The sequence below is a fragment of the Ochotona curzoniae genome, unplaced genomic scaffold (assembly GCF_017591425.1).
Source record: "Ochotona curzoniae isolate NIBS_2020 unplaced genomic scaffold, NIBS_Ocur_1.0 scaffold_4506, whole genome shotgun sequence".
Lineage (NCBI taxonomy): Eukaryota > Metazoa > Chordata > Mammalia > Lagomorpha > Ochotonidae > Ochotona > Ochotona curzoniae.
In genome coordinates this window covers 19,650,120-19,772,356 of record NW_024467119.1, presented here as the reverse complement: position 1 = coordinate 19,772,356, position 122,237 = coordinate 19,650,120, and the positions used below count along the sequence as shown (strand labels likewise).

The following is a 122,237-nucleotide window of genomic DNA, read 5'->3' as shown; positions in this document are numbered from 1 at the left end:
ATGACCCACCTTTCCCATCCTTCTTTCTTTGTAGTGGAAAATTCAGCAAGAACAATGAAGTCAAGTGCTTGCTACCTGTAACAGCCCAGTGTAAGGTGAATGGTGTGGCCAGCTCAGATTTTCCCGCGGGGAAACAGGGGAAAAGTCGCTTGATCAGGGTCACAGGGCTCAGAGGTGGCGGTCAGGCACAGCAGTTGACGGTGTGACGCCAGCCTGGGCTCCTTTGTGCAGTGTTGTCCTTGCTTCCTAGACTTTAAAGGATGTGTGATCAAGGGAAAGGTCGCCTACAGGTGCCTACTGGGTGTGGCTCTGTTCTCTCCTTGACCACATCTCCAACCACTGCATTCTCACTTCCTCTCCAGCCACACCAGCTTCTTTCCTGTTCCTGTTCTGTTCCTGAGATGTATTCCCCTGTCCCGCCCCACCCCAGGGTGTCTTCACTAGGTGCCTTGCTCCTCCATCCACAAAGAGGTTTGGCTCGCTCCACCCTCTACTTCACTCTTTCCTGTGTGTCTTTAAGTTACTGCGGCCTCCTGCTCCTCGTTCTCTGGCTCTGCTGCTTTTTTCTCCAGTGCACATCCCTGATACATTGTTCTCTCAGCTGCACTGCCTGAACGTATTTCATTAGGTCTACTGTGCCATCGGGTGTACCTTCAAGAAGGTAAGGAAAAGAAGCCCTGCCAATTCTAAGAGGCCCTCTGCCAAAAGATGCGTCCCAATTTCAGGTTTCATGAAATTGAGGGAAAACAGTGCATGGTAGGATGCATGAAACTCACAGGAAAAACTTTGCATGTTTATTTTGGTTGTTGCCTTTCGCCTCCCACTAGAATGCTAAACACATCAAAACAAGGATCTTAGTCCTTTTGTAAGTTGCCTTGTGGGTGTTGCCTAGCACAGTATGTGACACATAATAACACTTGGTAACTTTAATGGATGACTGAGTTCTGTAAATGAGGAAGTTCTCACTCACCACTTAGCACAAAGGATAGATGTTCTGCATGGTGGTGAAGCATTCTGTGGTGGCCGGACTTCCCAGTGGAGTCTGAATCCAAGTCCTTAGAACAGCTCTTTAGGGTGCTCATGGGTGCTGGCACTGTGGTACAGGGCTGCTGCCTGTGGCACTGACATTCCTTATGGGCACTCGTTCAAGTCCTGATACTTTACTCCTGATCCAGCAAGCTGCTTGCTGATGCGTGGGGGAAAGCAACAGAAGATGGCCCACGTGTACGGGCCCTTGCATCCATGTGGGAAGCCCAGAAGGAAGCTACTGGCTTCAGACCAGCCGCTCTCTGGCTGTTGTGGCCATCTGAGGAGGGAATTAGAGGATGGAAGATCTCGCCATCTTCCCTCTGTCTTTCCCTCTTTGTCTCTCCCTCTCGCTCTGTAAGTCTGCTTTTCAAATAAATACCCCCTTTTTTCTCATAATGAAATCATAAATAATTTTTTTATGGGTAAGGCAATTAGTTCCATATTATTTCCTTAATAAAGCTGATGTAAAAGGAGATTTTAAGGGAGAAGCCCCACCCAGTCTCCCACCCACCCCAGGTCCCAGGTATGCCCCGCGCCCCTTTTTAAGCTGCTCATGTTGGTTGTTGCTCATATTGGTTGGTAGGGATATTTTGATAGTCTTTAGATTGTTCAGTAATTTTCAATTACAGGTGAAGCTAAACATGTCTGGGAGAAATGATCTAACATTTTTAGAGTCTCTCTGTTTTTTTTTTAAAGATTTATTTATTTGTATTGGAAAGTCAGATCTACAGAGAGGAAGACCTTCTGTCTACTGATTCAATCCACAAGCAGCCACAATGGCTGGAGCTGCACTAATCTGAAGCCAGGAGCTGGGAGCCTCTTCCAGGTCTCCCAAACAGGTGCAGGGTCCCAAGGCTTTGAGCCATCCTCGACTGCTTTCTCAGGCCACAGGCAGGGAGCTGGATGGGAGGCGGGACCACCAGGATTAGAACTGGTGCCCATATGGGATCCCGGCATGTACAAGGTGAGGACTTTAGCCACTAGGACCCAATACCGGACCCTTAAGTGGTTGTTTTAAGGATATCACTAGATAGATCTTTATTGTTCAAGGTGCTTAGCACTCGAAACACTAAGAACTCGGTGTAAGTTAGAGAGGAGACCCAATTTATCTGTGTGTATCTTCAGTTACTTCTCAAATGATCTCTCAAGTGATGGTTTATTCCCTGAAATGCTGCGACAGAAGCCATGCCAAAGCCAGAAGTCCACAGCTCAGTCTGGGACTCTCATGTGGTTGGTGGGGACCTGACCACTTGACCTGTTGTCACCTGTAACTTCCCAGGGTTGGTATTAGCAGGAAGCTGGAATTGGGAGCAGAGCCAAGATTCCAACTCAGGAACTTCTGTATGGAGGATGGATGCCCCAAGCCATGTCTTAGCCATGATGCTAACACCAGCTTCTGTATCATCAATTTCCTAATATTACCCTGTAATGGTATCAACTCAGGCTTTTATTAGTCTGTGTTGTGAGAAAGTCTGTTATTTCAGATGTTGTTTCATCTGGGGGCATCAAGGCAGCTTCCCCAGGATTGGGTTTTCACTGTGTCTGAAATCTGCTTTCCTTCTAGGCTTCTTTCCCAGCCCCTGAGAGATGACTTCCAGGACCCCTAGTCCTAGTCTCCTGGGTTCAAGCTCGTCATGGAAGTCTCTAAACCTCTCTTCTAAGAGACCCAGCAAGCATTTCCCGGGGTGTCTCATTGAAACGGGGTCACAGGCCCATGTGTTGAGCCAGTTCCTGTAGTCCAAAGGTGGAGAAGTTCTGATTGGCCTCAAGTCACATACTCACCCTTTAAGCTGGAATGGGAATCTGAAGCATGTCTTAAAACGTACAGCCTCAGAGCTAGGCAACAGGGGCTGGTGTTGTGGCATAGCAGGTAAAGCCTGTGATGCCAGCATCCCATACAGCTGCTGATTTGAATCCTGAATGCTCCATTCCAGATCCAGCTTCCTGCTGATGTACCTGGGAAAAGCAGTAGAAGATGGCTGCTTCCCAAGTGGAAGTGCCTGGGCCGCTACTTCCCACATGAGAGCTCCTGGTGAAATTCATGGTTATCTTCTGCCTGGCCCAGCCCCAGCTTTTGGAGCCCATAGATAGATGGATGGATGGATAGATAGATAGATAGATGTTAGTGGGGATCCAAGGTGCTCTTTAAAGGAAAGCTTCAGCCAGGTCCCAGGAGAACAGGGGAGAGTAGTGGCTTGCTCTGTGCCCTGCTGGACTTGCTGCTTGCTGTGTTTTAGCTTTTTTTTAGTTACCGGTCCAGCAGTGCCGGTAGCATTTGCTAACCCTGGTTCCATTGCTCTGTAGAAGCTGCACACATCACAATACCTCCTTCAATTACTTTGATACTGTATTGCATTTGTATCTGCACATGAATTGGCACCTTTTAAAAAAAATTGTTGTGTAGCATGTTTCCATTTTTAAGAAACTACCTTCAACAGAACCACTAACTTATAAAATGCCTACGTTAGGCAATTCCCTGTCGGTTTGAAGTCCTTTGGATAGAGTGGTGGAGGGAGGAAGTCGTTAGATGCAGGTTCTGTCACTGAAGAGGAGTTGAATGTGACCTCCTAACAGGCGTGTTTCTCTCTTCTCAGCCAGCTGAACAGGCAGGGCCTGATGGCCAGGATTTTACTGTTCCATTCCACAGCCAGGTGTAGGCCTTTGAAGTTCACATTATTGGCTAGTGCCAAGATTCCGTGGGAGCTTGGCATAATTTGCTCTGGAGCCACTGCTCCTTTTAGTGACAAGCCATGATCCCAGAGGCAGTTGCAACTGATCTCATTGGGAGGGAGGGGGGCAACCATGTCTTAAGGGCATGGTCTATCGGGTAGTTGAGGCTTCCAGGCCAGCACAGATTAGCCCATGTTGGCCGATTTTTCCAAGCTGTCATTCTTCCCCAATTCTAGTTGGTTAAGGCGCTGGTTAGCAGGTGCCAATGGCCAGTGATGGACAATGCACCCCTCAGTGGTCAGTGGTGGCTTAGCAACATGAATGAAGATGATAAGCTCGAAGAGGTGATAGAGCAAAATATGCTGGTCTGACTCTGTTCCTACAGCTAGCTATCTAGTTCAGGATCTTGTAGATGCCACAAACTGAAAATAGTGTAAGAGCTAGTGTAGAGGCCAAGGCAGCTGACAGCAGCGCACAGGGCTAGTGTGGACTGCACTAGCTGAGAATAGTGTAAGAGCTGGGGTGGACGCCGCACTAGCTGACAGTACTGTAGGAGCTAGAGCTCCAGCCTGCTCTCCCCCGACCTCCAGCAGGCCCTGAAACCCTGAACCCAGACCCAATCTTTGAAGAGCTCCTCTTCCCCAAGTGCATGAGATCAGACCCCAGTTCTGCCTTGATCATCTTGTTAGAGTGCGGTTAACCCTGCTCTGGTTCCAGGATCTGGGTCAGAACAAAATGATCATGATGATGTTTGAGTATTCTTTTTTTATAATCTACCAAGTATCTGGATCTTTGGTTTAAAAATACTGGAATCCATACCATTAGTCATCAATCAGTGTGGCCTGACATGCTTGACACACTACAGTGACTGTGTCATGTTGGTGATCCCTACCAATTTCAGAAGAGCCTGGAGGCAGGTCCGCGGGGCTGACCTGGCCAAGTGCAGTGTCTTCCTGCAGCCTAAGCTCTTCTTTGGCCCTCCGCCCTGGAGTAGCTGCTGGGCTGTAGACCGAGGTCATGACTGCCTGGTGCATTGCATTTAAAAAAAAAATTTTTTTTCCCTACCACCTGGGAAGTCCTCTCTGTAGGCTGAGAACTCTTGCCTCCCCCAGCCATGAGCTTGGGCTTCTCATGCAGGATCCACATTCAGGTCTCCACCCTCCCTTTGGGGGAGACATGAAGTTGCAGAATCCGATTGATACGGGGGAGAAGTGCTTGTGTGAGAGAGAGGAGGGAAAGTAGAAGGGGGTTAGTACAGTGAGAGGTTCAAGAATGTGAATGAAAGTGCTGACTAATATCTGCAGCTAGAGTATCACACCCACAGAAGGATGTGCTTTTTTCTTTTTTTCTGTAGTCCTTAAAATAGCTCAGCATACCAGAATACTGAAAACACATGTGGTTGCTTTCTTGAATTATTGATTCAGCAACCATTCAAGTCTCCGTCCTCTGAGCCGGGTCCTGGTTGCCGTAGGTCCTCTGCATGTTTGCCTCCTTCCACACTGCAGGAAATTCCTTGTCCTGTTGGGCAGAGAGGAACCTGGGCTGCGGCAGAGTGATGTCCGCCCGCCAGTCACATTGCCTCTGCACACCTAAGCACGCACGGATTTTCCTGATGGTCCTGTTTGCTTTGGGACCTTGTGACCTTGGGCCAATTAACTTAGTTTTGCTGTTTCAGCTGTGGGCTAGCATGCAGTGTCCTAGAAAACCAAGGCCAAGAGTATTTCAGATGCATTAGGAGGCTCCAGGATGTCCTCTGCAGGGCTACAGGGCAAGCTGGCATCTTGGTGCACAGCCGTCTGCCTGCCTCTGTCTTTGTGGTCACAGACTAGCTGCTGCACCTCTTGTGCTGTGTCTTTGCCCTGGAGGAGGGGCAAGAGTGAAGGACAGTCAAGGACGACTGACTGCACACACCTTCCTTTTTCGTTTGCTCTTCCACATTGATGTCAGAATTGGAAGGAGAAAAGATTAAAAAATGGCGCAGAGAATTCCCAAAGACCCTTCACTTAGATTCTTCAGATGTTAATATTTTTATTCTGATTGCGTTCTCACTGCTGTTCAAATGTGTCCATTTCCCCCCATGGAATCATATGAGATGAATTTAGAGAGAGCATGCCCTTCCGCTCTAAATCCTACAATATTTTAAAGGCAAAAATATTTTCTTAAATAGCACAGGGTTATGACCACAAGCAGGAAATGAATGCTGACACCTTTCTGTTCTGCAGACCTTATTCCAGTGTTGCCAGAGTATCACCGTTTTCCTTTGAGGGGAAGCTTTTTTTTTTTTTAGCATATTCCATGTCAATGTCATGTCTCTTTTGTTGCCTCTATCCTGGAGTAGTCCCTTTGTCTTTTCTCTTTCATGACCCTGGCATCTTGCAGAACGTAGTTCAGGTTAGTTATATGCAGGATGCCCCACTAGTTCGATTTGCCCAATTTTATGATGTGGTTCGGGTTTAAGCATTGCTGGCAGGAATATCACAGAAGTACTGTCCTCAAAGTGCATTTTCGCAGAAAGTGCATTGTCCCATTATTGGTGACACTAATTGAGATCAACCATTTTAAAGCGTGGTCTGCCCATCTTCTTGCTGGTGCAGTAGTTTTGTCCTTCAGCATTCCTTGGGGGCCATGTTCCCACACTGTCGAAATAGCCTGTTTCTCAGCCAACATTGACCCTCCAGTTGTAGCATCCAGATACATTCTTGCCTGACTCACTGGGGGTTACCAACCTGCTGCCTCCCATCGGAAAAGCATTCAACTTCCACCCAGTTTGGGAAAAGCTGTGTCCACCTGTAGCTGCAAGAGTGTTGGGAAATGCCTTATTGTGTTGCCTGTGTATAGGCATATACTCTGAATAGAGTGACTAAGGGCCACAACCCAGATAAGCAAGTTGCCAGCCTAAATGTTGCACAGTTGTGAGTGCTGCCTTCAATGATGGTTGACACTTAAAAATGCCCTTCTCCCAGCTGGGGTAGCTGGGTCTTATTTGTTTTGTTTTGTTTTGTTTTGTTTTTTGATCACGTCTGGGCTCAGGCAGCAAATGGCAGCACATTTATGTAAACACTAATCTGTCCCATCGCAGGTTGTTTTTTGCTGGTTTTTAGAAATTCTGTATTTCCTTCATTTTTTGGTCTTGCTGTTGGTTATACAGCTAAAACTACCTCTGTATTGTACTAGTCCACAGAACTGTGTGTGATCGTGTATCCTACATGAAGACAGTAGGTGTGTATATTCAGTAAAAGCCCGAGTGAAATGCCCTTGTCCTCGGGAACATGCAGGCTCCCACAGTCAGAGAGGCCTTTTTCCTTTGGGGTGATGAACGTCCGTTTCTCTCCCCAGTGATCATAACCTTGGAGAGGAAGATTGTCTGAGCCTAATGACATTTGCACAGCTTTATAAATCAACACAATTTTGTGTTTCATGAATTCTTGGCAGCTTTTAAAATATTTAACAGAAAGAACTGTAAAAAAAAAAAAAAATCTTTGCTCTTCTGCCAGCTACAAGAATTGAAATTTTAAAATTCCCTTGTCACACAATCAGTTTGAAAGAGCATGAACATTTAATACCTATGGGCAGCAAAATCTCACCTCTTTTAACTGAGAATTTTATACTAAAAAGTAGGAAACGATATCAGGGCATGACAAAAACAAAAAGGCGACAGTGGAAAGGAAATAAATCAGGACAGAGAATTGTTTGTAATGAACACAGCTAACTGTGAAAATGTAGCTTCCAAGGAACTGTGGGAGGAGTCCTGTATGTTCAGATGGAGGAATTCTGATTGATGCTTTCCTCTTCCAACTTTCTTATCATTTTTAGCCTTAAAAATCATCACAGGCAACAATTGACCTAGAACGTATTTATCAAAAAGGAAAGTTATGGCAGAGAAAATGACCCGGCTTGCTAAAGCTCTGGGCAAAGAGGCTTCCAGGGTTCCTGCAGTGGTTAGCTGTGCCCGTGCTTCATGCTAGCGACTCAGGCCCCTTCTCTCTCCTTCCCTTCCATTCTTCCTTCCCTCCATTCTTTTGTTTTTCTTTTCGCTTTTCCTTTTTACTATATGGCAGGTGAAATTTTTAACTTGAAGAGAAGGAGAACAGATTGAGCAGGAAGAATATTACCTTGATGGCCAGACATAGATTTGAATCATGGCCTTATTATTTACTTGTTCTGCAAACATGAATTGAGCAGCGGCTATGTCTGGGATTGAGCAATCTTTAAGGCAGAAAAAAATGTTCCTTCTCTGACTTGTGGAACTTATATTCTTTTTTTTTTCAAGATTTATTTTATTTTTATTGCAAAGTCAGATATACAGAGAGTGTTGTGCCAGTTTTTGAAATCCCCAGATAATCATCAAGTCTGAAGTCGGTGCTAAGGCAAAAAGGTGGTTTATTCAGGTTAGCGACTCAGGTAACCCAGGGACCTCCCACAGCCCAGCATGGCTGGGCGGGGGAGAGGCAGCCGCAGCCGAGGCTGCAAGGATCCACAAGGAGGACAAAAGAGCCCGAAGAGCCCGAAGAGCGAGGGGAGCCCAAGCCCCCCAGTTCTTATACATTTCAGGCTATTAATTATACAGTCATGACTTAGCAGGCTTCTATTGGTGGGTTTGAAACAAGCAACTTTCAAAAAGTACAAATTGATGAGCTATTGGGCTGTGAATCTTATCAAACACCAGGTACCTCCTTCCTGAGGAGTGGTCTGCCTACCTGACCTGCCAGGTGTCCTGCGGGGTGTCACGTAGACTATCAGGCCTGGAGTTCACACAGCCTCCAGCCAAGCTATTAAGGCGGAATCACAAAAGGTAGAAAACGCCTAGGTTCTTCAAGAGGAGGAGACACAGAGAGGAAGACCTGCCATCCAATGGTTCCTTCCCCAAGTGATTGCAATGGCCGATACTGCACCAATCCAAAGCCAGGAGCCAGGAACTTCCTCCAGGTCTCCCACGCACATGGGTGCAGGGTTCCAAGGCTTTGGGCCATCCTTGACTGCCTTCCCAGGCCACAAGCAGGGAGTTGGATGGGAAGTGGAGCTGCCGGGATTAGAACCGGCGCCCATATGGGATCCCGGCTTGTTCAAGGCCAGGACTTTAGCCGCTAGGCCTCGCTGCCGGGCCCACAGTTCAGTTTTAAAGCAAGATTTATTAGAAAAGTTGAGAAGAGAGGCTCCTGTCCTAGTGACGAGAGGGGGCTCTGAGATAGGAAGGACCCTTACACCTGCCATAGTGGCAGGAGGAAAAGTGGAAAAAGGAGACCCTAGTCCTCTGTCATGGGGGCAGGAGGACAAGAAGAACCCATATTAATGGTGGGGAAAGCATCTTTTAAAGGTTCACCTCAAAGATGTTTCTCCATAAACAAAGAAAATTCCTGGTTTCCATGGATCCTGGCCTTGGGACAAAAGGCCAGAAAGGCGTCACTGGCCAACTTCCTTGTTCCCTTTCTAATGATAAAGAGGCCAGTCTGAAGCCCTCCCCCTTGGCAATGGCCTGGAGACAGAATTGGGCTGAGGCTTCAGGTGGGGAATTGATATGTTAATGTCGCCCTTGTCTCTGACATATTATAGCAAAAAAAAAAAAAAGACAAAATCTACTCATGTTTTAAATTAATATATTTGTAGGACTTTACAGTAAAGCGTGAACCCCAAGTGGTACAGGCTAGGAGACTGTCAGGGATCGAGACATTGGTGAACAGGAAATCAGCCCCACTACCGTCCACTCCACTCCTGTACACAGCTTCCTGCGTGGCTGCTGCCTGCGTATCTGCGCAGGCCCAGAGCCCGTATGTATCATCATCATCATCAAATCACCATGGCGGACACCCTCTATAACGAGTGACTCCAACGTGGGCCCTGAAGGCGTCAGCCATTTTGACTATGCTATTACTTTCGCGCTGTTCTGGTTATCCGCCAATGAAAGGTGTCTCGCCTGAGAACCCCACCAACCCTTCTCTCGTGGCCCCGCCCAACTACCAATCACCTGTCCTCATCTCAGTCACCTCCTCCCAACCAATTCCCCACACCCCCAACACCTTCCAGGCTCTCCTGGGTTGTATGAGTGAGCCCGCACTTGTGTGTGCCCCCTGCCCATTTCCCCCTTTTACCTGGCTCTCTCTCCCATCCTCCTCCATTTTGCCCCCTTCCCCTGCACCCCATCCTGCCACCATGTCAGGAAATGTTTCCCTTCATGGTCTCTCCCGCTCCATCCCTGCTCCTGTTCCTACCCTGTTGGAATAAAGAAACTCCTAAGCAGCTGGCTGCAGCTGAGGTTTTGGCTTACGTTAAATTTACCATCAAAAGAGCACTTGCCTGCTTGCCGAAATTAGCTGCACGTAAGAACTTAACCACATCTAAAAACTGACACCCTCCCCATTCCCATCATGCACTTGGTGCTGTGACTGAGACATACTTCCTCAAGAGTCCTGAAAACGGGCAGTCACTAGATATGTGGAAATCTCTGCCCAAGGTGCCACCCCCTTGTACCTCCAGATCTCATAAAAGGGTGACCCCAAACCTCATGGAGAGCAGCTAACCCGAGGGGATGCCTGCATTCCCTCCTGGGTGTGCCCCTCTGTGGGCCTTGACCTAAGTCTCATCCTCCAATTCTTCCATGCTTTGGAGGCAAGAATGTGGAGCCCTTGACCTTTCAGCAGAAGAGATTAGAATTTTGGGACCTCTGACTCATCTCAGTAGGGTGGAGGGGGGATTGGCTAGGGGGAAGTAAATGACATGCCCAGGCCCTTTGAGAGTCCCTGGGGGATGGATGGCCTCCTGAGGTGTCCTTCCAGGGTGAGATTGTCTTCCCTGGCGCCCTGGCCAGGAGAGTTCAGGACAATTGAGTTATTTTTGGCGGCTCTGCTGTTAGAGAGACCAGACTCTAGGGACGCCTGCCTCTGCTGAAAGTCGTTTTTGTGTGACAGTGGCCTTTTCTGTACCCTTTGAAGCTCTTTCATTTTACTCCATAGAGTATTTCACTGCATTGAAGACAAATGGATGAAATTGTTCCTCAGAGTTATGGCACTATTTGTACTTGAGCCCAGAAACCTTCAGGCCAGCAGCTAACATCACAAATACAAACCAACACAGGAACGAGGATACTGTTTGCTGGGGTCACACTCAGCTGTTATTGCAAGTGTAGACTACTTCTGATTCAGCAGGAGTCCTGTGGGCAAATTATAAGGTGCTAAGAAAGATTTTATGTAACCCAAATGGTTTAAAATTGTTAGTCTGATTTTGCTTAATCCTTTTTAATCTCTTTTTAAGGGTAGCGATTAATCCTAATAGGCTATTTGCAAAGTTATTATTTAAGAGGCAGACAGAGCTCTCATCTCCTTATTCACTCCTTAGATGTCAGCAATGATTAGAGCTAGACCAGGCCAAAGCCAGGACCTAAGTCATCTTTTTTTGTTTTTAAGATTTATCTATTTTTATTGCAAAGTCAGATATACAGAGAGGAGGAGATGCAGAGAGGAAGATCTTCCGTCTGATGATTCACTCCCCAAGTGACCACAACGGTGCTGTGCAGATCTGAAGCTTGGAGGTAGGAACTTCCTCCAGGTCTCCACACACATGCGTGCAGGGTCCCAAAGCTTTGGGCCGTCCTCGACTGCTTTCCCAGGCCACAAGTAGGGAGCTGGATGGCAAGTGGAGTTGCTGGGATTAGAACCGACACCCATACGGGCTCCCTACTTGGGGAGTAAATCATCGGACGGAAGATCTTCCTCTCTATATCTCCTCCTCTGTGTATATCTGACTTTGAAATAAAAATAAATAAATCTTAAAAGAAAAAAGGAAAAACAATAAATGAGAAAGGGAAAAAAAGGCAGGAGTGTTTGCAGATAGTCACCAATACTTGAAAGGCTATAGTTGGTAACTACAGGCCAAAAGTGGAGAAAGGATTTAGGGCTACGAAATAGACATACTCACAGCCTACCAAGTAATTCTGTGCCATTCCACCTCTGTGGGAGGGGGGAGGACCTGGAGCAGAAGTCAGCTGCTATCTGTGAAATTAACAGAGTAACTGCATGTAATTGGAATCTGGGAACTGAAAAAGAAACAGATTCTGGAATAGTGGTACCTGGTCAGAAACCCTTGACCTTGAGCCAGAAAGGGCTGAATTTCACAAGAGTAAAGGGTAAAGAGGTAGTCTATTGATTACAGCTCAGATATTTGCTGTTTATTATGCTGCATGTTTTCCGTTCATTGTCTGATTTAATTCTGCAATCCGATGAAGTACTTTGATTACTTCTACTCTATAGAAAAGCAAGCAAATTATGAAGCAGTTCTCTTAATGACGGACATTTGGTTTCTGAATTTTTTTCTTTGCTGAATTAAATAATTCCTAACATACATTCTTAAGTATTAGTGCTTTTACTTCATCTTTTTGCCTATTTTAGTAAACAGAGGCAAGATTCCTTTTTTTAAAAAATACAGGCTTACTTGAAAAGCAGAGTTACGGGGTAGTGTGGAGTGATAGAAATAGATCTTCCATCTGCTGGTTCACTCTTCATATGGCCACAATTGGCAGAGCTGGGTGGATCAGATACTGGAAGCCAGGAGCTTCTTCTGGACCTCCTGTGTGAATGAATGCAGGGCCACAAGAGCTTGGATCATCCTCCACTGCATTAGCAGGGAGCTGGATCAGAAGTGGAGTAGCTGGGACTTAAACTGGCACCCATATGGAATGCCAAAGCTGGAGGCTCTGGCATCACCCACCAGGCCCCACAAGATTGACTGACTTTCTTTCTCTTTCTTTCTTTCTTTCTTTCTTTCTTTCTTTCTTTCTTTCTTTCTTTCTTTCTTTCTTTCTTTCTTTCTTTCCTTTCACATTTATTTATTTTTATTGGAAAGGCAGATATATAGAGAGGAAGAGAGGGAAAGAGGAAGATCTTCCATCCAATGATTCACTCCCCAGGCAGTCACAATGGCTGGAGCTAAACTGGTTTGAAGCCAGGAGCCAGGAGCCTCTTCTAGATCTCCCACACGTGAGTGCAGGGTCCCAAGGCTTTGGGCCGTCCTCCACTGCTTTCCCAGGTCACAAGCAGGGAGCTGGATGGGAAGTGGGGCTGCTGGGATTAGAAGTGGCGCCCATATGGGATCCCAGCACATTCAAGGTGAGGACTTTAGCCATCAGGCTCCTGTGCTGGTCCCAAAATTAGAACTAGAAAGAACACACTTGAATACTTTGAAGCAGATGAAAGTAATAATTATATTTTTATTTGGTGATGTATTTGTATAATTATGGAAGCTATGTTTTTTCATTTTCAACATTTTTTGTATTGAGTGTGTGTTACTGAAAATGAAAATAAGAAATTTATGAATAAATAATGTTATAGATTACAGTAATATAGCTTCATACTAAGGGAAATATTTATGTAATTCTTCATTAGTGTAATAACCATAAGGGAAAATACCTTGTGATGACACAATTAGATAAAAATTTTAAAAATATATGAACAAAAACCTAGGAGACAATAAACTAAAAGATTTGTTTTGGTGAAAAAAAAAATTGAAATCCATGCACATTTTTTTTTCATGATACACATTTTTTATGAATTTTTGAAGACCCATCCAAAGCAACAATTTTAAAATGTTTTGTACCAAAATTAGTATTTAAAAAAATTTTTAATGTACTTTTAAAAAGATATCCATTTCTTTTTATTTGTTTTTTTTTTAAAGATTTATTTATTTTCTATTACAAAGTCAGATCTACAGAGAGGAGGAGAGACAGAAGGGAAGATCTTCCATCTGATGATTCACTGCCCAGGTGAGCAATGGCCGATGCTGTGCCGATCCGTAGCTGGGAATCAGGAACTTCTTCTGGGTATCCCACACGGGTGCAGGGTCCCAAGACTTTGGGCCGTCCTCCACTGCTTTCCCAGGCTACAGGCAGGGAGCTGGATGGGAAGTAGAGCTGCCAGGATTAGAACCGGCGCCCATATGAGATCCTGGCGCATTCAAGGTGAGGACTTTAGCCGCTAGGCCATCATGCCAGGCCCTATTTCTTTTTATTTGAAAGGTATAGTTTTACACAGAGAACAAGACAGAGAGAGAATCTTGCATCTGCTGGTTCAGCTCTCCACAAAGCTTCAACAGCTGGAGCTGAGCCATTGAAAACCAGGAGTTTCTTCCAGGTTTCCCTTGTGGGTGTGCAGGATCCCAAGGCCTTGGGCCATCCTCAGCTGCCTTCCCAGGCCATCAGCAGGAAGCGGAATGGGAAGTCAGCAGCTGAGACAGGAATCTGCATCTCTGTGGAATGCTGCTGGCACAGGTGGAGGATTAGCCTGTGATTCTACCCCACCAGTCCCATAAATTTGAGAAACAGAAAGAGAATTTTCACCCATCAACTAGAGTCATGAGCTGGGGACTCAGTATCTTAACCATCACCACTAATTGACAAGGTCTGCATGGACTGGGAACTTGAGCCAAGAATGAAACCCACACAGTCCAGTGTGGGTCACAGGCATTTCGGCGGCCAGGCCAAATGCCCACTCCAATGTTATCTTTATCCACAAACTTTAACAAGTACCCTTATATTGGTTTTAAAACCAGTATGTTGTTTTGTAATTAATAAACTAATTTGAATTAGAATATTTAAAGATTTTTTTTAATTTGAATGCTTGAAAGAGATGGATTTTCCATCCACTGGTTCATTCCCCAGATGGCTGCTGTTGCCAGGGCCAGGGCTCCGCCAGTCTGAAGCTAAGAGCACGGAGCTTCTTCTGGGTCTCATATGTGGATGATGGGGGCCCTAGTGCTTGGCCCATTTTCTGCTGCCTTCCTAACCTATTAAGGGAGAATTGGATTGGGAGCAGGGTTACAAAGAGACAAACTGACATTTAATAAAGGATGCAAGCATCAAGTTCTGGCTTTACTTGCAATGCCACAACACTGTTAGTTATTTAAAAGAGGTTAGAGTCTAGCTCCTATGATATTACAATATTATTACACGCAGCTAATTCCCACAACCTGGTTCTCTACTGTGAGCTGAAAACACCAGACGCAACGAGGTATCTACGGAGGTTTATTCCAGTGGGGCAGGAAAGGGGTGAAGGTGGTGGAGAGACAAGGAAAAAAAGGGAAAGGGGAGAGGGGGAAGGAAGGTCAGAAGGAGAAAAGGGAGAGCTGCACCTGGGTGCCCTTTTGTCTGCAGGGTGTGGGGGGCGGGGATTGGGAGGGATTGAGGGCAGGACCCAGGGGATTGGCAACTGCAGGTGAATGCCTGGGGATGATTGGTGAGTGGGCTGGTTTGGGGAAGGGGCTGAAAGATTGAGGGTGGGTTTCTCAGGCAGAATGCCGGGTTACATCTGATTGGTGGATGTCTAGACTGGAGCGAATTTTGTGAGCTGTGAGGAAGAAGAAATGGCGCCGGGTCCAGGGTGGGATATTCGAACAACTCCTTACACCGTCTCCTTTGAATCAAATCTTACAAACTTTTTGTGAGAAACCAAAGTGGGGCTGGCACTGTGGCATAAAAGTTAAAGCTGTCAAAGCTATGGCCTGTAGTACCAACATTCCAAATCAGTGCTGATTGGAGTCCTGGCTGTGCCATTTCAAATGTGGCTCCCTGCTAATGATCTGGGAAAGCAGTAGGAGATGGCCAAAATGCTTGAGCTGTTGTTATGCTCACGGGCGGGAGACCCTGTGAAGCTCCTGGATCCTGGTTTGGGCCAGCACAGCTCTGGCCACTGCAGCCATTTCAAGAGTGAAGCAACAAATGGGAGATTTGTCTGTCTCTCTCAGTATGTCTCTCTAACTCTGCCTCTAACTCTCTAATCCGGGTGGGGGTGAGGAATGTGAGTAAGGCTGATAACATGTGGCTAGCTGGGCAGGCCAACTGACAGGTGAAATAAGAAACTGAAATTTGAGGTCCAGACGGAACAGGGTGTGAGTGGAGAGGCCCAGACTTACTGGTATGCAGATCAGAACAGTTCACCCTAACTTTTGCAGGATTCTGTTTCCTCTTCTGTGCATTGAAACCAATGATGCCTGCCATGCTGAGCTCGGCTGGAGGTGCATGAAGAGCTAGTTGGAGTGGATTCCAAAAGTATAGACACTTGATGGGATAAATACAGAGACATCTCTTGGAGGAGTTTTAGTCCAGAGAGAAGCAAGAGAAATAGAGCGGGCGATATTGTCAGGTAGTCTGGCTGTAGGCTAGGCTACTTTAAATTAGAATGAGTCTGTGCTGACCGGAGTTTCTGGTGGCAAGGGAGAAGCCAAGGATGGCAGTAGAGAGCTACTGGAGCCACTTTCTTGAGGAGGTAGGGGATATGGATTGATCCTATAGGAGCACAGGTGGCACGCAGGTGCATCTGTGCAAAGCTGAAGGGTATGTGATGGAGTCCCTTCCTCCAGCGGACCTCGTGCCCCAGAGAAGGAGTTGTTGGGAAGTTTTGAGTCAGCAGCTGTGAAACAGTTTTCCATGAGAGGAGAAGGGTGTGATGAGAGCTGGAGGTAGGAACTTCTTGGAGCCCCACTGGAAGTCGGGGAACCAGAATTTATGAGCTCAGATGACAGGTTGTGTATGGCTCTCCAAGCATGGTCACCATGTTGAAGTCAAAGTTGCCAACAGTATGGCTTCCTTCTGGAATCAGTAGGGGAATCAGTTACTCTGCTTCGCTGGGTTCTAGAGGTTACCTGCTTTGCTTGGCTCGTGGCCCCTTCCTCCAGCAGTGTTGTGTCATGTTGCATCATCGTGTCTCCTTCAGGGATACAGCCTTCTTTCTAATATATCAGCAAAATACGTTAAGTTCATGATTGATATTTCCGTGAAGACTTTCCTGTCAGATCTTCCATTCTTGGTACCATTTTCCAAATAGGCTGATTCATCTGTCACTGTAAGAGGATGAAAATGGGGCCTTGTGCTATGGCTCAGTGGCTAAATCCTTGCTTGTAAGCTCCAGGATTCCATATGGATGCCAGTTGATGTCCTGGCTGCCCAACTTCCCTTCCAGTTCCCTCCCTGTGGCGTGGGAAAGCAGTAGAGGATGACCCAAAGCCTTGGGACCCTGCACCCGTGTAAGAGACCCAGAAGAGGTTCCTGGCTTCTGGCTTTGGTCCAGTTCAACTCCAGCTATGGAAGCCATTTAAGGCATGTGAACCAGCAGGTGGAAGACCTTTATGTCTCTCCTCTCTGTAAATCTGCCTTTATAATAAAAATAGATAAAATCTTAAAAAAAAAAAAAATAGGCCTGGCGTGGTCGCATAGTGTCTAAAGTCCTTACCTTGCATGCACCAGGATCCCATTTGGGCACTGTTCTAATCCCAGCTGCCCTGCTTCCCATCCTGCTCCCTTCTTGTGGCATGGGAAAGCAGTCAAGGATGACCCAAAGCCTTGAGACCCTGCACACACATGGGAGACCTAGAAGAAGCTCCTGGCTCCTAGCTCCAGGCTCAGTTCCAGCTGTTGCGGCTACTTGGGGAGTGAATCAGTAGACAGAATATCTTCCTCTCTGTCTCTCCTCCTCTCTGTATATGTAACTCTCCAATAAAAATAAATAAATTTAAACAAAAAGAAGAAAATGAAACCTGCATGTTTTTGTATCTGCTCAAGAAGTTATCTCCCTTTTCTTCAACCTGTTATCAAGCATGTTTAACTACTTAGACACACGTATCTGAGTGCCTGCTAGGGGGAAATGCTGTGAGTTGAATCCGTGTTTCCCTTGTGTGTATGTCAAGGAACTGCCTAATGGAAGGATCACAACGATAAGTTAGCAGGCTGTTCAGTGGTGGCCATGCTCCTGATTTAGCTCTCTTTCCGTGACGGCATGGATGGTTAGGAACAGCTGCTGGGAGGCTGGCACTTGTGTGCTATGTCCACAACATCAGTGGCTCATTGACTTTTTTTTCTTTTTGCCAAGGCCACTGAGCACTTGGAAAAACAAATGTGCAAACCAAAGGTGCCTGGTCACCCTTTTGGCCCGTACAAGGTTTTATTGAACACAACCCACACTGTGATGAACTGTTGGCCACTGCAGGTAGATTAGAGAGCAAACTGACCTTTCACTTGTAAAAGGAAGGAATGCAGCAGATAGAGTTCTGACTTAGGACTGGGTGAGGACAGGTGATCCAGGGGACATCTCGGAGTTCCAGGCATGACGGGGGTGCTGCAGAGCAGGCGTTCTCTACTTGTCATAACCTGGCAGGTCCACAGCCAAAACAAACACAGCTCAAACCTTGCTGCCATAAACACCAACCAATTTGCTGGGCACCTCTTTCAGCTTCCTCATCACCTGTGTTCTTAACCCCTCATGGCCTGGTGTCTACCCCTTTTTTTTTTAAGATTTATTTTTTTATTTTTATTGGAAAGGCGGATATACAGAGAGGAGAGACAGAGAGGAAGATCTTCCATCTGATGATTCACTCCCCAAGTGAGCAATGGCCGATGTGAAGCCAGGAACCTCTTCCGGGTCTCCCACACGGACGGGTGCAGGGTCCCAAAGCTTTGGGTCGTCCTCATCTGCCTTCCCGGGCCACAGGCAGGGAGCTGGATGGGAAGTGGGGCTGCCGGGATTAGAACTAGTGCCCATATGGGATCCCGGGCGTGCAAGGCGAGGACCTTAACCACTGCGCCATCACGCCGGGCCCAGGTGTCTACCCTTTTCCTGCGCTTTTCTGTGACAGCATTTTTTTTTGAAGAAGAAGAAAACTCCCCCCTCCCCCCCCCCGCCACCGCCTTAATTTATTCAAAAGCAGGGCGGGGAGTGATGGAAAGACCAATAGAGACGTTTCATCTTGTGATACACTCCCCAACTGTCCGCAGTAGCCAGGGCTGGGGCAGGCCAAAGCTGGGCAGCAGAGCCAGGCACTTATCCATCATGTGCTGTCTCCAGGGTGCTCATGAACAAGAAGCTGGGTGCGAAGTGGAGGTGGGACTGGGTCCTAGGCACGGGGATAAGGATGTGAGCATCCCAGTTGTTGGCGTTGCATGCTACACCATGCTGCCTACCTCCACAAGTTATTTGATGCTTATCAGTCAAAGTCTGTCCATGACTTCATCCTTGTCTAAGTCTTCTTTCTTCAGTAAGTGGGTGTTAACCACTTCCTTAAAACATCTGGTTCTCTTGGGTACTGCTCTTTTGGTGGCTGTACTAGCTGTTTCCTTTCCCTGCTCTCTTGAGTGCAGCTCCTTGATGGGCTTTGCCAGTTACCCCTGCTGCTCAGGCACTCTCTGAAACTTGAGCTCTCTGGCTCCTAAACCTTTCTTATACGCCTAATTTCCTCCTTGAACCCTAGACCTCCATTTCTGCCTCATACCTGGGGATATCCAAGTTGATATAGTTTATCCCAGATTTCTCAGCCCAGTTCCTGCCTCTGACAGATGGTGGATACCAGTAACTATCCCTTGCAGGCTGGAGCCCTCCCAGTTCAGAATACTACTCCTTTAGAAGCTCCTGAGAAGAATTACAGCATACAAGTGAGTCAGGGACCAAGATTCAGTACAGTGGCTGAAACAGCAACGTGGATGCCTGTATCCCGTAGTGAAGTGCCTACGTATGGGTTCTGACTCTGCAAGGGAGCCTGGGCTCCACTTCTGATTTCAGCTACATGCTCGTGTATACCCTGGGAACAGCAGATGGTGGCCAAGAACTTGAGTCTCTACCTTCCACTTGGCAGACCTAGACTGAATTCCCGGCTCCTGATGTAAGTCTGGTCCAACCCCTGCTACTGCAGGCATTTGGGGAGTGAATCAGCAGATGGAAGAGCTCTTTCTAAGACTTGAGTGTGGGTGCTGTAAATCAGGCAGGCCTACATGGAGCCCCCAGCCCCCTGGGGGCTGTAGAGTCCTAGCCTTACTTCCTAGGGACCTGGATGCCGCTGTCTTCTTTGCAGTGACTTTTCTCTCCCTTGAGCTCTAATGCCTTTGTCATTGTTGTAGTTTCACGGGTTGATTTATTTTTATTGGAAAAGCAGATAAGATTTACACAGAGAAGGAGAGACAAAGATTTTCCATCTGCTGGTTCACTCCCCAAGGAGTGAGGAGATTTTTTCAGGTTTCCTGTCTGGGTGCAGGGTTGCAAGGCTTTGGGCCTTCCTTGACTGCTTTCCCAGGCCACAAGCAGGGAGCTGGATGGGAAGCAGGGCTTCCAGTATTAGAACTGGCGCCCATATGGAATCCCAGCTTGTTGCAAGGCTGAGGACCTAGACACTAGGCCATCACGCTGGGCCTGAATGCCTTTTTTTGTTGAGGCCCAGAGATGTTAACTGGTTATACCATGTCCCTTCTCATACAATAACATGTGTACTTTTTACCAACTCAGTAGTGCTGTGTTCCAGCCGGCACTGGATGGATCTTCTGGCCACTGAGCCTGGAGTCCTGGCCTCAATCCCCGAGTCCTACCTTCCCCCAGCATCCCCCTGCCTGTCCTGCTCTCCTACTCCGAATACTTCCTGCTAATGCTTCTGAAAACAACTTCAACCATTGCTTCTGAATGTGGTGCCTCAGTCTTTAGCTCACCCTGTCTTGTAGTGTCATCATACGTCCTTCTTAGAACTTGGTAACGTATGAAAGTCTATTTCTAAAGCAGATATCTAAAATTGTTACTTTCACTAGCATTCTTTTTTTCTTTTTAAAAATTTACTTTACTTATATTTAAAAGGCATATTTACAGAGAAGGGAGACACAGGAAGACCCTATATCCACTGATTTACTTCCCAAATGCCTGCAATGGCCAGAGCTGAGCTGATCCGGAGCCAGGGGCCAGGAATCAGGAGCCTCCTCTGGGTCTCCCACACAGGTGCAGGGTTCCAAGGCTTTGGGCCATCCTTTGCTGTTTTCCCAGACTACATACAGGGAGCTAGAAGGAAAGTGGAGCAGCTAGAATATGAACCATTGCCCAAAGGGGATGCTGGTGCGTGTAGGCAGAGAATTAGCCATTGAGCTTTCATGCTGATTATATTATTATTATTATTATTATTATTATTATTATTATTATTATTATTATTATTTCCAAGTGCAGTGAAAGATTGGAGAGCCTAGGTTTTTCTTAGTACTCCATAAATACAGGTAAGATCTTTCTTGGCATACTAGTTATCTTTGAACTATTCATGGAAATTATATATTGGGAAAAGAAAACTATGTGTGGATTTCAAGACCTCTTTTTTTCATTCAGTTTTTTTTTAGAAACTTTTATCAAGTAAGCTCCCATGTAGTAGCCCAAGTTGTGCTAAAATGTTTTTGAACCTTTACCTGGATCATGTTGCTGGCTGGGAAATACCTTCAGGCACCTTTCTTTGTAGCTTTGTCCAAACCTATTGGTGGGCTGGGCAAGGTTTTCCACGGGTCCTCTCTCTCGAGTCTCCTTGGTATTCCCTTCTTCCAATTTTTAATTCATTGGTTGGCTTAGTAATTATTGAACACTCAGTGGATTGAAATCTCAGATGCCGTGAGAGGCAAGCCAACAAATAATGCAAAGCAGGTGCCTGTCAGAGGACTTGCACAGCTGGGTGTAGGATGCACCTTCCCAGGCGAGCTACCATGCTACCACAGCTGCTGCAGCTTCCTCCTCCTTCTCCATTTTGCCCATGTGCAAACAGAGGTTCCTTGTGTCAGAGTCTCCTCTTTCTCAAGGGAAGCTGGACATGGCTACTTTGATGAGAAATCTCGCACGCTTTTGTTGGGTAATGTATTTAAGAGCAGGGAAGCAGAAGCAGACAGCGCCCAGAAGCTGGTTCACTTGTCAGAGGGTGCAGCCAGGACCCGGACCCAGGCTCTCCCGTGCCCATGCAGGTTGTTCCTCACTACTCCTCACTGCTGCACTGAAACGCGCCCTGAGAATTTTGGAGCGTGAAATCTCTGCACTCCCTTCCAAAACCTCCTCCAAACCATGGGGTCTAAGTAGAACTCCTGCTGAGCCCGTGCTCTTGAGCCCCTCCAAGGCACTCTGTGCGTTCACAGCTCTTCGTTTTGTTTGTTTGTTTGCTTGCTTTCATGCCTTGTTCTCTGGACTGCCCAGTCCCGTTTTCTCCATGGATCCAAATCCCAACTACCACACGATTTTTACGATCCAGTTCAAAGCCTGCTGTATGTCTTGCTTAGCTTTTCAGCAACTGGAAAGCCAGAGCGAGCCAGGGAAGCCAAAATCAGAGTGATTTGACAGGTGGTCTAGATGCTGAGTCCTGGGAGGCCAGCCAAGGCAGGATCAGATTGTCAGTGTACGCGTCCAGGGAGCGGGGAGCACAGGAGGTTCAGAGACTTGGTTGTGAGGTCAGAGTAAGTCTGGCATGGCACACAGAAGAACAGAGTGGAGCCTGGCAGCAAGTGCCAGATGGCAGCTTTTCTTTCTTTTTATTTTTTTTAAGTTCTCCAGTTTTTGATGGCAAGCAAGAAGGACATTGAACTTTTAAAAAATATTATCTGAAACGCAGACTAATGGAGAGAGAGAGAGATCTCTGTCTGCTGGTTCACTCCCCAAATGGCCACAGTGCCCTCAGCTGAGCTGATTTGAAGCCAGGAACCAGGAGTTTCCTCTCACAAGGGTGCAGGGTCCCAAGGTGTTAGACCATCCTCCATTGCTATCCCAGATCAAAAGCAGGGAGTTGGATCAGAAGTGGAGCAGGCAAGACTAGAATTGGTGCCCATATGAAATGCCAGCGCTGCTGCAGGTGGAGGATTAACTAGCTCTGCCACCATACTGGCCCCTGAACTTTTTTTAAACTTTATGCATACTAGGTAAGTTTCTATGTCATGCCTGATGTGCTAACACGTCATACAGTTAATTTATGTCACACAGAAAAAAGAAAAAAAAAAAGCTAAGCTAAGCAGTAGAGGATGGGACCCTGCACCTGTTTGGGAGTCCCTGAAGAAGCTTCAGATTGGCTCAACTCTGGCCATTGTGACCAGCTGGGGAGTGAACCAGCAGATGGAAGATCTTTCTGTCTCTTCTTCTCTCTGTAAATGTGCCTTTCTAATAAAAATAAAATAAACCTTTTAAAAAGATCCATTTCTTAAAGATCTGTTTGGGAATTGAAACTCAGAAGCCTGATGTTGCTCAGGATGCATGACAACGCCTTGGTCATGCAGAGCACTTGAGCAAGTCATAAACTTGAACTTCTCAAAAGGCAATGACAGTGTAAAACGTATAATGATTAAGAATCACAGATGGGCTAGAAACATTTCCTAAATAGGAGAGCTTGAATGACTTATCTGAGTTTTTCCCTGGGATCCTTCCTATTTTGGCACATCTTTGGGAACGGCTGATGAGTTCTCATCATGAGAGAACATTATTTTTTCTCCTTCCCATCTAATATGTAATAGTGCAACTGTTCTCTTTGTCTAGGAATTCCTGATTAGAAGAGTACACTTGCAGCTAGGGATAAAGTTGTGTTTTTATTCCTATAAGAAAATGTCTTCAGCGGTGTCAAGCTGTCATGCCTTTTAAGCATACCATCCAACGTCCCGAAGCATCACAGGATTTACTCCAAGTTTCCTTAGAGATTTCTTCTCTCTGCACACTGGCCAATCTCAGACAAGCTGCTGAAATGTTGCAAACCGTGACAAAGTACTTTTCATGAAAAATTGTTCCCTGGTAATTTGTTTTTATGGACCAAGAAGGTTTGACCTTCAGAATGGAGCCTTTGTGAACCACGCCCTTGCTAATGTATTTGAATGTGAAGGTGCAGTGGTGAGACTCCCACAGGTGCTGGGAAGGTAGATGTCATGCTGTGTCCTTTCTCCCTCTTTAGCCTCACGGCTCAAAGGGTAACAAGTGTTGACAGAGTGACATTGTCTTGGGTTGGGGCCAGCCAGATCTGAATCATTGAAAACACCGGCTCTGTGATGTTTAAAGCATGTACAACACACAAAAAAACACAAGTATGCTTTCTTCTTTACATGCCACTTCCCCATGTCCGTAAGATTAGTAATGTTATTTCTGACTTCATGCCAGACTTCTCCAAACGTGCTTACGAAGGTACACCCCAAAGCAGGTAGGCAGAAGCCAGGCAGCCTTCTGCAGGTTTAAGACTAAGTCGCCCCAGCTTCCTCTGGACTTGCAGAAGGATCCACATCTTGCCACTTTGGAGGAAAAACAAAATAATGAACTGCTTTTAAATACAATGCTGAATTTCCTCATGGACATTCAAGCCCAGCATTCAAATGCTTGCCGTCTGTTTTGCTCACCACAGACGTCGTTAGTTTGTAGTGCAAGTTGTTCTTTGCACAAATGTTTCTTCCAGGACTAAGTTCCAGTGGAGAGGCAGCAAGAAGATTTATAAGCAAACGCTTTCATTTGCTTCTTGTCTGCTGCATTATGCTGGTGTGAGTGTTGCTCTGCTTGGGGTTTGATCTGATAGCAAGACTGTTCATGGTCTGCAGGCTGCATCCTGCCAGCATCCCCGCACCGTTCCTGCTGGGGACAGCAGCTGTTGCCCCCCCCCCCCCCCCCCCGGAACACTTGCTAGCTCTTATTCTACCTTCACAAGTCTGGGCTGAGGGATCCACCTCTCACAAGTATTTGGAACCCCAAGCCGGACACACTTTTCCTCTTCTCCCTGTGCTTGCTGTACCCCGTGCAAATGTCTATCATAAACATGATTGTCTGGGACTCATCTTGTGGCATGTGTGCTGAGCTGCCACCTGCGATGTGGACGTCCCACATGAACACTGATTTGAGTTCCAGCTGCTCTACTCCGGATCCAGCTCTCTGCTAGCACCCCTTGTAGCCTCCTGGTCACTGGGCTTAACACCAACCTCTTAGAAGACTGTCTTCTGTGGACTTTGTGTAGCTAACTAGTAAGTGACAGACACATTGAAAAATACAAGATGTTCATGCAGACATTCTTATGCCCGCCCCCCAAAATGGACACAAACTTTGTTAAGAACTGTTGATTTAGAGCAACACTGAAAAACATGCAAATAAATCTGGAAGCTTTGTAACAGTCATTCTGAGTGCTTTTTCATGTTTTCCCAGTTCTGCTTATAGGAAAACTTCTCCCCCTGCCCCCTCCTCAGCCTTCTTAGTTCTCTGATTGGGGATTTGAAAGTCTCTGGGATCTCCATGGTGTTTGATTGCTTACAGGAAGCAAGCACGCACGCGCGTGTGCGTGTGTGTGCGCGCGCCTGCGTGGGATTGCCCTTTTGAACGCCTTCTATCTGTGCTTGCTTTCTTGTGAGCTTCTGTCCATGGCATTCAGTTCTCTCTTCCTTCTCAGGTCACCTCCAAGAAGTTGGGTAATTTGAGGTCACAGCCCTGGAGTCGTGGGGCAGGTGGAATCCCTCGAAGCCCTGTGAGTTAGAGGACAGCCACTGGGAGCTCCTGGCAGTTGTGACATAGCGGCCAGGAGCCACCCAGAGAGTGTGAATCAACAGAGGGTGGAGCAGAGGCTTGTGGGAGGAGGCCATGGATGACGGGGTGGGGGAGGAAGCTGGCTGTGAAACTTTCCAGAAGGCAATAGCACATCTTGATTCAGAGGAAGAGTCCCCCAGGGTAGTCGTAAGCCTCTAAGGTGCTTCCTTCGGAGGTCAGGAGCCTTGTGCTGTGGTGGGGCCAGAACCCAAAGTTCTGCCAACCTTGACAAGGAAGTGGCTTCACCTGGCAAGGTGTGGGTGGTAGGACTGTATCCGCTGGATGGGCTGCATTCTGCTCTGAGCTGGCCCAGGAGGAGAAAGCCACAGGCCTCACTGTGACTGTCAGTGCTGCGGGCTTTCCTTGTGCAGGCACATCTTCCCCCAGCCTTGTTTTACAGCAACTCTTCCATGCCATAATATTGCTGTCTGCTGGTAAGCACCCTGCATTTTTCATGAAGTTGGTTTCTTTACTACCCTGCAGAGTTTTATAGTCTGGTTGCTAAGAGATTGAGGAAACAAATTTGCTTTTCAAAAGTATGATATCCTTGGGGCCCGGCGCGGTGGCGCAAGTGGTAAAGTCCTCGCCTTGCACACCCTGGGATCCCATATAGGCACCGGTTCTATCCCAGCAGCCCCGCTTCCCTTCCAGCTCCCTGCCTGTGGCCCGGGAAAGCAGTCGAGGACGGCCCAAAGCTTTGGGAACCTGCACCCGCGTGGGAGACCCGGAGGAGTCTCCTGGCTTCTGATCGGCATAGTATCGGCCCGTTGCGCTGACTTGGGGAGTGAATCATCAGACGGAAGATCTTCCTTTCTGTCTCTCCTCTCTGTATATCCGCCTTTCCAATTTAAAAAAAAAAAAAAAGTATTATATCCTTTTCTTCCACCTTCTGCATTGGGTGCTAGTTAAGACGAACACACAGACCATGGCTTTACTGCGTGCCAACTGACCAAGTATTTGATCTGAGAGGAGAATCAGGTATGGAATGGGGGCTGGAGACTTGGCTTTGCTGGCTGTGGTTTTGCAAGGTTGCAAGCTGCAGCTCTGATGTGAACTTGGTGCCTTGGTTTTAAGCCAGGAAGCGTACACATTTCCCTACCTGATCACTTGTTGCTGCAGGTACTCCTTCAGTCACTCAACTTGAGCTTGATTTTATCTGTCATGACAGAATGAGCACTGGATAAGAGCCATGAGAGTTTATGAATTCTGGGTAGATTATGTTTATAATCTTATAATCGAATCCCTTGTTGTGTTTAAAGAAAATGTTTTCAAGTTATTTCTATTTAAGGCATGGGGGAGGGGTGAGTACAGGGAGGGTTGTCGCAATGGCTTAATTGGCTAATCTTCCCCTTGCAGGTGCTTGTATCCCATTTGCGTGCTGGTTCCACTTCCCATCCAGCTTCCTGCTTGTGGCATGGGAAAGTACTAGAAAATGGCCAAGAGCTTTGGGACCCTGCTCCCACGTGGAAGATCCAGGAAAAGTTCTTGGCTCCTGGCTTCGGATTGGCTCAGATCCAGCCAGTGCAGCCATCTGGGAAGTGAACCAGTGGATAGAACATCTTTGCCTCTCCTCTCTGTGTAGCTGCCTTACCAGTAAGAGTAATAATAATAAATCTTTAAAAGGAGAGGGCTCTGATGCGGTAGTCTAGCAACTAAAGTCCTCACCTTGCATGCACCGGGATCCCATATCGGTGCTGGTTCGTAACTTGGTAGCTCTACTTCCCATCCAGCTCCCTGCTTATGACCTGGGAGAGCAATCAGTCAAGGAAGGCCCAAAGCCTTGGGACCCTGCACAGACACGGGAGACAAGGAAGAAGCTCCTTGGTTTGGATCAGCTCAGCTCCAGCCATTGAGGATTCCTGGAGAGTGAATCAGCGGACAGAAAATCTTCCTCTCCGTATATCTTGACTTTCCAAAATGAATAAATAAATTTCTTTAAACAAAAAAAGAAGAGAGGGAGAGAGACAAAGAAAGAACTTAAATGTGCTGGTACATCGTCAAAATGCCCACATTAGCCAAGATTGGGCTGGGCTGCAGACAGGAACCAGGAACTCATTCTGGATCTCATGTGGTGGCAGGGACCCAAGCACCTAGGATATCAGCTGCTGCATTCCTTGATGTTTTACAGAGAACTGGATCAGAAGCAGAACAATGAACACTTGAACCAGCACTCTGTATAGAATGCCAGAGTCACACGCAATGGCAACAATAGCTCCTGCATTTTTAAAAAGATACATATTACTTATTTGGAAGGCAGAACTATAGAGGGAAAGGGATGCAGAGAGAGAAAAGGATCTTCTATCCACTGGTTCAGCCCAAATGACTGCAACGGCCAGGGCTGGGCCGGGCTGAAGCCGAGAGCTTCATCTGGGTCTCCCACTTGGGTGCAGGAGCCTGGGTACTAGGGCAATCTTATTCTACCCAAGGCACATGAATAGGGAACTGAAAAAGCCAGGCCAAGAACCGGTGCCCATATGGGATGCCAGTGTTTCAGAGGATAGTTTAACCAAGTATCCCACAAGGCCAGCCCCTCCTGCATTATTATTATTATTTAAGGTTTATTTATTATCATTGGAAAGGCAAAGTTACAGAAAGAGAAGGGGAGACAGGGAGAGATCTTCCATCTACTGGTTTACTCCCTAAATGACTGCAAAAGCCAGAGCTGGCCCTATTTAAGGCCAGGAGCCAGGAAATTTTTGCAGAACTCCCACATGGGTACAGGGGCCCAAGGACTTGAGCCACCCTCCAGGCCATAAGTGGGAGCTAGATCAGAAGTGGAGCAGCCAGGACTTGAACCAGCACCCATATTGCATGGTAGTGCCTCAGGCAGAGGGTTGTTTAGTGTGCTACACCACTCTGCTGGCCTTATCCTGAATTATCATTTTGTAATTCTTCCCATGACTTTTTTTGGGAGGAAGGGGTCTATTTTCTTTCTTTCTTTTTTCTATTTTATTTTTTGTTATTTACATATTATAATGTATGTAGATTATATATGTCTGTATAAAATATAAATTTTTATATTTTTAATATTGTTTATACAGTTAAGAGGGATGCCTGCCCATGTGGGCCTCTGATTAGGATGGGGAGGGTTGAGGTAAGGAGGATGATGGGTGACATAAATATTTCTCCTATGTTCAAAGATGATAAGGGGAGTGGCCCACTCCTTGCTGTCAAACTACATCAGCACCCAGGGTGGGGAACGGTCATCTGATGACTCCTAGAGACCCCAACATGGGGAGGAGTGTTCCTAGGATGTTACTTGAGTGGTTTTGATTTTTATGAGAAGTTATTGGTTTTGTGTTGCTTCAGAGTTGAGAAAATCTCTCCAAGCCTATGAATTGACAATGTCCACTTTAGTGCATCCACAGACCCAGGGACATGCCGCAAAACTTGACCAGGACAGAGGTCCAACCTGTTCTGTGTCCATCCTTGATGAGGCAGCTGATGTCCCCTGCTGCTTTGATTAGCTGGCTGCCATGTTCCCCTAGTGCATCTGGACATTTTGTCCACTGCACTAGCATCAGCAACTGAGGAGGCCCAGTCCTAATACATGCACTCCAAGGTCAGGTTACACATCGTGTGATTTTTTTTCGCTCTCTGGCCAGGGTCTAGTCCAGCAGTCTAGTTGGGGAGTTCTCCAAGGAAGCTCATCGGGGGTGACTTAGATTCGACTTTGTGTGCACCAGCCAGTGTAGGATCATGTGTGGTCTGTCATTGTATCGGCCATATACATACTGGTGGATACGGCTGCCTGGTCAGTTCCTTCCCCAGCCGCATCTCTCACAGGAACTGGTGTGGCCTAGCCTAGCCAGGAATGCCTGCCAGCTCCATCTTTTGCATGTTCCAGGGGGCAGTGAGCGATGTGATGTAGCCCAGTCCAGCTCTCCCATGTGGTGTGTGTTACATTCGCCACTCGCCAATATGTTAGATTCGCCGACCACCAGGGAAAGAATAACTTGGCCAAATACATGAAAAGAATTTAGATGGCTTTTACTTCAGGGAACCACAGTCACAGGCTTCCCTTCCCCATGCAGCAGACAGACAGGTGTAAAGGAGTGGGCTGCAGAGGAACAAGAGCATGGAAGAGACGGGGAAGGGGCCCTTTTAAACTCTCCTTAACACGGAAGCTGAGACGTGTCAGCCCTCGTTGGTGGGGGGACATGGGTCTGTCATTGGTGCAACTGTGGTCTCACAGCCCAAGGGGCCCGCCAGAATCCCTCCATCCGCTCCGTGTTTGGCTGGAGGCAAACTTCACCCTTCTCTGGCCACCATGGTAGCCATCAGTCTGACCCAGACATGTCCTCTGGTTTTCCTCATCTGAGCCATCTAGTCTCAGATCCCTTGCCTACCTGTGAGTGCCGTGGCCCAGTCCATGGAAGACCCAGAGATCATTGCTCCCCTGTCAGAATGTTCTCAGCTGCTCCCACTCTCATAGGTCCCTCAGCCCTGCTTCCCTGCATGATCTGCAGGACCCACCCCCTCGCCTTGAGGCTGGGGTGGCATGTCCCACCTGGTGTTCCCCAGCTTCCTCACATATCTTTAAAAAAAAAAAAGTAGAATAGGCAACAATGCTAGTACAATGATATAATTAACATACATTTGGCATTAACTAGGCCAGAATGCTTATCAGCTATTGGCTGCTTTTCTTTCCACCAGTACAGGCTCACCCCCATCCCCTCCATCCTGCCCCTTTCCCCTGCCCTGGCAGCCCCCATCCTGCCTGTTAGTTATTTAAACAGGTGGAAGAGTTCTAGTTCTAGTTCATACAATATTACGATACTTTATGCACAGCTAATTCCCACAACCTGGTTCTTTACTTGTGAGCTGAAAACACCAGACGCAACGAGGTATCTTGGGAAGTTTATTCCAGCAGGGCAGGAACAGGGGAAGGGGAAGGGAGGCCAGAAGGAGGAGAGAGGGGAAGAGCAAGGAAGAAGAGGCCAAAAAGAGAGAGAGAGCCGCACTTGGAGGCCTTTTTGTCTGCCAGGTGTGGGCGGGGATTGGGAGGGTTTGAGGGCAGGCCCCAGGGGATTGCTGCCTGCAGGTGAATGCCTGGGGATGATTAGTAAGTAGGCCGGTTTGGGGAAGGGGCTGGAGATTGAGGGTGGGATTCTCAGGTGGAATGCCAGGTTACATCTGATTGGTGGATGGCTGGACTGGCGCGAATTTCGTGAGCTGTGAGAAAGAAGAAATGGCGCAGGGTCCAGGGTGGGATATTGGAATAAGTCCTTACACTGCCTGCCACCATGACAGAAGATGTGTCCCTTCCTGTTCCACTACCTCCCCACCCCACCCCCGCTTCTGTTCCTACCTTGTTGGAATAAAAGAACCCCCTGATCTGTATTTTGGGCTTAAGGTAAAAGGACTTGGGTACTGGAATTAGCTGTGCATAACAATGTAATAACTTTAAGTGCATTTAAGACCAAAGGCTGAGAACAGTACTGCTGAGGTGTTTTTGTTAAAAAGGATATTAGTTGGAGTTGATGAAATGTGCAGATTAAATATAGTCCTGTCTCAACATTAATGCCTGATTTTAAGAATTATATTGTGGTTTTGTAGTTAATGTTCTTATTTTAAAAGAAATACATAGGAGGGAGAGACAGAAAGAGGGGAAGGGAGAGAGAATCTTCCAACCACTGCTTTGCTCCCTAAACGCCCTCCTAGCCATTGCTGGGCCAGGCTGAAACCAGAAGCCAGGATCTCTGACTGGCCTCCCGTGTGGGTGGTGGAGACCCAAATACTGCATGCTGGGAAGTTGTACAGAGGCAAGACTCAATCCAGCACTCCTAGGGGAGCTCTGAGCATCTCAGTGGGGTGCCACAGTGCTTGCCCCTCTTCCAAATCCTTTGCTTAAAAATCTGTTTTTAAAGACAGAGGCATAAACTTTGCATGTGTCTGGAGAATCCTGTGCTTTAGGATGCTTTTTTATGGATACCAGTCACCTGGCCTCTACTTGTCTTCAGGCCAAGTACCCATTACAACCACCCACAGATTTCTTTGAAATTCCTGGATTCACTCATTCAGTAATCAGCATTGAGTGGCACTGTACTAGGCACTGGATGAAGACAAAGTAATTGAAATGTAGATTCCTCTGGGCTCAGCAGCCTTTTAGCAGAGCCTAGAGGGTGGAGTAAGTTGTTGAGAATATGAAAGCAAATGTAGTCAGCCTTACCCTAAGGAATGTCAGGAAAGGACTTACAGAACTTTTAAGATCATGTTTGCAACTTTTCTGGTTGTATGAAACTTTAAGAACTTAAGAACATATACTGTAAAAACAAATAGGAAGGGGAAAAGCAAAAGAGCAGCAGATCATTTCAATAGATGAGTTTAAGAGGCAACTTAGACAAGTTGTATCTATGTTAGAACACAAGGAGAATTTCAACAAAGTTTAAATTTTAAAAAAGCCAAACTTCCAGAATTCCCCATCAGTTCTCTTCAGACAATAACCGAGTTGAAGAAGAAATATAAACTATGATTCCATGATTTTTAGAAAACAACAGTTAGGTTCAGAGTTGCCTGACACAGAGAGAGAGAGGATTTTAGTTTGCTTTACCCAACTTAAACAGTGAATAATGTGACCTAACCTATTTACAGGAGGAAATCTTAACCAAAGAGAGGAACAGTAAACAAATCATAAACTCTTCTAGAAGTTTGGACAAAAGCACCAAAAATTCTAGAATCCCAGGGGGAAAACCTGTGTGGGATCACAGGTTAGTCAGATGTCAGTGTGACACTGCCAGATGCTGCAGGGAAGCAGTCAGCCAGACACTTCCTCGCTGGCACTGACAGGTGTGTGAGAGCCCAGGGTGGAGGAGGGGAAGGAGGGCAGCAGATAATCATAAATACAAAAACAATAAAATGATGAAGAAATATTTAGTATCTCCAGTAGACTGCTTAAGAGTACCTGCCCTCCACTCTGTTTCCCATTCAATGATTTTTTTCCCCGTCTCTCCCCATTCCTTGTAGACAGCTTTAAATTATTTTTGCCTCAGCTGGAGTCTAGAATTCTGCTCCACGCATTGGCATTCAGTGGCTGCCACCAAATGAAACATGCAGGAATTGCCAAGAATCCTACCCTGTAAAGCTATTGTGAAGCCAACACCGTACCAGGATACCTACACACTGTCGTTTGCCTTCCACTTAGAAACAATAGATTCTAGAAGACGACCGCTAAAGGCAGTGTAGAAGCCTCAGGCCATGTGCCATCGTCTTAGGTTGAAAAGTCAGATATACCGAGAGGAGCAGAGATAGAGAGGAAGATCTTTCATCCAATGATTCACTCCCCAAGTGAGCGCAATGGCTGGTGCTGTGCCAATCCAAAGCCAGGAGCCAGGAACTTCTTTCAGGTCTCCCACACAGGTGCAGGGTCTCAAGGCCTTGGGCCATCCTCAACTGCTTTCCCAGGCCACAAGCAGGGAGCTGGATGGGAAGTGGAGTTGCTGGGATTAGAACCAGTGTCCATATGGGATCCCAGCGTGTTCAAAGCAAGGACTTTAGCCACTAGGCCATACTGCCGGGCCCCTCTCACTGACTTCTGACCAAGCCGTGGAGCTCCGTGAGCATTGGATCTCCCAGGATTGGATGTCCTGGAGAAGTTGGGGTGGTGAGGCAGGTGACAGGTGAGGATCCATTCAGGGAGGCACTGTATCCAGGAGAGTTTCTGTGTTGTCTTGGACAGCTTTGCCAAAGGTCTTTTGGCTGATGACTGTAGATGGTCTCTTTGCTGTGGAGGCAAATAAACGGTACAACAGTAAGGGTAGAAGCATCGAGAACAAAATGAAAGCTGGTACAGTGGGCAGTAGGGGCTTGGTAGCTAGTGTAGTGCAGACTGTTTTAATCTAAAATACATGTTGAAGACAGAAGGAACACAAATTTGCTGATTTTTTTTCTTTTTAGTTATTTTTATTTGAAAGATATGCAGAGACAAGGAGAGACAGAGAGGAACATCTTACATCTGCCGATTCACTCCGCAAGTGGCTGCAACAGCCAGAACTGAGCCAGTCCGAAGCCAAGAGCCAGGAGCGTCTTCTGAGTGTCCGACATGGGTGCAAAATTCCAGGCTTTGCGCCGTCCTCAACTGCTTTCCCAGGCCACAAGCAGGGAGCTAGATGGGAAGCCAAGCTACTGGGATTAGAAGTAGTACCCTTGCATATTCAAGGTGAGAACTTTTAGCCGCTCGGCTACCACACCGGCCCGAATTTGCTGATCTGGGCAGTGTGATGTGAGAGTGAGGAGTCCAGCAGAGCTGGAAGGTCTTTGGCCTGGGCGATGGATGGAATAGCAGAGCCGGCTTCCTGGAGGAAGTCGGGGGATTAGCTAGGAGCCTGCTGCCATTATCTTGGAAAGGCTGGGTGGAGACATTCAGGCCACAAGCTTGAGGGCCCTTTATAAAGTCAGGAACTGCTTCACAGTGGAACAGAGGAAGAGGGTTGTTTACTAAAATTGAAGGTACCTCTCCTTTCTCCCCAGTAACTCCACTTACTGGTATATGGAGATATTTCAAAAAAGAATTAAAACTTAAGTTTTATTTTCCTACAAATATTGATATTCATGCAAGGGGGGGGGGTCTTTGTAAAGCTCATGGAAAAAAGATACCTTAAAAAAATGCACGGATTTCAATCTCTTCTTGAATTGAAACAGGTATTTCCTCATCCCATTTTCCGCAAACATGTTTTTTTTAAATATTTACTTATTTTTATTGGAAAGGCAGATTTTATAGAGAGAAGGATCTTCTGTCTGATAGTTCACTCCCTAAATGGTTGCAACAGCCACAGCTGAGCTGATATGAAGCCGGGAACCAGGAGCTTCTTCCTGGTTTCCCACATCGGTACAGGATTTTTGACTTTAGGGAAACTTACAGAACACAGTTATTATTTTTTTTTAAAGATTTATTTTTATTATTTTTTCATTGGAAAGGCGGATATACAGAGAGGAGAGACAGAGAGGAAGATCTTCCGTCCGATGATTCACTCCCCAAGTCAGCGCAACGGCCGATACTATGCCGATCCGAAGCCAGGAACTTCTTTCAGGTCTCCCACACGGGTGCAGGGTCCCAAAGCTTTGGGCCGTCCTCGACTGCTTTCCCGGGCCACAGGCAGGGAGCTGGAAGGGAAGCGGGGCTGCCGGGATTAGAACTAGCGCCCATATGGGATCCCGGGCGTGCAAGGCGAGGACCTTTAACCACTTGCGCCACCGCGCCGGGCCCAGAACACAGTTATTATTGATAGTCCCCTAGTATCACCAGCAACAGTAGTCACGTCATCTGGGGGAACTTGTAAGAAATGCAGACTCCCAGGCCCCCACCATGCAGAATCAGAAATGTAGAGGCGAGCCCACAGCGGGAATTTGTTTTATCAAAGCCTACGGGGTGACTCTGACGCCAAGGTCCAGGAGGCTCCGTGCCCAGTGAAGCCCCTTGGCAAGAGTGGAGAGCCCAGGAGCCCAGCAGTGTTAGGCGGGGCGGCGGGGGAGTCAACCGCGGCATTTATTACAACGGGGATATTCCCTAAGTCATGGTGTACAGGCCGACTGAATCGGAACTCCGCATATGTTAGATGGGTAACTCGCGGTAAACACGGCTCCTTCCCAGCCTGTTCCCCATCTGCAAAGGGGGCATACGATAGTAAACGGCCCACAGGCTTCAGTCATAAAGTCCGTTAGAAGGGTGCCCTGCCCCGTGAACAGGGAGTGAACCAGCGGTACTGCATATCTGTGTCACCATCTCTTGGTCTGTCTTAGAGTGCCTGACACACAAATATTGAACAGTAATCTGTCTGTATTATGATGCTGTAAGAGAAAAAAAAAGTTTTTATCATCTAACTGTGATGATCTAGCTGTTTATTATGTACATAACAAATTAAGGAATCTAACCTAAACACGGAGTCGACTTCTGAGGCCCACCTTGGTTGCCTCTCGAATCTATCACACATATAAAAATACATGAAAAACTGCTTTACAGGACTGTGAGCCCCAGTACTTAGGCAAGAAAAGGGTTTTGTACCAGTTCCTCAAACCTTCATTTCCAAAGCTCAAACCCAGAGTGCTCCAGGTCTGATGCGGGGTGGGGGGTCGGGTATCCGCAGAACTGAGTTCCCTGGACTGGATGATTTGGGCCTTCCCTGAATGAAGGTCACCAGAACGGCGTTCCCCAGGTATGCCCGCGGGACATCTGGACCACAGTTGTAAAACAGGACTGCAACCTGCATTTCCCAGAATTTCAAGCTTGGTAGCCTCAGCATGTGAAATGCTAAGAATGTACGCAACAATGCCTTTAAAAAGACACGCAAAGAATGGCTCTGCCCCGTTCCAGAGTCCACGTCCCAGTTTTCTGCACCCCCGGGGCCTCGCGCTCAGGACTGCCCGTTAATACCTACTGCACGGAGCCACTGGGCTGAGGATGACCCCGGCGGGGCGTACAACTACTCCATCCATTTCTTCAGGTGCGTTAATAAACAACTCGGGCAGGCTGGTCATGCAAACAGCCCGGCCACAACTGGCTGGCATTGGATGCCAGGACAACAAGCAACCAGCGGACACCTTATCTCCCCCCCTCCCCCCAGACGTCAGTAATCAAAAAGGAACAGAGACGGGTCCGCGGGCTGCACAGCGCCGCTGGGCTGATGCGCGAGGAGGAAGCGGGGCGGTGAGGCCGGGGCCTCGGGGCAGCAGCAGAAAGGCGGCCTCCTTGTGACGTCAAATCAGCGGACTCTCAGCACGGCTGGAGGCCGGTTCCGGTTCCCCGGCTTTCCGGGCGCGGAGCGTACTGCGCGTGCTCCGCCGAGGGACGCGAGGAGGTTGGGTCCGGCCGGCGCAGGACATGCGCTGATTGGCTGGCGCCGTGCTGGGGGGTTCCCCGGCCCTGCCGGCAGGGGTAAAACAATAAAGAGGAGGCGGCGGCAGAGGGGGCGGGCCGTCGGTGTGCCGAGTCGCTGCGCCAGGCGCCCGGGAAGAGCGGCTTGGGCAGGAAGCGCGCCCGCGGCTCCCCTGCTTTTCCGAGGCTACGTGGGTCTTATCGGAGGGAGGAGGAGGCGGCGAGCGTCCAGAATCGGCTGCAGCCGGGCCTCGGCGACTGGCCTGCCGCTGACCTCCGCGCGACGTCCCCGCCGCCGCTGTTGGTTGGAGGTGTGTACGGGGGCCCGGAGGGGTGGTCGCCAGGGAACCTCCTCGCGGCTCGAGCGCCGGGGTCGGGAGTGCGGCGGCGACGGACATTGTTCTCGCCGGCTGCGTCCGGTCGCCGTGTGTGCCTGAGAGGAGCCGGACCCTTCCCCTTCCCGGGTGAGGGATGGCGAGGCCGCGTGGGAAGGGAGGTGACCGGCGCGCGCGCGCGCGGGGTTGGGCCGGGGGCTGCGTGCGAGGGCACAGGTGCGACTGGCTGAGCCGGGCCGGGGATGGGGCGAGCGGGGGCACTCCGCAGCGCCCCGGGGCTGCCTGCGGGGATCGTGCTGGAGGGCGGACGGGGTGGACACCGGCCTCTCCCGCGGCTCCGGTCCCCACCTCCCACCCCTGGTTGCTTCGGAGCGGGGACGCGGTCGCCGCCCCGCCCGTGGGGGAGGGGAAGGAGGCTGTGTCGGCGGAGGAGGCAGAGGCGACGCAGACGCCAAAGTAGCGGCCTCCGGGCACCATTTCTGTGTGCGGAAACAGAACATGGGTTTGAAGGCAGCGGCCGCCGGGGTTTAACCGGCGCCTTGGGCACCCTTCCTCCCGGCTTGGGTTTACGGATCCTGGGGCTGTAACGAGCGCCTCATCAGCCGTTTTGATGCATCAAGTCCCTTATGGATCTAGGCATAGTAAATGTTGGAGGGCCTTGCGGAATGGAATTCTCCCTCCCTCCACACGTGTGTGTGTGTGCAGGAACGCGGGACTGGTGGAATCGTCGGGTTCTCTAGATTTTTGTTGATATTTTTATTTAGTCAGATCTGATCAGATTTCTCCTGCGTTTCCAAATGCCGGTTTCTTAGCTCTATGCAGGGAATACAGATTTGCGTCTAAAATTTTCCGCATAGATCGCCCCCACCCCCCAGTTTTGCCTAATGTTTTAACGGACTTTGCAAGGATGTGCCTTTGCTCTTAACAGTGAACCTGGAATGGGAGAACTGGCTCACTCTCCCCGGGGTATGATTGTTGATACTAACTTGGGTCAAGATGCCGATTTTAGGTTCCATTCAACCCTCACAGTAGTTTTCCAAGCATTATTGTTGCAGGTACCTGGAACTAGGAAACCTTAACTGCAGCTAAGGGTGCCAATGAGCCAGAGGGAAGATGATGGCAGTTCCTTGTCCAACTCCTTATTTGGCAGTTAGTATAGCCTTAGGCATGTGAACAAAGTTTCTAAGTAAACACTTGGCTCTGTTAGTATCCAGTGGTCCTTTTGAAATCCAGGAGTCTTAAGACCAGAAGATAGGATCAGTTTGAACCTCTTAGGGTTGAGTTATGTGATGGTTTTGTGTGTGTGTGTGTGTGTGTGTGTGTGTGTGTGTGTGTGTTACCTTTTACTTGCTATATTTTTTGGGATGGTCATGTATCTTGATGTTATGATATAATCTTAAGAAGCTGTTTAATTCTGAGACATTATCGAGAGTTGTGGGGAAGAATGAAGTGCCCGAGAGTGGTCATGGTTCGGGTAGCTCTGTCTTCACGGCTTCTGTGTTAGAGATGGCAAACTAGCGTGCATCGTGGAGTGGAGCAGAGAAGGCTTGGAGTTGTTGGAGATCAGGGCTGGGTCAAAAAAGAAACAAGCCCTGTGATTTTTTTAATATTAGTTATTAAAAATTTATAAATACTAATAATATCTAGATTCTGAGCAGCTTCCTTATTCTTTAGAATTGTTGCTATTACCCACCCCACTAATCAGGGTTAAAGTCCTCACTTTGCACACGCCAGGGTCCCATGTGCACCAGTTCTAATCCATGTGGCCCTGCTTCCCATCCAGCACCCTGCTTGTGGCTTAGGAAAGTAATTGAGGATGGACCAAAGCCTTGGGACCCTGCACCCACATGGGAGACCAGGAAGAGGCTCCAGGCTCCTGGCTTCGCATTGGCTCAGCTCCAGTCATTGCAGCCACTTGGGGAGTGAATCAGCAGACCTGGAATTTCTTCCTCTCTGTATATCTGAGTTTCCAATAAAAAATAAATAAATCTTTTTTAAAAGGAAGCCCCCCACACATTTTCTTTTGTTGAATGAGTATGAAAATAGTGGATGGCTTCCTTTTAATGCTTATTTTGAAGCTTAAGACCTTAAATTCAGTACAGTTAAGTCAACAAGTGGAAGTTACTCTTATTGATGGACACTAGTAGCTAGTGGAGTAATTTGGTTCATATCCTGGAACCTTGGCCTGGCCTCAGTGGGAGTGGAATCTTTTTTACTGCTGTTTTTCAGCATATTTTTTTGCTTCTTGGTACCAAGTATTTCACCCCGATTTGGTTCCATAGTTGAGAATGGCCAGAAGAAATGTATTGTAGTGTTTTTTTCCTTCCAACAGTTTCACATAAAATAACAATTGGGTAATTTTTATTTGTATTTTTCTTTGACCTTTTGAAGCAGATGTTCTTAACTATGAGTAAGGAAAAAATAGACCTGATTTCCAGTCCTCTTTTCTACGGCTGTATCCAAGGTTCTCTGAACTCCTTTCCTCAGACTGGCTTAACATCACTTCTCTCTGCTGTAGATGAAGTTAATACTCTATTTCAAGAGGATGAACATGCAGATTACTTGTTCAGCTTAAAGTGTGTATTGTACATGCATGTCTTTTATTTTTGTGGGACAGCATTTTCCTTTGTTAATGCTTGGCCGCTTTGCATAGTTTCTGAACTTCCGAACTTATCACCACTGGGCCTGAGAAGAGACCTAACACATATGTTGGATTTGTTACTTATTTCTACCACTCTGGTTCCTGCATCTCCCTTGTGGAGCTTTCCTTCATGGTTTGCCACAACAGGTTTAAGGTCACTGCTCTGAAAAGATACATTGTTGTTCTGGTTATTAAAATCACTTTTCTGGAATATTGGAAAGTTGTAGTGTTGATAATAAATGGCATCAGTGGTTGGAAATGCCAATAGCTCAGTGAGAATAGACCTGCACCTGTGCCTGGCTGCTAGTAAGTAACACTGACTGAGGGGCTCAAGAGGGATACAGGAGTAAGAAAATATCCTCTGTGGAGGTGAACCTGGCATGGCACAGCATGGTTCCTGCATTGAAGTGGCTGTGGAAGAATTAACTTCACAGCAGTTTGCAATGAGTGAGGCTTTTTAAATGAGTTTTGGTGCTTACACAGGTTGGATGTCCCATATCCGTATCCAAGGTGCTTGGCACTGAAGTATTCCCAAGTCTGTCTGATTTTGGAGTATTTATGTTACTGGTTGAGCATCCTTAATCCAAAATGGTCCAGAATAGAAACAGAAAAAAATTTCAGAGCATTTCTAGTCTCTCAGTGGATTCAGCATATTCATCCAGTGTGCTGTGGTGGTTTTAGGCATGTGCTTAAAATCATGTCTGAAAATGGATTTTTTTTTCTGTAGATTTTATCATTTAATCATTATGTGGATAAATGGAGAAAAGTTTCAAAAAGGTTGAAAGATGTCATGTCAGTAATTTCTGAAATTAATGGTAATTGATTTGAAATTAATAAGAATATGGGATTCTTGATCTTAAGTTTTATTCTTTTGTTCACATTGTGTATGTTGCCTTTACCTAAGTGAAATCACACCTTGGGTTGTATATTCTGATGTTTTATGTATTTGCTTTTGGGTCTGTCAAGTAAGTTTAATTTTATTACTCTTTAGACAGATAACTGGTTTTTATTCTAGCATATTTTGTGTGTCTATGTGTTTACGAGGTTTTTTAGATACCACATTAAGAAAATTGTTTCCTTATTTGTGTACTCATTCATTCATTTGCAAAACAGTCACAGAGAATAGTAGAGACTTCACTGCCTAAATGGCAGCTGCTGCTGAAGTTGGGCCAGCTAGAAACCAAGTTTCTTCATGTCTCGCACTCGATGACACAGGCCCACATACTTGGATTGTCTGTATATATTGTGAATAATATAGACACAATGACAACCATTTGGAGAGTGAACCAGTGGACAGAAGATCTTTCTGTCTGTCTCTCTCTGTAAATCTGCCTTTCCAGTAAAAATAACAAATCTTTTGAAATTAAACCTGTGCCCTTAAAGGATGCCAGTGACACAGCTGCCCAACATCGCATTGTGCATTTGCTTTGTTTTTTTAACTAGATATTTAGCAAGTATTTCAGTATCAGTTCATTGCTTACATTTAAGCACATTTGGTCTTTAATATTTAAGTAATATTTTGTCACAAATATTGTGACTAAAATAGACAAAATGACAATTATTTTTCAATTTTTGTTAGCTGGGGTAAGTTTAAAAGACTTGTTTATTTTCATTTAGAAGGTAGATTTTTACAGAGAGGTCCTGTATCCACTGGAGTTCACTCCCCAAATGGCCAAAGTGGCCAGAGTTGAGCTAATCTAAAGTTGGGAGCCTTTGAGGTGTCAGGAACCCAGCTGTACTGAAGGCTGTGTGTTAGCAGGAAGCAGGAAAAGGAAGTGGGGCTGAGGCTCAAACCCACACACTCCAGGGGGGTTGTAGATACCCATGGGTCGTGCCAGAACGCTCCCGTTATTGTAGAGCCCTACTTCCTGTAGTAGCGTTGATCTATTAGATGGTTATCAGAAAGTGAAAATTGGAAAGTATTGTTTTGAAAGTTAAAGAGTTAATACATTATGGCCTTTGTAACAATCATACAATGTAGGAAGGATTGTATACCCTCACTGGAATATTTATTTATATTATACCTCTAAGATTCTTAATATTGCTTTACACTTTGTGGCTGATGGCTTGTGAAATTCTTGTCTGTTTATAATTTTTTAGTTTCCCTTTTTAAGATTTATTTATTTCCATTGCAAAGTCAAATAAATATAGAGAGGAGAGGCAGAGAGGAAGAACCTCCATCCAACGATTCACTCCTCAAGTGACTGTTGGAATGGCAAAGCTGACAGGGAAAGTCACTTAATGAATTTCAAGACAAACTGTTGATTATACTGGGTCATGTGTACATGTAAGACACTTGTATAAATTGACCTACAGCTGAATAGTTGGAACTGCCAGGACAGCAGTGTGAACCTGGAGGACATTTGAAGGGAGGGGAAATTACATTGTCATAGAACACTGGAAAAAAGTGGAGGTGCTCAGCAGTAATAATGCAGATAGCTGAAGATCATTGGATTGTTGAACTGTGAGTTTTTTGAGAACTTTATTCAAGGTATACCTAAGTTAACTAAGACTGGAGTTGTGAAGAGAAAAATGCAAACATATAGTTAGTAACTGGGGACAGAATATGATTAGTAAAGTGCCATGACAGAGGCTCAGAGACTTAAAGAGAGTTTAAGCAAAGTAGAATTATGCATTATGTTTTTTATTTTATAACGATGTATTTTTATTGGAAAGTCATATACAGAGGAGAGACAGACAGGAAGATGTTCCATCTGTTGATTCACTCCCCATGTGGCTGCACCAATCTAGTGCAATAGCCTATGGTTAAATTCCTTGACTTGCACACCGGGAACCCACATAGGCACTGGTTCTAATCCCGGCAGCCCTGCTCCCCATCCAGCTCCCTGCTTGTGGCCTGGGAAGGCAGTGGAGGATGGCTCAAGGCCTTGGGACCCTGTAACCGCATGGGTGCCCCAGAAGAGGCTCTGGGCTCCTGGCTTCAGATTGGTACAACTCCGGTCGTGCAGCCACATGGGGAATGAATCAAAGGATCTGGAAGATCTTCCTCTCTTATCTTTCTTCCTCTCTGTATGTCTGATTTTGCAATAAAATTAAATAAATCTTTACAAAAAGATGGTGACATCTTCAGAAAACATGGTGACAGTTGATATAGAGCCAGCTCAGTGAGAGCTGGAGTAGATGTGCTTCAGGATTTAGTTTAGGCAAATGGGGAAGCATAAAAAAATAAGAAATAAAAGCTAATGTTGGGCCCGGCACGGTGGCGCAAGTGGTTAAAGGTCCTCGCCTTGCACGCCCGGGATCCCATATGGGCGCCAGTTCTAATCCCGGCAGCCCCGCTTCCCTTCCAGCTCCCTGCCTGTGGCCTGGGAAAGCAGTCGAGGACGACCCAAAGCTTTGGGACCCTGCACCTGTGTGGGAGACCCGGAAGAGGCTCCTGGCTTCGGATCGGCATAGTATCGGCCCGTTGCGCTCACTTGGGGAGTGAATCATCGGACGGAAGATCTTCCTCTCTGTCTCTCCTCTCTCTGTATATCCGCCTTTCCAATGAAAAAATAATAAAAATAAATCTTTAAAAAAAAAAAAAGCTAGTGTTTATCAAAACTCCAGTGAGTTTCAGAAGGATGGACAGAGTTTGAGAATAAGATAAATGGTTGAGGCAATGTGAAGTAGGGGAAGAGTATACTTAAGCTGGGATCTGGATAAATATTGATCATGTTATTTAAGTGACACAAGTTTGTTTTTGAAGAACCTGTGTATTGAGAGCTGAGATGCCACGGAAAATTTTTAGCACTGTATTTCTGCGTAACGGTCATTTCGCTGTTTTCACTAGTAGAAGTCACTAGAAAAATAGTATTTTGTAGAGAATTTTATTTTCCTGTAGAAAAATAGTAGGTGATAGTTGCTCTTCTCTTTGAGGGTTGTAGAGACTAACCTTTTTTTTTTTTAAGGCATATTTATTTTTATTGCAAAGTCAGATATACAGAGAGGAAGAGGAGAGACGAAGGGGGAAGATCTTGCATCTGATGATTCTCTCCCCAAGTGGCCACAATGGCCAGTGCTGAGCTGATCCGAAGCCAGGAGCCTGGATCCTCATGGTACTCCCTCATGGCTGCAGGGTCCCAAGGTTTTGGGCCGTCCTTGACTGCCTTACCAGGCCACAAGCAGGGAGCTGGATGGGAAGGGGAATAGGAAGCTGTACCCATATGGGAGTCCAGTACATTTATCCACTAGGCTTCATCTCTGGGCCCGACTAACCATATTTCTAAAGATTGTTTTTGTACATAAGTGATTGTGTGGAACCAGATGGTAGACTTAGTTTCTAAATTAATAAATTGATATTTGGAAAGACTTTTTTTTTTTTTTTTTTAAATAAATAAATAAGGATTTTTCCTCCCATGAGGAAGCCAGGCACTTCCTCTAGGTCTCCCACACAGGTGCAGGGTCCCAAGGCTTTGGATCGTCCTTAACAGCTTTCCCAGGCCACAAGCAGGGATCTGGATGGGAAGTAGAGCTGCCGAGATTAGAACCAACGCCCATATGGGATCCCAGTGTGTCCAAGGCAAGGATTTTAGCCACTAGGCCATCACGCCAGGTCCACAATGTTATGTTTATTTTTAAAGGAAATAAACAGAAGGACAGAAACTTAGTCCTTAGGGGGAAGATCTTGCATCTGATGATTCTCTCCCAAGTGGCCACAATGGCCAGTGCTGAGCTGATCCGAAGCCAGGAGCCTGGATCCTCATGGTACTCCCTCATGGCTGCAGGGTCCCAAGGTTTTGGGCCATCCTCAACTGCCTTCCCGGGCCACAGGCAGGGAGCTGGAAGGGAAGCGGGGCTGCTGGGATAGAACTGGCGCCCATATGTGATCCCGGGCGTGCAAGGCGAGCACCTTAACCACTGCGCCACTGTGCCAGGCCCAGTTTTTGCTTCTTCTTAACTTTCTATTTTGGCTTGTGTGAGTTACAAACATGGATTTTATGTTACATAATTTCCAAATCTTTACTATAACTACCTATTTGATTCATCAGTAATCTGTCCTTGGGTAGATCTGGCTCTTGCGGCCACTTGGGGAGTGAATCATCAGGCAGAAGATGATTCTGTCTCTCATGTTTGTGTATTTGACTTTCCAATGAAAATAAATAAATCTTAAAAAAAAAGTTCTGGGCCAGTGAAATGGCTCTATTGGTTAAGTCCTCCCCTTCCGCGTGCTGGGATCCCCACATGGGTGCTAGTTTGTTCCGGCTGCTCTGCTGTCTGTCCAGTTCCTTCACTAAGGCCCGGCAAAGCAGCAGAGGGTGGGACCCTGCACTGGAAGAACTCAATGAGCTTCTGGCTCCTAGCCTCGAAGCTGCTCAGCTCAGGCTGCTGTGGCCATTTGGAGAGTGAACCAGCCGATGGAAGACTTTCTGTCAATTTTTTGTTTCCCATAAAAATAAATCTTAAAAAATAAAATGAGTTCATGTTTTCGTTTCCAAGATGATGTTTAATCATTAACTCTTCTTGTGTTTTTTTCCCTCAGCATTTGACATTGTGCAGCAAAGAAATGGTTATGGAGAAGCCCAGTCCGCTGCTTGTAGGGCGGGAGTTTGTGAGGCAATATTATACTTTGCTGAATAAAGCTCCAGAGTATTTACACAGGTAAATATTTTAAAGATTGTTGGGTATTTGTAATTGTTATTCTTGAGTATGACTGCATGTTTTAAGCCTTCTATTCCTAAGCTGTTCATAGTAAACATCTAAAACCATTTCCAGCGTTTCAGCCAGCGTAAGGCTAAAGTTGTATATGTTCTTCTAATTTTTCCTTACCGCAACTCACCGTGTGAGAATATTTTGTATGGTGTCCCAGTATATAGCACATTCATATCCAGATACACACTCCTAGGCTTGTGTAAGCTTTGAAAACAAACTGAATTTGACTAGCTAATAGGTTCCAAATTGCAATTTGAACTGAATAGCACGTCAGGTTTTCCTAATCAAGTAAATGATTATTACAAAAAATCTTTATTTCTTCTGCTCTGTAAAATAGTATTCCTGGGTAACACAGTGACAGTAGCTTTGTCCATTCTGGCAGGAGTTAAGGTCCCCCCACCCCCAGAAATGGAAATAAATTGAGTATATTACTGATTTTTCTTTTAGGGGTACAATAGCAATTAAAGGCAAATGGCTTTGTTTGGAACATACTAATTGAGCTTTTTATATATATCATGTCCCTTCATTTGGGGGAAAATGGTTAAAATGACTTGCCATCCTTTTATCTGTATAAAATTAGATTTTGCTGTTTCCCTGCCCTGTTAAACATGTGTATAATAGTCTCTGGCCAAGCCTTGGTCCTCCGGCCATCTCGGGGCTAAAGCAGTGGATGGAAGTTCCCTGGGTCTCTCTGACTTGAACAGAGAAAATCAGTACTGGCTTGAAAAGCAGAGTTACCAGGCTTCGGCTGAGGGACCCCCAGGGTGGCCGTAGTATTGATGGCTGGTCTCTGGGTCCCTGGGTCCCTGCTAGCCACTTGCGAGACGGGGTTGAGTTCCAGGCTCCAGACTTTGACTTAGCTGTTGTATCGTTTGTGGAGAATACCAGATTAAAAAGCTGTGTTTGTCTCTCTCTGTCTACTTTTTAAATAAAAACTAAATGCCCAGAAATAAAGACATCCCTATTTTAGTGTATATGAGCGAGTTGGGGGCAGAATGTAATATAGGGCCATGTAAAATTTCATCTTTGTTCACATTGTGGCATTAAACGCATTTAAAATAAAACTTAGATATATTTGAGTGGCAGAGAGAGGGAGAAAGAAATCTCCCATCAACTAGTTTACTCTGCAAAAGCCCACAACAACCAAGAGCAGTGATTCAGCCTGGCTTTGCCACATGGTGGCAGGCACCCAGCACTTCAGTCATCACTTCGCGACTGCAGGGTGCGTATTAGTAGTAGCAAGTGGCAATCGGAAGCAGATCTAGGATACAGATGTCCTGAGCACTGTATCAGCAGGTAACCACATATCCACCTCACGATTTTTTTTTTTAAGATTTTATTTATTTTTATTGGAAAGGCAGAGGTAAAGCCAGAAGGAGGTAAAATGTTTTCCGTCCAATGATTCAGTCTCTAAATGGCCACAATGGCCGAAGTTGAGCTGATACAAAGCCAGAATCCAGGAGTCTCTTCCTGGTCTCCCACACGGGTACAGGGTCCCAAGGCTTTGGTCCGTCCTTGACTGCTTTCCCAGGCCACAAGCAGGGAGCTGGATGGGAAGACTCAGAAGAACCTCCTGGCTCCTGGCTTCAGATTGGGTGAGCTCTGTGATGGTTGCAGATATTTGGGGAGTAAGACAGGAGAAGGCAGATCTTTCTGTCCTCTCTCTGCCTTTCTAATAAAAATATTAAAGTTTGCATGCTGATACCAGACTGTCAGTTGGTAACCCCAGTTGGTTACTTTTTCTTGGATGGGCAGCAATTTAACCTCTTCATGCTCATTAAGGTAATGGCATTCATTTCATGAGATTTTAAGGAGATTAATGCACTCAGAACATGACATGGAGGAAGCTCTTAAGTATTTTATTACAATACATTCTGCGGGAAAAAATATATATTCTGAATTCTCTATGAAAAAAATGATTGTATCTTCAGGTTTTTGTTTTGTTTTCGTTGTGAAATGTTAGATTTATTATAGATATTGAAGATGATGACCTGTGTAGCATTAAGAGAGGTAGGTTTAAAAAACACCCCATTAGATAACCTTAATTTAGAAAGTTCTTAGTCTTGTTTTTACATATGTAATATGAAAGTGTGAATTCCTTTTTTTAAAAATAATTTATTTGTGGGGCAGTTAACAGAGAGGTTGGGGTAGAGCAAGACAGGTTTTCCATCTGCTTGTTTACTCCCCAAATGGCCCCAAGAGCCAGAGCCAGGGCCGGGCTGGAGCCAGGAACTTTGTCTGGGTGTCTAATGTTGGTGTTCGGGCCCAAGGATTTGGACCCTGCTTTTCCTGGCATGTCAGCAAAAGCTGGACTGGAAATGATCAACACTGGGAATTGAACTGGCTCCCATAAGGATGCCAGTGCTGCAGCCGACAGCATTACCTGTGTATGTCACAGTGCTAGAAATCAAGGTTTTTGTTTTTAAAATTTATGTATTTTGATTGGAATGTCAGATATGTAGGTAGTAGGAGTGACAAGGAGGAACATCTTCTGTCCACTGATTTAGTTTCTAAGAAGCTATAGTGGCTGGACCTGAGCGCTTTGAAGCCAAGAGCCAGGAGCCACACAGGTGCAGGGTCCCAAGGTTTGGGGCCGTCCTCAGCTGCTTTCCTAGGCCACAAACAGAGAACTGGATGGGAAGTTGGGCCGCCGGGATTAGAACCAGCGCCAGTAAGGGATCCTGTTGTGTTCAAGGCAAGGAATTTAGCCACTAGGTTGCCGCGCAGGGCCCTGGAATACAAGGTGTTAATTTTTATTACTACATTTAAATAATGCCAGAGAAAGACTAAACTAATCAAGCACTTAAGGAACAGTGTATGGTAGTTTTTTTAATTAGATTTTTTTATCCTTGTCTCTGAATTAAAAATAACTTTTAAAATCTACTATGGCTTTGTAATTAACTATTTGGAGCTTTGGAGAGTGCTAAATGCTAGCACTTGATTTCCTGACAAGTAGATAACTGCATTTTTGTATTTGAAAAAAATCAATAGAAGATTTAAAGATTAGATGAGAATTTCTGATGATTATTAGACTCACTGAGCATTTTATAATTTAAGCCTTAAATCAATCCTGTGAAAGTTACTGCTCTGAATTTATAACCAAGAAACCTGAACTTAAGTAACTGATGTCATAGCTGTACCTGGAACCTAGTGTGTTTGATATTGGGACTTCTCTTGACAGTGCAGTGTTCATCATTATCAGTGGTTTTGCAGGTTTTATGGCAGGAATTCCTCCTATGTTCATGGAGGTGTAGATGCTAGTGGGAAGCCCCAGGAAGCCGTTTATGGCCAGAATGTAAGTACCGTGTCGTAAGTACTTAGTTTTTTTGGTGGGTTTTTTTTTTTTTTTTTTTTTTTTTTTTTTTTTGTTTGTTTGTTTGATTGTTTTGTTTTTGGGTATATTAATACAGAAATTTCAGAAATAGCCTTTTTGTCCTGATACTTTCTTCAGTATGATCATTGGTTGTGTAACAGGAGTTCGTAAATCATTAGTTACCTTAAGTGCTCTTCATTCTTAATAGTTCATTTTTGTATAAAATGTAATACCACATTGGGATATGGTTACAACAGGAGATAGTTTTATATCCTTCATGTATGTTTTATGCGTGGAATACTTAATACAATAGTAGCTTTTACACCTGTGAGCTACAGCTTGCGTTAGGGGGTGCACAGAAGTATATGCTCTTTATAACTTGAGAGGAAAGGAAGACTTTGGAGTGATGTGGACTTCAGCTAGAATGTGAATGTGGGACTTGGAGTAGAGAAAAGGCTATAGTTCTGAAGCAAAAGTAAAATTAGTTATGAAGTCAAGGAGCAGTCAGCACAACTTGTGAGAATAACTCAGTGTTTATCTTAGAGAAGTAGGAGAAAGCTTTAAGAAGAGAACCTTTCATAGAGAAAAGACATTTTGAAAATTGTGATTTATAATCACAGAGATGCATAATGGATTCAAATGAAACAGATTAAGTTGTTAGCATGTTAGAGTTTAGAGGAAATCAGTGAGGGCAAGTAATACAGTATTATGTAGAAAATGAGTAATCACATTTTCCCTCTTTCCCCTATAAAGGATATACACCACAAAGTGTTATCTTTGAACTTCAGTGAATGTCATACTAAGATTCGTCATGTGGATGCTCATGCAACTTTGAGTGATGGAGTAGTTGTCCAGGTCATGGGTTTGCTGTCTAACAGTGGACAGCCAGAGAGGAAGTTTATGCAAACTTTTGTTCTGGCTCCTGAAGTAAGTTCTCCATTTCACTTAGTTTTCATTTGTATGACTTATAGTTGGTTTAAGTGTCTTAAGTGTTTGTTCTAAAAGGCTTAGATTTGCATATTATTTTTTTGATAAGCATTGTTGGGCCTATTGAAATTTATTTGGATGCATGTAGATGTGTGCCTTAACTGTTTGGAATTAAGTCAGATAGGGGTGCAAGTGTGTAAATAGGTAATTAAGATCACAGCAGTAAAACAAAGTGTTTTAAAGTTTAAATATATTAAAATCATAACATTCTGCTCTTAAATCACATTGTGTTCAGAACAGGAAATGATCTGTCTTGTCATGTAATTTGTTTTATGTAAGCCTGAATTTATGGGCATTTATGGAATATTTGCATGTTGTGTTCCCAATAGGGATCTGTTCCAAATAAGTTTTATGTTCACAATGACATGTTTCGTTATGAAGATGAAGTGTTTGGTGATTCTGAACCAGAACTTGATGAAGGTGAGGTGCTTTCTAGACGCAAGATTTCTGTCGGTATTTTCAAAGGACTCTTAATTTTTGTAAGACAGAAATTTGCATCCACGTTGAGTGAAACCCCTTTTACTGCTAATTTTCTTTTTCATACAAGGTATAATGTTTATTTATGAAGTTACAGAGAAAGCAAATATAGAAAGAGAAATTCTTCCATCAGTCTCATCCGAGTGTGATGCTTATTAGAGTTATTGGATCATATTACTTAGCAATTTTATGGAAATGGAATTGTGCTCTTATATTTGTAGTTGCTACGTCTTTGTTGGCTTGTCTTCATTTGGCTATGCTATCATTGAGTATAGTGATGGCCACTGGCTTGTTTTCCTTTGTTTTTATTACTGTTTTTTATATCATTGTGACAAAGGAAACTGAATTATATTAGTCAGTACCAATCTTCATTACTCTTTCTCTGTTTGAGAGAACAGGGAATAGTGCAGTTAAATTACCTTTATGAAAGCTTACTAAATTTTATTATTGTACCACTTCCTTAAACATATCAAAAATACTGTATGAATAGTTATATTCATAGAATACTGTATGAATAGTTCTATAAATCTTGTAAAATAATCTGTGATGTGTTATGGTTTGTCAGAATCAGAAGATGAAGTAGAAGAGGAACAAGAAGAAAGGCAGCCATCTCCTGAACCTGTGCAAGAAAGTGCCAACAGCGGCTACTACGAGGCTCACCCCGTGACGTAAGCATAGCATTGACAAGGCTGCATTTGATCTGAACCATCATGTGTTCACAGGGTGTTTTTGTTACAAAAATTATTGTTGGTAATTTTTTCAAGCTACCTATTTGTGCCTATCTCTTTCTCTGTTTTCCCTCTCACTGCCCTCCCCCTCCCCCATTTCTTTCTTCTCCCTCCTCCCCCCACAAAACTTTTATTTTCATCAGAAATTCAACGTGGTTTGCACTTATAACATGGAATCTTTAGTGTCCATTTTGTTGTTGTTTGACAGTGTGAGTCTTAACACTAACATAAATCTCCCTGGTAGCCCGGTTTTAAGATGGTAGTGTTAACAAAATGCTTGTTTTGCTTCTTGGCCGTTTGGCTAAGATCAGGTGTTAAATAACTGCTTATGAATAGTGTTACTTTCTTCCTCCTGGATTTTTCTTCAAAAAGCACATGTAAATAGAGGTTATTGATCTTAGTTATGCCCATGGGTTGGGAGAGGAATTGAACTTAAACTTTTTTTTTTGAACTTGTACTGAATGAATTAAATATTTTATTGTAGTAATGGCATAGAGGAGCCGTTAGAAGAATCTTCTCATGAGCCTGAACCTGAGCCAGAATCGGAAACAAAGACAGAAGAGCTGAAACCACAGGTGGAAGAGAAGAGTTTAGAAGAATTACAGGAGAAGTCTACCACTCCTCCCCCTGCAGAACCAGTCTCCCTGCCGCAAGAACCACCAAAGGTTAGATGGGAGGAACTCTGGACCTTTACCATCACGTTCGTAGTTGATGTCATTAATGAAGCATGTGTTAAGTTATTTAATACAGTAAGCTGTGCTTTTTTATGTGTATGAAAGAAGCTCTGAGGCCTTTGTTATTAGTAAGGAAAATTTAATCTCCCCCCTCAAAAAATGACCCCCAGGAGTAAATTTTATAATTTAAGGTTTTAATCTTTGTATGCAACCTTAATGTACAATTTTTTTGGGTCCATATGTGAGGCTGTCAGATGCTGTTTGATTCTGTGTTAAATCCTCTAAGCACAGAAGCACCAGGATTCGTGGAATTTCCCAACTACAAAAAAATGTTCATCTGTAAATTAAAAGAAGAGAAGGCTTGTTGTTTGTGGTTTAAATGAGATCAATTTCCTTACTTACATCAATTAACTGTCTTGGAAAGATGAGTGACACCATAGTATATCATGTAAGCTTACCTAAATCTTCTTTTATCTTCTGTAATGTAGCTTAAGGTATATTTGGGTAGAAAGAGATTTCCTCGTTCAATTTGTTAATGTCTGTTTAAGTTTCCAGCTAAGTACTCTCTTCTTTCCTATCTTTACCCTCTCCCCTTAACACCATCACACACCCTGATTTTCCCAAAAGAGCAAAGAAATTGGTTCTAATAGGCTCATATATTTTCAGCATGTTTAGTTGTTAGTGGTTTTGTTTGCCACTTGCTCATCTACTTAGAGTATATAGGAACTTGCTTGTGGATTTATTTAGTATCAGAAAAAACAAGTGTCTTGCATAAAAATAATCTTGCATAATGAAATTTTGAAAGCTGGCACATAGACTGGCATGTGTGTGTGTGCCATTCTTCTAGGAATCCCCCAATATAGAGCAATAGTTTAGAAATGAACAGACAATATATATTTGGAAATTTCCCTTTAGGAATGTTGGTGGTTTTCCATGATTAGTAGTGTAGGTTTGTTGCATTTCCTGCAGGCTTTCTCCTGGGCTTCAGTGACCAGTAAAAACCTGCCTCCTAGTGGCACTGTTTCCTCCTCTGGAATTCCACCCCATGTTAAAGCAGCAGTCTCACAGGTAACCAATCTGTGAACACATTGGATTGTATCCTTGTTACATTGCCAACTGCTTATTTTTTTTTCTACTTTTTAAATGATTCATTCAACTTATGGATTAAATATACAAAACAACATGTATTAAATGTCAGTGCACCCACTTTAAATGCCGAATCTCCATTCATCATCTACATAGGTGGTATTTGGGGTTTGGGTGTGTGAATACAGATTAAGTTGGTTTTATTAGTATATAATATTGTTATTTAAAAGGCTTCCTAGAGTAATAAAAATGTTCCTTTTTAAAAAAAAAATCTAAATTTTGTTCAGAAATATTTTAGGTAAGAAATTGGAAAGGCACAAACTACTCTGGCATTTAAAGAGTTTTTTTAAGTGGAAAACTTTACATTGCCTCAGCGCGCTCAGTCTGTAAACGGTTCACCATTTAGTTGAAGCCTGTACCAACTTATGACTGTAGTGTTCACTTTAACTGATCATTTCCAGTAATCTGCTTTGTCTGTTTGCCATCTCACACATTTCAGACCTTTACCAAAATATGAAAAGACACAGGTTATCTAAAATGGTTGTTAGATACAGTTGAGGGTTAACTAAATTCAAATTTTTTCAGGTACAGCTACAGGGTGTCCAATTCCTTTCCCTTACGTTTGAGTTAAACTTCATTTCACTAGAAAACTTACACTTTAAGCTGTATAATCAGCCAACATAATAGAATACACAGTTCCATTATACATGTTTGTATGTGTATGTGTGTGTCTTTTTTTTTTTCCCCCCCCAGTTAGCTATTCAGGAAACAAAGACTGGTTACTTTAGATCATAAATCAGAGTTCTGTCTTGATGTAGAAAATGAGTTTGTCCAGTTTTTGTGTTTTTCACCACAAATGGAGATCTCATGACTCATGGCTTTTCTTTTGAAACCTTGATTTCTTGGCAGATTTGGTTTGGGAGTCTTTGGATGGTTACTTCATTTTAGAGGGTTAACTGCATTTAGATAGCTAAAGGTTACTCAGTGCTTTTGGTGCCTGAGCCTTTTATAATCATGCCCATTTAACCCTCAACAACCAGTCAGCGTGGGTGCTAGGATTAATTCTTGAGCTAGGACAACAGAGGGCTAGAGTTGGTCATCGTAGGGAGACCTCTGCAGACTAAAGTGTTACATTCAAACACTTGGGATACTAGCTGCTGCATGTGTGATGCAGCAGAACCCCAGCGCCTTTAGCTCCTTGTTGGAAGCCAGTCAGTGTTTGCTAGCTGCAGTTGAAAGAATACTATGTTTAAGGCTTCCCTGAATCAAATTACATACTTTGTCTGTTGCCCAAGAAAGTTTAAGTATCCTACATAATTTTAAGTTGCATTTTTAAAATATTTTTCAAATTGTGGGAAATTCTGTATGTTCAAAATTTAAACTTGAGAACTTTCTGATCTTTAGGCTACTATCTAGAGTGTATTTCTGTTATTTACACTTCTTTTGATAGCACTTCAGTTTTATTTTGTTAGTTTTAAATAGCTTTTATTTCGTCACATTTATAACCAGATGATTGATAAAAAGGACATTAAAATTAATTCTAGGATGATGATAGGCAATAATCTAGAAGTAGGTAAGTTATTTTCTCGGGAATTGAAATGGACTAGTTCATCTAAATAGGTTATGTTTAATCGAAAGGTTGGTTTATCAGTTGTGCTTACATCTGCTTTTATTGACTTGATTTGATGGTTCATTTTAAGTTCATTTTCTGTTGACCTTCATATTGGGATTTCTCATTTTTATGCTTTTCTGGTTACCAGGAACTAATTTTAATGCCTTAATAATAGTATATGGCATGTTAACCACTCTGTTTAGAACAACTAGATTCTAACACGAAATAGAACCTGAAAAATTATGAGTTTTATTGAAAGGCAGATTTACGGAGAAAAGGAAAGACAAAAATCTGGTTCAGTCCTTAAATGGCCACAGTGGTCACAGCTGAATGGTTGAAGCCAGGAGGTTATTCCAAGTCTTCCATGCAGGTTTACAGGGTCTCAAGATTTTCGGCCACCCTCTGTTACTTCCCCAGGCTACAATCGGGGAACTTAATGGGAAGTGCAGCAGCTGGGACACGAACCAGCGCCTGAATGGGATCCTAGCACCTGGAGGTGGAAGATTAGCCAGTTAAGCCATTGTGTTAGGCCCAAATTTACTTTAAAAAAAAAAATTTACTTATTTTCTGTTGGAAAGTCAGATATACAGGCCAGAGCTGAGCTGATCTGAAGGCAGAAGCCCTAAGCTTCCAGGTCTCCGACATGGGTGCAGGGTCCTGAGGTTTTGGGCCATTCTCCATTGCTTTCACAGGGAATCTGGGTGACGGATGGGAAGTAGGACTGCTGAGACAGGAACTGGCGCCCATATGGGTTCCTGATGTGTGCAAAGCAAGGACTTCAGCTGCTAGGCTACCACACCAGGTCCATATCTATTTTCAATTGTAAAATCTCTATGGATAAGAAAGGGCTTTTTTGTTTTGTTTCTTACTCATCTTTATGTGGCAGTTGGAAAAGAATTTAAAGTCTCAAGTTAACTTTGTAACATTTGGATTGGGAGATGTTTTTCTGATGTTGCTTTTCTGGTAATACACTAGCCTTGTTAGAGTTTGAACAGAATATATCTCTCCTTCAAATCTGTTTTACAATCAAACTGAATTACAGTGTACTTTTATGTTACCTTAGTTGAAATTTCTAAATAATTGCTTTTTTCAGGCATCACATTTAAGATCAAATTATTATACAGGATAAAAACCCATCTACAGATAGCAGTGGTCTCAGGGCTGTTACTGAGTCTCTTTCTCAAATATAGAACATTCAACATATTTTGGGCCAGGAAACTAATATTTAAAATTATAAGTCAGACAAACAGTAAATGTACATCTCACCTGAAATACTGTGCTTATTTCTTTGGGAGAGCTAAAAAAGTTGTCCATATGGACAAATATATATAAGTAACAATAAAAATGCAGTTTTTTTTTAACAATTATAATTGCAAAAATCAGAAACAATTCCATCTTGAGGGCAATGGGACACATCTGTGTGGAGGAAAACGACTTAGAGCAGGCAAATCTGTGAAAAGCTGCTGTTGTAGGAGTTTTAATATACCTTTTGGTTGTCATGGCTTAAATCATTTGCAATAAGTTGATTGTCATTTTGGAAGGAAACATAATTATTATAATAAAATCTGTCTTGAAAATTATAATGCCCCAGACACATAAAAGAAAGAGCCCACTTGAATGAGAGCCTAAGAGATGAACACCTGTAAAGTCGGAACTGAAGTGCTCTGATCAAAGACATTCTCCCAGTGGTCTCTTCTGCTTTGGAGCTGTAGATGGCCTTAGGAGGCTGGGCCTAATGAAAATTCAGTAAGGGAAAGGTAGTAGCAAGTGTGGATCAAAGTTTGTTTTAAATAGTTATTTTTAATTTATATGTTTAAATCCGCTTTAATCAGAAACTTTTCGAAGGCAGCAGAAATTGTCCCATTATCCCCTACTCCCGTCATAAGACATAGTTAACACTTGAAGGCGTGCAATGTACTTTAAATGAATGCACAGAAATCTAAGGACTACTGAGTATTTGATGCTACATACAAGTTCTCATAAGTTCTTGTCATGTTTTTTTGTGTGCGTTTAAACTTGAAGATGGAATTTTTTAAGGGATAGAGAAAGGTGGAGTTCCATGCTTTAAGCTATTAAAATTAATTTTTCAGATAATGGGGGGTTTGGAAATAGTACTCAACACTGTGAACATTTAGAAGGGCAGTAAACTAGAGATAAAGAATGGCTTTTACTTTTGTTTGTGTATTCCACGTGATTTTTGTAGCAGTACCTTTTATGCTATGCTAGTGTGGATTAAACTTTTAATTAAAGCAGTGTGATTGCTTACCACTGCTTATTGTGAGTTACACTACCTTGAGTGGGAACAGTAAAATACTCTACAGTCCTAGATTGGTACAGAATATCACAACTTACTTCTCACATACATATGACACTTTACTTAAAAGATATTATACAAATAACGTGCTTGCTAGTTGTTTGTTCTGGTTGTTTGCAGTTTTTCCTCTACTGAAGTTTTTCTTTATAGTGTGTTTTTACCCTTATATTTTAGCCAAGAGTTGAAGCTAAACCGGAAGTGCAGTCTCAGCCACCTCGTGTGCGTGAACAACGACCTAGAGAACGACCTGGTTTTCCTCCAAGAGGACCAAGACCAGGTGAGTTGGCCCCTATAACTGTTAGTATTTAGCAGCTGGAAATTTGGAGAATGACCTTTAAAAAAAAAACTCACGTGTCTTGCTCATGGACCTTTGTAATATCAAATTCTTTAAGGATGTCAGTAACCTGCTGAAGAAGTACAGCTTGGGGCACACAACCAGCTTTCAGGGGAGAATTGGTAGACTTGCCATGGAGACCTGTATTTTGAACGTGTGAAGACAGACAAGTTTTATGTGGTTATTGTCACTGGTTTTTAAGAATCCTAAACCGAGCTGCCAATAACCTAACTCTCTTACTTAGAACTCTTATCTCTTCACAGATAAACACTAAGCACTCCCTGATTCTTCTTATTTTGATTGTCTTAGGTATTAAGTAAGTTGCCATGATTTTTGACTTGTTTACTAGCTAATATGTAGTACTTCTGTTTGGATTCTAGAAGAATGTTTAGCTTGTTTTTGGGAGGAGGTGGGAGATAGTATTCATCAAGTTCAACATGTTATTCAAAAACGAAGTAAAAGAAGTGATGTGTTACCAAGCCAGAAGTCATGAGAGCTGCAAGTTTGTCTAGTTTTGCTCCTGATTGAGAAAATGTTCTTGACAGGCACCCTTGCATTTTGAGCTTTCTTGTGCCACTAAATTATTATATAAGCTTTTTCCTTTATGTACCCTTTCTTAATGCCTCACTGTATTCCTTTTATAATTGGGAAAATCAAATAAGATTTTATGTTACAGTAATATAAAACGTAAGATACACAAATGAGATTACTAGTGTGAAATTTACTGATTTGGCTGTAATGTTATACAACAAGACATTACGAAATTTGGGAATTTGAAAAAACTAAGCAAATATACTTAATTTTTGGATATCAAAACGGACTTAGTTCCTAGATAATGGCAAATAAGTTGGTTAAGAAGAAATACATGTACTACTAATACCTGACTGGTTTAATAAGACATGTAGGATAGAGAAGAAAGCTTGGCAGTCTAGTCAGCAACTACACTTTGCAGGTTAGTCACGTTATTTAATAACTAACATACTAATATGATACTTCTTTTCTCTTTGCAAGGAGCTCACTTGATTTTACTAAACTAAAACAGGAATATATCGGTGTTAAGTGATCTTTATACTCACTGCTTTGAACTAGTTTTTCTGGGATGTTATAGACTTTAATGACAGTGTAAACTTTGCTTGCTGTTCTCAGGCAGAGGAGATATGGAACAGAATGACTCTGACAACAGGAGAATTATTCGCTATCCAGATAGTCATCAACTCTTTGTTGGTAACTTGCCACATGACATTGATGAAAATGAACTGAAAGAATTCTTCATGAGTAAGTGGCTTATTTTGCTTCTAAATTAAAATTTCAGGGGCCAGGATGATGGCATTGTGAGCTAATCTTCCACCTGCTACTCCAGCATCCCATATGGGAACTGGTACATGTCTGGGTTGTTCCATTTCAGGTTCGCTTTCCTGCTAATGGTATAGGAAAGCAGCAGAAGGGGACCCAAAACCTGTGGCACCTACAGAAGAGACCTAAAAGAAGCTCCTGGCTCCCAGTTTTTGACTGGTTCAGCTGTGGCAATTACTGCCATCTGGGGAGTGAACCAGCAGATGAAAAACCTGTTACTCTTTCAAGTAAAAATAAACCTAAAATTTTAATTTTTTGAAAATTGTTTTAAATAAGCCAAATGTGGGCCCAGCATGATAGTGTAGTGGTTATTAAAGTGCTCGCCTTGAACGTGCCGGGATCCCATATGGGTGCCGGTTCTAATCCTGGTGGCCCTCCTTCCCATCCAGCTCCCTGCTTGTGGCCTGGGAAAGCAGTCAAGGATTGCCCAAAGCTTTGGGACCCTGCACCTGCGTGGGAGACCCGGAAGAGTTCCTGGCTCCTAGTTTCGAATTGGCTCAGCTCCAGCCAGTGCGGCTGCTTGGGGAGTAAACCACCAGATGGAAGATCTTCCTCTCTGTCTCCTCCTCTGTATATCTGCCTTTCCAATAAAAATAAGTAAATCTTTAAAATAAAAAAAAATAAGACATGTGCATATAAATAAAACTTTTATAATGTATATACTATTTTAAATTTTTTATGTATTTGAGACAGTCCAGTTGGGAGGAAGGTGCCTTTCACAGTTTCACTCCCCAGATGTCTTCTGTAGCTGGACTGGTCTAGAACAAGAAGCTGGGGAGTCAGTCTAAACTCTGTTGTGGGTGGCAGGGACCCAACTCTAGCCCATGCCTGCCACCCGCCAGGATCTTCATTTGGCAGATAAATCAAAACTAACACTTTCTAATACTATATGGGCAGTTAATAAAGATACAAAAAAGTAACAGAACAAGCATGCAGGCCCATTTATGGGTGTCTTAGATAATGGCCTGCATGAGTGAACTGTAACTTACAAGGTAACATTTTTACATGGATCAAGGTTTATGCATTCTGAACCATCAGTCAAACCCATTAAAATATTTAACCCTGCATGTAATGTATATTTTCACAGGTTTTGGAAACGTTGTGGAACTGCGCATCAATACCAAGGGTGTCGGGGGAAAGCTTCCAAATTTTGGTTTTGTGGTTTTTGATGACTCTGAACCAGTTCAGAGAATCTTGATTGCAAAAGTAAGTGATTTAGAGGGCATAAACACTTTAGTATTAACTCTTTTCTATGTCATTATTAAATTGTGATGCATTTTACAGTTACTGAAAAATCTTTAATGGAAAAGTTAAAATTAATTCAGTATGAAATGACATTCATGCAGAGTTAAAATTCACTAGAAAGTTTTAAAGTCTGAGGTGTAGCTCATTTTGAATTTCAGTATTTGATGAGCAAGGTTGGAAACTTACATTTTTTTTTTTTTAATGTTTTCCCATTTGGACATTCAAATTTGTCTGTGTGATATTTCTGTTGATGTCTAACCTTCTCGTGTAAATATTTTTCTCCCCTCGTGAAGCCAATTATGTTTCGGGGGGAAGTACGTTTAAACGTGGAAGAGAAAAAAACAAGAGCCGCAAGAGAACGAGAAACCAGAGGTGGTGGCGATGATCGCAGGGATATCAGGCGCAACGATCGTGGTCCTGGAGGTCCCCGTGGAATAGTGGGTGGAGGAATGATGCGTGACCGAGATGGAAGAGGGCCTCCTCCTAGAGGCGGCATGGCACAGAAACTTGGCTCTGGAAGAGGAACCGGGCAGATGGAAGGCCGCTTCACAGGACAGCGCCGTTGAAGCTCCACTGTTGACCAAGTCTTGACAGTGGTACATTATTCATCGTGTTTGCATTCTTGTTAATTTTTTTGGCTTTGGAATGTGACACAGCCTTTTTGATCATTTCTTTGATGTGCAAAGCATCTTTTGGTTATCATTTAAATTGAGGTGGACATTATTTCCCCAATTCTACAACAGGATTCACATTGTTAATTTATAAATCTAGACTTGGAGAATTAAGGACTGAGAAATGACCATATCTTAAACTATCAACAACAAAATGAACTTAAAAGGACATGCCCACTGAATTCAGGTCCTATGAGTCAAAAAAAAATCCTCGGCTGCACATTTTGTTTAAGTGTTACTGTTTCTGCCTATTAATGTTGGAAACACAAATAGTGCAATTTGTGCTAATGGAGAATCTTGCCTTTTTTCTTGGCTCCCCCAAAAAAACAACAGAAACTTGTGATGTACTCATCAGACTGCACTAATGGGTACTCTGAACTCGTTAACTTTGAAATCTGCAACAGGAGGCAACAGGGAAAAAAACAATCTTTCTTCTTTTCCAGTAGAGAATAGTTTGTGAAATGATGAGGGCATTTTATCTGCTTGCTGTGACCAGCGTGTATACACATAAACCTTAATGAGACTACAAGTATATACCAGAAGGAAATTCTTTAGTTATGAACTAAACAAAAATCAGAACTTCAAATGCTATGGTCTTAAATATTAGACCAGATTTAGTAGCTCCACATTTAAGGTTTTTTCTACTTGCCCCTCTTCAGTACAGGGATGGCTGGCTGCTCAACACACTCCTCCTCCCCCTTTTCCTTTCTTTAAGCTGTGTACAGTGAAAATTGTCTTTACTGTATTTTTGTTCTCTGGTATTGTAATAAGCATGATGGTGCCTTCTATTAATACATCATTCCAGTCTTGCTGGTAATTTTGTACAGTATAGTGTATGAATTGCTGTGCTGCAAAGCCAAACAGCTGCAAAATGTTGAAAAATCATTGAAGTGTATAAAAATTGCAGTATCTTTTAAAAAATCAGTAAAGTGGACTAGCATATTATTTATCTTGTTCTTCAGTTATCAGCTTTGTTCTCTGTGGGAGGGAGGGAAGGAGGAAGTCAGTTGTTTGACTGTAGTTGTCATTTCTCTTAGCTTCAGTGTGAGCGTTGATTCGTATCACTTTGAATGCTTAGAAAAGTCAGTCAACTCAATGTCCATTTTCAGTGACAATTTAGAAGCGGTCAGATTCCATATATGGCAAATAAACCTGAAGTGAGGATACTGCAATTTTCTGGGGGAAAGAATAGCAGCTCTTAAGTGTTTGCATTTTCTATTTGGGGGAGGGCAGGGAACTGTCATTCATTTTGCACAATTCTTGAACTGATGTCAGCACCCGAATGGCTCCTGAATTTAAGTCTGGGACGGCATCTTTTATTTTTACATGAATCTGTGAGCAAAGTTTGTGGCTGCTGGAGTACTGTCTGTCTCTGTATAGGAAGTTCCAGTAAAACTGCAACTGAGGCAAAAATTCTCCACTCTTCGGCCTGGAGCACTTAGTACGTCCCAGTTTCTGATGTTTCAGGCTAGAAGTGGGCTAAAGAATTGTGACCACTTAAAGCTGCTTTTCAGCATGGAAGACTTCTCCATTCTACCTAAGTCAAAGCAAGAACAAAATATGCACTTGACGTATTAACAGACTGGTTCTGAATTATGCAACTGTTTTGCTATTCAGTAAACCAGCAAATGATGAACATGTTTTGTTTTACATATACTGGGCAATATGAGTAAGATTCTGTTCTCATTTTTTCCCCTCAAATGAGGTCTTCCATGTTGGAGGAAAAGACTTGCACTATTGCATATATTTTGGGGACACAGAATTTCATAGTTTCCATTTGGGGGACTTAATGGTTTCTTTATTTGTTGGTTTGAGACAGTTTTACTCCTGGTGTATAGTACTTGAAGTTCTTGAGCAGAAAATTACGTTGACATTTTGACGCCTTTATTCAGACTTCTTTTAAATAATTGACTATTTTTGTCAGTGTTGGGTTTCTGCTCCCAACCATCCCTCCCTCCCCATGATATTTTCCCTCTGCTGTTTCTTTTTCTCTTTATTTTACATATTTATATATGCATATACACGTGTGTGTGTGCGTGTGCGTGCGTGTGTGTGTGTGTGTAATATCTAGTCTGGGATATTGCCCTGTCACCCGTGAAAACTGTTTTGGCACCAAAAGTAATGACAGTTGTTAAGTGTAATAGAACATTAGAGCAAAGAGCCATTCAGCTTCAGTCTTTACATACCATGAATAAAATTTAAACCATCACATGGAGAAGTTTACATGGTGATTGTTCACCTGCAGTACTGTGGACTTTTAACATTTTGTCCCCTTTTCCGTGAAACAGAGTAAAAATACTCATCTACTATTACTGTTATTTGCTGATTTCATTTTATTTTTTGATGGTAATATTCTATCCTTATGACACTATTGCAACCAAACTGGCTTTCCCATCTTGGCTTTAGTAGGTATAGAAGACAGTGGATTACCATCTTCATTGCTGTAATGTGTTAAGCATTATATGCTAGTAGAATCTAGTTTAATTGTTTCAGGTGGAAAATATTCTTTGAGTTTCCATTTTGAATGTGTTTGGACTAAACAAACAATAAACTACTGATGTCTGCAGCATTTATCTATGTCCCTAATTTCATCTGTAGTTTTTTATGTTCCCAGAAATTCTGGTTGCATTTCGTCATCTCAGTAAAAATAAGAACTGTTGTAAATGAAACCGCATAGTATTATTGTGAAATTTTATGTATAAAACCAGTGTAACAGATGAACATGCATATCAGTCAAATTTGAAAAGGAGTGCAAAAGGTGAGAATCTGCCGGACTCTTTTCCCTTAAATGTAGCTTTCTCAAGGATTTCTACCTCGCATCTTGGAGAAGAGAAAGGGGTGAGAAGGTTAATATCACAATTTATGGCTGTAATGCAAATTCAGAAATGGGAGTTATTTTCAAGCCCTATAGGGATATGAAAGGGGGGGGTGTCATTAGTTACACTTCAAATAAAAAATGGAGTCCTCAGGGCATGTGCAGTTTCAGAACTTAACTTTCTAGAGGGGTGATGAGATTTTCCTGTTAATGCATTCATAGCACCGTTTAAGGTTCCTGCATCGATCTTTAGAAGTACTGGAGACTGACCAGGAAAGTGAAACATTACTTAAATAATCTTCTTGACCCTCACACTGTTGAAACCAGTCACAAATTGGAAATCTTAAACTTGTAATTTGTCTGGGAAATTTATATGGTACAAAATATTGTAGAATCATAGCCAGTTAAGATATTTCATTTCAGTTTTGTAAGCAAGTGACTGAAAAATCGGGTAGTGGCTTGAAGTTTCTCTTAAAGTTAGTCAAAACCCTTTTTTTTTTTTAAAGGTAGCATGCCATATTTTGATCAATTTTGGAGCCTTAGTTCCAAAATATTTAAATTCCACTGGGTAAACGAACCATTATTAATTGTGGGTAGATTTTTACAACAATCTTTGTGATAGATTTTAGTGGGTTCATATAAAAAGGAAATGTAAGATTTTGCCACATAAAGCAATTTCTAAATAATGAGGGCTGGCTCTGTGCTACAGGTTTAGCTACTGCTTACTACTCAGCTTTCCATTTCAGCACTGTTTTGAGCCTCAGCTATTCCTCTTCCAAGCCAGCTTTCTGCTAACGGTCCTAGGAGACAGAAGGTGATGGATGATGCAAGGGACCATTTATGTGGATGACTTGCATGGAGATCCTGGTTCCTGGTTTTCACCTGGCTTCCATTAACACTGGCTGTTGGCAACCATTTGGGGTCTGAACTAGAAGATGGAAAATGCCACTCCCTCACTCTACCTTTCAAATTTTAATAATGAAGTAACTGGCTGTTTTGACAAAGGAGGATTATATCTAACAGTCTTTAGAACTGCAACTCCATTTTTAGTGTTACTAAAAATTGGGTAAAATAAACAGATGCAGACTTAAACATTGATGGGAAGATTACCAGCATTTTTTTTTTTTTATTGTACTTGAAGAGCAGGGATAGAAAGTGATTTTCCAATCATTGGTTCATGTGCTCAATGTACAAAGATTGAACAATTCAATCTAGGTCTCATATGGTTGGCAGGGACTCAAGTGCTGGAGCCATCACCTGTCTCCCAAGGATACTCGCAGGAAGCTGCATTCAGAATCGGAGCTGGGACTGGAGCCCAGGCACTACCATGTGTCCAGAGCTGACTGCTGTTCTGGATGCCTGCACCTTGGGGGCGGGGGGAGGGGGACAGACAGTTTGTATCCATTGGTTGACTCCCAAATACTGACTGGCTAGTCAGAGTTAGGGTTGGACTATCAGCTTGGAAATCGGTCTAAGTAGGTTAGCAAACCCATCATTTGAGCTATCACTGCCCCTTTCCAAGGTCTTCATTATCAGTTGCCAAAGCTGAAAATGGAGCCCAAGTGCTCTGATGAGCGATGGAGGAGTCTGGTTTCAATTTCTGCCCTGTAGCCTTCTGTTAATTACCAAGTTCACCTCTGAAGTGTGAAGCTGTCTGCATCGATTCAATTTTGTGAAAAAGGAGACTGACCACTTCAAAGCCAGGGTTCTAAATTATTTAAAATTAGCTAGATAGATGAATAATCACCTAAAAATCATGAAATATATTTTTGATAAACTTAGTAAACACAGAGAAGGTAATTGCATAGAATCATTTGCACCTTAAATTTATAGTGAAGTGACTTGGGTAACTTCACAGCCCAAGTTACCTAGTTGCTTGAATTCCTGCCCATCTGTGTGCCAGACCTGGCTGGACCTCATTCCTTGGGCTGGGCACTCAACCACCAAAAGGAAGATTCTCTTTTCCTTGATCACCCTGCCTTTCTAAATATTTTTAAATAAATGTATATTTGAAGGAGTGACAGTGAAAGATCTTGCATGTTTTAGCAAGATCCATGCAAGGACTAAGATGGGGCTAGGCTGGAATTTTTTATGCACATCTGTTGCTGATAGAGGCACAAACACTTGGGTTATCCTCCTGTGCTTTTTGCATTCTAATTAGCAGGGAGCTGAATCCAGAAGGGGAGCTGCTGGGAAACAAACCAATACCCATAATGGGATCCCTGTGTCACAGGTGGTGGCTTCTACTCGCTACTCCATAACACTGGCCCCTCAAACTTCTCAAAAACCTTCAAAATTTAGTTTTGTTTCATATCTACCTCATCCCCCAGGCCCTTTTTCACCTCAGTTTGTATCGGCTTCAGTCTATAGTGTAAAATGGCCAGGAACACACTGTTAGAACCACATAGCCTGGGCTTGAATGGTAGTTCCAGGTAAGCCTTTTTCTCTGCTTTTCCTTATTTGCAAACTGGGTGATTGATGGTCGGGGTTTTGTGATATAATGCATAAAAGCATGTTAAAACAGTGTAGGAGACCCTTAAAATGACGCATTTGAATTTCTGCTATCTGCCTTCTGTGCATTCCAGATTAAACATGTTTTGTTGGCCCTCTCTTGGAAATGGGATATAATTAAAAATTAGGAAATACAAAATTATTCTAAGTTGACCTCGCTGTCAATGCACATTGCTATTTTTCTGATTAATTGACCTAGAGAAGTTTGAAGTCTCATCTCTCCTTATTGTTTTCTGTCTACTTGTGTTTTCTGCAACCCGTGTTCCTTACTGCAGGAAGACTTGTTCATGTTTTTCTGAACTCCTTTTGCTGGCTCATTCATTCAGAACCATTTATGATGTAATGAGCACTAGGATCTCTAAGCAGGAGTGTAGTTTTGTAATTTTTGCTTTTCTTTGGTTCCCTTGGCTTTATGTCTGTCTTCAAAAGTGGCACATGAAATGGTAAGTTATGTACATTTGCCACAAATACCAAGAGCATGCTATGCATGTCATGAAGAATGAACTCGTTGCAGCTCATTGACTGTCCTGTAAGTACCTTGCTATGTACATTTTCTCTCCAGATTATTTAATGCAGACAAGTCATTGAATAAAGTTCATTGATCACTTCTGCATCAACAGCTGAAAGGCAGTGTTAACCCAAGTGTCAGCTGACATAATGCAGCACAGTGACCAAGTAATGAAAAGCTAGAGAACTTGGCAAAGCTTTGAGGTTAACTAGAGGAGGCTGGGATACATGGAATAAGTCAAGGAGTGCCCATGTGGTAAAAAGTTGGTAGTGGAGGTAAAGGGATGAGATGAGATGAGATTGTAAGAAGTTTATTTGGACTTAAACCATTAAGAAGTATTAAGCCTGAGTAATAAAGCAATGCTATTTTGAAACGGAGGGTTATTTATTTTACAGGCAAAGAGACTGAGGCCCAGAAAGGATGTGATGGTTACTCTAGCGTGAAACATGGATGCTTGATTAGTCAAGTGTTGATTTGTTTTAAAGGACTATAAAATCAACCTCAGGATGAGTTAAACTTTGAATGCACTGCATCTTTATCCTGGCTTTATTTTACAAAATTACAACATCAGTCTCCAGCACTAACAGGTCTAAAATTCAAGATCCCTTACTCAGAAATGCATTCAGAAAGCACACAGCTTAGTGATATGACCAAGATTTGGACCAAGCTGAGCTGATCTGAAGCCTGGAGGTTTTTCCGTGTCTCCCATATGGGTGCAAGTCCCAAGGACGTGGGCTACCTGGGTCCTTTCCAAAGCCATAAACAGGAAGCTGATGGAAAGTGGAACAGCTGGGACGTGAATCCATGCCCAGATAGAATGCCATGCTTGGAGGTGGGAGGATTAGCCAGTTCAGCCATTGTACCAGGCCCAATGTGTATTTGTTTCTTAAGTGGTCAAAATTTGGAGAAGCTCAAAACAAAATTTTGCTTGATGGGATGAAGATAGTAGCCCTTGGAATACACTGCATGTGAGTGATTTCCATTGTAAGTTACTGGGTATTAGGATTGAGTTAAAATAGTTCCCAGTGATACCTGTTACGACTGTGTGTGTAAAACAATAAAATCCTGGATGGCAGTGTTATTGAATGCTTACATCTGATGTGACCAAGAACCTGCCTGGGGCCAGCTGGTGATCACAGCGAATGTAACCCACCTGGAGGGAACTTGTGTCTTGAGGGAAAGGCAATAGATGCATTAATAATGCTTCTGAGAAGCAGAAGCATTTTATACAAGGAGTAAATGTGGTAGTGACTGGAAATGGGACAACTGTGGCTGATAATGAAGGGAGATACGTTAGAGACCCAAAAAATAGGCAGCCTCAAGAAACAGCAAGAGCATTCCAAGTGGATGACCAAATGGAGAGGCCTTGTGTTCCACAGATGCAAAAGAAGCCAGTGTGCCATTACAGTAATGTGGGCGACAGATACCAAGAAAAAAGTGGAGCTGCAACAGAGTGGTCTTCAAGTTTAGATCTTGTATAATGGAATTGGGGATCTCAACAGAGACTTGGTATGATCTGAATTAGGAAGAGAACAGATGATAATGGTATTTTTTAAAAGCTTTTTTTTTTCTTTACTTATTAAAGGGCAGAGTTGGAGAGAGGGAGAGCTAAATCTTCCATCCACTGGTGTACTAAGAGGCTGCAACAGCTAGGGATGGGCCAGGAGTTTGTCATTGAGGTCTCACATGGAACTACAGAAACGCGATGATATGGGCTGCTGCTTTCCCAGGTGCAGTAGCAGGCAGTTTCATGGGAAGCAGGACAGCCCATGTGGGAGGCTGGCACTGCAGATGGCAGCTTAACAGTTAATGTTTCCAATCCAGCTTTCTGCTAGTGCATCCTGGGGGACAGCAAGTGTTGGCCCAAGTGCATGGGTCTTGACACCATTTGCAAGAACTGAGTTGATTTCCAGGCTCCTGGTGTCAGCCTGGCTCAGCCCCAGCCATTGTGGCCACTTGGGGAGTGAACCAGTAGATCTAAGATCTTTTGCTGTCTCCCCCTTTGTAACTGCCTTTCAAACAAATAAATCAAAATCAAAAATAACTAAGGCCAAATTAAACAGAAGATGACTTTTGTGACTAGTCATTAGCAGATGATAGCCAACACGAGGAAAATGGGTCTATTCAAAGTTAAAATACATAAATTCATTGACAGGCACTACAGATTTCTTAGCACCTTTTAGTTTTACTGAGCTATCACTAATATAAATACCTCGTGTATACACCCGCTTTTGGTATAGTCACAAGACTGTAATTATCACCACTGTCTGGCCCAGAGCATCTTCACACTCGAAAAAAAAACTCTCGTTACTAGTCACTCTCATTTCCATCTGTTCTCAGCCTCTGGTAAGCATTAAGCTACTACTTGTGAATTTGCCTATGCTGGATACTTTATACAACTGGAATCATAAAATATGTGACTTTTTGTGTCTGGCTTTTTTCACTTAATGCTTTCAAGATTTGTGCATGTGGTAGTATGAGCCGGCACTTCGGCCCACTGAATGACTACCACACATTATTCCTCAGTTGATGGACATTTGGGTTTCCACTTTTATGAGTAAGGTTATTGTGAACATTTGTGTGCAGAATTTTTCATAAACACAGATTTCCTTTCCTCTTACGTATGTCACCTGGAATGAAATCGCTGGGTCCCATGCTGCTACTTTTCACCCGTTTGTCATCAAGCACTGATGTATGTACTCACATCATTTTCTTTAGACTCTAGAAAATTAGAAATGTCTCCAGTGGTTACAGTCTCACTTGTCATCCTGCCTGGGTAGTTATTCTATGACCTCAAGTTTTCTTGATCTCAACTCCATTGACATTGTTTGCTAAGCTCGACTACCCAGACACAAACATTGTATCCTTTAGAACTGATCATGTTACGCATTTCCATGACTGAAATCACAGTTGCCTTTCCCTTTTTGTTTTAAAGGTTGTTTTTGTTTTTACAGAAAAATTTACAGAGAAAGGGAAACAGAAAGGTCTTCCGTCCACTGATTCACTCCCCAAGCGGCCATGACGGCAGTGGCTTAGCTGGTCAGAAACCAGGAGCTTCTTCCTGGTCTCCCAATCGGGTGCAGGGTCCCAAGGCTTTGAGCCGTCCTCGATTGCTTTCCCAGGCCACAAGCAGAGAGCTAGATGGGAAGTGGGACACCTGCACACGAACCAGTGCCCGTATGGAATCCTGGTAGATGCAAAGTGAGGACTTTAGCCACTAGGTTACCGTGTTGGGCAAGGGTTTTATTTGTTTGCTTTTGTTTTAAGAAAGGGTTTGCTTTAACCTCTTTCCATGAGCAGTTTTTTTTTTTTGTTTAAGATTTATTTATTTATCGGAAAGTCAGATTTTAATGAGAGGAGAGACAGATCTATCATCTGCTGGCTCACTCCCTAAGTGGTGCCACTGCCAGAGAGCAGCTGATTCGAAGCCAGGAGCCAGGAACAACTTCTGGGTCTCCCACTCAGGTGCAGGGTCCCAAGGCTTTAGGTCATGCTTGATTATTTTCCCAGGCCACAAGCAGGGAGCTGGATATGGGAGTGAGGCTACTGGGACACAAACTGCTGCCTATATGGAATCCTGGTGGTTGTAAGGTGAGGATTTTAGCCACTAGATTATTGCACTAGCCCCATTTGTTTTGTTTTTAAAGACTTATTTATTTTTATTGGAAAGGCAGATTTACAGAGGAGAGTCAGAGAAAGAGCTTCCATCTGCTGGTTCACTCTTCAAATTGCCGTAATGGCCAGAACAATGCTGAGCTAAGCCAGTAACTTCTCAGAGTCTCCCATGCAGGTTCAGGGTCCCAAGGCTTTGGGCCATCCTCTGCTGCTTTCCCAGACTATAAGCACAGAGCTGGATGTCAAGTGGAGCAACTGGGACAGGAACCGAAGCCCATGTGGGAGCACCACTACACAGGCCTCACAATTGCTTTCCATGATAACTTCTTCCTCTTATTTTAAACTTCATTTCCCATGCCCATGATGACCTCTAGTCCTGTAGGTGCTTCCTCTTTAGCTGACTAGCAAACTGCACTAACTGTTGATCATCTACTTAGGAAAAGTCCATGGTAAGTGGTTTCAATGGTGTACTGGGTTGCTCTATTCATTTAATCTTGCACTACAACTGCCTAATAATTGTAACTTCCATGTCATCTATTTTCTTCCCTGGACCTGAGTTGCCAAGTGTGTGAAACAATCAGTTGGTTTCATTGTCTACTCAAGTGAACACATTTTATTATTTTGCATTGATTTGATATCAAAACAACTTTGCCAAAACTACCTATTTTAAGGAATTTCTACCTTTTTATTTCTTGTACCTAAACCTCAAAAGTAATTTATGCAAAAAATTTTTTTTCAGACAGGCAGAAAGAGCCATTTGTGATGCACTGCTCACTTCCCAGATGGCTGCACCTTTGGACCTTGGCTGAGGTTGAAGGGGAGACCCTGGGGTCAACCACGTGTGTGGCAGGGGCCCAAGTACTTGGACCATCCTCTGCTTCTTTCCCAGGCACATTAGCAGGGAGCTCAATAGGAAGTGGAGTAACTAGGACTCAAACCAGCACTGATATAGAATGCCAGGGTACCAGCAGGTAGCTTTGACCTGCTAAACTGCAATGCCGATACCCCCCAAATGAAGTTTTGTGGCAGAGAGTATCTAGACCAACTGATATCTCTCCTAAACTTTCCTCAATTGTTCTTTTCCTTCAACAAGCCTAAGCCCTTTTCACGCTTTTTTCTCAGTATTACAATGGGCTTTTCCATGAAATCCTTTTGACTCTGAAGTTTCTTTTTTCTCCACTACTTCTCCCTGTAAATATTTCCTTGTTTAAAACAATCACATTTCACATAGTGCTGCTTTTTTTTTTTTTTTTTTTTTTTTTTTTACAATTTTTATAGCTAAGGGTCAGGCATTTGGTGCAGCGCTTAAGACCCAGCTCCCACCCCCAACACCTGCCTTTGCTTCTGATTCAGCTTCGAAATTACTGTTCATCCTGGGATGCAGCAGGGCAGTCAAGTCCTTGGGCCCTGCCACCTCCGCGGGAGACCCGGATGGAGTTCCTGGCTCCCTCCTGGCTGAACCGCGGAGAGGCATCCGAGGAGTGAACCAGCAGATGGAAGATCTCTGTCTCTCTCTGTACATCTGCCTTTCAAATAAAAATAAGCAAATCTGAAAGGGAAGGAAGGAAGGGAGAAAAAAGAGAGAGAGGAAGATTCTACAAGTCTCGTATCAGAGATCCCGACTTGCAGTTCTGCCTGCACCCCTTGATTTTAATCTACCTTCTCATGCACTCATGGAAAACAGGTAATGGCTCCAGAAGTTGGGTCCCTCCACCCATGGGGGACACCAGAATGGAATTACTGGCCCTACCTTACCCAGTTCTGCTTGTTGTAGCTTTTAGGGGAGTGAGCTAGCAGAGGTAAGATAGCTTTTGTTTTTGTTTTTGTTTTTTCTCCTGGCTTTTAAATAAAAACATCTTAACCAAAGTATTATAATCTTTCTGTTCCCAGGTTCCAGGTCTGGTTACCAATACTATGAGTTTAGGAATTACATATTAAGCAGTTTGGCCAAGGTAATTAAACAGGTTAGAAGATTATCAATAGCATGTTTGTAACACCTTAACATTGGCGATAAACACTATCCAGAAAGTCCTTGATCAACGCAGAGACCAAATGTGAAAGGTGGAAATGACTGACCTCATTGCCTTGAATCCCTTGAAAATGAAAACAGCCCTGTTGCACGGCCAGCTTCAGCCCGTGCACCTGACAGCATTGCCTACCCATGGACTGGGTTGCTCCCCAAAGCCCCAAGTGCACTCCGCTGGGTTTCCAGTTCCCCAAACATCCCAGCCTTTCCTTCACCTTGACATTTCATCCATGCCCATCGTTGGCCCATCATCCACCTGAAGCCTGTCCCTCACCCCAGCACCCAAGCGGTCCTCCCCGAGGCCTCCCCATCCCCCACCTTCTTACATCCTTCATCGCTTCCTCAGCGTCATCTAGACTGTCATCATCAGCTCCCACCTACCTTCCCGAGTGAAAAAGGGCAGGGAGATCAGGCCCAAGCATGGCTGAGGGTGTGTGTGGGGGGGGGCGGGGGGAAACTTCGAGAACATCCCCTGCTCTCTGCAGCCCACTGTACTAGGTGACCACTTTTACCTTCTCGGTGGGTGTCAGACGTACCCTCCCGCCCTCCACCCCGCGGCCTGCAGCTACAGTAAGCCTAAGTCCTGGCTGGAAGGCAAATAACCCGCACCTCCTAAGTTGAGGCCGAAGATGTGTACGCCTCTGTGCGTCCGTGAGGAGAACCTGAGCCGAGCCCCAGGTGAAGGGGCGGGGCGGTTGGCGGTAAGCCAATCATGGGTCCTGACGACAGGGTTCGGCCAATCAGAGCCAGGGAGGACCGGCGCGCTCGGCAGGGCCCGCCCCGTTGCAGCGCCGCGGCCAACGCCTCGGCCCCGGGCTCGGTGCAGCGGTGCCGGTGGCGGTCCCCGGGGGGCTGGCCGTGGGGTGCCCCTGCGTCCCAGCCCGCGTCAGCACAAGCCTCGGCCCTCAGAGGTGTCGCTGCCTCCGCCGCGGACGCCCCGGGCCCTGGGCCGCGTCGCTCTATGGCCGCGCACTGGGTGAGGTCGTTGCCTTGACGACAGCATGCGGCCGGCGGCCCTGGCGGGTGGGAGCTGGCGGCGGGCGGGCCGCCCGGGCCCCTCTGCCTCCCCCAGGAGCCGGGACTGCGTCCGAGGGAGAAACCAGGGCGGCGCAGGCACTGCTGGTTTGCAAGGCAGCGTCTTTTAAGAGCTGCGGACGAGATGCACGTCGCTTCCAGTTTGTTTCCAAGTTGAAAAAAAAAAAAAACCTTTGGGTCTTTCCATGCGAAAGGATTTGAAGAAACAGTAAGTGGAATACTTAAAAACCTGTCCATTTCCTTATTTTCTCTGTAGAACAGTTCAGTCTGTCTGAAACAAAGTGCTGTTCAGATGGGTAATGCCCCGTATTTTACTTAAATTGTTGGTATCAGAATCATATGCAGAGATGCCACATTGGCAAATGGCTGGCTGTGGTTGGGGGGAGGGGGTCGTTGGTATTTACCTTTCCTGTCAAGAAGACAGGAAAAGTTCAAGTTCAGGAGTAACTGTTGCGGGGTCGGTCGTCCTTCTAAGGTATTGGTGGGCAGTGCCGCTTGGGAAGGCAGGTGTGCAAATGTGCCGTGGGTGCGGCGGACGGCTTTGGAATTGCCAGCTGCATGATGCGTCTCGGAACACCCGAGCCATGCCTTAAGGTTGATTTCTTTTACTCTGTCCAATTTTCATGTTCAAATTCTGAGAACATATCAGTTCTGAAATGGTTTAAGAGGATTCCAGCTATGTTTAGCATTCGTGTGACCAAATCTCACCTTTAGTTGAACACTAACGGAAGGGGGGAAATTATGGGAGGCAAGGAGGGAATTATACTGGGAATCTTTCATTTTTCCCAAATGCAAACATTTATTTTAAAAAAATAGTAGGATATTAAATGGAAGGTAAGATGTCATTGTGGCTGGCGAGCGTTTGGCGTACTGGTGTTAAGGAGTTCACAGTAGACTCCACAATCACACTTGGCAGTAAAATCATCCGATGAGCTGCTGTTGAGTGGGGTTGTTTCCATTCTGCAAAGATCAGGCCCCTGCTCCTCCATTTTGAAAATATATGTTTAATAAAATGTCAAAGATTAAAAATCTAGACTTTGGATGGCCGCATTTGTTTGTTTGTTTGTTTTTTATGCAGAGACAATATTTGCTTTGTCTTAGCCATCAGTGTACCCAGAGAAACAAGGAAAAACATCCCCCACTGTTTTTAGTCAGGATATGGCCATCAGCTGGAAGTGGATCAGCCAGGACTCGAACCAGCTTCCTTAGGGGATGCTGGCATTGCAGACAGAGGCTTAGCTTACTCCGACACTGAGCAGCCCCATTTATTTGTTTATTTTTAAAGATTTTATTTTATGCATTTGAAAGTCTAACAGAAGGGGAGAGACAGAGAAAGAGAGCTTTCAGTCTCTGATTTACTTGCTGAATGACTGCAGCGACTGATGCTGTGCCAGGCAGAAGCCAGCAGCCCAGACCTCCATCTGCTTCTGGCATTTGGGTGGCAAGAACCTCAGTCCTTGGGCCAAGTGTCTGAGCAGGGAGCTGCTTCCCAAGTCAGGCGGCTAAGACTCGAACTGGCTCTCTGCTTTTGGGGTGCTGTTGTCACAAGCAAAAGCTTAACTCACTGTGTTGCAACGCCAGCTCCCAAATAGGATTTCTTCTTCTTCTTCTTTTTTTTTTCTAAAGATTTTTATTGGAAAGGCAGCTATACAGAGAGGAGGAGAGACAGAGAGGAAGATCTTCCATCCGATGATTCACTCCCAAGCAGCCACAGTGGCCGGAGCTGAGCCAATCTGAAGCCAGGACAGGTTCAAGGTCCCAAAGACTTTAGCTATCCTTTACTGCTTTCCCAGGCCACAAGTAGGGAACTGGATGGGAAGTGGAGCTGCAAGGACTTTAACAGCAGCAAGGACTTTAACCGCTACGCTATCATGCCAGGCGCCCAAATATGATTTTAATGCTTTCCCAAGAATATTGGGAGAAGCTGGCACCACAAAAATGACCCCAGTAATTTCCAGTTCTGTCTCCTGGCATTGGCTCCAGCCAGGAATAGCTGTGAGGGTTTGGGGATGGGAAATGTTCTATCCCTGTGTATTAAACGTAAATTGTAAAATTAATACGGTCAGTCATTTGAATTGCATTTGTCTTGTCCTTTATGAAATACGTGTGAATATTTTGAAAATATAGGTGGTGAGTTAGTAAGAAATTATATTGGCCCAGGACCACCAGGAGCTCAGTGAAAATGGGAAATATATAGATAAGACTTAATTGGCTGGGCAGTAGAGGAAATTAATATATCAGGGACTGGCAAGATGGCTCGACTGACTAATGCAAACGCCAGCATCCCTTTTGGGTGCTGGTTCTTGTCCCTGCTGCTCCGCTTCCCACCCAGCTCCCTGGTTGTGGCCTGGGAAAGCAGTGGAAGATGGCTCAAGTCCTTGGGCTCCTGCACCCATAAGGGAGGCCCGGAAGAAGCTCCTGGCTTCAGATCAGCTCAGCTTGAGCTGTTGTGATCATTTGGGGAGTGAAACAGAGCATGGAAGATCTCTCTCTGACTCTCCTTCTCTCTTTAAATCTGTCTTTCCAATGAAGAAAAAAATAAAAAAGAAATTACTATATCAGACATTGATGACTCTGTCTTTTGATTCCCAACAGGAAGAAAAATCCCTACTAATTTTAAATTAAAATGGAAAAATATGAGAACCTCGGATTGGTTGGAGAAGGAAGTTATGGGATGGTGATGAAGTGTAGGAATAAAGATAGCGGAAGAATTGTGGCCATAAAGAAGTTCCTAGAAAGCGATGATGACAAGATGGTTAAAAAAATTGCTATGCGAGAAATCAAGTTACTAAAGGTGGGTCAATGCCTAAACCTAATTGAAAAAATCTGAAATGTTCCTTGATGAAGTTTACGTTATGATCGTTGGAAAATAGTACTGTGTTTTAAATATTTGTTTTATTTTCATAATCAGGCTTAAAGTAAAATTCTTTTGACACTAATAAGAAATAAAATGAAGAGACAGATTGATTTATCATGTGGATATAAACATTTTATGTTTTCATGATTTTTTTGTTTGGAAGGCAGAGTGATGGAGAGAGATCGTCCCTCTTCACTGCTCCTTCACACCCCGAATGGCCAGTAGCCAGGGTGGGGCCAGGCAGAGGCCAGGAGCCAGGAACTCCATCCTGGTCTCATGCAGGTGCAGGTGCCGAGTACTTGGGCTGTCTTCCTCTGCTTTCCCAACACATTAGAAAGGAACTAGTTGGAAAGTCAACCTAAACAGTTTAGCTCACTATGCCATAACACTAATCCTTAAACATGATTTTCAAAGTGTTTGTTTCTTCTCTCTGTGAATGTCCGCTTACTGGATCAATCACCTGTGGAGGTCTTAACGATGCCTCCCCCTTCCTATCCCTCTGCCCTGCTGTGGCCTGGACTCACCAGCAGAACCCACTGACTTCGGTGTGTCAGGTGCTCAGGGGATCGATAGGACAGTAAAAGCGTGTGAGCCAAGGGAGAAGGCGCCAGCGTCCCAGAGTCCTCTTGGGGGAAGACACACAGCATGTGCTTCTTTTCTGCAGTGATGAATTTTGACTAAGTCTGTGAGACGGTCACAAAGGCTCTCTCTGGTTCCTGCTAGTGACCCAGTTGCACGGAAGGAGGGCGTGCATTCAGCCCAAGACGCATGGCTCGCACCATGGGCCCTGGTCAGTTCTGAGAATGGAGGGATGGGAGCCTTGCTGAAATCTAAGTGACCACAGACTAGCCAGTGCCCGCTTTGCCAGCAGACCTGTGCAAGGACAGGAGTCTCAGGTGTGCCAGGTTCAGTTTTTTACTTTATGGTCTCACTGGAAACTTATCAGTGTTCTTATCAGCCTTTCTACCTCATATATATGTTTAAGGATATATTTCTCAAGACACCATGATAAATATTGCAGAAATTTTGATTATTTAAAATATGTTGTCTTTTCCTCTATGATTTAATAATTATTTAATTATTTGACAATTATTTAATAATATATGTCATAATCTTCACACAGTTTTCAGGTCGTTCTCTGGTTATTTGTGATACAGTTGCCATGTGACTTGAGTAAACACCACTGAACGATTTCTTCCTTCGAAGTTTCCTGGTGTATGCTTTGAAGTTCAGAATATTGTCAGCTAAAAAAGAAAAGAATGGAGCCTGGTGTAATCCCTTGATCGTGTTCTGTAGATGACTGTAGGTAGGGCGAGTGGCAGCCAGTTCCTTTCTATGTTTTCCATCATGTGTCAACTTTTTTTCTTTCCAAGGAGACTGAGTTCTACATTGATGTGATTGGGTTCTCCTCCCTGATGCTCTGGGGCCCTTCCTAGTCGCTGTGTCTGCCATCAGAGTGACAGGGCCATTTTCTGGGATGACATCAGTCTGATAGCTGAGAAAGATCTTCACTCTTAGCGATGGCAAAGGGCTCTGTGAATTCTCAGAAACTGAGCAAACTCGCAGAGCCAGTACCTAGGTCGGGAAGCATGATGTGAAAATCACCTGCGAACCCCCACTCGTCCCTGCCACTTCTCTCAGTCTGGGGAACAGGTGTCATGATTCTACACAGCAAAAAATACTTTCATTTTCTATTCTGATTACTTATATTGCCCTTCAGATTTGTTTTTCTGTAGTTTCACTGTAATTTAGCATATATGTGTTTTGATTATTCCTGCTTAAAATTCACTGGATCATCATGAATATATGCTATGATTTTCTTTCTTAATTTTGGAAAATTATTTTTTTCTTTTAAAGGGCCCTTTCTCTTTCTCTGGTATTTTTGCGACTCCACGTGCTATACATTAAAAGTTCTCTATATGTCTCACCTGTTTTTCTTTCATTTTTTTCCTGTGCATACTCTTCTGCATAGTTTATCTGACTTGCCATCTAGTTCACTAATTCCTCATTAATTAATTTCCATCTGTGAGCTGTTCATTTTGGACGTGTAAAAAAATTCAAATCATGAAATACAACCCACAAATAGACAGTAAGTGTAGCTCAGTGGACTATCGCAAATGTTCATGGAATCACAGAAAGAGCGTGTCACTAGCAGACCTTCCCCTGTGCCCACCCTGTCACCAGCCCACCCCTCTCCTGCAAGGGAAACGCTCTCCTAACTTGGTGTTCGTTACTGTCCTGGACTTTCCCCCCTTCTACATACCAGTGAATTATGCATTTCTATCCAGTGTAGTCTATTTTCATTCCTTTAAAACAAACACCTTAAACAGACTTAAAGAAAAAGGTGCAAAACACGGATTACAGAAAAATAAATAATATGTGCTACTGCACAGGCCAAGACAGCAGCAGCTCACCTCAGAAGCCCACTCAAGCCTTTCTGAGGCCCCCGAGTCAGTGTCAGTGGACCGTCTCTCTTCCCTCCACTAACATAAGGACTGCAAGGAGCAGCTGTCCTCTTCCACCCTTCATCCCCACTGCAGACCCGTCTCTCACCCCTCCTGCCCTCCCGGGCCCTCTCCTGTCCTTACCAGAGGCCCACATGGCTCTGTAGTCCCCAACCCACACTTCTGTAAAGAAAATAAGCAAATAAATAACTTTTAAAAATACTTAGAATTGATACCTGTCTCTGGCTACTGTTTCTGGTTTCCTGGTAAATGAGGACTCTGGGAGGAATGACCGTGGCATACTAGTTGTTTCTCGCTCCAGGCATTTGGAACATGGACCAGGGAATGGGAATGCTGACTTTCTCTGTCTTGCTCAGCCTCTCCAATGAATAAGGGAAAAACCAAACAACTCCACTGAAGACTTCTCAGTTCTGGCTGCTGACTGACACAGGTGCGCTGTCAGCCCAGAACCTCCGGAAGCCAAAAGATCTTGCTTCTGATGTCTTGTTTTCCTGCATTTCTCATTATTATTATTTTTTTAATTGAATGCTGTTTTTGTAAATATATTTATGGAAATATTTTGATTCTAAGATACAGCTATATTCCTCTAGAGGTGATATCCATTTGCTTCTCCTTGTTTATTTTGACTCATCTGTGCTCTAGAGGACATAGAGAGAGGAGACAGGCACACAGAGATTGTCTATCTGCCGATTCCTTTTCCAAATGGCCACAACGGCCAAGCTTGGATCAGACCAAAGCCAGGAGCCAGAAGTTCTCTTTGGGTATCCAATATGGGTGTAGGGGCCCATGGACTTGAACCATCCCAGCTGAGGGATGCTGGCGGTTGCTTATACCCCATTATGCCCAATACTTGCCCATAGAAGGTGTAGTTCTTAGGAACTAGCTCAATTTTTGGGCTGGTTTTTCAGATATCTAAGCCTTAGCGGGGTTTGTAATTTGAAACTTTTCTGCTTTAACACTTGGGGGACCTTGAAAATCAAAGCTGAGTTTCATGTCTGGAACATCAAAGCAAATTCTTGAGCTTAGCTGTCTGGATTCTCATGTTTCTAATTTTGGCCTAGTAATTCTTATTTTATCAGTCTTTTTGATGCTTAAGATGGTAAAAGAAAATATCAATCCAACTTCTGGGGCTGACCTAGTGTGCAGTGGGTTAAATTACCCCCTGCGACCTGGCATCTCATGAGTGCCTGTTAGAGTTGTGATTGAAGTCCCTGCTAAGGAATCTGGGAAAGGAGTGCAAGATGGCCCAAGTATAAGGACCCCTGCTACCCGCGTGGGAGACCCAGGAGGAGTGGCAGTCTCCTGGCTTCTGCCTGCCCCAGTTGTTGCCACCATTTGAGGCGTGAACCAGTGGATGGAAGATATCCATTTCTCTCTCTCTTTTCTTTGTAACTGCCCTTCAAATAAATGATCTTAAAAAAAATTAACGATTTTCAGTAGGAAGGTAGGTTAGCATTACTTTGTCTGCTACAACCAAAGGAGTTACTCATCTGCTTTTTGAAGATGTAAGCACCGGGACAGATGTTGAGCCTCATGCTCACGATGCTGGTTAAGATGCAGGAGTCCCACATCTGAGTCCCTGAGATTGTTCCTACCTCCAGTGTACTGCTGCTCTAGACTCCTAGAGGGCAGCAGGGATCGCTAGCGTTCTCCGCTTCCTGCCACCATGGTGAGACCTTGGGGGAGTTCTCTTCAGCCTCCTGTGGTCTGAGCTTGGCTGTTACTGGCCTTTGGGAGAGAACTGGTTCTCTTAAATAAAGAAATGAATTAAATAATTTAAAAACATAAGCACATGGGTGAGACACGTGGAGCTGTTTTTGAATAATGCCTGCAGTGTTTCTGCTACTGCAGTAAGCTTGGCAAGGACTTTACATACAATACGGAAAAATAGATTTTCTGATACTGTAGTCTGAATTCTTAACAGGAATAAAGAGATTTTATCTTATTAGAAACGTATCAAGGGGGCCCAGCGCAGTGGCCTAGCGGCTAAAGTCCTTGCCTTGAATGTGCTAGGATCCCATATAGGCGCTGGTTCTAATCCTGGCAGCCCCACTTCCCATTCAGCTCCCTGCTTGTGGCCTGGGAAAGCAGTTGAGGATGGTTCAAAGCCTTGAGACCCTGCACCTGCGTGGGAGACCTGAAAGAAGTTCCTGGCTCCTGGCTTCAGATTGGCGCAGCCCCAGCAGTTGCAGTTACTTGGGGGAGTGAATCATTGGATAGAAGATCTTCCTCTCTGTCGCTCCTCCTCTCTTTGTATCTGACTTTGCAATAAAAATAAAATAATTCTTTAAAAAAATGTGGCAAGGGTTTAGTGTGATGGCTCAATGGTTAAATGTTCCCCTTGCAAGCGCGGGGACATTGAACATATGGACATTAGTTCTAATCCCAGCAGCCCCACTTCCCATCCTGCCCTTCTGCTTATGTCCTGGGAAAGCAGTTGAGGATGGCCCAAAGCCTTGGGACTCTGCACCCACGTGGGAGATCTAGAAGAAGCTCCTGGCTTCTGATTGGCTTAGCTCTGGCTGTCACAGCCACTTGGGGAGTGAATCAGTGGACAGAAGATTTTCCTCTCTGTCTTCTAAATCTGATCTTCCTTTCCAATAAAAATAAGTACATCTTAAAAAAAAGATATGTCAAAAACAGTTCACAGTTAAATAACTGAGCTTCTGTTGCATTGGCATTTATTTTCAGTTGCCTGATAGATTATCAGAAGTTACTTCTATTTGTTAAATGGAATTGTTTTATTAATGAGCTTTATGATTTATTATTTGTAGCTGCTCCTATAATATATTTTAGCCTAGCCTTTCTATGTGAAGATTTTAACTTTAAAAAATTTCTTTTGAAATGGGAAACACTACACTTGTGTATCTCTTAGAAAAACAGATACATTGGGGCTAGTTGTAGTAGTCAAAGCCTCTACCTGTGATCTCACTTCGCGTGGTTACTGGTTCGAGTCCTGGCTGCTCCACTTTCAATCCACCTCCCTGTCAGTGCACCTGGGAAAGCAGCAGAAAATGGCCCAAGTCCTTCGGCTCTTAGAAGAAGTTCCAGGGTTCTGACTTCGGACTGGCCTAGATCTAACTGTTAACAATCGTTTGGGGAATAAACCAGAAGCTGAAAGATCTTTCTGTTCCCCAACCCAACTCCCAATATATCTGCCTTTCAAATAAAATTAGTAATATTTTCAGGAGCCAACATTATGGCATAGCTGACTGAGCCTCTGCCTGTTACTATAGCATCCTGTATGGGCATTGATTTGAGACCTGGTGGCTCCACTTCTGATCCAGCTCTCTGATAATGCCCCTGGGAGAACAGTGAAAGATGGTTCAAGTGCTTGGACCCTAAGAAACTGGCTTTAGCCTGGCCCCATCCTGGCCGCAGCCATGCTTGGGGAGAAAACCAACAAATGGAAGATTCTCTCAGTTTCTCCTACTCTGTCTATAAATCTACATTTAAAATTTTTAAAAAAATTTAAACAAAAAAATATAGTTTCTTTAAAAAGAAAAAAAACAGAAAGGTTTGTGTGTCCTTCGTGATGACTCAATTGACCTCCAAGCTGTGGGATCTCATACGTGTGCTGGTTTGTGTCCCCAACTGCTCCATTTCCCATCCAGTTACTTGCTTGTGCACTGGGAAAGTAGTACAGGATGGCCCAAAGCCTTGGGACTCTGAGCCCATGTGGGAGACCTGGAAGAGGTTCCTGGCCTTGAATTGGCTCAGCTCCGGCCCCTGCGGACATGTGGGATGCTGGTTCCACGGGTAGAGGAATAGCTGCTGCGCCTCTGCGCTGGCATGTGTGCTTCTGTGCTCTCATTCATTCCTGCTGTTCCTTGGTTTTGGAGATGTTCTGAGCAGTGGCCTTTGGCCCCATTTCTGTCACAGTGCTGACAGATGGACCTTTCTTTTGGGGTACTTCCCCAGCTTTGGAGAATGCCCTCCTTGCTGCCTTTGTAACCATGGTGACCTCCGGAGGCCTGTCCATGCCCTGTTTATTGGTCTCATCCCCTTTGTAATAGTAGTGGTCAGAGGGCCTTCCCCGTTCCATTCCTCACTGCCTTTGCTGTGTTCTCTGAGAGAAGAAAGGGGCAGTATGATCTTGTGCTTGTAATGCAAAAACCAAAGTATGCTTTTATAATTGTTTATATATTTTTTATCTTTCTTTTATATAAAAATATGTTTTAGATTGTGATCAATGACTAATAATTTTCTCTTCTAAAGCTATTTTGCATTTCTTTTTAAAATAACAGCAACTGAGGCATGAAAATTTGGTGAATCTTTTGGAGGTGTGTAAGAAAAAAAAACGGTGGTATCTAGTCTTTGAATTTGTTGACCACACGATTCTTGATGACTTGGAACTCTTTCCAAATGGACTAGACGACCAAGTAGTTCAGAAGTATTTGTTTCAGATTATTAATGGAATTGGATTTTGTCACAGTCACAACGTAAGTATTGGTTTTAAATAGTTGTGTTGCCAATTGTTGACTAGCAGATACTGGTGGCTTTTTCTGTTGAGACACTTGCTTAGAATATGAATCAGTAAAATAATGAGAGTTAACTTTGCTGTTTTGATATCAGTAACGTTCATGCGTCGTAGTAGATGCGTTCCTACTGCCCTCACCCAGCATTTTATTGTGGAATTTTTAGGCCATACTGAACAGTTGAAAGGATACATAATGAGTCAGCTCATGTCTGTATACCTGCTATCTAGATTCTATGCTTATTAACTACTATATTTGTTTTATCATAATTAGTCTACTATTAACCTATAATTATTCAATTACAATTTTTAAAAAAGTTACAGTCATGAGTAAATTTAAACACTAAGTATTTCTTCAGTGTCATTCACTAGAGTTAACTCTTGTTTTCGTTCTTGTGTTCGCTTGTTGTTTGGTTTTCTTGAGAGCAGCAGATCTGCCTGTGATGTTACTGAGTCAGGTACCCGTGGCACCAGTTCAGGTGCCTCCCAACATGCCTGTCTCCCTGATGAGCATGCATTCATCTCAACACCAAGGGCAGAACTGCCGATGGAGGCAGTAGACAAAACCAACGAACAAACAAATCCCTTTGATTTGCTGGGATTTGAAGAGTATTTGCATGTGTCCGGCCTGCGTCTGCTCCCGTACGCCTTTGTATTCGATAATGCATCCCACCTTTAGACGCTGTGGCAGCCACACACCGCGGCGTCGAGTGCTGCTGTCGGAATGCAGTTCTGTCTGTACCCGGTAGTTCCATGCAGAGCTCCTGTGTTTGTCATTAAGTCGTACACGCCGTGGCTGTAGTGCGGAGCACGGGCAGATCTTAGGATCCGGGTACCTCAGGGGAGCGCCCCTGTTGCCTCTCCCGCTACTGTCTTTGCAGGCCAGGTGCTCTAGAATGCGATTCCTTGCCATCTTTTCCCTCAGGCCTCTAGGGCGTCTCCAGTTCTTCCATCCCCCTGTTCAACGGTGGTGACAATAGCAACTAGGGCCACGTAGGGCCACAGCAAAGATCAAGTGGGTTCCGACATAAAGAATAGTGTTCATGTGTAAGTGTTCAAATGTTTGCCATGTTGCTAATATTAATGAAACAGATCCTAAGGTCTTGTTTTTCAGTCAGTTATTTCTATTTTTCTTAAAAAAAAAAAAAAAAGAGGGCCCGGCGCGGTGGCGCAAGTGGTTAAGGTCCTCGCCTAGCATGCCCGGGATCCCATATGGGCGCCGGTTCTAATCCCGGCAGCCCCGCTTCCCTTCCAGCTCCCTGCCTGTGGCCCAGGAAAGCAGTCGAGGACGGCCCAAAGCTTTGGGACCCTGCACCCACGTGGGAGACCCGGAAGAGGCTCCTGGCTTCGGATCGGCATAGTGTCGGCCCGTTGCGCTCACTTGGGGAGTGAATCATCGGACGGAAGATCTTCCTCTCTGTCTCTCCTCTCTGTATATCCGCCTTTCCAATGAAAAAATAATAAAAATAAATCTTTAAAAAAAAAAAAAAAAGATTTGGGCCCGGCGTGGTAGTCTAGTAGCTAAGGTCCTCACCTTGCGCGTGCCGGGATCTCATATGAGTGCAGGTTCTAATCCCGGCAGCCCCACATCCCATCCAGCTCCTTGATGATAGCTGAATTTCTTAGTTTTGAAAGTAGTTATTTATCAAATAATTGCTTGGTAATAAATTATAAAATGTCTCTCCGAGAATGTGCAGAGGTCATATGCAAGCGTGCTATTTTTAAAAAGCAATTTTTTGTTGATGTTCACATAAGTGAAATGGATGTACATGCCCATGTGTGCGTTGATTAGGGTAGAAATGATGAAGGAATAGGGGAAGGTGGATCAGATAACTGCTTCCATGTTTTTTTCTTCCTACATCCAGGGGAGGGGGGAGAGGGTTGCTCCCAGCAGCCATGCTATTTTATTTTTACCAGGAATTTGAGTATCTGAGGTTTCAGAATCCATAGGCGGTCTTGGAACTGATCCCCAGAGGATGCCAAAGGACAACTCTATAGAGGTGTATATGGATTTAGACACAGGTAGATTTTCATCTCCTATATCTAACTGTTTAAGCAAAATTTTAAGCACGAGTGTTCTTTCTTGCCCAGCTATGTCCTAGGTTACTCAAAGCTGGGGACAGTTTTATGTGCTTTGCTCTTTTCAGGAACAGAAAACTGCCCTGTCGGTGGCAAAGGCTAAAAGTAATGAATGCTGATGAAGCTGTGTGTTGTCTTCTGCCGTTTGTCTTAGATCATACACAGAGATATAAAGCCGGAGAACATATTGGTCTCGCAGTCTGGCGTCGTCAAGTTGTGTGATTTTGGATTTGCCCGGACCCTTGCGGCCCCGGGGGAGGTTTACACCGACTACGTGGCGACGCGGTGGTACAGAGCTCCGGAGCTCCTGGTCGGTGATGTCAAGTACGGCAAGTAAGACCCCGCAGCCTTGGGATGAGGTGGCCGTCTGCGCGTGGCGGCATCAGTGGGCCCTTTAACTCTGACAGCGAAGTTTGCGTTTGGGGGATTTTATTAACAGACTTGTAGCCGTTTTCAGTGTTTCTTCTTTTAACTTTCTTATGAAACCAGTTAGGAGCAGCACACTTATTTTAAAAGTGGGGAAATTAAGTAGGTGATACTGGAAATTGATATCTTTAAGCTCGTGTAGAAAGCTTAACGTTGATGGAAAAAGGCTGACCCTGTTGGAGGGAGGCAGGGTTAAGTAGGCAAGGTTAGAAATGTTTTAAAAACACAGGTTGTCTTCGTAAATGAATTCAGAGGAAAATGGATTAGAATTTAAAATACTGATAAAAATATTTCTAGGGCCCGGCGCGGTGGCGCAAGTGGTTAAGTCCTCACCTTGCACGCCCTGGGATCCCATATGGCCGCCGGTTCTAATCCCGGCAGCCCCGCTTCCCTTCCAGCTCCCTGCCTGTGGCCTGGGAAAGCAGTCGAGGACGGCCCAAAGCTTTGGGAACCTGCACCCACGTGGGAGACCCGGAAGAGGCTCCTGGCTTCGGATCGGCATAGCATCGGCCGTTGCGCCCACTTGGGGAGTGAATCATCGGACGGAAGATCTTCCTCTCTGTCTCTCCTCTCTGTATATCTGCCTTTCCAATAAAATATAATAAAAATAAATCTTTAAAAAAAATTTCTAGAATATTTTGTAATATTTCTAAAATTAAGTAATTGTGTTTCCAGAGTACAGTAAGTATTATTTACTATTTCCTTGACTTTTTTCTTAGTGCTAACTTTTTTTTTTTAAGATTTTATTTATTTTTGTTACAAAGTCAGATATACAGAGAGGAGGAGAGGCAGAGAAGAAGATCATCCGTCTGATGATTCACTCCCCAAGTGACCACAACGGCCGGTGCTATGCCAATCTGAAGCCAGGAGCCAGGAGCTTCTTCTGGGTATCCCACATGGGTGCAGGGTCCCAAGACTTTGGGCCCTCCTCAACTGCTTTCCCAGGCCACAAGCAGGGAGCTGGATCGGAAGTGGAGCTGCTGGGACTAGAACTGGCGTCCATATGGGATCCTGGCACGTTCAAGGCGAGGTCTTTAGCCGCTAAGCCACGCCATCAGGCCCAGTCATAACTTATTAACCAGGCTATAATTTTTGTAACATTTTATAATCCACCTTTTATTTTATTAATTTTATTGGAAAGTCAGATACGTATATATATAGGCAGAAAGACAGAGAGACTTTCCATCTGTTGATTCACTCCACTAGCAGCTGTAATGACCGAAGCTGGGCTGATCCTAAGCCAGGAGCCTGGAGACTCTTCCAGGTCTCCCACGCAGGTAGAGGGTCCCAAGCCTTTGGGCTGTCCTTGACTGTTTTCCCAGGCCACAAGCAGGGAGCTGGATGGGAAATCGGGCTGCTGGGATATGAACTGGTGCCTAAATGGGATCCTGGTGCATGCAAGGTGAGGACTTTAGTTGCTAGGTTACCGCACCAGGCCCTATAATTCACCTTTTAAGGAGGTTTTCTTTAGAAATGACATTATATTTTTTCTTTGGGTTCTTGTTATTGCTTTTTAGAGAATGGTCAGATTTTACCCCTGTTAGCTTTTGGATTTTGTTATGATTCTAGCTGTCCTCAGCAATCACCTGCTTTTTCTAATTTGCTTTTCTCAGTGTGTCTTCGAATACACTGATCCTTGCTCAGACTGTGTGTAACAAAAGGTGTGCAGCAGATGCCTGCGATTCTGACTCCCGAATAAAATACGTGTAAAAGTCATCTTGGCTTTTCAAAACCCGTTTTCTTATTCTAGCACATGATCACAATTTTTAGAAAGCTGACTTTTGTGAAACTGAAATTAGAACTTTTAACTTACCGGGAAATGTCTTTGATCGGTAAGTTAGGGCGTCGTATTCCTATTCTCAGGACCCCAAATATCCAACAGCAGCATGCAGAACAAATGTACTCGTTGTAAATGGATTAGGGTGCCAGATTTGCTCCCTCATTGCTTTTCTTTCAGAGCTGTGGACGTGTGGGCCATCGGTTGTCTGGTTACTGAAATGCTCATGGGGGAACCCTTGTTTCCTGGAGATTCTGATATTGATCAGCTTTATCTTATCATGTTGTGTTTAGGTAAGATTGTATACTTGCACTTTAAATTTCAGGTGTGATCTTCCTTTGTATTGATATTTTAATCCATTCGTATGTTGACGGTGATACATGTTGTAAGTATGTCAGGATGTTTTAAGTATGATATGGAAGAAAATAGGAAGCACCTACTATTAGTATATATACACATATTCTTTTTGACCAAGATATAGAAAGAAAGATAAGGAGATCTTCCATCTGCTGATTTACTCCCCAAATGCCCACAAAAATTGGGCTGGGCTGTGCAGAAGCCAGGAACCAGGAACTTAATTCTGGTCTCTTACGTGGGTGTCAGGGACCCAGGTCCTTGGGCTGTCTCCATTGCTGTCCCAGGCACACTGACACAGAGCTGAGTCAGAAGCAAAACAGCAGGAACTTGGACTTGCACTTAGCTGTAGGACACCAGCATCTCAGATTGTGGCTTATCCCGCTACACCATGATGCACCACCTGTAAGATGTGCTCTTTTTTCTTTCTTTCTTAAAGATTTATTTTATTTTATTGGAAAGTCAGATATACAGAGAAGAGGAGGGGCAGAGAGGCAGAGAGGAAGATCTTCCTTTTGGCCACAATGGCCTGAGCTGTAATGATCCAAAGCCAGGAGCCTGGAGCCTCTTCTGGGTCTCCCATGTGAGTGCAGGGTCCCAAGGTTTTGGGCCATCCTCAACTGCATTTACAGGCTACAAGCAGGGAACTGGATGGGAAGTGGGGCCACTGGGATTAGAACCAGTGCCCATATGGGATCCCTGTTCATATAAATTGAGGACTTTAGCCTCTAGGCCACTGCGCTGGGCCCAAGATGTGTTCTTATACTCACCTCCCTTACCCAATCAGTAGAGAGGAAAATTGCAGAGAGGGGGATGGGCATTGTAGGCAGGGATGTTAAGTTGCTGCCTGGAATGCCTGTTGGAATTCCTTCTGATAGCTGAGTGCTAGTCCTGGTTATTCCATGCTTTCCACTCGGCTGGGAGGCAGCAAATGATGGCTCTGGTGGTTGGTACCCTGCTACCCGTGTGGGAGACTCAGGTGGAGATCCTGACGTGGCGTCGCCTCATTGTGCTAGCTGAGGAACGAACCTGTAGATGCTGCAGGTCCTTCTGTGTCTCTCTCTAGCAAATAAAATAAATACTTTTTATCTTTAAAGGCACATATTATGAATTTCTCTGCACTTTAAATTTTAGTTAATCACATGAGAGTACGAAAATACTCATGTTTTTGAGTCAGTAAACCATTTGGTCTAGTACGTGACTGTTAGCCTTCGAGATGAGAGACAGACCGTGGCAGTGCTTAATCCCATCCCAAATCTGATTTTTGCCATGAGTGCTTTGTGTAGAATTTCTTTTTTTAAAAGATGTATTTTATTTTTATCACAAAGTCAGATATACAGAGAGGAGGAGATATAGAGAGGAAGATCTTCCATCCGATGATTCACTCCCCAAGTGATTGCAATGGCTGGTGTTATGCCAATCCGGAGCCAGGAGCCAGCAACTTCCTCCAGGTCTCCCACACGGGTGCAGGGTCCCAAAGCTTTGGGCCGTCCTCGACTGCTTTCCCAGGCCACAGGCAGGGAGCTGCCAGGATTAGAACCGGCGCCAATATGGGATCCTGGTGTGTTCAAAGCGAGGACTTTAGCCGCTAGGCCATGCTGCCAGGCCCTATAGAATTTCAAAACTAGACTGGCAAGGTCTTAAACTTGTTGAAAGTCGGCTTCATGTTCATAGATAGAATTTGGAAGATAGAAACAACGGGAAAGCATTTAGGTTTAGTTAACTATTGGATTTTAGGATTCCAGGTTAGGTTGTTTTCTCATAATAAAATTTTCATATGTAAAGCACTGATTAAAGTTGAGAGAAAAAAAAAAGATAAAATGCTCAAATCTGATCTCAGATCAAGATAGAAAATCAGTTGATCATAAATTAAATCCTTTAAAATTTGTTTTGTTTTCATTTTAGTTCAAAGCCAGAGAAAGGACACACACACACACACACACACACACACACACACGAGCGAGAGCTTCATTCCATGGTTCACTCCCCAAATGCCTGCAACAGCTAAGGCTAGACCAGGCTGAAGGAAGAGCCCAGAACTCAGGCTGGGTCTCCCCTGTGGCTGACAGCGACCCACACATTTGCGCCCTGATCTGTTGCCTCCCGGGGGAGCGGCAGGGGGCTCATTAGCAGGAAACAAGAAACAGGAGCAAAGCTAGGACTTGAATGAAGCAAGTTGATAGGACATATAGATACCCCAAGTAACGTCTTACCACTGTGCCAAATGCTCGTCCCCAGAAGATCAGTTCTTAAAGGGTAGAGTGCTTTTAACTAGATTAGACCCTATGCCTAGGACTCTGTGGTTTTAGCCAACATTTTATACTATGATATCAGAAATACATGTTGATGCTGATATCTGAAGGTTATAGAGTGATCTTTACCTGTTTGGTGCTAGGCTGCCCCAGGGTTCTGAGAATGTCTCAACCACAGGCAGGACTGCCATGTCGCTGGTTGATGCTGCATGCTGAGCCCCTCAGACTTGCCTCTTTTGCCCTCGCTCCTGCACCTGTCCCTTTACTGTTCCTGTTGTGTTTGGCACTGACAGAGTATGTACTCCTTTCATTCCCAGGTAATCTCATTCCAAGACATCAGGAACTGTTTTATAAAAACCCTGTGTTTGCTGGAGTAAGGTTGCCTGAAATCAAGGAAACAGAACCTCTTGAAAGACGCTACCCCAAGCTCTCTGAAGTTGTGATAGATTTAGCAAAGGTAATGCTGCTGTTCTTCCTTTTTTAAAAAATGTCTTTATTTTTATGGGAAAAGCTGATCAGATTCATGGAGTGGAGAGACAGAGAGAAAGATCTGCCGTTTGTTGGTGTACTTCCCAAGTGGTCACAGTGGCCAGAACTGAGCCGATCTGAAGCCAGGAACCAGGAGCTTCTTCTGGCTCTCCCATGTGGTTGCTGAGTCCTAAGGTCTTGGGCCGTCCTCCATTGCTTTCCCAGGTCACAAACAGGGAACTGGATGGGAAGAAGAGCATTTGGGACACAAAGCGGTGCCCACATGGGATCCTGGTGCTTGCAAATTGAGAATTTAGCCACTAAGCCATCATACTGGGCCCCCTTTTAACTTTCTGACAGGGAATTTATGATTTTCATTTTTAAAAGATTTATTTATTTTCATTTGATAGATTTTTATTGAGAGGAGAGACAGAGATCTTTCATCTGTTGGTTCACTCCCCAAATGAACACAGTGGCTGGAGCTGATCTGATCTGAAGCCAGAAGTCAAGAGCTTCTTCTGGGTTTCCCATGTGAGTGCAGGGTCCTAAGGACTTGAGGCATTTTCAACTGCTTTCCCAGGCCATAAGCAGGGAGCTGGTTGGAAAGTGGAGCAGCCAGGACATGAATCAGTGCCCATATGGGAAACCAGTGCGTGCAATGTGAGCATTTAGCCACTGGATCACCATTCTGAGCCGCCACTTGTGGGAGACCTCAAAGAAGCTCCTGGCACCTCACTTCGAGCTGGCTTAGCTCTGGCTGTTGTAGCCACTTGGGGAGTGAACCATCAAATGGAACATCTTTCTTTCTGTTTTTCCTTCTCTCTGAAAGTCTGCCTTTGCAATGAAAATAATTTTTAAAAAATTTAGACATTTACTGCAATTTTTTAATACCATAAAATAATTAGTGTTTCATATTTTACTGATTGTATATAATTTCTTTTTATAGTTATAATTAAGACCCAAATTAAAACCGTAGCATCTGAGTTGATCTTTTAATACAATTTAAGTTCTTCTTCATCTCTTTGTGTTTGAGCCCTGCAGTTTATTTGTTAGCAAGACTAGATGTTTCGTGTCTAGAACTCTCCGTGTAATGCAGCTTAGCAGGTTGCTGCTGTGTTGTAACAGAGATGGAGATGGTTTGGAATCGGGTTGATTTTTGGCAAGATTGATTCCTAGGAGGTTTGTATTTTCACATAGAGACACTAGACATCACGTGGTGGTCTTGTGATATTAGTAATGATGGATAGTCACTGTTTACGTTTGTACTTTATTTTTGGTTGCAGATTCATTGGTTCTAAAGAATTTTTTTTAATTTTAGAAATGTAAAGCTAGGCAGTTTTTCTTGGGCGTGAACTGTATGCGTGCTTGATTTTTCAGAGATGTTTACATGTTGACCCTGACCAAAGGCCCTTCTGTGCGGAGCTCCTGCACCATGATTTCTTTCGGATGGATGGGTTTGCTGAGAGGTATGGTATCGACCCACGTTTTCTAGAGCACTTTCCGGAGATTTCCAGATCAGTCACAGACAGCGATTCTGTTATTTTCTGTTCCTGCCTGGCTTTGCAGGATCTCAAAATATCTGCCCCACTTCCTCCACCCTTCCTCCGCTCTTATGGATAAAATACTTTATATGGGCTGGTCTTCTATGTTTATGCACCTGGTCTATCATGAAACAGTAATTCATGCTTTTCTTTCCGTCTTCTTGTGGTGACATTTGGCGTTCTGGACACTGACTGTGTGTTGCTCCCGGCTGTGTGAGCCCATCAGGTCTGGTGTCCATGTGATTTCAACAGTGCCTTCTCCTGTTGTGCCCTGAGACTTGTGGTGCTGAGGCTGCAATGTGCCAGGACCTTTAAGGGTCACACTGCGGATGCCAGGGCTGCCAGCCAGCTTTTCTATGCTGCCCACTGCGGGCATCAATGCAGCGGACAAAACAAGGATAGTGAGATGAGTGACAGTGGCACTGCTCTGGCCTTGGAAATGGTTTTACTACTTAGCTCAGTAAGAGACAGCTGAAATTCTCAAATTTATATTTATATATATATATATATATATATATATATATATATATTCAGTAAGTGGTGTTTTCATTGATTTAATGGAAGAAAAACTCTGACCTCCAAAAAATACATAGGTAGAAAACTGAAGAGTGTTTTGAAGAAGCCTTTTGCAGATAATTGTGGATATTTTCAATTCCAAACCAAACCTCTGCAAGTACTTTCTAAAAGTTTATAAATCAGAAATCAGAAGCTTGATCACTGAATTTTTCTCCCTCTGTTAAAATTCATTTCTTTTGCTTTTTAAGCATGTCTTTTGCTCATATATACTTAAAAAAAACAAATTAAAAAAAAGATTATTTGTATTGGAAAGGCAGATTTACAGAGAGAAGAAGAGACAGAGAGAAAGATCTTCATCTGCTGGTTCACTCCCGCAGTGAGCACAGTGGCTGGAGCTGAGCTGAGCTGAGCCAGTCTGAAGCCAAGAGCCAAAAGCTCCCCCTAGGACTCCCCCGTGGGTGCAGGGTCCCAAGGCTTTGGGCTGTCCTTGACTGTTTTCCCAGGCCACAAACAGGGAGCTGGATGGGAAGTGGAACAGCCAGAGCATGAACCAGTGCCCACATGGTATCCTGGCGCATGTGAAACCAGGACTTTAGCTACTAGGTTACCACACTGGGCCCAACAATTGTTTTTAAAAAGATTATTTATTTATTTTTTTTAAGATTTATTTTTATTTTTATTGGAAAGGCAGATATACAGAGAGGAGGAGAGACAGACAGGAAGATCTTCCGTCTGATGATTCACTCCCCCAAGTAACTGCAACTGCTGGGGCTGAGCCAATCCGAAGCCAGGAGCCTCTTCCGGTCCTCTGAAGCAGGTGCAGGGTCTCAAAGCTTTGGGCCGTCCTTGGCTGCTTTCCCAGGCCACAGGCAGGGAGCTGGAAGGGAAGAGGGATCCTGGGCATGCAAAGCAAGGACCTTAACCACTACACCACCATGCCGGGTCCTATTTATTTGTTTATTTGAAAGAGTTACAGACAGAGAGATATCCCATCTACTGGTTCACTCCCCAAATTGCTGCAACCACCAGGGCTGTGCCCGGCCAAAACCAAAAGCCAGGAGCTCCATGAGGTCTTCTCTGTCGGTGGCTGGGACACAGGTACTTGGGCTATCTTCTGCTTTCTCGGACTCATGATCCACCTAGAAGCAGCCAAAACTCATGTTTTTATGACATGCTGGATTCATAGGTGGCAACTTAACCCTCTACATGACAATGCTGGTACCCCCATGCGTTCTTTTAGTGTAATGCATAGTCATTTGGAAAATATTAATTTGCTATGTTATGGAAATATTTTTTTGAAAAGAAGACTTACTTTTTATATGAAAAAAGCAGAGTTACAGAGAGAGAAGGAAAGATAGAAAGATCTTCCGTCCACCAGGTCACTCCCTTAATGGCCACTGTGGCCAGAATTGGGCCAGTTCAAAGCCCAAAGGTGTTAATTCTGGGTCTCCAATGTAGGTTAAGGCACTCCAGCACTTGGGCCATCTTCTGCTGCTTTCTCAGATGCATTATCAGGGAGCTGGACTGGAAGTGAAACAGCCAAGAGTGGAATAGACACGAATGCTAACATGGAAGCTTAGTCTGATATGCCAAAGTGTCAGCTCTGAATTATACAAATCTTAAACATGCAGACATATTTTGTTATATAGTATCAAAAGTAGTCACACAGTAAATAATCAAGAAAATCTTGGGAAGTGTTAGGAACCTGCTAAGATGACATTAGTGAATACAAGTTTTATGAAATATTGATTTTTGCATAAAGACCTGAATTTTATTTATTTTTATTTATTTTTTATTTTATATCATTTTATGACACAGTTTCATAGGCTCTGGGATTCCCCCATCCCCTCCCCAAGCCATTCCCCCATATTGAATTCCTCCATATTGTTATAGTAGTACAGGTCATATCCAGTCATGATTCCTTCATTCCGGGCATGGACCATGCAGAGTCCAGCATCTTATTGTTCTGATAAATTCAACAGTTTCATTGGGAGACCATCCTTGGTCTGAAAGTAGAGCTGGCAGAATATCATCTCCTCCAATGAGATGTCACTACACAACAACAACAGGAAGAAACATCGAAATTAACAACATCATGAAGTTAATTAACATGGTATTGAGTGACCAGTATGTTAGAAAATGCAAGTTCTTAACCACATCCTGTAACTACTTCCTTGGCATCTCATATAACAACCAGCATATAACAACCAGCTTCTATAATCCTTTTTTTTTCTCCCAAGCTAACATGTTTTTGAGTTTAACCTGAATCAGAGTGGCACAGGAACATTAGAAGGCTCAACATTAACACCCATCATTATATATAACAGCTGAGTACAAACTTAACATCAAAGTTTCTATTCAGTTACACTTAAAGTCTTCCTCAAACGTTCTAAGACGATGGAGAATTGCTTTGCACTCCTGACATGTAGTGGAACAAGAGGAATATTAAACAAATTCAGTTTTTCAGTTCTTAGAGGCAGTTCCACTGGGGGTTCCATCTTCTCCAGGGACAGCGTTGAATTCAAGGGAATTGCTGCATTTCCGAGGTCGGATGAGCCATAGGGAAATCCACAGTTTTGAGGATCCATCAGGAAATTCTAGGGACAAGAGCATAACCTTTCCCACGGAATATTAACCTTCCAGAATATCAATTATTCAGTTGTTTTATCAAATACATACAAAAGTCTCTTGGGAAAAATGATACCACCGTATAATCCATGAGTCAGCATTGAATTTGACAAGAGAAAAGAGAGTATTTAGAATAAAAGACGGAAATAGAAAACATCAAAACACAAGGGATGCAGCCAAAACAAAACAAAACAAAAAACAGTATGGATTGGATTATTATTAAAGTTACATTTTCCATGCTGGTTTCCTTAAGTAAGAGAATATATAGTATTTGTTCTTTTGTGATTAACGCATTTCACTGAGCATAATGGTCTCTAGTTGGGACCACCTAGTTGTAAATTTTATTTTTGACATAAATGCTACCCATTGTTTTCCTTAAATAACTAGGTCACTTTGTTTATTTTAAAAAAGGAAATGACTGGGCTTGGCACAATGACTCAATTGGCTAATCCTCCCCTGGCAAAGTGCCAGGGTCCCGTGTGCTTTGTGTCCCAGATGTTTCAGTTTTCATCCAGCTTCGTGCTAATGGCCTGGGAAAGCAGTGGAGGTAAAGCCTTGGGACCCTGAACCCACGTGGGAGACCTGGAAGTAGCTCCTGGCTCCTGGCTTTGGATCAGCTCAGGTCTGGCTGTTGCGACCATTTAGGGAGTGAACCGGCAAATGGAGAATCTGTCTCTCCTTCTCTCTGTAAATCTGCCTTTCCGATAAAAATAAATAAATCTTTTTAAGAAAGAGAGAATGACTGCCAAATATAATCATACTTTTTGTGCTAGTCTTTCCAGTAAAAATGCTGCTCTGTGAAAAAAAGTGTCTGGTTTATATCTCAAATAATCACACCAGACAACCAGTGCAGTTGGATTTGTAGTATGCGATGCTTTACTCAGTTCATGCTTTGTCACTCTGAGGGTAAAAGATAACACATGCAACTGATAAAATTAGCATGCTTTCACTGCTTCATCAGTGTTGTTCTAAAGTAAAACTACTCTAAGGAAAATGGAGAATGTGTGGTTATGAAAGAAACACTGATTCCTAGTACAGATTGGTGCCACTACTTAGGTTCTTGGTAAGTTGTCCCCCAGCATGTCAAGTGTTACAGAAGAATAGAAGGCATCTTTATATTAAGATAAGATCAACTTGGGTCCAGTGATAGCCCAGTGACTAAAGTCATCTTGCATCTGCCGGGATTCCACATGAGCACCAGTTCGTGTCCCAGATGTTCAACTTCCCATCCATTTCCCTGCTTTTGACCTGGGGAAGCAGTTGAGAATGGCTCAAAGCCCTGGGACCCTGCACCCACATGGGAGACCCGGAGGAAGCTTATGGCTCCTGGCTTCAGATTGGCTCAGCTCAGCTCAGCTCTGGCTGTTGCAGCCACTTGGGAAGTGAACCAGCAGATGGAAGACCTTTCTCTCTGTCTATCCTTTTCCCTGTAAATCTTTTCCAATAAAAAATAAATAAATCTTTTTTTAAAAAAAAGATAAAAACAGCTTGGTCTTTGTTGGCCTGCAGAAAGTTTCCAGTCATCCAACTCCTTTCCCACCAGCACCCCCTACTCTCCCTGGCTTTACAAACTGCTGCTTCAGAACTGATCATCTGGGCAATGAGATTCCCATTTCAGATAGCATAGTACAACACTGAGGCATCAAAACTAAAAATCTCACAATTCAGATTTTGCATAAGCGTATCTGTCCCATCTAATTTTATTTTGTTGACAAACGTGTTTTTGTGAAGGTTTCCTCAAGAACTACAGTTGAAAGTACAGAAAGATGCCAGAAGTGTATCGTTATCGAAAAAGTCCCAGAACAGAAAGAAGGAGAAAGAAAAAGATGATTCCTTAAACGAGGAAAGAAAAACACTTGTGGTACAGGTAAATGTGTTTGTGGATTTGAAATTTAAGCGAGAAAAATATGAAAAATTTTAATATAGTGTTTTTCTGTGGTCAAGTTTTTAACTTTCACATTAGTTATAAAAATGTGTCTTTTCTGTATAGGTGCTACCTATTTTCAAATTTTACCGTGTAATGTTTTGAGTGCTTATTGTGTACCACACTATGCAATAGTGTTTGTCAGGAAAATACAAGACCCGTGTGTCTGCACATGGAACGTACACAGGATCACTTATTGTCTGTACATGATATGGGAGGAAAACACAACTTTTGGAATTTTACATAGAGTTTTAAAATCGAGATTTGGATATGTATTTGGATATATATTGCTTTCCCTCCTGAATTATCTTGGGAATTCCGTTCCACCAAGTTACTACCGTCAAGCGAGCCAGAAGAGGAGGGAACTCTCCATTTTGTGTTTGATGATTCGGAATACCTAAGAACACAAATGATATTTTTGATACTTCTCCTGTGTTTTCCAATAGAATTACACACACACACACACACACACACACACACACACACACGACTCTTTTTATAGCAGAGTTTGATTGAATTGCATCTCTGATCTTTATTCATCTTGATAAATAAGCATCTGAGTCTAATTTTAATTTCACAGGGAAAAAAATTTTTAAAATGGGTGCAGGAAGGTAAAATTCTGTTGTGGTCGACAGGTGTTTTGTAGGAAGAGATGAACTTTCCTCCTCAGATCACTAACCTGAACATTTCTGTTAATGGTCAGGATAACAACACTGACTCCAAAGTTAGAGATCCTAAAATATTTAAAATAAAAGGATCAAAACTCGATGGAGAAAAAGTCGACAGAGGCAGTCGACCTTCGAATGCCAGCTGTCTCCATGACAACGGGACAAGCCACATCAAAGCAGTGCCTTCCACAAGCCTTAGAGACTGCAGCACCGTCCACGCTGATCATACAAGGAGTGCAGCCGTGGCAATTCCCCCACTGACGCACGCCCTTTCTGCCGTTGCACCTGCTGTTAACTCTCAAATGGGGACTATCCCAGGAGTTCAGAGTTACAGGTATGAACTGGGAAAGTAAAATTAAAGTTTATTTCTGAGTATATCTGTAAGTTAAAAAGGCTTGTCCATTCATCGGCGTTGTTTTATTTTGCATGCTATTTATTTTTGTCAGGGAACTGCTTGGCGCTAAAAAAGTACTGTTTCTTAATTTTTTTTTTCTGTTACAGAGTGGATGAAAAAACGAAAAAATATTGTATTCCATTTGTTAAGCCAAATAAGCATTCTCCATCAAGCATTTATAACATGAATGTGACTACATCAGTAAGTAAAATATTCTCGGTAATAGAAGAACAAATGTTAGTTCTGGTCTTTTATTAATATTAAATATGGCAGTCAATAACTGAGAATTTTACTTAGAGACAAATAAATAAAACCTTAAATTAGCATATGTCATCCGTGCCTGTCATTGTGGTAAATATGGAATGCATAAGTCTGACGGTTTCAGTATAAAATGTTGCTGTGTTGGTATCTCCCATCTCCAGTCATCCTCTGGCTTTCTTATTTCATCAGTCCCAAGCACTCTGATTTCCTGACTACTTCTGGAACATGTTCACACATGCGCCTTCCTTTTTCTTTACACATGCTGTTTCTTCTGTTTTAGAACATTCTGCAGATAATCCAAGTTTGCTTTTCCCCATCCTTAACTCGTGTGAAACCTCACTGTGAACCCTCACTTTGTACTGTAATTCGTTTTCTCTGCCATCTCTGTGTCCCCACTCCTTGCTTTCCCCCTGCCACGCGGCCTTGGCTTATCTCTGGCATCACCTGTGTATATACTCATTTTATGTTACCTGTCTCCCCTAACTGGAATGTAAGCTTCTGAGTCAGGGATTTGTGCCTGGTTTATTTTCCTCGCTGCCCTACTCCAGCACTAGAACAAGGCTTAGCGCATCCAAGTTGCATAAGAAATGTGAAAGAATGAATTTCCCTCACACACACACACAAAATGGGAGGTAAGGACTTATTCCTAGAGGTACATGTTCTGTGCATATCCCCTTTCTCTACTCATTATTTTTTTAACTTAATTTTATTTTGGATGTTTTCATGGTTGGAAAGGGTGCATACCCATGAGGACCACTGATTAGGTTGGGAGGGGTGAGACATGGGGGGTGGGTGGCACAAATGCTTCCGGTTTTCCTTTTCATCCTTTTTCTCCTGTATCTAGGTATCATACTGTGGAGTAGCCCTGCCAGGAGGCCTCCTAGCCATGGCTTTGCACTGGTGATTGGTGGCTGATGCTGACTAACCCAGCTCAGGCCTCCCACCTGGGTGGGTGCATTGATCTGACCTAGAAGGGTCGTCTGATTTCCCTCCTCCAGACCACCCATTCTCAGACCCCCATTTACGTGCAAGTGCAGTGACCTGCTCAGTGAAAATCCCCCAGAAGTCATCCCTAAACTGCAACGTACTCCCCCAGTGGCCCCTGCTCCTAACCCACCCGCATTCTCTAATCAATCCACAGCCCCTATTCCTGCAAACATGTGGGTTCCTGAGCTCAGTCTTCTTGCCCAGTCTTCTTGCCTGGGGCCCTGCCTACCTGCCCTGGACCCAAGTGCGTGCATGAGTCTCCATGCCCAGTCTGCCCAGTGTGCCAGTCTGGGACCCTGCCTGGACCAGGTCCCGAGACCTGGTCTGCTGGTGGCATACTCATTATTCTTTTTTTTTTTAAAGATTTGTTTATTTATTTATTTATTTGGAAAGGCGGATATACAGAGAGGAGGAGAGACAGAGAGGAAGATCTTCCATCCAATGATTCACTCCCCAAGCGGCTGCAATGGCTGGAGCTGAGCCAATCAGGAGCCAGGAGCTCTTCCAGGTCTCCCACGCAGGTTCAGGGTCCCAAGGCTTTGGGCCGTCCTCGACTGCTTTCCCAGGCCATGGGCAGGGAGCTGGATGGGAAACGGGGCTGCCAGGATTAGAACCGGCGCCCATATGGGATCCCACGGTAGCCACGTTCAAAGCAAGGACTTTAGCCACTATGCTATCGCACCGGGCCCCATACTCATTATTCTTAAAGATGGAAAATGTAGTCTTGAATTTTTCATGATTTGGACATTGCATTGGATTTTCTTTTCCTTATTGTTGGTTTGTAACTTGCGTGCCCATAGCACTTTTCTTTTTGACACCACTCTGTTGATTTTCTAAGTCCTGGTTTGCTTTAGGAGATTGTTTTATCCAGCAAGTTCTTTCAGAGGGACTGGTTCAGTTTTTGTTGGAATTGATGCCAATCTGCCTTCAGGCATTATGTATTCAGATGTGGCTGGTGATGATTATTTCTGTTTATTCTTTGGAAGACATGATTGAGAGGGAGCTGAAGATGAGTGAAGACGAGGTTATCCGCTGCAGTCATTCCTTAATGAAAAGTAAAGCAGGCCAAGCTAAGCCTTTATCTGCTTTGTCGCAGATCCACACCCACCTCCCATGCTTTGTGCCTTGTACCTGAGATGCCAACGAACATTGTATTATAAACGTGTGTTATGTGCTTCACATGGATAAAGTCTGGTAGCTTGAGTTTGTTTAAATTTTACTTGCAGAGCTCTTTTGTAAACTAATTATTTAATTGTACAGCTGTTTTGAATCCAGAACTTGAACACATGTTCTAATGCGAGAGTAGGCAGGCACTGGCATTGTGGCACAAGTTAAGCCTCGGCTTGCGGTGTTGGCAACCCGTGCTACATCAGAGCACTGGTCTGAGTTTCAGTCGCTCTGCCTCTCATCCAGCTCCTTGAAAATGCACCTGGGAAAGCAGCAGCAGATAGCCCAAGTGCTTGAGCCCCTGCCTCCCAGGGGGGACCCAGATGGAGTTCCAGGGTCCTGGCTTCAGCCTGACCCAACCCCAGGTTTGGCAGAATTTGGAGAATAAACCAACAGATGGAGTCACCTTACCTTCAAACCAGTAGGATGAATATGTTTTTTAAAATAATAATAATAGATTAGGCAAAAGTCTAAAGGAAGAGACTCAATAATCTGCTATATAGGACTTTTGAAGATTTTTTGCAGAATAGCATGATTTATTAAACAATAAACTTTGGGCATCAGAAAACCCAAATTATTAAAGGTTGTCATTACATGTGTAATAGCTTTGAGCATCTCATTATGTATCTGTATGTATGAGTTCATATCCATGTGGATTGTTTTTTTGGCAAATCAAATAATCTATGTATCACATATTTTTGAAATTGTGGAGATGAGGCCAGTACTGTGGCACAGTGGGATAAGCTTCTGCTTGTGCTGTGGACATCACATATGGGAGTTGATTGAAGTCCTGGCTGCTCCTCTCTGACCCACCTCCTTGTTTATGGCAGCAGAGGATGGCTCAAGTCCTAGGGCCCTGCACACACGGGAGACCTGCAGAAGCTTCTGGCTCCTGGCTTCAGATTGGCTCAGCTCAGCCTTTTGTGGTCATTTGAGAACTGAGCCAGCAGATGGGAGATTCATTTTTTCTCTTTTTCTCTCTTTCTGTAATTCTGCCTTTCCAACAAAAATAAACAAAATGAGTATGTGATTTTTTTTTAGGAAAAAATACAGAGAACAGGGTTTCTGTGAGTCTCAAATGAAAAAGAGTAGCAAAGCTCATCAAGGTGCATAGTTAAAATTTGTTTGCTGTTTGTCATTTGATTAGTTTTTCTGACTTTATTTTCCATACCTAATCATACTTAAAAATTATAATAATTGAAGTTTTTTTTTAACTTATCAATATATATTCCTAGCAAGTTGGTATGAGTGCTGACTCAACAAGGACAGATATAAAAAACGAACAAGATTTTTCACTAAGAAAGTAAGAGAAACAAAGTTAGGAGGAGAGGAGAGAATGTCCATGGAGAGAAGTGGTACACGATGGGCAGACGGCTGCACCTGCCAGCTGCAAACCCTGCAGATGTCGTGTGGCCTGGCCTGTGTGGCCTCGCGGAGCAGAGCGTGGACGCCTGTCCTGCAGCCGTCAGTGCTTCTGTGAACTGACACAGGATTGGGCCAAACTCATACCCACCCACCCAAAAGTTACTGACTTGTTAGCAATTTTAACACATTCATTGAATAATATTGTTTTCTATGTCACTGAGCTCCTTTCAAGTTGTATTTTTCCTGTTGTTGTTTAAGTTATTGTTCTAGCCAATTCAGTTACACAAAATTTGGGATATGAACAAAAGAGGGAGAGCCTAGTTGCCTTCAAGCTGCTGTTTTCATGTTGGCCTTTCTCATATTAGGTCTCTAGTGAAAAGAATCTCCTTCAGGCAAATAAGAAAAGAGGGGAGTACGCCAAGACAGATGTGCGTCTACCTGAACTGAACTATAGTCATCTCCCTGAACTGAGGGCCTGGGAGGGCATAGGTATGTTTGTGATGCTGTTACTTTTATCAGCCATTTGGTTGACATTAGTTAAGATGTACGGTAAATGAACTAGCAATATAAAATAAATAGAAATTCATAGTAACCTTCTGTATTTAACTGATAGGTAAAATAAGTACATACTGAGAGAAATATAGAATATGAAAACTAACATCATATCTATTTTCCTGTCCCCAACCACCCCCCACCCCCCAACTGGCTGTTTGTATCTAGCTCGACATTCTAGGCTAGTAAGAAAGGAGAACAAAATCCTTGCAGAAACTCGGATTCCTTCGCTGGCTGCTATTGACCTGCACACCCCCAGCACTGCAGTGCGTCAGGTACAGCACGTTATAGATTGGACAGCACTGGAGTCTTCCTCAGGCTTCACAGTCCTGTATTGTTTGGGGGTGGGGGTTGTTTGTTTTTCGTGAGATCTATAAACCGGCTTGGTCAGATTTGTTGTATGGTTTCTTGAACTTGTATGTTACTGCGTATATATTTACATAAACATTCACCAACAAAAGTAATCCATCTTTGCAATGCAACAAGTATATGTTTGTGTGTGCAGCCTTTCTGTGGACTTGATGTAGTGTGTGTTTTCTGATAGTCATATTTCACTGCATTTACCCTGGAACCAGAACCTAATTTTCAGAGAGTGAAATTGTAACTGTTGATGGTTTCAAAATGAATTACCTTTTTGACATTTTTCCCATTTTGCACATTTGCTATTCCATAGCTCTCTTTTTCCTAATTTTCTTGGAACTCTTTAGAACATGTGTGTTTAACTCATTGTTCACTTAGAAGGCTGGGAAGCTTTTACATTTCCGAGTCAGCACCGCTTACCATGAACATCGAGTGTGGATCGTTGTACGTTCCTCCCGCCTCTGCAGTCTGGGCAGCTCTGTTGTGAGACTTAATTCTCCCTCCTCTTGGGAAAGCATCTCCCTTGCATGTGCACGTTGCCTGCTTGCCCGTGTGGATTCCTTTTGCACTGTTACTCTGCCATCACCCAACAGAGCTCTCTACAAACAAGGCTGTTCTTACCGTTGAGAATGGCAAATGAGAGGCAGTTATCTGGAGGTGCCAGGTAGTCTTTGCAGTCTTTCTTGCTGTCAACATTTAAATGGAAACAAAACAAAGTTCCTTGTGTAAAAATTTGTTACTGTCACAGATTGCACACTTGAGTACTGCAGAATCCCACTGGGTTCCTTGTGCACTTTTACGGTTGGACTTCAGGTCGATCTTAGAGGTGTTGTGGTCGTACAGAGTTGATGGAAGCATCTAGGTTCATACAGTCGAATAAAAACTTCGGCTGCCTTCACACTTCTTGGATATTTTTATTTGCTGTTTCCATCTTTCCATATATATTTTTTAAAGATTTATTTATTTTTATTACAAAGTCAGATATACAGAGAGGAAGAGAGACAGAGAGGAAGATCTTCTCCCCAAGTGCCCGCACGTGCTATGCCGATCTGAAGCCGGGAGCCAGAAACCTCTTCTGGGTCTCCCACGCAGGTGCAGGGTCCCAAGGCTTTGGGCCATCCTCAACTGCTTTCCCAGGCCACAAGCAGGGAGCTGGATGGGAAGTGGAGCTGCCGGGATTAGAACCGGCACCCATATGGGATCCTGGCGCGTTCAAGGCAAGGACTTTAGCCACTAGGCCACACCACCGGGCCCTCATCTTTCCATATTTGTAAACAGGTTCTGCATTCTTTACTTCATTCACTTGTTCAGTTTCCAGCTGTATTTGAAGTACAATCAAGGAGAAAATAGGAATACTCTTTATTTGTTGGATGACCAGGTCTGTTAATGTGAGGTTCAACAGGGTGATTGATAGGATTGTTCAGATCTGTTCTTGCAATGTTTCCCCCTCCCTCCCGTTGCTTATGGCTGTCAGTACCTGGAGCAGTGCTGTTAAAACGTTCTTACTATGGCTGTAGAATTGTCTGTTTGCTTTTTTTTCTTTCATTCATTGTAAGTCTCTGTTAGGCATAGGTACACTTGTAATAGTTTTGTCTTTCAGATATTTTGTCTCTTTAATCTCAGGAAAGATTTCTCTAACATGCTGTATACCTTGAAATCTATTTTACCTGAAACTAAAGTAGCTGTTTGGCATAGTTGTTGAGCCAGCCGTAGGGATACCTGCTTCCCATGCTAGAATGCCCTGGCTCTGATTTTCCGATTTCATCTTTCCTTTAATGGAGACTCTGGGAGACAGTGGTAATGCTCAGGAAGGTGAGCCTGTACCAGTGTGGGAAAGCGGGATTGAATCCTGGCCAAAGCTGGGAGCCAGGAGTTTTATCTCAGTCTCCACAGGGACTTGGATCATCTGCTGCTGCTTTTCCAGGGGCATTAGCAGGGAGCCCAGCCGGAAGAGGAGCAGGTGTCTCAAGCATGGAAGATACTGCCATTGTGAAGACCATTGTGAAAATACTCAGTTATTTGAGAGAAAGAGGGAGAGATTAATCTTCCATTTGCTTCTCAAATTCTTAACATAACCAGGCAAAAATCAGGAACCAGGAAATTCATCCTTGTCCTTGGGTACAAGGGGCCCAATGCTTGAGCCATCATCCACCGCCTTCCCATGTTAGCAGGAAGCTGGATCAGAAGTAGAGCAGCCAGTACTTGAACCAACACTCTGATATGAGATGTCAATGTAATAACTGGTGGCTTAACGTGCTGTGCCACAGTATTAGCCTCCTTTGTCTCTCTGTTAAAAATTTTTGTTCTTTCATTCAAGTCCATCTTTCTTTACTTCAGTAGCGTAATTATGACTACTTTAAAATCTTCATAAGATGGTTCCAGCATGGTTTTTTTTTTCACTTTTTTTTATTGCCTATGTAACTTTTCAGTAGTTAGGACAATCCAAACAAAACTCAGATCTTTTTGGGTAAACAAGTCAATGTCTACTACCTTATTAGCTCTGTATAAGATGTGATGGTGATAAAATTTCACATTCTGGCAACTTCTAGAGTTTTGAACATGTAAGACATCAGCAAGATGGACTTTAACAGTCATAAAAGTTCAGAAATGTCTTTTTAAAAAATTTTACTTATTATTTGAAAGGTGGATTTACAGAGAGAGAAGGAAAGACAAGGAGAAAAGGATTGTATTTGAAAGGTAGATATATATCTCTCTCCATATATAGAGAGAGAGATATAAATATAGATATATATATAGAGAGAGAGAGAGATGGGGGAGGAGAGGTAGGGAAGGGATGGAGTGAGGGATGGTGGGAGGGAAGAGACAGAGATCTTGAATCTACTGGTTCACTCACCAAATGACTGTAACCGCTAACCAGAGCTGGGCTGCTCCAAAGCCAGGAGCCTGGTGCTTCTTCTGGATCTCCCATGTGGGTGCAGGGGCCCAAGGATTCGAGCCATCTTCTGCTACTTTCCCAGGCACATTAGCAAGGAGCTAGATCTGAAGTTGAGCATCTGGGGCTCAAGCTGGTGCCTATATGGGATCCCAGTACCACAGAGGCTTAACCTAATATGCTGTGGTGTTGGGCTTAACATAAGCAACTTGTACCACAAATAACTAACTATGAGTATCTGGTATTTGAATCATCAGAGTTGGGCTTTTTGAGGAGTGATGCTTTAGCAGTTACTAAGAACCTGTTGCTGACTCGCAGGTGTCCGGGTCTCCCCTGTCAGAGGGCTCAGAGGCTGACTTGCCATGGACGGAGCACCAGCACTGAGGTTCTGGTCTGGGTAGGTCTCACTTCTCATACTCACAGCTGAGTGAGTGCCCTCTCACTGGATGGGTTTTGTGTCCTGTCGACTGTGTTTTTTCCTTGAAACATTTCTTTGGTGATTCTTTCCATGAGAACTCCTGATAGCGAAGTGTTCTGGCTCTTAGAACACTGCATGTAGCATCTGTTCGTACAGCTTACCCTCCTTGCATAAATACTCTGTACCTTATTGACTTTAGTAGTGTGAACCTAGGGGGGTATGTGTTCAAGGAGGATGCATGCGTGTCTCCTGTATCATCAGTTGCCTATGAGTTTATAAAGTAAGATAGATTGATTACTTGGCAATCTTTTTCCCAATAAAGAGAAATCAATCGTTGCTATACCAAATGATTGCCTTGTTTTAAAATATAGCATGCATCCGTTCATTTACTTACTTATTTACTTGAAAGGCAGAGTCATGAGAGAAGCAGAGAGACCAACAGACAGATGGACAGACAGACAGACCAAGAAAGATTTTTCATCCACTGGTTCACTCCCCACATGGTCGCAACAGCCAGTGCTGAGCCAGGAGTCAGGGACTTTTCATGTGGGTGCAGGGGTCCAGACGCTCAGGCAAGCTTCTGCTGCTTTTCTCAGGCTATTAGCAGGAAGCTGGTTGGGAGGTAAAACATCTGGGACTCGAACTGGTGCCCATTTGTGGCAGGAATCACATGCTTTCGTTGGCACCCACCACCTCCCAGGTACGTTAGCAGAAAGCTGGGACACAAGCTCCCCAAGTAGCTGCGACTTGAACTAGACACTCCGGTATGGGGTATGGGCATTCCCAACAACAGCTTAACCTGATGGGCCACAGCACCACCCTCACAAAGCAGTTTTCATATTTGTGACATCCAAGGTAAATTTACTATGCAGTGATCAGAACTTAAATTTAACCCATCATTCATAAGGCCCTAAAAATCTTAGGGGAGAGGTCTTTGGAATGCATTCATTAGAGTTAGTTTAAGTGACCCCATGAACAACTACGTCATACAAACTTCATACACTTCAGGCGCTACCAGTCTTGCGTCTCTTTTGTTAAAAATAGTCATTGTTGGCATAAAAGGAAATAGGGTGTAATTATTCTAAAGGTAATCTTTAAAATCTTGGGTTGTTACATATTACCTGAGGTTTTGTTAGACTCCACAGTACCTCCCAAAACTATCAAAATGTGTAATGGGAGAAAACCTGTGAGTTAGAGATGGAGCGTGTGCAAACTACTTGGCAGTATTTCTTTCTGTCCTTTCAGATGCTGCCCTGGCACTGAGGATGGCATCCTCCTGCAACAAGACTGCTTGTATCCTGGGAGGAGAGATGAGTACTTTGGGTGGCTTCCTCTGAGCTCCCTGTGTCCTGTAAGAGACTTCGCAGAAGAGGGGACCGCAGGGACTTGCAGTCGTCTCAAAGGAAGACTGAACAGATGCTCCTCCCCACTGTTCCAAGATGTACCTAGTGAAAGGGTGATGTGCTTCTGGTTACACAAGTGTGTGCTTGCTGCTAGTAAATAGTGTATCTAAAGTTATGAAAGCGAGTGAGCCAAGGACAGAGACCTTACAAAAGGTCCTGAATTGCACCTTGTGTTCTCTGTGTGAATGTGAGCCTTTGTGTGGGAGTGGGTCGGATGGGGGGCGGGGTGGTGATAAAACTAGGACCAGTAAGAGAGAATGTTTGTTTTCCCCTAATTTAACTCCAGAAACGTACTTTTAAAATGTCACTTGATTTTAGCTGACTTGGATGTAACTGCCTCCCATGGGAAGATGGGCACCTTTGGGTTCTGTCATTACTGCTGCTGTGTGATCAGTGTGTTGTGGGACTCTGGCCTCTCTGCTGACCTAAGAACCACTGTAACGCGAATCTGGCAGAGAAACCTTTTCTTTGAAATGATGTAGTAGAAATCTGGTGTTGGAGGGCCCTTTGTATTGTAAGATCCTGGCGCTGGTCTGGTGAGAAGGAACGTTAACTACAACAAGCGAGGAAAAAGAGAAGTTTGCAGTTACATCTTGGAGTTGAGTACCATCCTTCTCTCTAGCAGTGCATGCACCGCACAGGAGAAGGGAAGCAGGGTGGGCTGCCTTTGAGGGTGGGCTGCTGTTCTCTGGGCCTCAGCCAGCCAGCCAAGGAGGCTCTGGGAAGTTGAGTGTCCTTTGGATCCCACTCATATCCACCAGTAGAATGTAGAGGGGTTCCTGTCTTACAGTTTGTTACCTTAAACACTTAGGCCTTCCCAGAAACTTTTCACCAAGGTGCAGAATCATTTATCTGTTTTCCAAACGTCTTTACTAATGCATGGATCCACAATTTTTTTAGGTGGGGCTTAAAACAATTTGCCCCCCAGGTTCTTGATTTCTGGGTTTTCAGGTATGCTCTGCATTTGTCATTTTAGAAAGCAGTTAAGGAAACCAGAATTTATGTGCATTCTTTGCCTTGACCAGTTAATCGTGAATTGTATCTTTTTTCCAAAGGCTATTGACTATAACGTTGCCCATGAATCTAACTGAAACTGCTCTATTTCTCTTAGGAGCCTAATGTTGAAAATATGACTTTAGACATTTGACTTTCAAAACATAGGATGTAAAATAAGGAGTTCCAATGTCCAAGTCTGTGGGTGGTGTTTAAATTAAAAATTGGTTTTGATTTAAAAACTCAACTTCTAACCAGGTGTTTGACTAGATTATTATGGCTAACATGATGGAGAAAATAAAAAATATTGACATCAATATGCTTCTTATTAAATGCTATTGTTTTTACTTTGAAAAATATTTCCAGTAGACTCTCCAGCATGGAAAGCAGATAATACTTAAAGCCATGTGGCACTCCAGCTCATTTCAGTACTTTTTTTCTGTAAATATCAGGTGAAAATTCTGGCTCAATGCCTGAGGATCTAGGATCAGTTATTGTTTAATTTCTACCCTTTTGGAATGTTATCCTTGTTAAAATGACTAGGGAACTTTAGAATTAAGGAACGGGAGATTATTTACTATACTAACTCTGAGAGTTGAAGCTTTTATCTGATTAGAACCTTGAAAGTATTACTAGAAAAAGATTTTGAAAATTGGGACCATAGTTATTGAACCAGTGTGATCTTTTTTTCATCATAAGGTTATTTAGATTCTCTATACATTGATATGACTTTGTCACATGCTGATAAAATACCTGTGTATTATAGTGGCCTTGCAATGTGTAAATAACATATGACTTAAAATTAATAAATATGATCTTACTATGCCCCATAGATGGCTTTAATTTAGATTTACTTCATTAGCAATTATAAATGATATAGGTACTGCTGTATGATGTGGTACAAGCAAACAAGCTTGAAATGATCTGTTAATTATTTTTTTTTTCCAGTGGGAAGAAGCTTTGATACAAGGGTAAGTTAATTTTGCTGTAGAGCTAGTGACACCAACAGTGTGGCCATCAGCTACCAATCTGGTAGAGACTGCCTTGTAGAGATACCACAGACACAGGCCTAGGACTGGATTCCCATCGCTTCTCGGCCTTTTGGCTAAGATCAAGTGTAGAACAGGATTACCTGGGTTGAGAATCCCTTGCTTAGATCGATTATATGGCGTCCCGTTGAAATGGGGGCATGGAGATATGTTTTCTTATGTGGCTCACACTTTTGGTCCTTTATCTAGATTGTGCTATAAAATCAGACTGGATGTGTTCCAAGTTGTTAAGTCAGACTGAGCTGGAAAAATGTGACTCATTTGTTTTGCACGACCTCCTCCATGTAACCACAGAGACAGATACCTATGCTAAGCTGCAGGCTAGACTTAATGAAGATCAAGTGGCTTTTTACTTATTGTTTGGTATTAAGTGTTTTGACGTTAGAAACAGACCCTAACACTCAGCTATGTGAATTAAAAGTTCTGTTCTCACATTGCTTTCTAAAGGGACTTATTTTTTTCTCTTGATAGCGTTAGGCAAGAAATAACTTGAAATATAATTAATGTACAGCTTGCCTATTTCTTAACATGCCCTTCTGAGAAGTGTGTTACCACAAATGTTGACATCATCACTTGCAGGTAACTTACTTAGATTTTTGCGTTTAGAAGTACTCGTGTGTCTCTGATGTTGAACATGTTAAATACTGAGAAATTCTCTTGAACAAGACATCTGCAAATGTTATCTCCCTTTGGTTTCAGCGATAATTAATTTCCTCCTGTTGCACAACCTCATTTACTTCCTTTATTCACTACTTTGGCATTCAAGGTCAACATTGGACATAAAAAAGTTTCCACTGTAGTGCTAGGAAATGTTCTGTCAGTTACAATGAATTAATATTAAAAAAGGAAACGGAAATGAAAGCAACATATCACTAGTCAGCGTAAACACACCTTTTTTTGTCTTGTTCTGTTCCACTCTGTCTAGCTCAGTGTTTAAGTAGAAATGTTATTAATAGTTTACATGAAAGGTAGAAGAATTATAAAATATCACTTAATAAGTAAATGCTGAAATACTTAGAATTGTTTAGAATTGCTTGATTGCTTAGAATTCATTTTTAAAATAAAAACATTGGGAGTTCAGGCTGCCAGGGTTATATGCTTCCTCATTCACTTCTAGAAGAAGATGCGAAGAGTTTTCCAGCCAACCAAACATCACCTCTGTTGGGCCTGGCTGACATAGTTTGCCTCTGAACCAGTTGCTGCCCAGCTCAGGCCTTGGTCCTCTGTTGAGTTCGTTTACCTGGATGAACAGAAGCAAAGGGAGGGAGGGGTATACTGATTGGTTTAGGCTGATGGCAACCTGCCCGTGGCAACACATGGTGTCTACGAGGCAGTGGAGACATGAAATAAACATTGGGGAAGTTGTCTCCCCAAAGATGGACAATTGGGTGGCCTGGCATGGTAGCCTAGCGGCTACTGTGGGATCCCATATGGGTGCTGGCTTGAGTTCCGGCAGCCCTGCTTCCCACCCAGCTCCCTGCTTGTGGCCTGGGAAAGCAGTGGAGGATGGCCCAAATCCTTGGGATCCTGTACCCACTTGGGAGACCTGGAAGAGCTCTTGGCTCCTGGCTTCAGATCAGCTCGACTCTGGCCATTGCGGCCACTTCGGGAGTGGATCAGCAGATGAAAGATCTTTCTCTGTGTCTCTCCTCCTCTCTGTATATCTGACTTTCCAACAAAAATAAATAAATTAAAAAAAAAACCAAGATGGACATTTGGAAGCTGCAGGAAGAATGCTTGTTTACTGCCAAGTCATCTTTAGTATTCTGTACATCTTCAATATTCCAACAAAAATATTAGAAAGTCTAATTTCTCACATTCACTATTAACAATTTCATTTGATCAGTCTGATGGGTAAAAATTATCTTGGTATAGTTTCCTCTTTTTGAGTACTACTAAAGCAACATTTTCTTATGGTTTATATATTTTATTGTTCATTTGAGTTCCTTCTTACATGAATAAGATATAAATGGTCTTTAAAAAGATAAAGAATATTTTAGAATAAATATTTATTTGGATTTTTCTCTGTAAATATTTTTCTTACCCATAAAAAAGACAAATATCAGATTCAGGTAATATGAATATTATTAATGTGTATTGTAAAAAAAACTATTTGTAGTTTTCAGAATTTTTGATGTAAAAATAGATTTGTCTCTTAATTACATTTTCCCTTTGAAGGACCCACATAATGTTTGCTATTTTTATTTTATTTTATTTTAAAGATTTATTTCTTTTTATTGGAAAGGCAGATATACAGAAAGGAGGAGAGACAGAGAGGAAGATCTTCCTTCCAATGATTCACTCCCCAAGTAAGCTGATCCAAAGCCAGGAGCCAGGAGCTCTTCTAGGTCTCCCACGCAGGGTCCCAAGGCTTTGGGCCATCCTCAACTACTTTCCCAGGCCACAAGCAAGGAGCTGGATGGGAAGCAGGGCTGCTGGGATTAAAAGGTGAGGATTTTTGACACAAGGCTATTGCGTTAGGCCCCTGAAACACCTTTTGGAGAAGTGTTTATTTGCTCTATGTGAAATCCACCCATCTTGAGTGAGAGTGGGCATCTGACTGTTCAGGTGGAGGAAGCTGTGAAGACTGTTATCAAAGAACTTAGAGTGCATAGTATGTGTAGAATGTGTAATAAAATGTGTATTTAAAACATAAGCCAGCAAGTAGATACATTTTGTTTAAACTGTGGAAATTCAGTTTCTCCAGGTCTGTTGGAAGGAGTTAACAATCTCAAGAGCTACCTCAAACAATTAGCATTACCAGGAGAATTTGTGTCTTGACTGGTCTTAGAAAAGGAATTTTACAAAGAAGGTTGGACTTGAAGGGTTTTTCTTTTCTTTTCTTTAAGCCATAGATGCCTCTAACAGACGTCTAAAAAATTCCAAAATTATGTAGGCAGCTGATTTAGAGTAGTCTGTGGCTCTGGTTACCATTCCAAAGCATTTTTCAACAAACTGTTGAGAGACACATTGTAGTGAAGCAGAATGGTTGGTCTCAGAATGCCGGGGGAGGTGAAGAGCATGCACTCGGGGCTCCGTTGTTTTATTTGAGAGGAATAGGTGTGCTTTGGCTCTCTCCTTCCAGTGGTTCTTTTTTTCTGGTTTTCAATGGTTCTTTCTTTTCTTAAAAAAAAAAATTTTTTTTGGTGAAATTCCTGTAAAAATAATGAATTGATTTGGGAGCAAATAGGGTTGAGTATCAGGAGGTTTAAAAATTCGCTTATTGACCAAGTATTTGTTGAATCCCTACTACGTGTAGATGTTTTCAATCCTGAAAAAAGTAAAGACAGTGAACAAAAAGTCACATATTGCATTTAATTATCATGTCACTTTTCATCCTTAGCTTTTGTTTTTCATACAGTTTTTAAAAAAAGATTTGTAGTGATTTGAAAGGCAGAGAGAGAATGACAGAGAGATGTCTTCCATCAGTGGCTGACTCTCCAGCTGCCTGCAACAGGCAGACAAAAGCCACATGGAAGCCAGGAGCCAGGTGGGCAACAGGAACTCAGGAGCCAGGCAGGCTCCCGTGTGGCCAACAGGAACTCAGGAGCCAGGCAGGCTCCCGTGTGGCCAACAGGAACTCAGGAACTGGAGTCGTTTGTTGTTTCCCAGGTGCTTTCACAGGAATGTGGCTCAGAAGTGGAGCGGCTGGGATTGCATCCAGCAATCTGACATGTGATGTGGCCATTCCAAGCTGCAGCTTGAACGTGCTTCACCGTGTTTTTGAAGATGCCAGTTTTGACAATGTCCCTATTTGAATTTGGTGATGTAGGTACTATGTGTGGCACATTATTATGACTGTACATTTGTGTGGGTTATTCTTGCCTTATAATAAAAAGTGTGTTAGTTACCATACACTTTTGATCAATTCTCACTGCTTCAAAAGCAGCTGTGTGTTATGAAGAACTCATGTGAAGTTCCTGAAACTATTTGCCTAACTCAATAAGCCTGCTGGGGATCACTGTGCATCACTATATTGAGAAAGCAACTGTATTGACCTAAAAGAATCATGATACAAAATAGCTTTTCTTACATAACAAAGGCACATGCTCAAATTGCAGGTGTGCGACTGCTGCTTGTCTAGGCGCTGCTGTGGGCCGGTGGTGGGCCGCGAGGCAAATGTGCCTGGAGTAACTTTTGAAAAAGGCCTTCCCATGATGCACCCGGGGAGGAGCCTTCTTTGTACAACCGCTGCAGCGACCGGACACCGAAGCTGCTGAGCATCTTTGACTTGTCTTCATTTACCTGATGCTTACAGTTGTCTTGCAGGGCCTTTAGGAACAAGATTCCAGAACTGTTAAGTTTTGCACTACGAAGTTTCCACTGTTTGGAGAGTGAGAAAGCCTAGTCAAAGCCAGGTTGCCTTTAAAGAGTTGAGGATGCTGTGAGGACACTGTGAGTATCGGGGTGAGACATGAATTTATCGGAATAAAAGGGTGAATGTCAGAAGGGAAGTGAGGTTCAAGTGCAACTTCACCTACCAGTTTGCCAGAGCATGTCCCTTTCTTCAGATCTTCCCACTTACCAAAAAAAAAAAAAAAAAAAAAGACAGTGGGAAATTTTTATTTCAGAACACCTGTTTTTTCTTGTTAAAAATCTTTATTTGGAAAGCAGAGTGATAGATGTTCGATTCCCCAGGTCATGCCCCAGTTGCCCACCACAACCTGGGCTAGGTAGAGAAGAAGCTAGAGGCCTGGAACTCCACCTGGGTCTCCCACATGGGTATCAGGGACCTGGCTATTGGAACCATTATCTGCTTCCTCCCAGGTAGAAGCTCGCTGGCAGAAGCCAGGAGTGGATGTGGAGCCGGGACTCGTGGCAGATGCTCTGCTAAGGACTCAGGAGTCCCAGGGGCAGCCAGTACTCCATGCCTGTCCCCAAAATGCAGCTTCAAAAAGATAACCTATGGTTTTTAATTTTCAATGTATAAAATTGAAGTGACTATCTTCTTAAAATGAATATTTGCTCTCAAGTGAATGAGGGAAATATATATTTTAAAACATTTAACGTAACTAGGAAGCATGGCGTGATCATCTTAGGTGTGGTTTTTGTACATCTTTCTCCCCTTCTCTCAGCCCACCATCCCTCCCAGCATGCTCACGTCAATGTGTCGTGTCTTTTTATTCTTTACAGCAACAGCAGCTTCTGCCCCATTTTGTAGCAGCACAGGTGTAAGTCACTGGCCACAAATGCAAAGCAAAATTGTATTGTCCCAGGCAAGATGAGTGGCACAAATAGGAGGTGGCAGGGGGAGAGGCCAAACAGACAATCTCGGAATGCAGTGTATGAGCTTTTTCTTTGCTTTTCTTTCTTTTTCTCACTCTACCCCAAAACTGCAAGGTTGCCATAATCAAATGAATTCATGCCTGTAGAGTTGCAGAGGTACCAACGCACCTGGGTAATGTTTTGATCAGTCATTTGTGCCGTGAACCATGGGACAGCCTGAGGGGAAGTTGAGCATTTTTTATATGGTATCTGAATGACAGTGGCAGGAACAATGAGCGTCTTCCGTCATCTGTACCAGCTGCTTAAACAAGTTAGCATTAAAGACCATTTAGAACACAAAGTTTACTTTTACTTTACCATTAGGTAATTTCTATCTTTAACATACTGTCCATGGTCAGACTCTCCCCGGGCTTTTTTTAGGCCTTAGTTTTTGCAATTTCTGTTAAAGTTCATTTTGTAGATGTGCCTAACTCTAAGCAAAAGAAAGGCCGACAGTCTCGTGTCTACATCTGACTCCAGGCTCCATTTATTTAAGGCCTCCTCATCCTAAGTTGGAAGAGGAGGTTGGTGCTGCAGGCATCTCAGTATGGGCAGGAATGAGTATAAGATTTTATTCACACAAATATCCTTGGACCATAAACATTTGGGGGTAACAATCATGTCCTGTTTTGCAAACATGAATCGAACCTCTTCACTGCTGACTGTGAGAAGGGCTTCCGACCCATGGTGTTTAGAACACTTGATTTACGGATCCATTCATCCTTGCCTGGGAAGAGAAGGCAGATCTTCTCACCTCCTCCAACGTGCTGGCTGCTTTGGCTTCAGCGAGTGTCAGCTTCTCTTTCCTCTCCACTTTCTTCGGATGAGCTGTCACTAGAGAGCTTTCTTATGGGAAAATAGTTCAGAGGAAGGCGGCCATGTGGCCCATAAGATGGCCGGAAGGGAAAACGGTGGTTGCACTTGGGAGGGAAGAAGGGCCTGTTTGGCAGTGTGAGGTGGACTCTGGGCCTTCTTAGTGGGAAGTTATGGAAGGGACACCTGGGCGTCCGTGGGGTGCGCCATGCCCCTGTGACCGGGGCCCTGGTGCTGGGTGCTGGGGTGAGAGGGAAGATCTGGCAGTCTGTGGGATTCATGTTATTTTCTGGGCCTCCAGGAGGGGTGACCGCCTCTTTTCCTGTAGGGAAAAAAAATGCAAATCAAGAAACAGACACCAGGTAACCAAAGTCAGAAAGAAGGTGGCAGGGGAGAATGATGGGAAGAGAGCCGTAGGGAAGCCTCATAGCCCACATGGAAAACTCGTCAAGGTACAGTAAAGTGGAAGCCAAACACACCCAATGTCCTGGGATTTCTACTCCGAGGAGCTTACCCCAGGGAAGTCAGGGTATTTGTCAAAAGGCTAGCCCCATGGTGCCCATGGCCACCTTGTTCACAATCACCTGAATCCAGAAACAACCCAGCGTCCTTGTGTGGAAAATGGAGACACAAGCTTTGTATTTATGCCCTGAAGCAGAGCCCAGTAACACGAAGGGAACATTCCTGATCCCTCGAACGGCATGGATGAATCCCAGGGATTCGGCAGTTCATACTCCATATGAGCCCGTAAGCCATAGAACAAGCAAAATGACTTGTAGTAAAGGGGCTGGTGGTGTGGCTCAGCAGGTTAACTGCCTGTAGTACCTGCTTCCCATAGGAACCCCTCCCTCTCAAGTCTGACCATTCCATTTCCAGTCCAGCTCCCTACTGATGCACTTGAGGAAAGCAGCCGATGATGGCCCAAGAACTTGGGCCCTCGGCTTTCACATGGGAGACCTGGGTGAAGTTCCAGAGCCCTGGCTTTGGCCTTGCCCTTAGCCTTTATTTGAGTGAACCAGGGGACAGAGGATTTCTTTCTCTCTTTGTCCCTCTGTCTCTGTATCTTTACCTTTCAAATCTTTTGTTTTTAAGATATTAAAAACTGCAGTAACGTTCAGTTTAGGATTGTGGGAGGTGTTATTTTGTGGAAAGAGTAACGAGGGAACTCTCGAGAAATGCTCTATCTTTGATATGACTGTGGCAACATAAGTAAAGCGCTATGAAAGTGCTTCAGAAAGTCGGTGTAAAGTGGAACTCAAAGATAGTTTGTCACCCAAAATTTTGAAATCCATGCATAGTTTTTTTCCGTGATCTTTTTTTTTTTAAACTTGAATTTGTTTTCATAAGTGTTTGAGAGGCAGAAATTCGGGCACAGAACTCTCATCTATTGTTTCATTCGCCAAATGCTTGCAACAACTCAGGCTGGGCTGGAGGAAGCCAGGAGCCAGGGGCTCAGCCCAGGTCCCTCCCAGGCGGGTAGCGGGGAGGGAACAAGCCTCTCTCCTCCCAGCCCGCTCGAATTGAGAGCTGAGCGGAGACTGGGATATCAGACACTTTGATGTGGGATGTTGGCATCCTCCCTGGCATCATAACCTCTAGGTCAAATGCCTGCCCCTTAAAGAGCTTTGGAAGAGCACATAGAGACACTAATGTGCATGCACACATATGTACACACACATATATTACATTCATGTATCTATAAGAGAGTACTTCAAAACACTTGTGAAAAATGAAATCGAAAGGTGAGTTTAGGGGAAAAAAATTGAAGACATGCCTAGCTGTTCCGTGAACTCTCTTAAGATCTCATACATGCACACGTGTGTTTACACATGGGCATACATGCCGATATTAAATATGTAAAATATGACCAAGCTGCATCTTTGAGAGTTTGTGGCTTTTATGCCACAATGACAACTTTCAACTAAATAAAAGCTAGTGGATAAAAGTAGTGCTCAGAAGTAAAAGTCCCCCGGAGGCCGTTCCTTTGACAGTTGAGCCTTGCCTGCGTGAGAAGGGCCATCCCACCTGAGAGAGGGGAGGGGGCGGCCATGGGCGGCAGGGAAGCAGGGTGATGGGGGCCAGCTTGCTGTTAGTTTTGGAGAAGAAATGCAGAGCAAATCCAAGTGTTAAGGTCATCCCTTGGCTGTATCATCCACTACACTGGCTGTGAAAAAGTAAGCTCTAGAAAAATCGTTCCTCCATTCCCTAGCAGGTTACCATGAGAGCCTGTGTGAGGCCACCGGCTGTGACAGCGGCAAAATAAACTTTCATAGGAGGTTGAGAGCACTGAGGGACAATCCGGGGATCCCAACAGCCTGGAGTCTGAATGAGGATGGGGTTAATATTTTATTCAGAGCATAGACAACCATTCAAATTAATCTTTTTTTAAAAAGTAACATTTGTTGGAGTTTTCTCCAAGAACCTTAGTATAGGCAGCCCTGGAAGGTCAAGAACAGAGTCTACTCCATTGCCACCTGGTCCGTCACCTTGCTCTCTCGGAGGATCTTACACAACTTGCTTCTTAAATGTGTGGGCTAGTTCTCTGCTTTCTCATCTAACAGGCCAACATCGGCCTCCGTGGGTTGTGTCCAGCGCCTTCTACTTCCTTGGTGCCCTGTGACTGCCACCTAAAGCTCAGCCTGTGAGTGAGCACCCCGCAGCAGTCTCATCAGCCCCATAGCAGAAAGTGTGCAGAGCTGTATTTCCAGGGGCTGTGGATCAAACAGCGCCTGGGGGGGGCTGGGGCACAGGCAAGTCCTGCGTAGTCCAGCATGGCCAAGGGACCTGAAGCCAACTGTGCTACAGGAGAGGGAGCCTTGCCCTTTGGACATGCCCCAACTGCTGCGTGTGAGAGCCAGCCAGCTTTTCTTCCAGGCTCTGGGCTACCCAGTAGTATCAAGAGCTTTCTTCAGGGGACTTTCTGAGAGTTCAAGGTCAAGGTAGAAGCTGGCCCCAGTCTTACTAAAAACATATGCCTCTGGCAAAGCAGACAAAAGGGGATTGTCTGCTCACTGCTTGTCTAGCACTTCGGTCTTAAATTTCGAAGCCACAGGACCAACGCTGTGGTATGGTATGGTAAGCCTCTGCCCACAGTGCTGTCATTCCATTGGGTGCTGGTTCCAGTACCAGCTATTCCACTTCCAATCTAGCTCCCTGTTAATGTTCCAGTGGAAGCAGCAGAGGCTGGTCTGGGTCCTTAGGCTCCTGCACCCACATGGGAGACCCAGAGGAAGCTCTCTGCTTCTGGTTTCATACCGGTCCAGTTATGGCTGTTGCAACCATTTATGGAGTGAACCAGTGGGTGGAAGATATCTCTCTATTTCCCCGTTTCTGCTTCTTTCTGTAAATCTACCTTTCAAATAGAAATGAATAAATCTTACAAATATCTTTACAAAAAAAAATTGGGAAGCCACAGGGGTTGGTTTGGGAAACTCACATTTTACACAGTTTGCCCCACATCTGGGTACTGGGGTTTGCCATTCAATGTCAACACTGCTCAGCAGCTCCTTGGCTTGTCTTTGTTCTACTCTGTGCCCATGGCCACCCAAGCCTTTGTTTTGCCCTCATCCCGGCCACCCTCTCAGTCACCTTTGTTCATGTGAAGCATTCTCATTGAAGTTCTCGCCACCTTTCTTAGCAGCTTGGTGAGCTCTTTCTCATGCAGAAAGTGGAAATGCTCTGTGTGTACTTCTTCCTACCTTTCTCTTTAAAGTCAGCATGTGGACAAATTCCACTTTTCTCTCTGCCTATTCAACGCATTAGAATATGACTCTTCCTCTTCTACTCTACCAAAGCTGCTTTGGCCAACATTATCAGTGGCCCTGAGTAGAGAGAAAGAGGGATGGAGAGAGAGGGAGACAGAGACAGAAGAAAGAGGCAGAGAAAACGCCTTGTGTCTCACATGAGTGCTGGTTCAAGTCCATTTCCAACCCACCTCCCTGGTGATACTCCTGGTGAAGCCACAGAAGAAGAATCAAGTGCTTGAGTCTCTTCCAGCTACGCAGAGACCCAGATGGAGCTCCAGACTCCTGGCTCTGGCCTGGCTCAACCCCAGTTGTTGAGGTCATTTAGGGAATGAAACCAATGAATGGAATCAATCTCTCCCACTCTTTCTTCTGTAACTACCTTTCAAATAAATGAATCATTTTTTAAAATTAAAGTATAATTTAAAAACAAACCAAAATATTGCCTGGAATTTGGATAAAAGTTTTAAGTAGGTTTATTACAGTCTAGACATGAAATTCCCAACATACCAACAACCAGTATTTTTAGAAAAAGGGGCAATGATGCGAAGGTCTGTTTTGATAATTACCTGTAGTCTGTGGTTATTTGGGCAGACAACAGCTGGTTTCACTGATTTTAAGAAACATAAGCTCTATGCTTGATGCCTTATGCTTGGTCTCTTGGAAAATATCTCAAGCTTCAGAGTTGAATCAGAGGGAAATCTATTTAAATCCTCATACTCGTAATAACTGCAATGGCACTCATTGTACACTTAGGAAGTGACTGTCTTGGGGAGATCTCTAACGTGAAAAATAAAGCATCTGGATCTCAGAGAGTGTTCTGTGGGTCCCTTCCTGTGCAGTTCCATCATTCCAGCAACAAGCAGGCTGCTGTGCCGAGGCTGTGCCAGAGCCAGAGAAGGTACAACTCCTAAAGTCTGACTTGGATCCACACCACAGGGCAGAAAGCCGCATGTGCTAAGGGTGACATGGCAATCACTTGAGAACACAGAGGTGTCAGCGGGAGACGCTTCAATGTAAAAATGACTACAGACTTGAAGCAGAATTGTATACCAAGATGAAGGCAGGCAGGGGGCGCAAGCGCAGCTGCTGCACAGAGAGGGAGGAGTGTGGAGGGACCGCATGTGCTTGAGTGAGCAGTGCTCAGGAACCTGCAGTGCTGGGCCAGACTGAACCTGCCTTTCACGGATTTCAAGCATTAATGGGAATAGAATTAACTAAATTCAAATGATCAAGCCTCAAGTTTCATTTTGTACTGTGCAATTACAGAGAGAGTACACAAGGTGGTAACACTGGCCCATGTTTGCACATTCTCATAAACTGGATAGCCAACTTGTGACACAGCCCATCAAGATGCCTGCAACGCCAGCATCCCATATTGGAGTACAGGTTGGAGTCCAAGGATGGCTCCAATTCTAATCCAGCTCCCTGCTAATATGCCTGGGAAAGCAGTGGATTTGGGCCCCTATAATCTGTATGGAAGATGCCAGTGGAGTTCCAGGCTGTTGGCTTTGACTCAGCCTAGCCCTGGCCATTGCTGCTACTTGAGCAGTGAACCAATGAACAGAAGATTTCTTATCTCTCTCTCTGATGCTCTGTGTTTCTTTCTTATCTCCTGATGGCTGGAATTCATGAGGATGCTGGGTAAGGACATCTCTGGGTGCTCCGCGACCAGTTCTCCTGTCTCTGTAAGAGAGACAGGAAGGACTCAAGCAGGGAAGTTGCAAGGGCCTGGCTGAGCCCCTGCAAAACCCCTGGGTGGAGCAGTTCAAAAACTCAGGCCACCTGGCAGTTAGGTAGTTTGGTTGAAGGGAGCAAAAAGAACAGGAACAACGAAGAAATCAACAACACAACCCCGAGGAAAGAGACCTGTGCTGTGCTCAGCGACCCAGAGACACCTGTTTTGTGGCTGAGGCTCCTGAGGGCAATGCTCAGACAGAGGTTAAATCCTGACCATGTGCAACTCGCTGAGAACACGGAATGGGAAACTGCTGGAGTTCAAGGTCACAGCTGTTGGCTTCCAGAGTAATGAGTAGTATTTAGAAGCTTTTGCTAGTGAGGAGAATTTTTCCTGCAAAATCTCACTTAGTCCTCACAGCCACCCAACAGTGAATATTATTAATACTGCCACTGTCTGCAGGAAGATGCCAGAGCTCAGAGGGGCTGAGTATGCTCACAACCCCAGACTCAGTGCTGAGACCGCACCAGGGTCTTCAGGTGGTAAGATTCAGCCTTCACGGAGGCCTGGGGCAGATTTCTAGCTCTGGCCCAGGTGTAATCCTGGAGCTGGCTTTGCCTGTCCAAGTGATGGAGGAGTTTGTGAACCCCCAGCAAAATACACCAAGTCCTTACCTTCTGCCACAGCAATCGCCAGCCAGCAGACCAGGAACCAGCAGGAGAAGCTGGGGCCGCGAGCCATGGCGTCCTCCCTGGATCCGCCACCACCGGAGCTCCAAGTTGCTTTAAAGCGGAGGTGCTTGGTGAGTCACCAGCAGCCTGACTCAGGTCATTTGCATAGTGGACCACAGAGTCAGGGTTTGCCAGGGCTTGTGGTGAGGGGCTAAGAATCAGCAAGGGAATACCAGACAGTCTTTGTCAACCAGAAGCTTCTTGGAATGACAACCAGGGATCATTCAACACCCCTTGAGGCCGGATTTCGGACAATCACACCTCACAAGCCTTTTAATCCCCTGATTCTTCTCCGTTGTTGGTGCTTTTTTCTGTGTGTGTGTGTTTCTCTGCAAGACAAAGGAGCTGTCTGGGAAATAGCAAGGCTTCCACAAAAGATCCTGGTGAAGGTGCTGGCGGCGGGAGGGGGGGAAGGGAGGAGGGAGAACCTCTCCCAGAAGCCTCCTCTCTGGTTTGCATGCTCGGGGCTCCACCTCTGCCTTTGTCCCTGGAGACCAGGCAGCAGTGTTGGAAGACTCTTGTCCAGAATGGTCAGGTTGGTTACTGCCTAAGTCCCCGTGAACATTTGGGAAAGTGATTTGGCATGCATGGTTCTTCCCAGGGCCTTCCAGAGTCAACCAGCTGCCTCCAGGGTGGGCACAATACATCTGTACCAAGTTGACTCCTTGGGAGAAGGCCCCTTCCACTTGTGGCTTCTAGAGGAGTGGGAGTGCATGGTGACGGACAATTAAGAGCGTGGACAGGGCCTGGTATAATGGCTTGATTGGCTCATTCTCCCTTTCAAGTGCTAGAATCCCATATGGGCACCAGTTCAAGTCCAACCTGCCCCACTTTCCATCCAGCTCCCTGCTTATGCCTTGGGAAAACAGTGGAGGCAGGGGCTGCCAAGCTGCCCAAGAGGCTGAGTCCTGGAGAATCCAAATGAGTAGGAAAGCAATCACAGATGATGAAAAAAAAGCAATTCCACTGGATTCCTGTGAGCTTGAGGGAAAGCTCCTGAATGTATGCCTAAATGGATAAGCAGATAAGCCTGGCAGTGATTTGAAAAGGAATCAGTAAACACTTGAGATTGTAAATGTCCATTTCACACTGTTCTGCTACCTATCATGAGTAATGAAGTTCCAGTTTTTAATTGGAATTCCTTTAGCCCCACAAGGGTTACGCATTGGCACCTATTCCTACAATAAGATTTCTGATTCCTGTTTTCACCAGTCTTGTGATACATTTTTATATTTGTACCATGTTCATTAACTTCATGTTGATGAAGAGTTATCATTTTCAGCATGTTGTGGATTGTGCTCACTGGTTCCATATTTTAGGGGATATGTAATGGAAGGATAGCGGGGGCGGATTTGTTCAGATACGGAGACAGAGTGCTGTATGCCTCTATGCATACAGACTCCCAGTGGATGGACTCCCAGTGAAAGAATTGAATACATTCTAACAGTAAGATGATAGACTCTTTGACAATGTCCATGCCTACATTGTCAGGAAACACTTTAATAACAGCAGGATGGACTTGTGACTGTTCAGGAGGGACATCCATTATAAAACTAGAGGGGAAATCAGTTGGGGCAGGGAGGGACCTTGGGGAAGGGCATGGCCAACCCCAGAGGCTATGGAACTATATGATAAAACAAAACAAAATAAGTTAAAAAAGAAAGAAAGAAAGGAATCAGCACCCAGGACAAGTTCAGCCTGTGGGACCAAGGCACTACCTCTCTAGTCAGCGTTGCTTCATTTGCTGACTGTACCCATTCCTGCGCCAGACGCTGGCCTGGCAGGGTGCCAGGGCTCCAGGCAGGCCTCTTGCTTACAGTCTAGCAGGGACATTAAATATTAGCTCAGGGATCGCAGGAAAGGATCTGAGTGCCTGGAGTGGAAGGGAGTGTGATCCTACAAGTGGGATCTCTCAGTTTTCGTCCACAGGGCTGCATGACAGTACTGCATTGCAGACACACTGTCATGCTGGTGACATCAGCTCTGCCTAACCACTGGAACCACCGCCCAGGGTTTTGTGGTA

General features: G+C 44.0%; 3 protein-coding genes across 4 annotated transcripts; 2 read left to right on the top strand and 1 right to left on the bottom strand.

Annotated features, from left to right (window-relative positions):
- The first annotated feature begins 35,890 nt into the window (after nucleotides 1-35,890).
- On the top strand, nucleotides 35,891-61,766 carry G3BP2 (G3BP stress granule assembly factor 2). Of its 2 annotated transcripts, XM_040967316.1 has the most exons (12): nucleotides 35,891-36,089; nucleotides 44,237-44,355; nucleotides 47,620-47,701; nucleotides 48,473-48,646; nucleotides 49,036-49,126; nucleotides 49,749-49,851; nucleotides 50,396-50,576; nucleotides 51,555-51,653; nucleotides 55,772-55,874; nucleotides 57,078-57,206; nucleotides 58,372-58,490; nucleotides 58,823-61,766. In XM_040967316.1, the coding sequence occupies exons 2-12, from the start codon at nucleotides 44,261-44,263 to the stop codon at nucleotides 59,093-59,095; spliced, it is 1,449 nt and encodes a 482-aa protein (XP_040823250.1). In that variant the 5' UTR covers nucleotides 35,891-36,089; nucleotides 44,237-44,260; the 3' UTR covers nucleotides 59,096-61,766. The 2 variants fall into 2 exon arrangements, with proteins under 2 accessions (XP_040823250.1, XP_040823251.1); XM_040967317.1 differs by lacking the exon at nucleotides 51,555-51,653.
- A 12,543-nt stretch (nucleotides 61,767-74,309) lies between these two features.
- Nucleotides 74,310-106,239, top strand: CDKL2 (cyclin dependent kinase like 2). Its single transcript, XM_040966790.1, has 13 exons — nucleotides 74,310-74,504; nucleotides 81,280-81,474; nucleotides 83,743-83,921; nucleotides 85,972-86,084; nucleotides 88,715-88,854; nucleotides 90,243-90,331; nucleotides 95,282-95,417; nucleotides 96,178-96,476; nucleotides 96,644-96,737; nucleotides 100,682-100,805; nucleotides 101,037-101,143; nucleotides 104,440-104,518; nucleotides 105,785-106,239. Exons 1-12 carry the CDS (start codon nucleotides 74,337-74,339, stop codon nucleotides 104,503-104,505), a joined length of 1,710 nt encoding a protein of 569 aa, XP_040822724.1. The 5' UTR covers nucleotides 74,310-74,336; the 3' UTR covers nucleotides 104,506-104,518; nucleotides 105,785-106,239.
- Nucleotides 106,240-114,031: 7,792 nt separating this feature from the next.
- On the bottom strand, nucleotides 114,032-120,224 carry ODAPH (odontogenesis associated phosphoprotein). The gene is made up of 2 exons (XM_040967138.1): nucleotides 120,147-120,224; nucleotides 114,032-114,376 (listed from the first exon to the last, which is right to left on the bottom strand). The coding sequence occupies exons 1-2, from the start codon at nucleotides 120,222-120,224 to the stop codon at nucleotides 114,032-114,034; spliced, it is 423 nt and encodes a 140-aa protein (XP_040823072.1).
- Between the last annotated feature and the right edge of the window lie 2,013 nt (nucleotides 120,225-122,237).

Excerpts from the sequence above, each read along its gene's own strand:
- G3BP2 (XM_040967316.1), top strand. The coding sequence starts at position 44,261 with ATGGTTATGGAGAAGCCCAGTCCGCTGCTTGTAGGGCGGGAGTTTGTG. Across the intron at positions 47,702-48,472 it reads AAGCCGTTTATGGCCAGAAT|GATATACACCACAAAGTGTT; the intron begins GTAAGTACCGTG and ends TCCCCTATAAAG. Across the intron at positions 57,207-58,371 it reads ACTGAAAGAATTCTTCATGA|GTTTTGGAAACGTTGTGGAA; the intron begins GTAAGTGGCTTA and ends ATATTTTCACAG.
- CDKL2 (XM_040966790.1), top strand. The coding sequence starts at position 74,337 with ATGGAAAAATATGAGAACCTCGGATTGGTTGGAGAAGGAAGTTATGGG. Across the intron at positions 81,475-83,742 it reads GATTTTGTCACAGTCACAAC|ATCATACACAGAGATATAAA; the intron begins GTAAGTATTGGT and ends CGTTTGTCTTAG. Across the intron at positions 88,855-90,242 it reads TTGTGATAGATTTAGCAAAG|AGATGTTTACATGTTGACCC; the intron begins GTAATGCTGCTG and ends TTGATTTTTCAG.
- ODAPH (XM_040967138.1), bottom strand. The coding sequence starts at position 120,224 with ATGGCTCGCGGCCCCAGCTTCTCCTGCTGGTTCCTGGTCTGCTGGCTG. Across the intron at positions 114,377-120,146 it reads TGGCAGAAGGTAAGGACTTG|GCGGTCACCCCTCCTGGAGG; the intron begins GTGTATTTTGCT and ends ACAGGAAAAGAG.